The sequence below is a fragment of the Podarcis raffonei genome, chromosome 10 (assembly GCF_027172205.1).
Source record: "Podarcis raffonei isolate rPodRaf1 chromosome 10, rPodRaf1.pri, whole genome shotgun sequence".
NCBI classification, from domain to species: Eukaryota; Metazoa; Chordata; class Lepidosauria; order Squamata; family Lacertidae; genus Podarcis; species Podarcis raffonei.
In genome coordinates, this window is record NC_070611.1 from 39,987,726 (window position 1) to 40,131,904 (window position 144,179).

The 144,179-nt window shown below is 40.1% G+C and overlaps 4 protein-coding genes and 1 long non-coding RNA gene across 8 annotated transcripts; 1 reads left to right on the plus strand and 4 right to left on the minus strand.

Moving 5' to 3' along the window:
• The first annotated feature begins 30,276 nt into the window (after nucleotides 1-30,276).
• On the plus strand, nucleotides 30,277-43,614 carry LOC128422636 (uncharacterized). The gene is made up of 3 exons (XR_008332546.1): nucleotides 30,277-31,183; nucleotides 36,088-36,201; nucleotides 43,349-43,614. It is a non-coding gene; the product is annotated as an uncharacterized LOC128422636 (long non-coding RNA).
• EPYC (epiphycan) lies at nucleotides 39,743-65,737 on the minus strand. 2 transcript variants are annotated; one of them, XM_053406852.1, is made up of 7 exons: nucleotides 64,208-65,737; nucleotides 59,155-59,333; nucleotides 46,906-47,059; nucleotides 44,411-44,569; nucleotides 43,959-44,161; nucleotides 43,059-43,154; nucleotides 39,743-40,566 (listed from the first exon to the last, which is right to left on the minus strand). In XM_053406852.1, exons 2-7 carry the CDS (start codon nucleotides 59,320-59,322, stop codon nucleotides 40,396-40,398), a joined length of 951 nt encoding a protein of 316 aa, XP_053262827.1. In that variant the 5' UTR covers nucleotides 59,323-59,333; nucleotides 64,208-65,737; the 3' UTR covers nucleotides 39,743-40,395. The 2 variants fall into 2 exon arrangements, with proteins under 2 accessions (XP_053262827.1, XP_053262825.1); XM_053406850.1 differs by lacking the exon at nucleotides 64,208-65,737 and adding an exon at nucleotides 63,250-63,450.
• Nucleotides 65,738-70,043: 4,306 nt separating this feature from the next.
• On the minus strand, nucleotides 70,044-75,202 carry KERA (keratocan). Of its 3 annotated transcripts, none has more exons than XM_053406846.1 (3): nucleotides 74,997-75,202; nucleotides 72,567-73,459; nucleotides 70,044-71,079 (listed from the first exon to the last, which is right to left on the minus strand). In XM_053406846.1, the coding sequence occupies exons 2-3, from the start codon at nucleotides 73,450-73,452 to the stop codon at nucleotides 70,913-70,915; spliced, it is 1,053 nt and encodes a 350-aa protein (XP_053262821.1). In that variant the 5' UTR covers nucleotides 73,453-73,459; nucleotides 74,997-75,202; the 3' UTR covers nucleotides 70,044-70,912. The 3 variants fall into 3 exon arrangements, with proteins under 3 accessions (XP_053262821.1, XP_053262823.1, XP_053262822.1); XM_053406848.1 differs by having other exon boundaries at nucleotides 72,567-73,429; nucleotides 74,997-75,201; XM_053406847.1 differs by lacking the exon at nucleotides 74,997-75,202 and adding an exon at nucleotides 74,786-74,975.
• Nucleotides 75,203-83,736: 8,534 nt separating this feature from the next.
• On the minus strand, nucleotides 83,737-95,502 carry LUM (lumican). Its single transcript, XM_053406849.1, has 3 exons — nucleotides 95,251-95,502; nucleotides 90,230-91,144; nucleotides 83,737-84,818 (listed from the first exon to the last, which is right to left on the minus strand). Exons 2-3 carry the CDS (start codon nucleotides 91,122-91,124, stop codon nucleotides 84,664-84,666), a joined length of 1,050 nt encoding a protein of 349 aa, XP_053262824.1. The 5' UTR covers nucleotides 91,125-91,144; nucleotides 95,251-95,502; the 3' UTR covers nucleotides 83,737-84,663.
• A 13,178-nt stretch (nucleotides 95,503-108,680) lies between these two features.
• DCN (decorin) lies at nucleotides 108,681-137,344 on the minus strand. The gene is made up of 8 exons (XM_053406845.1): nucleotides 137,094-137,344; nucleotides 132,021-132,261; nucleotides 124,459-124,571; nucleotides 114,626-114,839; nucleotides 113,882-113,995; nucleotides 112,161-112,254; nucleotides 110,761-110,899; nucleotides 108,681-108,956 (listed from the first exon to the last, which is right to left on the minus strand). The coding sequence occupies exons 2-8, from the start codon at nucleotides 132,223-132,225 to the stop codon at nucleotides 108,762-108,764; spliced, it is 1,074 nt and encodes a 357-aa protein (XP_053262820.1). The 5' UTR covers nucleotides 132,226-132,261; nucleotides 137,094-137,344; the 3' UTR covers nucleotides 108,681-108,761.
• Nucleotides 137,345-144,179: the final 6,835 nt, after the last annotated feature.

Here is a 144,179-nt window from a genome sequence, read left to right on the forward strand (position 1 = left end):
AGAATGAAAGAAAATGTAAAGAATCGTCAGAACAGAGGTTCATACGAGCCTCGGTGCGAAGCTAGAGAAAACTTGGCAATTTGCAAAGGAGTAACGCTTATTTCCACATAGTCTTGTAGCTTTTACTGAACAGTCATTTATAAGGAATAATGAAAAAGAGCCTCTTTAAAAATACATGAAGGGCAAATGTGTTTTCTTTATCAGCTTCACAAATTTGATGCACGTTCTAATTTCTTTCTGTTGTACCTTGCAGGGGTCCATTGATCTTCTGGCGTGGGAGGAATGTTATGGTGGGAGTCTGTTTCCCTCAGCTAGATGACAGCATTAATTAAGTTGTGCTCTGGGAAAATGAAAATAGTGTAGAAGCATATTTGCCTCTCTGCCAATAAACACTTCAGTGCTAAAGTACAGGACGTTTTCCACCAAAATCAATTTGATTTGGCTTTTTTTTTAAATGCCACTCATCTTTTCTCTGTCAGATATGAAGAGCAAGAGAGTGCACATTTTGTTTTGAGTTTTTCAGATTTGGTCTGTGGTTTTATTGTCCTCATTCATGCAAAAGCTTCAGTCCGCTAGCAAACTTTGAACCTCAAGGGACTTATTCACATAAATGTGGAAATCAATTGCATGAAAATCAGTTGCATTGACTTCCGAGTAAGTATGATCAGGATTAGTGTCTTAAAATGACAAATTCCACAAATCTGCTTACCTTCCGTGGTCAGCAGCATTGCGATCAGGCCACAGCCATGCCTGCGACCTGGGAAAATTGCCTGGGTGGATTCTAGTCTGCCCACAGATTGGCGTGGGTTCAGCATGAACACTTTCCTTGTTCTCTTATAATGGCAGCGGTGCCCCACCTGAGAGGTGCCGGAACTCAGTTCTGGTGAGTTCTGGCTGAAAAAAAGAGCCCTAATTATCATCATCATCATTAGCCTAGATCGTTCTTCTTCTTTTTGAAATAGTACAGCAAAAACAGAACATCAACAGAAAGGAAAAATGAAATTGAGAAGGAAAAAAACATTGAAAACAAACATATTTGTTGTGTAGTACTCCCCTCACCCACCCACCCGCAGCTTACCTCTGACACAATTCGACTTCTTTAAATCTTTATCTCCACATTTATCCCTGCATTCTCCAAATGTATCATTATTTGTACTTCTTTTATCTCTTTTCTTTTCCAATCCATACATATACTTTACATTTTTATTCTAAGCATATTAGCATATCTTTCTTAGAACAATACTTTAACATATAATCTTCAAAACATTTCCATTCCTTTTTTAATTTTTGATTTGACAGATATCTTATAATTCATGTTAGCTTTGCCAGTTCTAAATATTCATTTAATTTGCATATCCACTCCTCTTTTGAGGGCAAGATTTGAGATTTCCATTTAGAAGCAATCACTACTCTGGCTACTGTAGCTTCATATAGAAAATTCTTTTTTTCACTTGCGGTATATCTTTCACTATCAAGCCTAGGAGACATGCCTCTGTTTTTTTAACAACTGGGATTTTCAACATTTTCTTTAATTCCTAGCCTAGATCGTTCTTTGCTATGCAAACATCTCTAAGCAACTTACAACATATTTTAAAACATAAGCATCAGTAAACTACATTATAACATTAACATATCATTTCAAAAACACATGCAATTAAAAATAATAAGAGAAACCCAACAGCCACAAAAAGCTTTGGCCTCACACTAACAACAAAAGCAACATTATCCTAGTCCATCAAAAGCTGTGCGGGGAAGGGTAAATTTTCAGCACGTGCTGAAAAGATATCAGCAAAAGCACTAAGCAGATGTCACTGGGGACAACACTGAGCAGATGAGGAATCACAAATGAAAAGACCTTCTGCAAGGGATGGAAGGATCTGCCAATCTTGGTTCTCTCAGTTTCTGATTTTCCCAGTCTTAAATTCAGTTCACCACATTTTGCAACAATTTTTTTTTTAAAAATCTAATGGAAATTCATCAGCATTTTAGTGTGAATTTCTCCTAATAAACACATTTTAATATGCAGTATTGACAAATGTACACATTTTTGCAAGCAATTTATCCCAATGTAATGCATTTTTTGTGTTGACTCTACTAATATATTCATTTTTCAGCATGCTTTCCCTTAAGATAGGAATTTTCAAAAATACATTGTTTAGTTGACTAACTGCACAGTACAGATTTCAAAGGATAGGTTGTATTTTGGTTCACATATAGTTTTGAAAAGGGCAGGTTTGATATATGTGGCTTCAAATGAGACCTGAATCCAGTTCCCTACTCCAGGGGTGTCCAACAGGTCGATCGGGATCTACCAGTCGATCCCCAGGAGGTTCTGGTCAATCGCGGTTGATCACGTGCTCCCTTTCTTCTGCGGTGGCAAGAACATCCAGCCCCGGCCGCTCGTCCCCTCCTCCATTTCCGCTTGGTCGCTGGAACCTAAGATGGAGCTTTCGCTGTGAGGCAGATTGTTTCCTTAGTGATACTTTTATTAGTGACTTTTCCTCTTTACTAAATTTTGACATGATCCCCAAAATAGAATGTTTCTCCCTAAAAAAAATGGGATTTTCCAGCCCAAAAGGGGTAGATCACTGCCAGTTTTTTATTCTGTGAGTAGATCACATTCTCTTGGGAGTTGGACACTCCTGGCCTACTCCATTCATACCCTCTCCCTTTCTATCATCCCCTGAGCTTCCCTAAGAGAAGAGCTTGATGTGCGCATGATTCAAGATTTGCTTTAGTTGCTTTATCACCTGCCTTTTAAACCCCTCTACATATCAGCCTTTTTGAGCTCTTAACTGAAAGATCATTTAAATTTAATCAAGCAAAGCTGACTCTTGTTGCAGCAAGAGGTGCTTGTCTTTTAAGAGTTTACTTTTCCTTCCCCGTTAAGAGTAATACGGCACAGCCAAACCGGCTTAAAATATAAACAAACATGCCTTTTAGTCTCAACCTGCTGATTAAAGTTTGCCATTACCGATCAAGTAAAACTTTAGTTAATTAGTCTACCAATTAAAGGTTTCGGGATTAGTTTATTAACACCAACATGTATTAATAAATCCTTGCCAATAAAAAAAAAATAAGGGAGCAGGGAGCAATCTAATAGTGTAGGCCTGAAACATCATTCTTTATTCAAGCCCTGAATGAGAAATAAAGAGAGAGGGAGAAAATTCCAAGTGATCAGAATGATATTTATTCCAGGCCCAATACATTATGGAAGAAATCCTTCCTTGGGGCATGTTTTTAGCAGTGGTTATCACTGGATACATGGGATACAGTACAGAAGTCACGACAATATTCTACACATTGGGATATAGCTAGAAATGCACCTCTGAAGAAGGATTCATCTCAAAACATGTTGAGCCTGGACCAAGTCATATTCCAAGCACCTGCAATATTTCTCTCTGTGTGTCTTACAGTAGTGACTTTTTGGTTGGTTTGCTGCCAAAGCCTTGAGTAATTTCATACTACAAGCCTCAATGATACACTTGAAATACCTCTACTCGCATGCCCTCTGACATTTCTCCGATAAAAACAGGGGTGTCCCATTCCATAATGATGATTTTACTATTTATACCCATCTTACGGGGTTGCCCCAGCCACTCTAGGCACCTTCCAGCATATATAAAAACATAATAAAACATTAACCATTAAAAAAAAAAAACCCTTCCCTATATAGCATTGCCTTCAGATGGCTGGGGGAGTCAGATAATTACAAAGCCTCCAACATTTATCCAATGAAAATAGGGACATCCTAAGGAAAAGTGGGATATTCCAGGATCAAATCAGAAACTGGGATGGCTTCTCTAAATCAGGGATGTCCTTGGAAAATAGGGACACTTGGAGGGTCTGTACTCTTCATATTGACATCTGCTCAGATTATTTGTGCCTGAAACAATAGGAAAGAAGACAAAGAATCATATGTGCCATTGACTTACTTTAATTTGGATACCTACTCTGAAAGATCTATTTTATTTTATTTATTTATTTATCTGAGACTTTTAGATACTAGTTTTTATCATAATAATCTTAAAGCAGTTTCCACATAAGAACATCACTAAAACATCATACAATGCAATTAAAGCATAGTGGGCAGTTTCATTCCAATAATAATACATACATACATATCTGGGATGATCCAGGCAAAAATAAATCAAGTTCCATCTTTCAAAAGGCTTCAGAAAATACATGGGTCTTTGTGGGACCGTTCATGTTCCAAGGAGATGGAATTCTATAGTAGGGTGCCACTACAGAAAAGACTCTCTTCTGGGTCCTTCACAAGGCTGCTACAAGTGGATGTCACCCTTAGTCTAGGCAACTGTGTATGGTTTTTTGTTTTTTAATAGCTCTGAATATTTTGAATAGCTTGGAAGGTGGTACTCACTTAGGGTCACTTTGGAAGGGCTTTACCTCGGAGATTCATGTCTGATTCCCAATCCAAGTCTTCTGTGGAAAGTCACTAATGGCTTTCTATCAACACACAAGAAGCTAGTTGCCATTTTCCCTCTTTTTATTTGACTGATATCACTTGTGTGGAGATGAAACAGACAGAAATGTCAAAGGGTGTCTCTAATTTGTCTCTGCGTGTGAAATGCCAAAATGGGATAAAGAGGAAGGTGAGAGCACTTATGCAATGCTAAGCAGTTCTGTCAAAAACTTTGCTATACATTTTTTTACCTTGTCTAATTTCCAATTTGCATATAAAGTCTTTTTATGCATGTCTCTTCTCAGACCAAATTAGGAAAGCTAGCTGTACAGTTTCTAGTATTTACATGCAGAATAACACAGCATCCACTATTTGTATTCCTTTTCTGATTCCCAGCAAACTAATGGAACAAACTGTTTCCCAATTTCTTAGTTGTGGAGAACATGCCATATTTCATCTGAACCAGCCTTTTATTCCTTACAGGACGCAGGTGGTGCTGTGATCTAAACCACTGAGCCTCCTGGGCTTGCCAATCACAAGGTTAGTGGTTCGAATCCCTGAGATGGGGTGAGCTCCCGTTGCTCTGTCCTAGCTCCTGCCAACCTAGCAGTTTGAAAACACACCAGTGCAAGTAGATAAATATGTACAACTGTGGCGTGAAGGTAAACGGCATTTTCGTGTGCTCTGGTTTCCGTTACGGTGTTCCATTGCACCAGAAGCGGTTTAGTCATGCTGGCCACATGACCTGGAAAGCTGTCTGTGGACAAACACTGGCTCCCTCCCGACCAACATGAGGATTGACTTGGGTGTCCACTCAGGAATCCACAGATTGCTGGATTCCCTAGATAATGTATGGATTTCGTACGAGGTGGTCTGAGAGCAGATAGCCAGCCAATGTGTTAGAAAATAATGAGATAAGAGAAAGAAGACCATCACTGGAAACTGTCTTAAGATCTCAAGAACTCTAACTGTAAGACTTGCTTAACAGAATCTTAGCTGATAGGAATCAGTTTTCACTAGGACCAGCTAGATGTGTTTAACCTGCTTTATTTCTGTATGCAAATGTTCCTTTGGGATTGTTGTGTGTGCAGTGCCAGATTTATGTATAGGCTAAGTAGGCTGAAGCCTTGGGCCTCTAAATCTAGGGGGCCTCACCAGCCCTCCTGTTGCCCAGTGGGCAGTCTCCCCTCTCCCAAAATTGCAAACCCAAGACTTCATGTGAGGGCAGGGCAACTCAGGCCTCTAAATCTAGGGGGCCTCACCAGCCTGACCGCTCCCCAGTGCCATGGTCTCGCCTCTCCAAAAATTGTAAACCCAAGACTTCATGCAAGGGTAGGGCAACTCAGGCCCAGCAACTATTAGACTTAGGGCTAGCCAGTGGGCCCAATTTGAAGCAGTGGGGTGCAACTTGAATTTAAAATAACCATGGTATTTAACAATAATATCTTATGTCCTTTAGAGGGGAAATTGTAGAATTTTAAATACCCGTCATCATCCTTGGCGTCACTTAATTTTGTTTATAACACTCTTCCATTTTCTCCTAGTTGTGAGGGCGGGGGATGGGGAGGGGCCTCACAAGTGAAGTAGCCTAGGGCCTCTCTTCATCTAAATCCGGCCCTGTGTGTGTGCGCATGTGTCTTTTCAGATGGCAAGACCTTTTTCCTAAGAATAATCTCCTTGTAAACTTTCAAACTTGGTTCATAAATCCTTGTCTTCTATAATACACGCCACACTTAATAGCCAAACCCTACATTCCCTAGGCAGTCCAAGGTGCTTAGGTTGTTTGGTGGAGGCAGCCAGGGAAAAATAAAGACTTTGGATTGGTGGCAGCAGGAAAGTTTGTGGGGAGGGAAGGGCAGAGTGGGGTGCTCTGATTACCGGATCTCCCACACATGGGCCAGGGATCTTTGGATTGGAGCAATCACCAGGACGGTGGACATACTAGCTGCTGAACTTGCCCTCTCACAAAGTGGAGCTAAACCAGCCCCCTGGTTCTCCGGAGAGCTGGTGATGATGAAACATGTAAGACAGCAACTTGCTGGAAAACTCAGTATGAGTCTGACTGAACACAGGCTGGAATACAGTATGTTCGAAGCCCTATTCTGTGGCAGTGGAGGCAGCAAAAAAAAACACACACACAAAAAAAAACTATTCAGCCTCCATTGCATCAACAAGGAGCTGTCCAGCGAACCTGTTTCAAGTGGTCAGGAGTGTTTTATACTCTGGCCCATGTGAAAATAATTTAGACCACTCGACAGCTCGAGTTGTAAACAATTTGCTCTGATAACCAATTTTTGGACAATGTACTGGAGCGTGTGGTGGCATCTCAGCTCCAGAGGTTACTGGAGAAGACTGAGTATCTAGATCCATTTGGGACGCAGACAGATTTAGTCACCTTGGTGGATGATGTACACTGGAAACTGGATAGGAGAAGTGTGTCCCTGTAGGTTCTGCTGCACCTCTGAGTTGCTTTTGATACTATCAGCCATGATATCCTTCTAGGCAGCCTTGCTGGGATGGAACTTGGAGACACTGCTTTACAGTGGCTCCAGTCCTTCCTGGAGGAGTGAACCCAGAAGGTGGTGCTGGAGAACTTCTGTTTGATTCCTCTGTCATTGGCCTGTGGGGTTCCCCAGGGTTCTGTTCTGTCTTCCATGGTAGTTAACATTGCACAATAGAACTTCCCATTCCTTTCCTCTTCCTGTGCACCTCTTGTACCCTCCCGAAATTTGACTTAGAGGGTTGAGGACAATCCAGACCAGATTGGGGAGAATGCACATGGGGAGAGGGGAGAGGGAGGGGAAGTTCTGTTGTGCAGCTGAAAATCTTTGCACTAGGAGATCTACTTTGTTGGATACCACCCATAGTTTATAACAGTTGGTTATTACACTAGAGTTTTCTCATTGCGTTCACTTACTGTCAGCATTGATTCTGCACATATGGCTCATGGTTTCATGAGGTCAACAAATAATGATATTGAGATTTTATGTCAAGGCCTTTCTCCAGATACATTCTTTATTCTATTTACACTAGTTCACAACAAAATTAATGGATTTTTTGGCAGTTGTACCCTGGTTTTAAGGGGCTCCAAAGAGGCACATCTGGTGCCTGTGCTACAAGTCTTTTTGGGTGCCTGACAAAAATGTTATTCAGTATTCACCCAGGCACTTCAAGGTTTTAAAGTTTAATCATTTGAAGTATTTTACATGTTGTCTTACTATTATTTCTATTGGGATGGAATTGATCCTAAAATCCTGAATAGGATGAAGGGTGATACATAAACATTTTAAATACCGAAATATTAGCACAGCTGCATTTCTTCAGTCACAGAGACTTTCATTTTATTAACTTTGCAGGGGATGCCTTGTCATTGTGAGCCTTACCAGTTCAAATGAGTTATTATGTAATAGCTTTTAGTAAGAAGCATTCAGGAAGGCCTAATTCTGTCTGTATGCGGATATGGCAGATATGGAAGAGGGAGAATGAGAGAAACAGGAAAAAAATGGTTTCCTTTTCTTTTTCCTCATTGGACCATTTCTTTCCTTTTTCCTTTCTAAATCATAGATGCCCATGCTTTGTATAAATAAAGAATCCCATTTAAATCTAAAGACATCACCCCAGACGTTGCATGAGCTATGTTAAGCACCCGTCAGATGGTCTTGTTCCCTGCTTTTGACAAGTGAGTTCGGAGACTTCAAATAACTTATGAAAGCTTTGAGTGGCAATTGCTTTTATTTAGTAGGCTAAGCACCACTACCACTCTCATTAAACTGGACAGGCTTCCCAAAAAATGGATCTCTGCTAAATAGGTACATTTCAAAGTTTCTGAATGTCATGAAATATTGTTTATATGAGGCTTTTGGTGCTGGGTTTCTGGTTTGCACAGAGGAAAGAGTGGGAAGCTCTGTCCTCGTTAATGAAGGATAAGGTTCTCTTAACTTTCCTTAAAATTGGAAATGTCAATTTGTACTGCATTGTCAGAATAAGAGGCCGGCATGCATACATTTTATGATAATTGTTATGTGGTGCCAGCCTTGCGTATTTCTTTCTAGCACAGGCGTAGGAGCAGATGAAGAAAATGCTGCCCACCTTCATGTTTGTATCTTATTTCAGTGCTCAAGATGAGGACCATTTCATTTTGGAAAGGGAAAAGGTCTTGTGGTGAGAGGGAAAGGTTTGCCTTAAATTCTTTTTCTACACTTGTGCTTATGCTCTCTCAGTGGCTGTCTCTGGCAAACCTCTGTAGCAAAAATGTTGGCAAACCTGGGAAGATTGGTCTTGTTCCAAGGCAAAGCATCCCCCCCCTTTCCTTTTTTAAAAACTTCAAGGGGTGGGCCAAAAAGGGCAAGGAAGGAATTGTCGGTGTGTATTTCTTTGTACAGAAAGTATTGATCTGATGTGTAGAGATCTTTCCTATTCTGCTTAATTCAAGAAGCTTCTGGACGTTTCTCTGTGTGAAAGAAACAAGCAGAAGGTTCATGATGTTTGGGCTATTCCTTCAGAGAAGCTGAGTACAGCTGGTTTAAACTGGTTCTGTTATCTCTTTCTGTGAAGGTCATGCTGACTATAACAGTGAGGCCAGAAGGAGCCTGGGTTTCACACACTCTGTTTCTATCCCCCCCCCCCCTTTCTGGTGTGGTGTTCTGTATGTAGGGTTAAGCTTTAGTCTTATTATAAGTTATTGTAAGTTTAAGTTAAGTCTGCTGCAACTGGATTTCTTATGGACAGTGCCAATCCTGAATGTATTGGATTTGTGACCATTACAGTGGTACCTCAGGTTAAGAACTTAATTCGTTCCAGAGGTCCGTTCTTAACCTGAAACTGTTCTTAACCTGAAGCACCACTTTAGCTAATGGGGCCTCCTGCTGCTGCCGCGCCGCCAGAGCACGATTTCTGTTCTCATCCTGAAGCAAAGTTCTTAACCTGAAGCACTATTTCTGGGTTAACGGAGTCTGTAACCTGAAGCGTATGTAACCTGAAGCGTATGTAACCCGAGGTACCACGGTATTCTCATTTGCCTTCAGTAGCAGTAAAGCTCTGCTGGATGAAATACAATTGCCTCTGGTCTATTTTGGGGGGGAATCCTGCAACGTGTTTAAGTTTTTACTCTGCTGACTATACATTGGAATCTACTCTGGATCAATACTGAGTAGACTTTAAATGACAGGAATGTCCATCTTTTCATGGGCATGGCAAAATCTATTCATTTTCAGAGATGGAGGGCTTTCCATTATGAGCGGTTATGGCCAAAGGGTTCCATTTCCTTTCTTTTAAACATCAACAACAATGCTTTGACACTGCTTCAAAAACAACAGGGCTACAATGAGCAGTTTGGCAACGTAACGATGTCCTGTGGTCCAATGGGAGCAATGCTGCATCATCATGTAGCACCAGGGGCATTGTGGGGGGAGAAAGGTAGATGCCCCCATTGACCAGGACATGGTGCCATTTCCATTGGGGCATTGTGTAGGAGGACATTGCAACCATTTCCAGCTTGATGATTACAGTTTTGCCACTGCTTCCAAGTGGCAAGGAAATAACTAGAATCCTCCACCATCTCTTCTCACAATGGAAGTCCCCCAGCTGTCCTCAAATGAACATAATTAATAAAAAATGGCTGCACATAAGGGAGGGTCATCTTAGTGCTATTTCCTACATAAGGGTGCTTAAAGAGGTCAATTTAAATTGAATACTGCTGCTGCAAATACAGTATTTCCAAGTATTGCTGGCATTCACCACATGGTGCTAAGGAATCGAATGGTTTGCTTGAATGACTCATACACTGTGATAATAATTGATAATATGGTGTTGATTAGTGTTTTTGTGCAACAATACAAACCACAACTTGAGCTGTTGATATTTCAAAAACAATGGCTGCTCTTTGGGATGCATGAATTATCTCTACAAAGAACATAAAGATCCAATCTGGTCAGCCCACATCTGAAAACACTAAGAAAAGGTCATCTTTGCCAGCAACAACCCCTTGTGCAATAATCTTTCTTGGCACTGGATTTTCATCTTTTGAACTCTATGCATCTGACTGTCTGGGTCTTATTTTTACATCATATATACCAGGTGGTGGTGAGTACTTGATTTGCACTTTTTATTCATTTCTTAAACTTATTAGTTGGTTGGATTTATTTTATTTTTTTACTAAAACTCACAGCAGCTTACAGAGAAAAATAAACAAACACATACACCAAAACCAGCATAAAACAAAAACAAAACAGAAAACTATAAAATGCAATCATGTTTTTAAAAGGCAAGATTAAAATATCCCACCCACTCAAGAAGTCCAAGGATAATTAAAAGCCAAAGTATATCCAATTGTACTTAATTATACTCGATTGAACTTAACTTACTGAGACAATATCAGTTGCCTTGCTTTCATATCAAATCTGAAAAACTTGATTTGCATATACGAAGCGTTTTCTAAATGGTATATATTATTCCAGGCCAACTTTAGGTAGAATGGTCACCAATCATTGGGTAGCGAGATGTCGGAAGATAACCATCAAACCAGTAAGCTACTGTGGATCAGGGGACAGATCTGCATGAATATACCATTGATCCAAGCACCATAAACATTTATCTAAATACCATATGTGCCAGAAGAACTATAAAAATGGATATTAGCAATGCAGGTGACTCCATTCATTCATTTCTCCATTCATTTTTGAATGGAGCCATTCATTTTCTGGAAGCCATTCATTGTTGTGCTCTACTCTTCTTACAAGGAGTTCAGCCTGGTGCACCAGGTTCAGCCCCCTACTTTATCCCCACAACAACCCTGTGAGGTTGATTAGTTTGAGAGTTGTCAGGGAAAAAACTAAGAGGACCCAAGAACCGAAAGAGGAAAAATCCACTGTTTTCAATAGGAATTTCAGACAAAAGGTGAATGGTACACAGTGCCCAGGATTTTGATTCATTGTTCAAGAAATCCAATGTTACTGCAAATCTGTGCTCTCAAGCATTAAAGATTTATCATATTCCTTGGTGCTCAAAATATTAGAAGCTCATGAATCTTACATCATCTTACATTTTCCACTAACTTTGCCAGCAACAACTCAGTGTATCATTTATAAATAACTTCAAAAGAAATAGTTGAGCTGACCTGATTGTTCTTGGCCCATAATGAAATTGGTGATGGACTTTTATAAAGATCCCATTATTGAATAGTTACACTTGGCTTGTTTATAAGGGAATGTGGAGCTCTTTGGGAAGACTTACAGTGGTTCTTTTACTTTGCCACATCCAGTGAATGTTTTATGACTCATGCTTTTTCCAAGGGGGGAAAAAATCTATATCTAGATTATCCTCAAGCCATAGTGTGCATTATAGCCCTGATAGTTCTTCTTCAGCTCAGATTGTGATTTCAAGCTGGAAAAATACTCATTGCTTGTGCCACTTCTACCATCCCACCAATTAATTAATAAATAAATAAAATTAGACTTCTGACTCAAACCTGGAGAAGTCACTGTTATTAATAACTTTATTATGATACATGCTTTGTGGTTGTCAGGGAACTGCCATCAGTCCTGGAGGGAGAGCGCAAAAGCCAGAGGGATTCCAGAGAGCGTCCAGGGATCGGGAGGAGCAGCCCATCTTCTGGGGAAGAGAATCAGCGTAGCACCAGTGGAGAAGGGGTGCAGCTGGGGGAAGTGGTGAGGCGGTCTCATGACTCCTTACCTGGGACCAGCGGGGAGAGTAGGGGTCCTCCGTTGCCCACGCCCTCCCTGCGCAGAAGACTTTCGTGCAGAGAGGGTAGGCGGAGACTAGGCATCAAAGAGCTTCTTTGCTGGAAGAAGTTTAAGAAACGCCCACTCACGACTGAGTCACTCACGCCCAGCCAGCGACTGAGTCAGCCACGGGTGAGTGGCAGTCCGGACAGATACGGTTCACTTTGGCAGCCCAGCCAGGTGTTTGCACCCAGCCAGGGAGATAGGTACCTGCTTACGCACGAGCAACCCCTTAGAAACCACTACAGTGGTTTAAGGAGAGATGTGCACAAATTTGGAGCAATTTTGCATTACATGCAGACTAAACTCTGAAAATAGAGCACAACTTTCCATAACTAATATTCAAATATTAATCTGACCAAATGACTTGGGAAGTCCAAGATAACCAAATGTGTTTCTGACACATTGTGTTCTGTAGCCTGGGCAGTGTGGAATATGGAAGGTTGAATTTACAGCAGAATGGTGGGTCAGAATGTTAGGAAATGCTGATATATTCCAGCACTGGTTTCTTCTGTCTGTCTACTTCATATAGGAGGAAAATGTTTTTCAATCTACAGGATTGCACATGAGACTAAAGCAAATGATATGAGGATGTGTCAGAACTCTTTTCAAATGTGAGGGAGAAATAGCTTGGCTTATTGATAATGAAACCCATGAAACTGTAGTGAAGGAAGCTGCTGATCACCTGAGACATTATTTCATATTGAAGCAAGGAAATACAAAAATAATGGTGCATATCGGTGGGAAAGGAATGGCTTAGAGTGATATTTCTAAGCTTGCAGTAATAAGCGGGCCCTAGTAATTTTTCCTGATAGGTAGCTCTATTGATTCAGCTATGATTTAGTGCTGCTGTAGGTAAATCAGTAAATTCACTTCACCATGTAAAATGGTATGCTATTTTCTGTACAACACCGACAAAGAGATAAAGCATAAAGAAAAGAGTTACTGCTCAAATGTTTTCAAATAGATGAAATAAAATATTTGATCTTCAGAATTCTTTCCTTGCTTTCCTATAAAAATATTTAGGGCAGAAATTTTTAATATATCCTGAATTTTATATGAAAACACTATAAAAGTTTTAAAAAATGGTTCCAACATCAGCCACTGAAATCCATTTTAAAGGACCACAGCTAAAAATGGCAGCTGGAAACAATGCATTTCTTGGTTATCTGCTGAAAGGTGAGCAGTCAAGGAGCCAGATGCATTTCTACCTTTACCAGAGCTGTTCCAGCATCTTGGCACCACAACTGAAAAGGCTCTGTCTCTCATACCTATCCACCATACGGGGAACTTGGAGCAGAGACTGAGAATTAAACTAGGAGTCACCATCAATGCTGTTGGGTCAGTGGACACATTTGCCATCCCAATCAATGGAATACAGGAACCTACATCAACCACGACATCTGCACTCACAGAGAGAATCTCTTTGCACCTGTCCTCTGTTCAGAAATGAAGGGAAGGTGGATGTCCTATCTTGGTAACAAATGAAATGGTGGCCTGTCTGAGGGACCATGCTCAGTGCAGGAAAGGTCAAGCTAGTGCAAACAGGAACTGAGCTGGAAGAGTGAACAGTTTCTGGTGCATAATGGATTTTGGAGTGGGATATATATTGAGATATTCTGGGGTGCCATAGGAGGTCCTTGCAGGCATGATGGTTCCCCCAGGCACTGCCTTGGTTAACCCTTGAATTAGACTCTGAGAACTGAGCAGATTCCTATGGGAGGAGGCACTCCTTAAAGGTATTTTGGTTCAAAGCCATTTAGAACCAGCATTTTCAATTAATTCAGGAAGCAAATAGGTAATGATTGCAGATTGTCATATTAGTGTTATGCATTCTCATCCACATGCTCCAATTAACATCCTGGCAGCTAGATTCTACACTAATTGCAGTTTCTGAGTTGTCTTCGGAGGCATGGTTTCAAGTTGGCTTGCTTCAGATAAACAAGAGTTAACATTAACCACAGTTTGCTGGTTTGGATTGGGCAACAAACAATGGTTAAACAAAAATAGACACAAAACTTTCCTTGCAGACATTCAGGAAAAGGGGAAGGACCAGGGATTGCCTAGGCTCATTTTTCTCACACTAAAATATAGTTTAGCATGACTCCTGAACATGAACATTGTGTGTTGGTCAGAGAATTGTAGAGTTGGAAGGGACCACGAGGATCATCTAGTCCAACTTCACAATGCAGGAATCTTTTGCCTGATGTGAAGCTCAGACTCATGCCCCTGAGATCAAGAGTCTCATGCTCTACCAACTAAGCTATAGTATCTGGGTTTTCCATCATAATATAGTTACTGAAGTAGTGAGCAATAACTTGTGATGTTCCTCTTCCCATGCTGACTTTCACTCACTGGATGCAAATTAATGTAGACAGCTATTAAATGCCAGGAAACATTTACCATATGTTTAATATCACAAAATCTGCCACTTATTTTTTAATCTGTTTGCCAAATCCAAAGCAAATATAATAATGCAGCATAGTTAGTAAAAAGAAATGTAATTAAATGCAATGCATGATCACAGATCTGTTTTAACTTCTCTGCGTTACCCATTTTGGTTCATAGCCTAATGAGGTCTTGTCTTCACTGTAACAATTCATACATGGGTGAATTTAATTTTGACTCCAATTATTTATTAGCACGTTAGTGACGGCCCATTGTGTCCCATGTAATTAGCCATGCAACACTTGCTAGGCCAAGGCTCAATCCCCTGAGCTCATGCCAGCATAGTGGCGCTTCAACAGAATGTGAAAGAAGCTTGATTATAAAAATAGCATTCTAATCTCTTGACAGTTCATATTCTATTGGCAGATACCCTCAGATGCTATGCTAATAAAAGCTGCAGTCTTGCATTTGGTGCATAATAAGAAGGTTGACTATGAAATCTGTGGCAGTTTAGCCTTTTATTTTAAATGATCTTTCTTTGGCAAATGTGAAAGCACTCAGCCTATGGAAACAGCCTCAGAGTGGCTTTATGTGTGTGTTACCACGTCATACCCCCCCATACACAATGTTCCCCATTTGGTCTGAGCACACATGATGGGTTTGGATAGCAGGTTTGGATCTGGTCAGTGCATGGATGAAAGACAACCCCTTTGCCACCTTGGGTTCAATGATGGAATAAAGGCTATGGATAGTCTCTCCAAATTGCACCACTGTCAACTTCTGATCTGTATCCTCCAACTCCCCCCCCTACTGTTCTTTGCCTCCCATCAGTTGGTGCCTAAGGTGGCCACCTCACTCTGCCTAATGGTAGGGTGGGACCTGCTGAGAAGGTAGAAGCACTTCTGAGAGAAAACAAAATTCTGAAAATGTTCGAGACTCCAGGCAGGAACACAACCTTCCAAAAGTTCCATTCTTCATCAAAGGGACATAGCTTAAATTGGTCTTTAGCACATTCACTGCTATATAAGGTGCAGCTCTTCTATGGGAGCTTTAGAACAAAATACGTGCTTGAGAATATCTGCCTTATCATGTATGGACAACTCCCTTCCTTGACTATTGGATCTCTACCACATTTAGCCCAGGCCTTCGACATTGTGTCATCACTGTCTGCTGCCTCTGGTTTCTCTCTGTGTGCCTTCTGTTTACCACCATGGGTGCTACCTTGCCCAATGGGCTTTGATTGACTGAAAGTGGACACTAAGAGACAAGGGCCTCTTACCTATAAACATTATATTTTCAGTGCCATCAAGATACCTTGTGCTGGGATTAAGAAATCCATTCTCATTTTTCTGTTATTAGACCTCTTCTGCACAATCCAAGCAGAATGTGCATTCAGCATCAATGCCTATCACAGACATTCATTTCTTTGTGTGAATTATTTAATCAAAGGAAAAAGGAAGATATGTTAGAAGAGGGGGAGGCCTGGGCTCTAAACTGGTTGAAATCCATTAGCCCAAATTCCAAAAAGTGCGGAATAAACACATGGAAACACATATTCAATGAAGCCATGCTTCATTTAGTTATAACCTCTGTATTCAGGTTATATCTGATCTAGAGAACTGGAATTGCCCATTGGCAAGTGTTTTTTCTAGATTGGTGTCCTGACATGTGCCTTTATAGGATGTTTAGGGGCTATTTTTAAAAATTATATGGCCAGAAGAAGTTTGACAGGTACAGCTTCTGTTGTCACTGCTCCGCTGTCATTATGGAAGCCATTCTTTCCCACCGTCATGCAACTATTTAAGGCAGAGGTCATCTTTGAGTCAGAAGCTGTCAACCTTAGCCATGAATCTTTTTGTCAAGAGTGGATCTCAGTGCCCTACACGAGCCTTGCATTTGGCATCCCAGAGCATTAATTGCTTTTGAAACTCCAAGTTCAGGTCAAATTAATGATATTCAAATTAATTCATGTTTTGCAAATTACTCAAGTGTCCTTAACTGTTGATTTATTTATTTATTTATTTTAAAAAAAGAAAGTTCAGTAATTACTAAGATCCCATTCTGTTCACTTGACATGGGTCACAGTGAAAAGAAAAAGTTGCTCGTATACACTGAGGAAAAATGTGTCTAAAACATTTGCAACATACAGTATATTTAAAGTGCTAGTAGTAGTCATGGCTTTTCCCAAAGTCTCCTGGGAGCTGTAGTTTGTTAAGGGTGCTGAGAGCTGTAAGGAGACCCCCTATTCCCCTCCCAGAGCTACAGTCCTCCACCCGCCACCCAGATGCCCTAGTGGCCCTCAGTCATTCATGTAGAATGAGAAGCAAGATATAAAAGTGATACTTCTTGTCCCAGAGTTTTAGCCTTACAACTTGCCAAGCATCTCCTGGCCCTACATGAAAGCTCTCCTCCAAGCAGTCCATTGACCATGTTTGCTTTCACCCCCAGCAGCTGATAGCCTTGTGACTAAGTCAGTGGTTCTCAACCTGTGGGTCCCCACATGTTGTTGGACTACAACTCCCATCATCCCTGAGCTCTGGCCTTGCTAGCTAGGGGTGATGGGAGTTGTAGTTCAACAACATCTGGGGACCCACAGGTTGAGAAAGGCTGGACTAAGAGATTTTGCAGTCTCTGCAGCTTGGCTGGAAGAACTGTTCGTCAAGGGGGAAGTCCCTCCTCCTGAACAGAATCCAGGGGAGAGAATGGCAGTTGGGAATTGTCAGTTGGGGAAAATGGCGCTCTCCATGTGTGTGATATATATATATAGGTTATTACAAAGGTTGGGTGCCACTCCCACTCTCTGCTGAGATGTAGCAATATCCCAGGAGTTCCAGGCTCTCAGCCATGGCCTTTCTATGGCCGCTGCCACCAGCCTCCTCCCTTGGGCAGCTCATAGTAGCTGCTGGAGAGCAGGTGAAGAGGAGGAAAGGCTGCCGCTACTGAGGCACAGCCCCACGTGATGTGCCAGCTCTTGGTCCTCAGATACTCTTAAGACATTTGGGGCAAGCAGAGAGCACAGCTGCCCTGGGCAGGAAGAAAGGGGGAGTGGAGCGGAGCAGAGGACAGCACAAGGAATACTGATTTCTTAAAATAAAATAAAAAATATTATGTGTCCATATCTAATATCGCCCCTTTCTAAAATTTATTTATTGGTGTGTGTTTTTCTGTAAAACTACCAAGAACACAATAAAATAAAATCATGATTAAGGGTTTTTCTCAGGATAGTGGGGGGCTTGTGTGCTGTGTTCCGCTGGTGCTGTGGCAGCGGCATTTGTCCTTCTTTTAATAGGAATTGTTGTGTGTTTGTGTGTAAAAATAGAGGGTTGTGGGGGGGGTCAGCATAATTCATGCTGTTCCCTGGCTTCTTTCTGCTACCATCAGAAACCTCCATTTTCTTGGGCGAGAATTTGGTATTAACAAATGTCTTAAGAGTATCTGAGGACCAAGATAAGCTGCCCTCAAAAGATGTCCACATTTTACCTACTCTACAGTTAAAATTCTTCTCAAGTTTTATTTCTCATACCTGGTCAAACCAGATAAGAAAATACACACATGAAATTTATATTTTAAAAAATAATGACAAATTGCACAACGTGCTTCCCGGTTTAACGTGATGCGTTTTAATAGGGAAAAACCCTAGAATTCTAGATGACTGTATATACCCTAGTTCATGAATGACTTTTCAGCAAAGTATATCATAAAATGTTGAAGAAATAGGTTGCATTTTCTCCTGCCATGCTTGAAGATTAATAATCCAAATGATAGAAAGACATCTGTGACCCCATTATATAAAGCAGATGTGGAAATGGATGGCATTTCTTATTTTAATTACTTTATTTATAATGTAGATAGACAAGTGAAATGTTTTCTTTCTCTGTGAGGTGAATGTAGACACTATTATCAACTTCAGAAACACTGAGCCAACAAACACCTTTGTGTGAAAAAAGGCTGCTGCCAGTCAGTGTAAACAATACTGAGATAGATGGACCAGTGGTCTGATTCAGTAGAAACTAGCTTCCTCAGGCTCAGTGCATTCACAATGTGATCGTATACAATGTGTTTGGGAGAAAGGTGGGATAAAAAATGGTAAAGGGACCCCTGACCATTAGGTCCAGTCGTGGCCGACTCTGGGGTTGCAGCGCTCATCTCGCTTTATTGGCCGAGGGAGCCAGCATACAGCTTCCGGGTCATGTGGCCAGCATGACTAAGCCCCTTCTGGCAAACCAGAGCAGCGCACGGAAACGCTGTTTACCTTCTCGCCGGAGCAGTACCTATTTTCTACTTGCACTTTGACATGCTTTCGAACTGCTAAGTTGGCAGGAGCTGGGACCAAGCAACGGGAGCTCACCCCGTCACGGGGATTTGAACCGCCAACCTTCTGATCGGCAAGTCCTAGGCTCAGTGGTTTAGAGCACAGCGCCACCCATGTCCCTTGAAAGGTGGGATACAAATACCTTAAAATCACAATTGCGATCATAATAATATAATATACACGGAGACCCACAAAGACGTAAGTGTAACTTACCTCAAAAGTGGAGAGAGGAAGGAATTATGCACATCCAGCTCCCATGCTGATGACACAAAGCTCTACTTCTCCTTCACATCTGCAGGCATCGCAGTGGAAGTGCTGGACCAATGTCTTGCCTCAGTAATGGACTGGGTGAGAGCCAACAAACTGAAGCTCAATCCAAATAAGATGGAGGCACTAGGGTGGTTCCCTAGACCAGATGGGTGGGAGGTTGCCTGCTTTTGATGGGGCTACACTCCCTCTGAAGGAGCAGGTACGTAGCTTTGGGGTGCTCCTGGATTCTTTGCTGTCACTTGAGGTTCAAGTGGCCTAAATGGCAATGAGTGCCTTCCGTCAGCTTTGGCTGGCCGCCCACCTGAGTCTCTATCTGGACAGGGATAGCCTAATTTCTGTTGTCTATGCTGTGGTGTTCCAGATGTTGCCGGACTCCCAACTCCTATAATTCCTGAACATTGGAGTCAACCAACAAGGGTCCCTTTTCTCATGTTACAAAATGTATTGTAAGGAATAGTTGCTGTCATAAACTGGCAGGAAGGAGGAAGAGGATCCCAGTGAGGGATGTAGCAAGCTAGGGTTGGAGAAGGAAAGGTTGGTGTATAAAGTACTCATGGGGCAACAGAGGATAGTGAGGGGGATGGGGGTCAGTGCACAGGAACCAGAGCAGCAAGACCCATCACCAGAGCCAGAGGGGCCCAAATCCCCAAACATGGCAGTCTATGAGACATAAGAAGCAGCATGTGGTATGATCTAGGAGGCTGAGGCAGGCAAAGGCCCACAGCCCAGCTGGCCAGGTGGGGCTTATTAGCTCTGGGAGGGAGTGTGTGATTCCTCAGCTGGAGTAGGCTTGGGACAGGTGAGGGTCACATGCCTCATCAAGCCCAGATGCTGCAGTCAGCATGCAAGGTATACAAGGGAAGCAGAGCTGAGGTGCTGTGTCTGCTCAACTTCCCACATTGGTTGGACCAAAGCTTGGATGTTATCGGGAGCTCCTTGGGACTGTGCTTGTGTGGGACTAACATCCTAGTGCCTTGATTCCTGGATTGGCTGCCGAGGCAGGAATTTGGTCTGACTGGACTTTGGACCTGTTGGCCTGCCGGATTATGCGCTAATATCTGCTGTGGGTTCGTGTACACTGCAAATCGTGTATGGCTGCAAATCACCAAAGTCTTCAAAATCCTCAAATGGCTGCAAAAGAAGTTTTGGAAAAGCTTTAAAAATCACCAAAGTCTTCAAAAACCTCAACTTGTTCCCCCAGCCACCCACCCACCACACAGAAATTGCAAACCCCTCCCCAACTGTTCCCCCAGCCCCTCCCCAACTGTTGCAAACCCCTCCCCAACTGTTCCCCCAGCCCCTCCCCAACTGTTGCAAACCCCTCCCCAACTGTTCCCCTAGCCAGCCACCACACAGAAATTAAAACCCAGAAAATTTTCAAAAAAAACAACAACATGGCCCAATGGTCACAGAAAATCATAAAAATGCAGAAAAAAACCACACAAGCTCCCAGATTCTTGCAAACCTCTCCCCAACTGTTCCCCCAGCCAGCCACCACACAGAAATTCAAACCCAGAAAATTTTCAAAAAACAACAACATGGCCCAATGTTCACAGAAAATCATAAAAATGCAGAAAAAAACCACACAAGCTCCCAGATTCTTGCAAACCTCTCCCCAACACCAAGTCCTTGAATTCCAAACACCCCAACCCAAAATCCAAAAAACCCCAAAAAAGTTTTAAAAGTTTAACTTACCAAATGGATGCAAAAGAAGTTTTGGAAAAGCTTCAAAAAGCACCAAAGTCCTCAAAAACCTCAAAAAAGGCTACCACACCGCGTGCTATGTGTTGCTCCTCAAAGTTCAAGTTGCAACTGCACCTCTTCAAGCAATGCACGCTGGGTATTAACGGTTTTACGAAAAAGGAAACAAACTTGCAAGACGTTTTCGTCTTGCGAAGCAAGCCCATAGGGAAATTCGTCTAGCGAAGCACATCGAAAAACGAAAAACTCTTTCGTCTAGCGAGTTTTTCGTCTTACGAGGCATTCGTCTTGCGGGGCACCACTGTATAGTCAAAAGGGGAGTGCTGCACATTAAGAGCAGAATCTTGTTGTCTGGATAGCCCAGGTCCTCCATACACACTGTCCAGACTTGCAATCTGGGGAGATCACTTCGGTGCTGCTAACACAGCAGTTTGACTTCACCCCTGGAGGTGCACTCCATTGGCTCAGAGACAGATGGATGCCAACAGCAATCTGTGTTCATTAGGATTTATGGAAATCAGAGTATAAGTGTCCCAACCAGGCAGGATCCAAAAGTTTTAAGGAATAATATACTTCTGTTGAAGTAATCAGCAATTGCCTCTGCTGAGACCTGGTTTAATAAAACTTTCCATCTCAGTAGTACCAGACTTGGCTAAGTATTTGTAATTAGAGTGGATTATTAGAAAATAATCACTCTTAATGCTTGTGTGCTCTTTTAAGATCCAATACAAACTTAATCTATCAATAGGGAGTAAATTATATAAGGATATCATTAGCATTTTTATGTAAGATTAAGGGAAATGGTTTTCTTTCCTTTTTTTTGAAAGAGAATTTTAAAGCAGTTGAATAATTGGTGTAACTAAACTCTTGCATCTTTTACATAGTTTTTTTAAAAAAATATTCAGCTAATATTTACTTTCACATGGAAAAAATTGTTACCTATAATGATTCAAATTCTATATTTAGTGTTAAAGTTGTACTTTCCAAAAAGGAGAAAATAGTCATTTTAGAACCATGAAGGTAATCATAGGGCAATTAGCTACCTACACAATCATGCAATAACAACATGTTGGCAGGAACAAAGTTTTCCTATCATGGACTGCCAGTGTCCATGACCTGACCTTCTAAGCTGGCCATCTCAGATGGATCCTTGATTTATCTGTAGATCCAATGTGTGGATCTTGGAGGTTCAACTTTGAAACTCTGCACTCTTTTGAAAATAGCTTGGAAACAGAAGACAGGAAACTCATGCACAGCAAAATGGGGTTTTTTCACTGTCAAGATTCCCTTTGGCATGTGAAAAGCACTAGTTTACTAGTGTTTTTCTGTTTCCAATGTCATTGCATGTTCTGTACTGCAAGAGTAAAATGCAGCATGTGTTTGGGGAGAAGAAGGAAATGACATGCAGCTGAAGGGCGTAGCTGACATCTGCATTGCTCATGCAGTTCGGATCAGGTTGTCTTGGCAGAAAGGAGTTAAGAGTAAAGATCAGGTGAAGCTAGCCTTCCATCTTAATCTCCTCCAACTGACTAAAAATAAGTAGTGTTATCTTTAAGCCTGTCATGATATTAGGAAATAGTTTGACTTACGCTGAGGCAATCCAGACTAAATCAGGCTTGATCTGTCTGCCACATTGCACCAATAACCTATCCTTTGCCTATCCCATCTGCTTGCTTTGGGTTGAATGCAGGAAAGTCATTGAGCATGAAGAACACCTTCTGCAATAGAATGTCCTTTCCTTCTCCTCCCCCAGAAGATTGAGGGGACCCCCAGAGAAGATGGCAACTTCCTATGTTCTTTGCAAAGTCTACTGAAAGAAAAAGCCATCTACTGATGACTTAAAGTCAATTTTGCATTAGGAAGTCAATTTTCTTATACTGATGAATGTGTTTGTTAGCAGCATCTACCTGATGGAATATGAATTCACATTTTAGCAAGCAAGTCAACAAAGGAGGTTAACACTTCTGTTGAGCCTTCCTAACTATATGTCCATATTTCAAAAATTTAGCACTTTATCCTGTATTACCCTTGGTTGATATCTCCTTACACATTCTCATATTTGTACAGCTTATTCAAACATTTTTGATATTTGCTAAGACATATCTCCATACCAGATTAAAACAGCCATCTGAATCTTTTTTTAAAAAATCTTTGGAAATGGGAGAAAATCTACTCTGCTGAACTACTGAGATATGAAATAATAGCATTCACTACGTATTATTTTCATCAAATTTTAAATTGCACTTCTGAGCCTCTTCTTTCCATTACTTCTCATTTAAATAATCTTCTCTCTTCAACCAATAATAAACCACCCTTTTCAGAAAAGTGTACCTGCAAAATCTTGAACCCTCAATTGTGTTTTGATTATGGAACCTCATTTTACTAACCCATTGTTTTTAAACAAACTTGATTGAATTATTTTAAAACAATGATCAAATATAAAGTGTTGTCTTCCAAGACAAAAAAACCCATGATGTTAAGTCTTGTAAACAGTCATCCACATGGCCTCAAAACAAGCTTGGAAAGTGTTTTACATTACAAATTAAGCTCACATCAGTACTGTCCCTTTTATAGCAAAACAGAGTTAGAACATCATCATCTTTCGAGACCAAATGCCAGAAAGACAATTTTGCATTTAAATCATATGAAGGCACACACATTTTCTCAAATACATTACAATAGTCACAGACCCCATAGTCAGATAGTATAAAATACTACAGCGGAAAGTATGCACTCTCTATATTCACACCATTTCCTCAAAACTCTTGTTAATAAATAGTTTGCGACTATTTCCCCCTCTTTTGCTTTGAAGAATATCCTTTGTGAAACATGATGCTTGGCTATGTAACAATTTTGCAGCAGTAAAAATCCATCCATTTCCCATATGAATGTGTCTGTGGTTTGTTTTGGAGGATCATATATTGGCTTATTAAATCAAAACATGCACGAGGCTTTGCCCTTGGTCCATGCTTGTGTAACTATTTTTAATGATTATTTTTATTCACCAAAAGTCTTGATTAAGGGTCTCTAAAGGGACTCACAGCAAATTATTTCTATAGAGGCAAATAACAAAGAACTCTCAAATGTCGAACAGCAGTGCATAAGGATTTTACACAAATGATCTAATTTACACAAGTGCCATAAATTAACAAAATAGAGCACCACCCTCCCAAAGTTCAGTTTGAAAAGCAGCACCTTGATCACTATGTATCCTTCTACTAAATTCATTGTGATTAATAAGTTTCAGCCTTGATAAAGTGAGACAGCAGTGGGTTACACTTGCATCTACCCTTCCCTCCTCCCTCCACAGTTTGCTACAGTAATCCAAGAATTAACCATAGTTTCCTGTTTCTTCCAGGAAGCCAACCTGTTAGCTGAAGTTGGTTTAAGGCCCTGGATTGTTCCAAACCTGATGACTATCATTTCCTAGTTTGAACAAAATGGGAAACTATGGTTTCCTGAAGATCAGGCTGAGAAGGGAGGAGAGAATGTCATCACAAGAGTTGTTCATATGATGGCAGATTAAGTTGTGAGATGATCATCCAAGCACTGTTAATGTGTATGAATTTTTAAAAGCAACAGTCTGGTGGCTGTTTAAAGAGAAACAGATTTATGTTTCAGGCTACCCAGAGTGGCTGGGGCACCCAGTCAGATGGGTGGGGTATAAGTACTAAATTATTATTATAATGTATTATGACTAGCAACGACAGTGACCAAATACAGGTGGGTGACACTGTATAGACGAGTTTTTACCCATGCCCACATCTCCTATTCAAACAAGAACCAAAATGAATGTTCTAGCATTTCATTGGTCTTTCAAGGTGCTTTTTGAAATGTCTCGCACTTGACATCTTACTGATTTCAGGCCAATTATGCAATAGATGAGAGATTCGTGATGAATCATCAGTGTATTTCAATATAACCTCCTCCCCACCCAGCCCAATTCACTGTTGCTTTTTTAAAAAAGTGTAGGAGAAGTGCTCTTCTGCCAGAACAAAAAATCTGCAATAAGAGTCATTAAGTGTGTAATGTATTCAGCCTCTCACTGTGACTAAGAGGCAATGTGGGAATTGTGAAAGTGAAGAATAGCAAAGGCAATAGTTCAACTTCATTGATTCACTGGGTGTCAGCTGTTAGAGAAATTAGAAATAGGCATCTCCAAGTGGAAATATATGGGGAGGAAGAATAATGATCTGTGTATTTTGTTCACTACATGCCTCTCTTTTTTAAACAATAAAAACTCTTCCGAGACTGAATTTTGTATTCCAACTTTTACTTTCTTTATTCTTCTCTATAATTTGTTCAACACATGAATTCTATTTTTTGCACTCATGTTAATATTTCATTTTGCCTTACTTAACTCCCTGCAAGTCATTATCTGACTGTTATTAATTACTATTGGCAGAGAGCCGATTTAAGGCATTGAAGTTAGGAAAATACTATTGTTATTGATGTTTTTTTTAAAAAAGTACAATACTTCCCTCAGACCAATCCACAGCAGCTAAAAATGGTGCTTTGTTTTAATATAGAATTGCTAGCTGCCTCTGGTTCTCTGTAGAGCATCTTTCTGGGTGTGGAAAATGATATCCTCTACTCAGGCCTCTGCTAGCAGAACATTTGCTCTTATTAGCTGGCTAACTACATCTCTCTCTCTCTCTCTCTCTCTCTCTCACACACACACACACACACACACACACACACAAACACACACACACACACACACACACACACACAGGGCAAGGAACAGGGAGAACAGGAAGCTGCCTGTAGTGGCACTTGCCACATTGCATACCTAATGTAAACATAATGCACAACCTCCTCTCCCTTCCTTAACCACTTCAAATATTCCTCCCTGAAAATCACCATTCTGTTTCATTCCAAATTCATTCCTGAAAAAATTGTACTCAGTATGAACCTGTTTTTACACAACAGTCAACATACAGTATATTGGTTTCTTCATTCTGCTGATCAACTAGCTTTAACATTTCTGGGTTTTTTGTCTTATTTTACTTAGGTGGATTAGTCTATGATGAACATCTTATAAGCAAGGAGATATCTAAAAGGAGTCTGAAGCTTCTTTAAATTCAGTTTAAGTTTTCAGAACACACTTTAAGAAAAAATGTTTTTTGTTTTTTTTTTAAAAAAAACCTACCATAGACAAATGACAGGACTTTTTTTTTGCTGAAATACACAGAGAATACTTTATCCTTTCTTCCTTAGGCTGGAACTATTTATTTAATCTGTCCAGTCAATCATAACAAGATCTGATTGAAAATGTTTAATTTCTTCTTTGAAAAGATTGCCTCCAAGTGGAAGAGATCATTACTACACTCATCTAAGATTCGTGAATTAAATTCAAGGACAAACATTATTATTTTTGCATTTGATCATTCATTATACACATGTGCACACACAGAGTGCCAGGTAAATAAAAAAATCAGGAGACAATCTGGAGAGAAGACTATTCATTTGGAACAAAGTTATAAGTATTTCTATTATGAAATCAGTCATGGGTCAGCACAATTCAGTATTTGCCAGCTTCCTGCAAGCTTTCATGGAGTTTCACACTGAGGTGTGGTGAATTAGTTAGTGTCAGATTAGGACTAGGGAGATCTTGGTTCAGCCATGAAGCTCCTTGAGTGACCTTGGATTTGTCCCTGTCTCTCTTAACCTAATCTATCTATTTTCAAAATAAAATGGGAATGTGATAAGTACTGTACAGATACACATAACCACTTGATTCAGGGAGGGCGTCAGATGAAGTAAGTCACATACAGAAGACGAAATGAAGTTCTATGTTGATTGACAAATTAACAGTCAAGAAATCCTTGGGTCCATATGATATAAAAGTTCTTGAAAGATGTGAAGTGAAATTGCTGACCTCCTAAGAGAATGACACAATCTATCATTAAAACCAGTTTCCTTACTAGAGGTCTGAAAGGGGGGGTGAAAAACCCTCTCTGAATTTGCTACACCACTCATGGGCAACAAAAAGGAAACATTTCATTTATCTTTCAGAAGGAGAGATTGTTTTAGAACAGTTTGAGGGACACTTACTGCTGGCTGCAAACAATGGCATTTTCTCAGGTCTTTCACTTTTTAAAATGTAGTTTTGTGACCTCCTGCAAGTGAGTGGTGGAGATTAATGCAGCCAGCAGGAGCACCACTGCACTCCACACAGAACAACAACAACAAAAATTTTAAGCGAATAAAAACAGAGAGAGAAGAAAAATGCCACTGTTTGCTGGGAATAATAAGAACCCTCAGGGTTGACCTAAGAAGGTTTGCTTTCTCAGGTGAAGAATAAAATGGCACTCCCTCCCACATACAAAACTCAACTAGACTTCCAGTTGAATCTTTCTTCAGCGCTGGTGACATGACACTGCCCTCTGCTCAGTGGAGGCTGGTCTATGAGGACAAATGAGATACTGCCCCACCGACCACAGTTTGTCCTCAGCCAGCCCCCACCTGCCTGCCTTCTTACTTATAACAAATCCAGGGTGTGGCTCTGGCTGTTGCCCTCCCTGCTTGCCACTCAGCCAGTCCCACTGAACCTGAGACAACAAGCTAGTTTAGGTTGGCCTAAACTACCCTAAAGGGACGCGGGTGGCGCTGTGGGTTAAACCTCAGAGCCTTGTACACTTATACCAAAGACAGAGACTGAAAAGACCCAACTTAAGAACTACCGACCCATCTCGTTACTAAATGTGGATTACAAAATCTTTGCTGATGTTTTAGCAAAGAGACTGAAAAGAGTTCTGATGGAGGAGATTCATGGGGACCAAGCGGGCTTTCTCCCGAAAAGGCATTTGTCGGACAATGTAAGGAATATAATTGACATTTTGGAGAAGTTGGAAGTGAATATAAACACTAAAGCTGTTTTGATATTTGTGGACGCCGAGAAAGCCTTTGACAATATATCTTGGAGTTTCATGTTGAAGAACCTCCGGGGGATGGGGGTAGGCCAAGGGTTCGAAAATGGTATAGGTGCAATATACTCTGAACAGAAAGCAAAATTAATTGTAAATAATGTGGTAACAGAAGAGTTCAAGATTGAAAAAGGGACACGTCAGGGGTGCCCTATCTCCCCATTACTTTTTATATCGGTCCTGGAGGTTTTGCTTAATATGATTAGGAAGGACCAGTTGGTCAAAGGGGTTCAGGTCGGAGCTAAACAATATAAATTGAGAGCATTTGCAGATGACCTAGTACTTACTTTACAGGAGCCAGAAGCTAGTACGAAAAGAGTTTTGGAAATAATTCAAGAGTTTGGTCAAATGGCAGGATTTAAATTGAATAAGTTAAAGACTAAGGTATTGGAGAAAAATTTAACACAGATTGAAAAAGAAAGGTTTCAGAATGAGACGGGGTTGACTGTGGTTAAAAAAGTGAAATATCTGGGTGTAAACATGACAGCTAAGAATGTGAATTTATTTAAAGACAATTATGAAAAAACTTGGACAGAAGTGAAAAAAGATCTGGAGATTTGGTCAAACTTGAAGCTTTCCTTGTTAGGTCGAATTGCAGTTATAAAAATGAATGTATTGCCAAGAATGTTGTTTTTGTTCCAAGCATTACAAATAATGGATAAAATGGACTGTTTCAAGAAGTGGCAGAAAGACATATCTAAATTTGTCTGGCAGGGCAAGAAGCCCAGAATAAAATTTAAGATATTAACGGATTCAAAGGAAAGAGGGGGGTTTGCCCTGCCAGACTTTAAACTGTACTATGAAGCGGCAGCTTTCTGCTGGCTAAAAGATTGGCTGCTTCTTGAAAACACAGACATTTTGGATTTGGAAGGTTTTAACAATATTTTTGGGTGGCATGCATATCTGTGGTATGACAAGGTTAAAGCGCATAAAAGTTTTAAAAACCATATTGTCAGAAAAGCACTATTAAATGTCTGGGTCAGATATAAAGATTTGCTGGAAAACAAAACCCCAAGGTGGTTGTCGCCAATGGAAGCTAAGGCAGTTAAAAAGTTAAATATGGAGTCGAAGTGGCCAAGATATTGGGAAATTCTGGAGAAGGAAGGGGACAAACTGAGATTGCAGAGTTTTGAGAAACTAAAAGGGAAGGTGAGAGATTGGTTGCACTATCACCAAATAAATGAAGTGTTTAAATTGGACAGTAAAATTGGTTTCCAGGTGGAAAAATCAAAATTGGAGACTGAATTGTTAGAATCCAGTACTAAGAATTTGTCAAAAATGTACAATTTGCTGCTGAAATGGAATACACAAGATGAAACGGTTAAATCAACTATGATTAAATGGGCTCAGGACATTGGTCATAATATTTTGTTTGCTGACTGGGAAAAGTTGTGGACCACCGGGATGAAATTCACGGCATGTAATGCCTTAAGAGAAAATATTATGAAAATGATTTATAGGTGGTACATAACCCCAGTCAAGCTTGCAAAGATTTACCACTTGCCTGATAATAAATGTTGGAAATGTAAAGAAAAGGAAGGTACATTTTTTCACCTTTGGTGGACGTGCCCGAAGATTAAGGCATTCTGGGAAATGATCTATAATGAACTCAAAAAGGTATTTAAATATACCTTCCCTAAGAAACCAGAGGCCTTTCTCTTGGGCATTGTCGGCCAAGGGGTGTTAAAGACGGATATAACTTTCTTTATGTATGCTACAACAGCAGCTAGAATACTCATTGCAAAGTACTGGAAGACACAGGATCTACCCACACTGGAAGAATGGCAGATGAAGGTGATGGACTATATGGGTTTAGCAGAAATGACGAGCAGAATCCGAAACCAGGGAAGAGAAGCAGCGGAAGAAGAATGGAAAAAGTTCAAGGACTATCTAAAGAAATATTACAAAATTAATGAAAGTTAGAATGATGTTGGACTGGAAAGTAAATGGTTACTATTAGTAATGGTTAAGACAAGGAGAATAAGGAAGATTAACTTAAACTTAAAGTAAAATAAGGGAAGATTTGCTGAACAATTGATTAGAATCTGGAATACAGAAAAGGGAGGCATGAGGAAGTCGGGGAAGAAAGGTATATGAAATTAAGGTATGAAATGGTACTTGTTTTTTGTTTTGTTGTTGTTTTTGTTTGGTTATGTATTTGATGTTTTTACGTTATGTTTGTGTGATTATAAAAACTGTTTAATAAAAAATATTTAAAGATCTTAAAAAAAAAAAAAAATAAACCTCAGAGCCTTGGACTTGCAAGTTTGGCGGTTCGAATCCCCGCGACGGGGTGAGCTCCTGTTGCTCGGTCCCTGCTCCTACCCAACCTAGCAGTTCGAAAGCACGTCAAAGTGCAAGTAGATAGATACCGCTCCGGCAGGAAGGCAAACAGCGTTTCTGTGCACTGCTCTGGTTCGCCAGAAGCAGCTTAGTCATGCTGACCACATGACCCGGAAGCTGTACACTGGCCCAGAAGCTGTACAATAAAGCTCTTTCATAAGAGCTCAGGGTCATTCAATTAAAATGATTGTCAGTCAATTCAGGACAGAGAAAAGACATTGCTTTTTCGCACAATGTATGATCAGCATACAGAATTTGTGACCACCATTTGTCGCAATTGCTCCTGGCATAGATGGCTCGGAAAGGGGATTACAGCCAAAAGTGCCATGGAAACTAGAGGAATATTTCAAAATTTACCAAACACCTTTCTAATCATTGCTGTATCAAGAGTATTACTAGTCCTTTCAAAACGGTCAAGTTATCCTCCTCTGCCCTCTTTGAAAAAATAGGGGGGATCTGATATGGAGCAGTGGCAAGGCTATTTTTTATTTTACAAGAAGAGCCTTTGCCCATCTTATTGTTAAGGGTAAGACCTGCCCATTCCACCCAATTATTTAAATTCCTCTCCTGAAACTATCCTTCCCACTTTTACAGGGGTCCTATGAAAGTAATGGTGCTGGGAACATTCAGCACATCTTACATTTTAATCCTCTGAAAAATGCACCGCACAGAACATATCGTTTCAGCTCAACGCCAAGTCAGACTGTCATCCTAAGCACTCCTCTGAATGTCTTTTCCATTGAAATGGTAGACACCTGAACTAGAGCTTTTGAATGCAATCAATAAGACTGCTTTAGAGTAAGTACCCTGAGGATTGCCATAATCTTTTCTCTATAATGAAAAACAGGAAATAGGAATCGATTTTCTATTTGTGGAAGCATTACTGAATACAAAAGATATCACTCTTCTACACTGATCTATTCTTTTTTACAATTTATTGGCCTCACAGGTTCCAGAATTAAACTCTCCAACCCAACCATGAAACAAAGATTTAGTGATCAGTCTGACAGGGGACAGAATGAGACAGAACGAGCGCACTGAATTTATGGAGTCAGTCTGGATTAATGGAGTTTGTACAGTAAGCTCAAGTTGGAATACGTTTGATATATTTTATTATTAATAGTAGTAGACATCTTGCTTCTTTCGTTTGGAGAGAACAATCCTGTCATCTCTCATATGGACCCAGAAAAGTCAAATCACACAATTGCCGCTACAGGCCAGATGGAACCTAGTGATCTAGCAATGGGATGTTTGCCACCCCTTTGGCAAGACACCAAGGCTAACAGCCCAGGAGTGAAGGTTACTCATTGGCTATGCAGAGGCTCTGTCCAAAGCAAGGGTGCAATGTAGTCAGCGAGTCCATGGAGATCATATTGAGAACCTTGACTTCCAAGGTAAGAGGGAGAAACCAGCTGGTACCATGCATTCCGGCCTCCCAGATCCTGTGATTTCTGGATGAAGGTTAAACCAAACTGTACCAGTCCAACTGGCTACTTTCTTGGCCTTCCTGACCAAGGCCCATTAGGATCCTTGCTGACACCCACCCAACCTGTGTGTGTGCTCTTCCCCCTATGGTCTTACTGTGGTATAGGAACTAAGGCACAGGCACACACCTGTACAGTACTGGATACCACATTTACAGTTGGAATGTGGGCTGGATTTGTATGGGAGACATTGGATTGTATCCCATGTGAACCTTCATCACATGAAGACCTTCCTCAGATGTCTGATCTACCTATTTAATGTAAAATACAGTGAGTGGCAACATGGACCAGGGCCTTCTTGGTAGTGGCACCAACATTTTGGAACTTGTCACTGAGAGCAGGTTTAAAATAGGCAATCTTAAACATTGGGAGTAAGACCTACTGAACACTTCCACAGCATGTGAAGCTTTCTCAAAATCAAACTCAATAGCCCCAATTTAATTAAATTTGGCCACACTTAACTCCCACTTCATTTTCAATGAGACTTTTGAATAATTAACTTTCTTTAGGGCCAGTTTATATTCATCAGGATTTAAGCTTAAATGATTTCCTGAATCAATTTTGACTTTGAGGACACAGAGTTTTAAGAATAGTATTTTTGCCTTTTGCACATCTCTGCAAGCATGTGAACCACACCAGATAAAGACGGAACAGAGCTGAGAGAGCAGAATATACATTTATTTAAGAATCTGGAGATCAAGATCTCTTCTGAACTATCGAGGAATACAAACGCATAGTCCAGTCATTGTATTTTTATGGCTCACAGGAAATACTCAGGTGAGATTCCAGACCTATATCTTCATATATTTGGTTTTTCTGACTACTCTCATCTTCTCCAACTTCCTCATCTCCCATGAAAATATTTATCTGTGGGCTCATAGCCGAAATGGTGGCCATGCAACTGGCATTTGGAAATACCATGTCACAATCATTCTCTCCTGTGGATTGCTGCTGTTCTGGTTTCTCTTCTTCTCTTTTGTCTGCAGCAGCTGCTTTTTCTGCCGCTGCCCTTTTCTCCTCCTGGCGCATGTCTTGGTACACCTGATGCATGATAAACTGTGTTGTGTTCCTAGGGGCACGCATTCCTGGTGCCCTCCACCCACACAGATTCATGGGGCGCAGTCTCCCCTTTACAGCTGCATGCATAAATGCTAACAAACGCTGGCTCTTCCGCTTCCGATTACGGCGGTGACTTCTCCCGATCCTACAACATCTGGATTTCCATTGGTGACTTGCACACCAATGCTTTGCTTTCTCCTTCTTAGGTGATCTTTTCTTCTTCCAATAGCCTCCCCTTTTCTTCCATGGTCTACCATTCCCAGAGAACGTACCGTTCTTCCGTTCGGAAAAGTGACAAGCTTTGGGCTTCTGCACTTTGGTCTCATGATGGCTACCGTGAGACACTCCTGGATCACTTCTTTCACCATTTTGGTCCCTTCTTCCCATGTTGGGCCATTGTTTGGTATATCCTAGTTGCAGAGACAGCTGCTGATAACACCGCCGTCCCTGTCTCCACATTTCAGGAGATAATTGGGAAGCCTCTTCCAAAAAAATACCTTTCCAACTTTTGTTTTTTCCTCCCCAGGAGTTTCTCCTTCAACAGCGGCCACTGCTTGTGCTGTTAGTTCTGTATTGTGTGGTTTGTGCCTTCTGTCCTTAACCAGCTGGGCACACACTCCTGATTTTCCAGTACTTTGTTTTCCTAGTCGTTTTCTGTTGCTCCCTCTTTCTTTGTGGCTTTCGTGCCACTGCTTGTAATACAATGAGACCCCGGTGTGAGATGCTGCTTTGACCCAGATTCAGTGGGCCATAGGTGTCATACCACTAGGGGTGGTAACTTCCTTTCCTCTTGGGAGCCTTGTATAGATTGAATAAAGCATCGTCATCACCCTAGGCAACAGGGAACCAATCATAAAGCAATGGGTGGGGCTGTAACCGGACATTCCGCCAGCTTTTAGCAAGGTGGGGCTGTGATAGGTGTTCTTTTGAGAGCAGCTCTGTAGAATCAAAGACTCTTGTCTTCTTTAGGCTCCGGGGCAACTGACTCCACACAACTGTCATGGTAGCCATGTTGGCGTGCATCTTTTAGCCAGACATAGCTTAAGGCAAATACTATTTTCAGATACCCCAATCCTGTGTAACAGTAATCAATAAAGACTGACCTGTGCCATATGACATCTTTAATGACTTCAACATAAGCTGTTACCAAAGATTAAGTAATGAATCAGTTCTGCTTTTCAGAACAGAAGGCTGAAAAACAAACCCATCTCATGATTTTCCTGTCCAAATTACACGGGGATGATGTGAATAAACTGCCCATGACCCCATATTTAATTTTCTATGTCTGCCATATATATATATATATATATATATATATATATATATATATATATATCAGATTTTGGGACAGTTCCTACAAATAATGCTTGGGTAACAGTCAACATGTTTCTATCTACCCAAACTACTGATGCAGTAGCACTTAACATTCTGTTTTGTGCAGAATGTCTGGGCCCACTAACTGCTAATATCTTAATGCTCATATGGATTTTATAGCTAGAAACTCTGTTTCTTATAAATGCATGTATTTGGTTATAGTTAAATTTTAACTTTGAGTTGATAGAGCACACCCTACAGAATATGCCCTTCTTCCAGTTTATCAAAAGGTTGAAGGCAGAAGAAGCTACCTTTTAAATACCCAAAGGATTAACTACAGCCATATTGGGGGGGGGGGTTGACTTGGAGCAGACAAGTAGCAGGGAGAGGGTTATTTTAACCCTTTCCTTTCCCAGTGCTACTCAGCTACAAGTAGGTCTGCTCCAGCCGGTTTTTCATTGTCTTGACTACAAATGTGCTTTGATCTATGCATGGAGGAAGGCTTCAGGGCGGTTTGTAGCAGAGACCTAGCAGGCAGTATAAGGGCCCCTAGGCCCCTCCTGTTCCTCCCTTCCAGTTGTTGTTGTTGTGGTTTGTTGTTGTTTTTAAGAAAGCTGGTTTGGATTCAGTTTCAAATGTCTCTGTGTAATGTGTAGTTAGGTCTGGAGCAGAATATCAAATAATTCCCTTTCTCAGTTATTGTACGGCATTCCAATTTGGATACAAGCATTTAATAGAGAAGTTGAACGAATTCAAGTGACTTTTCTTCTTAAGATCCATGGTGACCCTAAATGCATAAGTTACTTAACCCTATGTGTTGAAACTGGCCAACATCTGATGGAAACCAATGCATGGCTCACTACAATCAAGGCATGGCTGAAAGTCCACTTTAGAACAACATCTAACTCCCTCTTAACCTCTATGCTTGAAGACCTGGATGGTATAGAGCAATTCAAGATAAAATCCGTAGTTTGGGCATTGCTCTTGAGAGCCTTGAAGCATGCGACGAAAGTTACATATTCCAAATAATCAAACAGCGACTCTACGACCATGAAAGACAGCGCTTGTTACCTCTGAGATCCTATTCTCTGGAGGCCTTAGGTATTACAACACCCTACGGAACCTGTGCCAAATATCTAAAGGATCTACTACTCCCTTCCCATCAAAGAGCCTTTATGCTCGCGAGAGTAAATGCCTTCCCCTCTGTAGTGACCAAGGGTAGATTCTCAAATGCCCCATATCAAGCCCATTTGTGTGCCTGCAACCAAGAAGTACCTGATTCAATGGACCACATTCTCTTAGATTGCTCTCTACACAGTAGACCTCGCCAACTGATGCTGACCAAAATGTTGGACCTCCGGCCTGTAACTCTGACAAGTCAAATGAGGTTTCTCCTGGCAGATCAGGACAAAGATATCCCTGCTTTAGTAGCTTCCTTTTTAGCCACAATTTTACCCGTAAGGGTTCCCAATGAACCATTATTTCAGGGAACAGACAGGGCGAAGCAGAATATCTATGGTAAGTGCACACGATCACAGTCTGACCTTTTGACCCTCAACAGCTTCACCCTTGTCCTTTTAATTATCCCAGTGACCTGAAATGTTTTAGATTGTGATGCCAATAAAGGTCTTTGATTTGATTTGAAAAATAACTTAATGGGATCCAAAATTGCCACAATATGATCAAAAACACTTCTGTTCATCCCAGGTTCTTTTCCCCTGACTCCCCGTTGATCCGCAGCCCCTTGTACACCATCCCATGGCTTTCTAACATGTTTTCCAATCCTCAGGATTAGTGAGACGGGGTGTGTGTGTTGAAAAGCCCCATCATAAGCAGAATGTTACCATGGAGCTCAGGTTTTTGTCTTTATGCAGGTAACCATGCCTATCAATAGTCTATTGATTTGTATGCAATAAAGTAACTAGGGTTTAATCTAGGGCTCTGCTGATGGGGCTAAACCTGCTCCTTCATTCATGGTGGAGAGGGTTATCAATGGATACTTCCCATGATGGTTATGTTCTGCCTCCACAGTCAGAGGCAGAAATGCTTCTGAATACCAATTATTCAAAACCACAGTATGGGAGAGTGCAGCAATGCTCTAGCTCTGCATGCAGGTTTTCCACAGGCATCAGGTCAACCACCGTGAGATCAAGATGCTGGACTAGATGGGCCATTGGTCTGATCCAGAAGGCTTTTCATTAACATCTGCAGGCAGCCCTGTTCAGGGAAGTTTTTAATGGTTGGTGTTTTATTGTGCTTTTAATACTTTGTTGGGAGCCGTCAAGAGTGGCTGGGGCAACCTAGTCAGATGGGAAGCATATAAATATTATTATTAGTTATTAATTTCCCTATGTCATCAAGGCCAGGTGGCAAATTTCACCCCATAAACATTTGAATGCTGCAGCCTTTTGCTTTCTCAGATAAAAGGCTGCTATTCACTCCTATGAGAAAAAAGCAAAACACTGCATTCTATTGGAAAGAAACCAAAGTACCATTCTAAACTATGCTGAAAGTTCAGCTTCAGAAACTTGGCCATTAAATAAAACAAAGGCTCTGCTTCTAATATGTTCCTTCATTGATTCTTATCAGCGTGACTGAGAAGAATGACCATTTGAAAAGATAATGAATTATCTCCTTTCATTCTCTATCAGTACAGGAGCTGTCACATATTCAGACTCAGGCTTAATTTCTACCTTGCCTAGCTTTATTCTCCAGACACTTTAGGGAAGCTAAAATGCATGAGAGTTCTGTAATCCTGATACATAGAAACTTCAGCCAGAATTACTAGATAACTTATCAAATCCGTTGTTAAAGAGCACCCAACTTTAAATACACACACAAAATACAAATATGAGGATTTGACAAGCTTTATTTATAATATCTCAACACATGATGGCAGTAGTACTCTTTAAAATGGTGATACCAATGCAAGTAAATTATCAACATTTTAAGAACCTGATATTATTTTCAAAGATTTTTTTAAAAAACAAACAAACCAGAGGTTGGCTAAATTTCTGAGTATTTGCTGTCTTAGTTGCTAGTAAAAAAGATCAACAGTTGTTGACAGAAACCACATGGATAGGAAAAGGAGAGGTCTAAAGATAGATCCATGTGTCTCCTATCATTTCTACTGCACATATGCGTGCAAGTATGGCTTTGACTTTAATCTGCACCCAGACAACTCTTACAACTGAGGCAATAAACCTTTTGGGCTGAAGGCTGCATTGACTCATGGTCAACCCCCCCCCCCAGCGACTGCATGCCAAAGTGCAGGTCCCCAAAATGTAAACGAATGTGATGATTTTTTCTTTTCTAAAGAAAACTCCGAGGGTTCCCATGCTTTTTATAGTTGGGTGACTATGGGATCAATCAGTTAATATGTATTAATATATATATTAAAGTATTGTTTTAAAATGTACTAGGACTGGCTTAGAGGGCCACAAAAAAAAAGCATTTGTCATCATGGAATTGAAATGGAATCCAAAGAAGCCATAAGTACATGGCAAATTGTGGGAGGCAGGTCTTAGTAGACTACAACTCTTGGGAACCAGTTGTAGATCATGGTCCATGGATTAGACATCCCTGTCTCACAACAAATAGATAGCAACACTTGTGATATCTCAATTGAATATTAACAAATATTTGCCCTTGAAAAGAAGCCCCTATTTTGACCATTTTTAAGGGAGTAATGAAAGGGCCACAGAGAATAAATGCTGGTCCTGTGAGCAAATAACTATATAGACTACCCTCTAGTCTCAATGGTCTTGGCAACCAGGCCAATGCCTTTGCTCCTGCATAAAATTGTGTTGCACTGTACTGTAGCAATGAAAGTAGAGCAGCAGAATGGGAAGCACTGGCTGGCTAGGCATTGGAGTGAACATCTGAGTACACATTGGAATACCTGTAAGAACACACCTTTAAGCACAAATCACATTGCTCTCAAATGAATGTAATTTATTTATTCAATAGAAGATTTATTGCTTATAGCCATAGACCATTGCATATAACACAAATAAAAAAAGAAAATGCCTAAAATACAGACAGTCAAAGTGCAAGTCTGCAATAAATCACACCATTCAAAGTTGGAGTTAATACTTTATTAGCAAAAACACAATCTTCACAGACTTGGCTGGGAGTCAGGCCTAATGAGCACAGCAGCTCATCCCTGGTAGTTTTACGCCATGAATCAGTTGCCAAGAAAAAGTCCCAACCTCCCTGCAGCCATCTGAGTCTCTCCTCTCCAGAGCTTTCCCCAAGCAATCAGGGACTAAGCCTATGTGCAGCCTGTCACTGCTCCATCCATTTCAGCCCAATTCTAGTTCCGGGAAGCAGGGAGGGAGGGCAGCTTGTGGCAGTACGAGGGGGAGCAAACTGCCACACTCAGAGCTTTGGGAAGGTCAGTTGCTTCAGTAACTCCAAGCCATCTATCTGCTCTGACCCTGACTAATTGCTACATTCCTTCTATCTGTCATGTAATCTCAGCCTATTGGAACCAGTCACAGCCAGGGCAGGACAATTCTAATTTAAGCAGGAGAACTGATCACTGTTGGCACTGCTCTGTTTTAAGGACAGCATCTTCTTCTTTTAAATGTATTTTTATTAAAGATTTTCTTGGCTTACAAAAGTATGTGCAATGTCTCTCCCCCCCCCCCGTAACATTTTTTTACTCATCAGTTTCATTTGTTGAGACATTAGGAAGAAAAGGGGAAAGAGGGGGGGGAGGTGAGTGGGGTTGGGTGGCGATGTTTCTATTTTACTTAATGTATGTGGGGTTTTGTGTCAGCATCGTTTGTGCAGGTTCTCTGCTATTCACTTGTGTTCCTTTGGTGGTGAGAGAGGTTGGGGTTGGCCTAGGGTGTGGTTGTTTGCTTGTGATTGGCTGTGGTGATCTTTGTTTAAATGTGTGAGTGGAGTGGGTGGGTGTTTTGGATCAGGTTAGCCATATTGATTTGTATGCTGTTGGTGGATTTTTGTCATTGTCTTGTTGGGCTGTGTATGTGATAAAGGGGAGCCATACCAGGGTGAAGGTGTCTTCTTCTATTTGTCCCCATGTCAGTTTCAGTTTATTGGTTAATTTTTCTAGTAAGGCTGTTTTCCATACTATTTGGTACCATTGGTCCATGCTTACTCCTGACAGGTCTCTCCAGTGTCTGGTTATGATGTTTCTGGCTGCTGAAATTAGGTGGGTTATGAGTTCTTTGTGGTGTAAATGGGCAGGAACCTCACCAAAATGCTGGAGAGGGTGCACCTCCACAGGCACATACCTCCACATGTGATGGGAGTGCCCCAAAATCCAACTATTCTGGACAACAGCCATACGAGAAATATGTAAAATAACTAAGCAAGTATTAGAAACCACCCCAGAATTGGCCCTACTAAACATCTTCCAAGACAATAAGGATAGTATCTTCTAAACTGTCATAGAAACTTGAAGTAAGTATTAGCTAGTGTGATGCTAGAGAGGAAAGCATATATGTAGAAGGTAAATATTGACTGAATGTTGGGGACAGAGTTTCTTAGGAAGTAGCGCTTCATATTTGAATGTTTTCTCCCCTTTGGTGTATTAAAATATACGAACAGAAACATTCTGTAAAGTTTCTACAATACACTTGGTATTGCTTTGCACTTATTTCCATAGTGTCAGGAACTATTGAAATATACAATTTCACAGAAGTCTTCTACTGTTGCTTTGAGTTGGTTGGTGAGCTTAGTAGAGAAGCGAGGAATTTTATTTCTTCACTATTATCTAGCACAAAATTACTGTGAAGACAATACACATACTTGGTGTACATTTTTTTACTTATACAGTATAAGGACGGTTTCCATGTTTCCTCTCTAGTACAAAGCAGTGTTCAACATTTTACAAGAGAGTATATTTATTTTTAATATTAATGTTTTAGTAAAATAACCTGATCTGGCACCTAGCTGCCCTCTATAGCAAGTAGGACGCTGGCCTATATGGAGCTTTGGTTTCATCCAGACAGGACTTTTGTTACATTTTTATGAAAAAAATTATTGAAAAGCTTTACATATAGAATATGATTAAAAACAAGGTAACATGGGTCATTTTCTATTTATATACAATTCTTATAGCTTTACTATTACAATTTTAATGTGGATAAAATTATGAACCATGTATCATTAATATTCAGTTTCTCTAATTCTTATTCATTCCCTTCTCCTTTCATCATAGTTATCATGTCGGCTATTCTGCACTGATTACAATGCACTGGTTACAATATGGAAGCATGGTATACTTTAATAGAGAATGAATTAGTATTCAGCACTGTGCGTTACTGACTGCAACTGTTTACTTATTATTTTACACCAATACAACCATATCATACTGTCACAAGCATTTGAAGCAGTTTGCTTTAGAAAGCATACTTGCAAAAGAAATTATGTTACATGACATTTTCGTTATGGCCTAAGCCTAAAAGAGGCTCCCAACAGGCAGACGGGGTAGACACATGTACGCATGAGGGGTTTTGCTCAGATTAATGGGATTGCCGTCTAGCCTGATGTCTTCGAGAGATTTGCGGATGTAAGAATAATCCTTCATTTTGCAGAAAGTATCTTCATGCATCTCTTGTATATTGTTGTTCTAAAAAGAAAACAAAATATTTATTAAAGCCAGTATTTAAATTCCAATTTAAATGTCAGTTTGTCAACAATAACCTAATAATTAGTAGTAGCGTGATTTGGATAGATTCTGGAGCCAAGCAGGGTGCCTCAGAGGAATTTTGGGGTTTTTAGAGGTAAAGTGGGACATCAAAGAGGCGCAAGTCAAAGCCCTAGGACTTTGTGATGAAGGTCAGATGAGAAACTGAATCAATAATAATAATAATAAGAGCAGGGAATTCTGAGTGTCTGGACGCAGTTGGTAGATGGATGGCAGCTGACTGGTTTAGGTTCAATCATGACAAGACAGAAGTACTGTTTTGGGGAGACAAGGGGCGGGCAAATGTGGGGGACTCCCTTAAAAACCAGGTGCGCAGCCTGGGCATCATTTTGGACTCACAATTGTCTGTGGAGGCGCAAGTCAATTTGGTGTCCAGGGCTGCTGTCTACTAGCCCCATCTGGTATGCAGGCTGAGACCCTACCTGCCCACAGACTGTCTTGCCAGAATGGTGCATGCCCTGGTTATCTCCTGCTTGGACTATTGCAATGCGAGCTACATGGGACTACGTTTGAAGGTGACTTGGAAAATACAACTAATCCAGAATGTGGCAGCTAGACTGGTGACTGGAAATAGCGGCCGGACCATATAACACCGGCCCTAAAGGATCTTCCCTGGCTCCCAGTACACTTCAGAGCACAATTCAAAGTGTTGGTACTGACCCTTAAAGCGTAGCTATCAACTTTTCTTGCGAGGAATCCTATTCGGAATAAGGAAATTTCCCTTTAAAAAAGGGAAACGTTGACAGCTATGCCTTAAAGCCCTAAACGGCTTCGGTCCAGTATATCTGAAGGAGCATCTCCAGCCCCATCGCTGAGCCTAGACAGTGAGATCCTCCTCCGAGGGTCTTCTACTGGTTCCGTTCCCTCACTACGAGAAGCGAAGTTACAGGGAACCAGGCAGAGGGCCTTCTCGGTAGTGGCGCCCTCCCTGTGGAACGCCCTCCCTTCAGATGTCAAGTAGATAAAGAATTACACAAACTGAAGGCAGCCCTGTATCAGGAGGTTTCTAACACTTGATGTTTTTATATATATATTAAAGATATGCTGTAAGCTGGCCAGAGTGACTGGGGAAACATAGCCAGATGGGCAAGGTATAAATAATAAAATTATTATTTATTATTATTTTGTGGCACCTTAGATATCTAGACATCAAAATAATGCTGCATACAAATATCTGCTGCAACCAGATATTGGTTTTATCCAATGCTCCATGTATATTAGAGAGATCATAGAGGAGGAACTCAGTTGTGACTGACAGGTCTAGCTTGCTATCAGAGGACATGATTTTACCATTGTCCACAATCCCCGTGCTATGGGGGGTGGGGGGAAGCAGCTTTGCAAGACCATATGTAAGCTGTGCCTGTGAGTACGTTTTGTCTTGAGTGAACTGTGTTGAGTGATTAGCATCATGGACTGAGGAAGCTTGCTGCGAAACCTGGATAATAACCAGAGAACAGGTCTCATCTATTTGGCTTCAATTGATCATGTGGCTTTGCGTTTCCAGCTAACCACTTGAAGAGCGCCTTCTGGCAACCGCTCCTACGTTTATTGCGTTGTGCTTCCAGTGAACAACTATTTGTTCCAGCTGTGTTATGACATATTTATTGCATACATAACCAGTACAGCAATCAGAGAGACACTGGTACATTCTATGTTTATGAGTATCTCCAGGCTTGGTTATGCACATTGCACTTTAGTTTGCCCACTGTCTAGTTGGTATATGAGGGTATATATTTATTCCAAACGCGGGTGGCGCTATGGGTAAAACCTCAGCGCCTAGGACTTGCCGATCACATGGTCGGCGGTTCGAATCCCCGCAGCGGGGTGCGCTCCCATCGTTCGGTCCCAGCGCCTGCCAACCTAGCAGTTCGAAAGCACCCCCGGGTGCAAGTAGATAAATAGGGACCGCTTACCAGCGGGAAGGTAAACGGCGTTCTGTGTGCTGCGCTGGCTCGCCAGATGCAGCTTGTCACGCTGGCCACGTGACCCGGAAGTGTCTGCGGACAACGCTGGCTCCCGGGCTATAGAGTGAGATGAGCGCACAACCCTAGAGTCTGGCAAGACTGGCCCGAATGGGCAGGGGTACCTTTACCTTTTTATTTATTCCAGTAAAATTGTTCTTTATATTCATAAGCCAGTTCTGGTGTTGTTGGTTTGTTGTTCAATTATTGTTATAACACCTGATACTTTTTGCGTATACATATGTAATTTATGTCTCCAAATTTAAGAAAAGCATGAGGATGCGGAGGGGGAGAGAGCACCTTTGTAACCAATGGGTCCAACTTCTAACAAGAGGAAATAATATTTAGTTCTTCCTAGCACGAAAGCCCCTGAACCTATTTGTATGAAATTTGGCACACTTCTTATCCAGTAAACACTATATCCAAAAGAATTTATTGATTGTTTTAGCCCACCTGCAGATGAAGAGACTGGAGGCTTTCAGGGAGTGGAAGTGGGATATGATCCAAGTTGTTATCAGTGATGTAAAGATGGTGCAAGTCAAACATATCCTGAAGAAAACAAACAATATTTTTTTTAAAAAAGAGAAGTGATTTCTTTGTTCTCATTCTGAGCCACACATGAGTATAGACACTTAAATGCAGTCAATCATTTTAAACATCTGTACCAAGATAGATTCTTTTTAGAGATTCAATGAATGTTTAGTGGGATATTTGGCTTAGTGGTTTTATTTGCTTGTTTTCAGGTTTGCAAAGCCTGGCTACTTCAGGCCATAAGACTGAGCCTGACCTCAGTGCAGTTCTCTCTTTATCACTGCACAATTTCCCCGTTGTTCTCAGAGCACGGAAGACAGAATCATACCATGCTGCCATACAGCTGCCACCTTACTCTGACAGTGACTTCATGCAAGGTATTTTTTCCATTTGAGTATTAAATTTGAGTACAAAAAATATGGCTTCTGTATCAGTTTTGATGTATATGTGCATGGCACAGGTTGCTTAAAAATACATGCTAGTGGCAAATTTTGATTTAAAAAAAATGTTTTGTTGTTTTTACTGATAATGTTATTGTTTTATATTTGCAATCTGCTTGGAGCTTTTTCACAATCAAGCCGTGCACAATAAAATAAAATAAAATAAAATAAATAAGAGGAAAATAATATGTGCCTAATCCATGATCCTTTCTACATTGACCTTAGGAATTAAGCCTCTGCCACCATGTTGTTTTGCACTGGAAGAGCTATCTCACATCACTTTATGAGAGAACTCCCTCCTGCTCTTATAATGACTATTTTTATTAGTCAAAGAGAGGGATTTTTTTTTTCAAATTAGTCAGCAGTTAAATACAGAACTCACTTTAAATGCTTCTTGTTTGATTCCTTTGCGACCAAGCCTGTTGTTACTAATATCAATGAATATCAAGGTTGGTGGTAATTCTGGAAGCTGCCTTATCTTGTTATCTCGAAGTATCAGTTCCTGAAGTTGTGGTAGTTTCCTGAAGGCATCTTCATCAATTTCAGATATAAAATTTGAAGTCAAGTCAATCCTTTTTAAGTTGCCTAGTCAGGGACACCAAAGCAGGGAAAATAATTGCAGCATTTCTGCCTGCTTTTAAAGACCAACACCAGGGGTGGGGGTGGGGAGGACAGACAATCACCATTCTTTGGATGTAAATAGTTCCAAATTATAGTTCATAATATGATGTTATGTCCAGAAGATGTATGCTACTTATATTTCAGTATGAGAAAGTACTTTGCATAGCGTGCAATAAAATAAAGTGTAGTAACCAATAGTAAAGTCATCCATACTTAGGTTAGCAAAGTCATCCCTGTTGACCCTTTTGATTCTGTTATAGCGAGAGTAGAAATGTGTGGTTTCCTTTGGCAAGGGGGGAAGGTCTTCGAGTTCACGATCATCACAGTAGACAGAAGTACTTAGGCACATACACAGAAGACAAGTTGGGAGGCCTAAAACATGAAAGAAGAAACCATTCACTTAGTTATACACTTGTAAAAATTTAGATTAGCCTTTTTCAGAGAGACATGGAATGACTTCTGTCAAGTCTAACCTGCTGCAAATTGACACAGAGCCATGCCATCCTACAGAGCCTACAGGCTCATGTGTAGGTATCTGAGTTCTCATGAATAACTTTCCTCTTAGTGCAGCAGAATAATCACCAGTCATGCACCTTTTGATAAAAGTTCCACATTTACACAATTTGTGGAGTAATGCATAGTGATATTTTTCAGATATTGGGAAACGTTATATTGAATATTTCATGCACTTTGTGTTACGCCATTCACAACTGGGTGCACATGCAAACATGTGTACAATACCAACGCTCCAATTTTTTGCCCTTAATATTTATTTTTAAAGTTACAAACCACGCTTTTGTAAATTTACAATTAAATGAAACAAACACACGAGAAGTTATTAAGTGGATTTATTATTGGAGGCAATGTGGCTGTTCAAAACCAACAACTTTGAAAGACTCAGTGTAATCAAATCAAGTGGATTCCCTTGTTTATTAGATTGGTCTGGATATGAAAATTGCTGCTTGAATAATCCTAGTGATTCACTACATCTGTAATGTTTTATAGGAAATACTCTTATGAATAATGGAGCATTTTGTCCATACTAGATTTCTCAAGTCATAGTCAGGATGATATCTTCATTTTATATTCTACCTCCAGGATCTGTGTCTTCCCTTTAAAACTTAATAAACCTGCATACATTTAGTTTGGTAACCAGCATGCTTTTTTGATATTTGAGGAAATTGGTTTTTCCCCCCCAATGAGACCTCAATTTCCTTAGAACTGTTTTTAATTAGCATCTTTCATGCAGAAGAATGACATCAGGAATAGCTTCAACCAACCCTTGAGGAAAAACTGCTTGAAAGCTGTAGATTATTAAATAAAACATCAAACTACTGCTGAATGAACATAAGAAAATGATCTAAAGCATTTAAACCAATTTATGAAAGGGCTTCATTAACAGGTGTGTGGATGTAATTGGGAAGAGCTCTGCATTTCCCTATTGCCTTCTGAAAAAGGAGGTGGGATTGAGAAACATCACAAATATTTATAGAAAATAGAACACAATGGTGCAAAATGATGCCATTTTATATGTCTAATGCTGTTAATGTGGGTGTTTAGGATAGACAGGAAAGCATTATTTAACATTACTGGTTAACATTACTGGACTCTTTTTAGTGGGATTTGGAGTGTTTTCCAGAAGTAAGGAATTCAGGGCCTCGTACCTCCCAGGTTGCTCAAAACCTAAAGCTCCATTTACTCCACTGCCCTTGCTTCTGCTAGTCTCTTTTCCCTTACTGTTCCTGAGCAGTGACTGGTCGCCCCTGAACCTGGTGTGAGGCAACCTGTGGTCAAGGAGGTTATGTAGGCGGGGACCAATAAGGTCATGTGAGTGGGACTAAGGAGGTTACATGGAAAGGGCCAAATTGTTCTGGGCCTGAAACCAGACTAGAATCTGTTTCTTACAAGTCTAAAAGGTAAAGGGACCCCTGACCATTAGGTCCAGTCGTAGCCGACTCTGGGGTTGCGGCGCTCATCTCAATTTATTGACCGAGGGAGCCGGCATACAGCTTCCGGGTCATGTGGCCAGCATGACTAAGGCGCTTCTGGCGAACCAGAGTAGTGCACGGAAACACCGTTTACCTTCCCACTGGAGCGGTACCTATTTATCTACTTGCACTTTTATGTGCTTTCGAACTGATAGATTGGCAGGAGCAGGGACAGAGCAACGGAGCTCACCCTGTCCCTGCAGCTATTTAGCCACCACACTCTCAACCACATTGCCCAGGGAGGAAGTACTAGTATAATTATACTAATTAACCTAAAATTTAGTGACATTATTTTAATTAACATACAACCAAGCTTTAAGGCTTGTTTGACTTATAGGAGGGATCAATGTTGTGTTCTGGGGAGGAGGCTTTAGTTATTTCCTTTTCTTTAGCAACTGACATCTCACTGCTTGGCTCAACTCAGCTCAGCTTCTACCATAACTGGCAGAATAACACAAAATCAGCAATTTGCTTTTCAAAACTGGAAGAAAACAGATTAGATTGCCCAATTTATCTGTCACTCTTGAATGTCCACACACTCACTAGACAATTTAAGAAGTCTAGATGGTAAGGAGGCAAGTCTGCATACTGCAAACCTGTATAGAAAACTGCATTACATATTCCCTGATGAAAAGGCTCCTTAGCTTGTGTGGAATTATAGGCCCAAATCTAGACAAAGCAGAAAGCCAAAATCATGTCCCTCAACTCTCTCTTACAAACCTTCATGTGTATGGGGACCAAGAACTCCTGGTCCATGAGGTGAAGAGCCATCAATAAGCTTAGGTGTGGATGCTTCTTCTTCGGGTTCTTCTGGCAGTGGAGAAGGTAAATAAATCTCTCGAGTTACAGATGGTACTACTGTTCCAATCTCTACCTAGGAGACACACACATATTAAAGCAGTAATGTGGTATTGGTATGCAATGTCAATTTTTATTATAATTTGCTGTATATTCAAGTTACCTGGACTTATATTAAAGGCCTGGGAGTTTCTGGTGAGGTTGGAGCAAGAATGTGTCAGTAAGAAAGCATTACGCACTAAATGCAGGCAGAATGTGTGATGGGAAGACTTTTTCTGCTAGCTCAGAGGAAATGTGAAATATCCATATCACATACAAATTAGTACTTTTTACAGCAGGATCTATCATTCACCATCTTGCTGCTGTAACCAACCACTCTAGGTTCACATACTTAAAAACCAATGTATCTTTGCAACCCAAATTGGCAGATAACCTGCAATTTTCATAGAATCATAGAATCATAGAGTTGGAAGAGACCACAAGGGCCATCGAGTCCAACCCCCTGCCAAGCAGGAAACATCATCAGAGCACTCCTGACATATGGTTGTCAAGCCTCTGCTTAAAGACCTCCAAAGAAGGAGACTCCACCACACTCCTTGGCAGCAAATTCCACTGTCGAACAGCTCTTACTGTCAGGAAGTTCTTCCTAATGTTTAGGTGGAATCTTCTTTCTTGTAGTTTGGATCCATTGCTCCGTGTCCGCTTCTCTGGAGCAGCAGAAAACAACCTTTCTCCCTCCTCTATGTGACATCCTTTTATATATTTGAACATGGCTATCATATCACCCCTTAACCTCCTCTTCTCCAGGCTAAACATGCCCAGCTCCCTTAGCCGTTCCTCATAAGGCATCGTTTCCAGGCCTTTGACCATTTTGGTTGCCCTCCTCTGGACACGTTCCAGTTTGTCAGTGTCCTTCTTGACCTGTGGTGCCCAGAACTGGACACAGTACTCCAGGTGAGGTCTGACCAGAGCAGAATACAGTGGCACTATTACTTCCCTTGATCTAGATGCTATACTCCTATTGATGCAGCCCAGAATTGCATTGGCTTTTTTAGCTGCCGCGTCACACTGTTGGCTCATGTCAAGTTTGTGGTCAACCAAGACTCCTAGATCCTTTTCACATGTAGTGCTCTCAAGCCAGGTGTCACCCATCTTGTATTTGTGCCTCTCATTTTTTTTGCCCAAGTGCAATACTTTACATTTCTCCCTGTTAAAATTCATCTTGTTTGTTTTGGCCCAGTTCTCCAATCTGTCAAGGTCGTTTTGAAGTGTGATCCTGTCCTCTGGGGTGTTAGCCACCCCTCCCAGTTTGGTGTCATCTGCAAATTTGATCAGGATGCCCTTGAGTCCATCATCCAAGTCGTTGATAAAGATGTTGAATAAGACCGGGCCCAAGGCAGAACCCTGTGGCACCCCACTAGTCACTCTTCTCCAGGATGAAGAAGAACCATTGAAGAGCACCCTTTGGGTTTGGTCAGCCAGCCAGTTACAAATCCACTGAGTGGTAGCATAGTCAAGACCGCATTTTACCAGCTTCTTTACAAGAATATCATGGGGCACCTTGTCAAATGCCTTGCTGAAATCAAGGTAGGCTACATCCACTGCGTTCCCTTCATCTACCAGGCTTGTAATTCTGTCAAAAAACGAGATCAGGTTAGTCTGACATGACTTATTTTTCAGAAATCCATGCTGACTATTGGTGATCACAGCATTCCTTTCTAGGTGCTCACAGACTGTTTGCTTAATGATCTGCTCCAGAATCTTCCCTGGTATTGATGTCAGACTGACTGGGCGGTAATTATTTGGGTCCTCTCTTTTCCCCTTTTTGAAAATAGGGACAACATTTGCCCTCCTCCAGTCTGCCGGGACTTCGCCTGTTCTCCAGGAATTCTCAAAGATGACTGCCAGTGGTTCTGAGATCACATCTGCCAGTTCTTTTAATACTCTTGGATGCAGTTCATCTGGCCCCGGAGACTTGAATACATCTAGACTAGCCAAGTATTCTTGTACTATCTCCTTAGTTATTCTGGGCTGTGTTTCCTCTGCTGAATCATTTGCTCCAAATTCTTCAGGTCGGGCATTGTTTTCTTTATTGGAGAAGACTGAGGCAAAGAAGGCATTGAGGAGTTCAGCCCTTTCTGTGTCCCCTGTTTGCATTTCACCATCTTCTCCTCTGAGTGACCCTACTGTTTCTTTGTTCTTCCTTTTGCTACGAACATACCCATAAAAGCCTTTTTTGTTGCTTTTAACCTCTCTAGCAAGCCTGAGTTCATTCTGTGCTTTAGCTTTTCTGACTTTGTGTCTACACGTGCTGGCTATTTGTTTGAATTCCTCTTTGGTGGTTTCCCCCCTTTTCCATTTTTTGTACACATCCTTTTTTAATCTTAACTCAGTTAAAAGTTCTTTAGATAGCCACCCTGGCTTCTTTAGGCACCTTCCATGAAACTTGACACCTTAAGATATTGGGCAGAGGCCACCCTACAAGATTAAATGTGTGGTTTCTGACAAAAGCATCCCAGTTTGTATACCTACATTTTTGGGAGACTTAGAATAGCTCTTTGGTTTACGTAGTAAGTATCCAACACAGATTGGAAATAGTAGTTTCAGAATCCTATTTTACCAGTAGATGGCACATACTCCCTGGAACACAACAATATCAGCCTATTTTCTGTTCCATAACTCTACAAATTTATAAAATCGTACATTAACCCACTCTTCTTTAAAATTCACTTTAATTTTTCTTTTCAGTGAAGCTTTCTTTCTCATACATGCTAGATTGTTTTCTCTGGAGAAAGCTGGCAACAGATTCTATAAATTAGTAACATATTGCAAAAATAAAATAAAATCCAAATGGTTGCTGTTGGTGGGCTGTTTGTTTTAATGGAATTGTAAAACTTTCTGTATTCTCAATATACTGAAATAAATTGAGTGAAGGACTGAGTTAATAAATCATTTGCTGGGTTGTTGTTTTTTAATCCCCCCCAACTGTCTGAAGGAACATTTTCCATGTCTGTTTATGGGGGCAACCATTGTTCAGAATTTCAGCAAAGAACCAAAACAGTGCTTGCAAAGCTGCAAATACAAAGAACTTGGTTAAGAACCTAGACTGCCTCTCATGTATGCGACAACGGCCGCGAGAGTTTTAATAGCACAAGGATGGAAGACTGAAGAAACCCCAACTAAAGAATCATGGCAAGAAAAATTGATGGACTATGCAGAACTGGCAAAACTGACATACAAGCTATGGGACAAGGATAACTGCGACTTTAAAGATGAATGGGAACTCTTTACAAAGTATTTGAAGACGCAACAAAGCTAACTGGACTCCTTGGCTGGTTTTGAGTAAACATTCACAAACTTTTTATTGATAATTATTACCTAAATAGTTTGAGGATCTATACAACCGTGTAACATGCAGAAAACAGCATTTTTAGAGAAATCAAAGACTGGAAATGAGGGAAGAAGTCGGGTGGGGGTGGGGGGGTTCTGTAGGGGGAGGGAGGGGAGGGAGGGAAAAAGGGGGAAATAAGGATGATATGTTTCTGGATAATATGTTTTGTTTTAATTTTGAATAAAAAAGTATTTTTTTAAAAAAAAAAGAACCTAGACCGCCTCTCCCCATATGAACCAACCCTGACCCTGTAATCATCATCTGAGGTCCTTCTTCGTGTGCTTCCTCCATGAGAGGGCCTGAAGATGGCACCACAAAAACAGATATTTTCTGTGGTGGCTCCTCATTAGTGGAATGCTCTGCCCAGGGAAGCTTGCCTGGCACCTTTATTACATATCTTCAGGTGTTGGGAGAAAACATTTATGTTACCAGGCCTTTGGCTGATCAACATTACATGGCCCTTTAAATATGTTTGTGGGAGGCTGCTTATTGGTTTGTTTTTTATTGTTTTGTAATGTATTCTGTGTTCTAATGTTATATTTTTATGTTGTGAACTGCCATGTGGTCTTTGGATGAATTGATAAAAAATATTTTAGGGGTCTGCGTAAGTTCTGTGTGCATGCTGAATAAGGTGAATTGGGGTTGTTCCAGTCATGATTCCATGTTCCTGACCAGATCACATTATTAACGAGGAAGATCAGGGACCTACTAAGCTTCCAAGTTTTTCCTGAGGTCTATTTCTTTCAAGAAGTTAAACACATAAACTTTCCTCCTCTCCTCTCCTTTCTAAGAATCAAAACTAAGCTGACAGAGCTTGAGGGGTGAGGAGGGGTGTGTTTGTGTATCTCATGTGTGTTTGTGTATCTCATGTTTTGACTGATAGACAATAATTCACTGTGATTAAAAATCAAACCTAAGGTCATTCAAGTTGCAGTGATTAGGGAAGGGATGTTGAGATAAAAGAGAGAACACACCATGCAACAGAAGCTACAATTCCACATTGCAAGTACCCAATAGCATCCACATAAAATGGTACACCTTCAAGGAACCTTGAACAGGGAGCAAAGAGGCCAAAGTCACCCCACCTCCCCCTTCAATAGATAACCTGGAATTCCTCTTCTCTGCAGAGAACAGGAACTGCCACCATCAATGCCTTCTTTTGTGACTATGAAGCTAAGAAAGTGTTTTTGGGATATCAGTATCTTGATGAGATGAGATATAAGTTCTTGTCCCTCTAGGCAGGGTGACAAGGATAAAGACTGTTATCATATGCGTGTCTCTAAAACACATTGTTCCCATCTGTCATTTTGAAAAGGAGACAGCTTAGACAAGAATGGACTTTGGGACAAATCAAAAGAAGACCAAAAGAACACAGGAAATCAAGGCAGATGTTTTCTTCATGGAGGAAGTCTAGAGGGAGGAACACATTCCAGACGTCTTGACCCAGCAGGAGCATTATGCAAAAGTGCTAACATATGCCATGTAAAAATATGGCAGCTTATCCACTTGAAGCAGCAGACATGATGAGCAATTTACTTTTGATCAAGGCCATATCAGAGAATATCATCTTTTCTAAAATGATTTTTTAATAGTAATTGCAGCATGTTTAGAAAATACAATAGAGACTGACGAGCTTATAGAAGTGTTTTTACATTTAGGAAGCTATATCCCTTACAGTGTAACAGCATGCATGTTAATGCTGTGCTTTTATTATGTTGGAAGCTGCCCATGGTGACTGGGGCAACCCGGTCAGACTGACAGGTTATAAGCAGTAATTTATTTATTTATTTATTTATAATGATAAATCTGTTTTCAGCTTCCCAGGTAGGTGCACACAGAACTGAAGCTTCAATTTGTGGTTACTAATTTTATCACTATGGCTATTTGTGTTAAACATCTACATTTAGATAAAAGCTTTTGCAGCTCTTATGATCTTTTCTCTTATTGAAATATCACTTTATGGCAGCAACAACTCAGGGGACTTGGCTTGGTCTGGAAGAGAGATGAATGACAAGGATTCCACTAGTATTCTGAAAAAATGTTAACATTAGAAAGTAATGCTGGTATAAGGGATGCCAACTTAAATGTGTGTGCGCGCACCAACACTCTTTCATTTCTCACCTTATTCTGCTTCCTTTCTGCCTGTTCCTCTCACTTCTTTCCACAATGGCTCTTTGTTCCACATGCTTTCCCTCTCACAATACCACATGCATATCTTTCTTTTCATAACTAAAGAAATCAAAATTTGCTAGGTGTACAGCCATGTTGTGGTGCATTGGTGCAAATTCACACCAAAATCTGAAAGCAAACAAGTCCTGATCTGAAAGGCAGGAGGCAATACAATCTCTCAACAGACAGATTCAGCTGAAGAAACCAGAAAATGGAACATAAGGGATAATGACTCATGGATGTAGTTTCACACTCCTCATGAATCCTTCATATATTCACTCTCTATGTGGCTGTGCCTTGGGCAAGAACTTGTATTTACGCCATCTAGAATGAACTGGGATGCTCAAATTTCTGACATGACTCTTCCAAAGTTAAACACTGCAGAAGGCATTCCCAAAAACGAGAATCAAAGATGTGTTTCCTGACTGCTAAATCTTAAGCTTCACAAGACTGTCAATAAAGTGATAGTTCTGGCTTTGTCTTTTGGGCATCAATCCAATGGCAGGTGATTTAAAGCACTGATCAATATGCTACTATGCCATTTCACACAATGAGAACATGTGACCTGGAGGTTACAAGGAAAATCTGTTTCTCCTTAGTTTTATCCTAAGCCATGCACCATTCTGTCTTTTACATATTTGACAGCTCAAACAAGAGCTTAACGAGACAAAGATGTTGCTAGGTTCAATAATGCAGAAAATAGTTTTTTATCTTCCAAATGTTTGTTTTTGGCAACACTTGAAAAATCAGAAATGTGAGATTGTGATGGGGCAGAGGAATAGTCCGTGTGATGTATTACTTTCCCCCTCTTTGTTTATTTCCTCTGCTGTTCTAAGAAAGCATTTTCTCCCTCCAAATAAATATACAGTGGAAATTATATGTCGTATATGAAGGGAGTAAAAAGTAAAAAGAGGTTTGCTTCACAGAAGCAATTTTCATATATCAGTAGTATATAATTTAATAAAATTAATAATACAGTCTCCCATTAAAAGGTCTCATGAACAGCATGACATCAAGATACTTAGTTCATGTGAACAGAAACAGTAGGAACAAGCAATGTATCTGAACTGTATCTTTGAAGAAATAAGATATCCCCATAAAGACTTTTCTACTGAAATCAATGGGACTTAAACGCTTCCTTGTAAGTTTGACCTCGTTATGATCTTACTGATTCTCAATTAAAACGGAAGTAACTGAAATGCCTTCAGGGATCTTTTTAAACTTTTGATTGGGTGCCATTTATGCTTGTCAAGAAGGCAACATTGCTACTCTTACCTAGAATGTCTAAGTGGCGGCCTGCAACAAAATGTTGCATTGTGAAGTGGTTGTGTTCATGGTTCCAGACACCTAAATCTGCTCACACAAACACTGTTTCCCCTCCCCCTTGTTTGTCCAGCCTTTAGTAAGTACCCGTTGGGCTGTCTAGAATTTATTTGGAGGGGCCCGGTTGCCGGGGGATACACATGTACATCATTTCAGCTCCAATGAATTCTCTTATTTCCCCATTCATGTATATGGCCGTGTCTCTCTTCCGTCTCTGTTGGTATTTAAATATAGCTTCTCAGCCTAACCTAGGAAGTGACCTACGTATCTGTACAAGGAGCTGGCTCCTCCTACCACAAACATGTTTATTTGTCCTCCTTTCTCAGTCACTCCATTCTAGTCCTACTTTCCATCCAGTTGTCATGTTTTTCTCTCACTGAACCCAATTCAATGTAATTGGGCTATTATGGAACTCTTTGGGGAGTCTCTGCCCCTTTAGGATATTTTCCTCTAAAAATTTCTCATACCTTCAGTTTACCCTGAGTCTAGCAATACCTCTCTTTTGTCCACAAGTAGTGTGGTTTTGGCTACATAAGCATGAGTATGGGGATTCTCAGATATGCAGTAGTACATGTTTCTTCAAAGTCAAATTGCATACTGTGAATGGTATAACGGGGGGAAATAAAGTATTAAATACATTCTAAAAACCTTTTAATGTCCATCTTATGCACTTTCCATTCAGTTTTCCTAAGCTAAGCATATATTCTACAGTTTCTTCCAAAGCAGTCTGCTACTGTGTTTTCTGTGGTAAACAGGAATGAAATTTTAAAATGGTTTCCTGAGTGGTTTCTATTAAGTGCCCATTGGCTTACCCTGGCAAAATCCCCAAGCCACCTAAAGTCCTGAAACCCTCAGAAAATTCTGTGTTAATGTAATACCTGTGGAAAATGAAAATTATTCAGGGAAAACACACACCCTTGTTCACACGACCTACACTATACAGTATATGTGAACTTAACTGCATATTGGCCTCCATAGCTGATGGATATGAATGCTAATTTTTCTCCCTTCGGCAATCATTATTTAACCATTACCTTTAGCAACAGAAGCCCAAGTAGTTATTTGGATCTGCATTTTCCAAAAAAAAGCAAAGTAAACTAGTTCCCAATGATTTTGTATCAAAACCAGCTGATCAAAAGATCTTCACTTAGTCCCAACCCAAGTGGCTCACGATGACATTATTTTCTCTTTCAACTCAAACTCTGTTTGTAAAACAGGTGAGGCAATCACCTATAATCTTTGAGCTCAGAAAACTGCTGCTAGAAGTGCTGTAAACAAAGCTCCTTTGCTACATCTGAGTAAGACCTGACCTAACCCCCCCCCAAGGAATTTAAGGTCGTTGATCCTTCTCCTCTTACCCTGCTCTTATCTCCTCTCAACCCCAACAGAGGGAGAAGGTGTAAGAGCCTATTTTTGAACAAGACAGAAGTAGCAGCAGGAGGAGCATAATCCTCCCATGAGGATCCACTGATTTCTGCACACCTATCTTCCTGAAAATGAGCTGCATCCTAATCTCCTTCCTCTGATAAAAACCTTCAGCAGTCGTTCAACCATGGAAAGTAAATGAACTTTTGCACTGTTGACAGATGTGTACAAATACATGATATTACCAATTTGGCATTTTCTAATGCATTATTTAAAAACCAACCCACAATTCTAAGCATCCTTTTTGACGTGATTGTCCACATAGTGTAACATGACCTGGGAAGCTATAGTCAATTGCTTCCCAGCCTGTATACATGCATGTAGGATCACCATGTAGTATTTTTGTCAAGGCTGATAGGAGTTGTGTATGCTGATTCTCTTTCATTTCCCCCCTGCTACAATCAATCTCTTATACCATCACAGCTGAAAACATTTTTCTCTCATTATGTCAGCTTTTTAGCTTTACCCCCTTCTGCTATTATTTAGTCTTGAAACTTTTCAAGGAAGAGAAAATCATCATGTTTAAGTATGCCTTTTAATCAGAATGATTACACAGGAATTTTCATTCTTTTAAAATAATTTAAACATGTACCATCTAAGAGACTTTGACATCCCACCCCCCCTGCTGGTCCACTGCCCTAGTTCAAATTTAATTTCAAGGATTCTAAAGGAGGGGTATTTATTCCCTTACTTTTGCTGCTTAGCAATTTTCTCTTGGATGCTTCTCTTGATATCCTTGCTTTTTAATTTTATCACATTATGCTAAGGATTACTTCTATGAAAGTAATGGAAAATGCTACCTGAGGCTATGTTAAATGTCCTATTTTACTGGCACTTAAACTTTAGTAGGGAAGACTGACTTCATCCAATCACATGTGCTTGACCCTTGCATATCTTGCCGTATTATATCAAATGTCTATCTGGATCCAGTAGGCTATGAATTCCTCATTGCAAGAAGAAACAGTCCCAGGCACTTTAAAAGAGATGTTAATTTGATTGTCTTGAAAAACAAATAACTAGCCTAGACCTATTAACAGGTCCAAGATGGTCACAAATATCCCCTTCCTAAGTATGGTATTTTACTAGGCGATTGCTAAGTAGTTCTAGATCTCATGGATAACGCTGATTTTCTATTTGAGTTGGGTTTTCTCTAATTGAGTTGGGTTTCAGGCCTAGTTTTGGAATGGAAAATGTCTTTGTTGCCATGCGGGATGACTTTTGCCAAGAAGGGCGCAAGGAATAGTAAAAAGCAAAAGGTGAAGCCTTTTTAATTTTATTTTATCACACTTTTATAATAGGCATATTTGTTTGGCACTTTTAAATAACTGCACCAAGTTCTTCGCCCTGGCTGGTTTTATGGTGGTTTGCATTTATGCTGCTCTGTTTATGCTGGCTTTTAGATAGTTTCTCTACTGCTGGTTTTATTGTTTTAAACCTTGGATTGTATAATAAAAATGCATTATACATCTTATACATAAGATGCTGCAAACAACTTAGTTATATGGGCAGTATATAAATGTGATAAATAAATACTATCATAAGAGTACAGACACATGAGTTGAGTATAGTACATGTGTCACAATAATACATGTGTCAGTAACTGCAATTTGCATCTTATTAAATGTGGACTGCAAATAGAAACACCCATTTCCCCACCTGTGTGAAGGAGGATGTCTTACATTGCTCTGTTATGTCTTATATGACTTGTCTTGTTTTCGGACTTACACTCCTGCCTAGAACTACAATTCCCTCTTCTGCTATTCTAGGGTTGGTTCAAGCATTTGAAAGGGAATTCCCATACATCTTCATTTTCAGGCAGGTAGCTCAGCTTACTTACTCAGCTCTGGAGTTTGAATCAGAGCTAATAAAAATGTTTCCACTTTAAGATTTTTATAGACATGGGAATCTTTCAACAGCTACAGGCAAACATGGACACGTTTCTCAAAAGAGACTGATACGCTAACCCCAAAGAAAAATATAAATACTATATTTCAGAAGCTTGAGGAACATTTTGAGGCTCAGCTCAAAAATGAAAATAAGTAGAGATTACTCCTCAAATTGCACTCCCTTTCTAGTCTCTTTCTCCTGCTGGACCTAACCATCCCTTCCTTGTTCTTATGTTTATTTTCTTTTAACATTTCCTTTTTCCTGTTGTCTCTGCTTGGCAGCAGACACATAAATTATCTACTTGAATGGCATCTTTCTTTTCCTCAATTCTCTCCTGAACAATAAGCCCCCTTAGGATGAAATATTTTAAAAGGAGCCAAGTTCCTAGAACTTGGAAGCTAAAGAAGAAACGAAAGCCAATATACCACCTCATCTGCAGATTGGTAAACTTCCAGAACTTTCCACTCTAGTATTCTTCTTAACTATGGCAATAGGACAATTAAAGTGAACCCAGACTTCTGTTTAGATCTTCCACCTTCCTACCTGGAAGGATCACAGTGATACAAGAGACAGCAATGTACAAAGGGAGATGTCAGGAGCCAAATTCATCATCCTACAGTTCAAAATCTGCACAAGCTGTCCACTTTCCTTAGCACCTGGAGGATGGCAACAACATATCCTATCTAAGAAGATACATAACTCAGAGCATTTACATAAAATTCCAGGCATGCATTCTTAAAAGTTTTATACCATTTGTATGAATTTGTAAAAAGAATTACAGTGTGGGAAGAAGACCTCCCACTGACACCATGGCAAAAATCCTAGACTTCTATCTTGGCTATAAATCACAAAAAGAAATACACTTTCCTCACAATGTGAAGAAAACACTGGTTTTACTTTCCTATATTTCCTTGTGTAATATAGCCAGACTTTCGTCCCTAAGATGCCCAACATAATATAATGTTTATTGCCCTAAACTGTCAGAAATTGCTTCTCTTTAGCATTCTTCTATCAGTCAGATTCCAGTTGCTTAACTTCACACACAGAGACTATTCTGAAAGCAAATGTAAAACAAAATTCTCACATGAATATCAAAACATTTTCAACTACCTCTAAAAAATTGTCTATTTTTTCCTTCCAGGCCTGGTCACTATTGACATTTCAGACAGAATCATAAGCCAATAGGTACCAAGGCAGTTGCTATTGCAATGGCCCAGTGCTGTCTATATAAGTGATTAAGGCATGTCAGTTCAGCGTTGCCGGGATCTTGGGTCTATGTGTCAGAGTCAGTCTTTGAGTCTGTCTGTGAGTTGGAGTCTGTGTTATGCCTTGAAACTGGAGCAACAGAAATACTTTGAACTTGTATATATCTATCTGTAGCTGCAAAGCCTACAAGCTGTATGTATATATGAACATCTGGAACTGTATTACTGAAGCTTTATCTTCTGCAGCAGTAAACTGTTTTGGACCTTAAGGCGCCTCTGCATGGTGACTAGAACTGGGGACAACTTCTGCTACATGGGTATCTCACCTCAGATTCCCAATATTAATGTAATATCAGCTCCTGGCTATACCCCAAGTGATCCACAAGAACATGAGATGGGCTCAAGCACCAGCTGTTCTAGTGTGTTATCAAAAGACATGATGGTGTATCAACAGATTAGGTGATGCCAACGGACCATGGTACAAACAGGTGAGATAATGGATGTTTGCTTTATTCTATTTTAGCATGCCATCACTCAGTGATTCCCTAATGAGATCCACCAATATGTACCTATTTCCTGCAGAAACACACAAATTGCTGACTGTGATATGAATTGTAAATTTAGTCCATTAAACAGAAAATACAAGTACCTGTCAATGTAACTCATTTCTTCTCCCCAACCCACCTAATATAAAAATGTGTTTGTTATCACTATTAACAATTGTACAATATAATACATAAGAGCAAAATAAACCCCACATTTTAGAATTACCTGTGCCTGATCAACAGACAGATTTTCATCATAGTCATATAGGATATCCAGATCTTCCAAACCAACATCATATGTTTCAGAGTCGTAAGTTACAGGACTCCTTGTAGGACCAGCCAAAACAGCATCAAAGAGAAAAAAATGCATGAAAATATTTGCAATGGCCTTCATTCTTCAGTCTCCTAAAGGAAGAGAGCATATACGCGATTATTAAAAATATAAATGCAAATATCATATGAAATATAATACATAGGTTATTGAATACTATTAACTAGAAATGTGATGAGCTAAGGAGTTTTACAAATAATTCGATGTGTGTATACACAGTTCCTAGTTCTGCTGGATCTCTCAGCGGCATTTGATACCATCGACCATAACATCCTTCTGGACCGTCTTGAGGGGCTGGGAGCTGGGGGCACTGTCATACAGTGGTTCCGCTCCTTCCTCCTGGGCCGTGTTCAGAAAGTGGTGGTGGGGGATGAGTATTCAGACCCCTGGGCTCTCACTTGTGGGGTGCCTCAGGGTTCTGTCCTCTCCCCCATGCTTTTCAACATTTACATGCAGCCGCTGGGAGAGATCATCAGGAGGTTTGGGCTGGGTGTTCATCAGTATGCGGATGATACCCAGCTCTACCTCTCTTTTAAATCAGAACCAGTGAGGGCGGTGAAGGTCCTGTGTGAGTGTCTGGAGGCGGTTGGAGGATGGATGGCGGCTAACAGATTGAGGTTGAATCCTGACAAGACAGAAGTACTGTCTTTGGGGGACAGGAGGCGGGCAGGTGTGGAGGATTCCCTGATCCTGAATGGGGTAACTGTGCCCCTGAAGGACCAGGTGCGCAGCCTGGGAGTCATTTTGGACTCACAGCTGTCCATGGAGGCACAGGTCAAATCTGTGTCCAGGGCAGCTGTTTACCAGCTCCATCTGGTATGTAGGCTGAGACCCTATCTGCCTGCGGACTGTCTCGCCAGAGTGGTGCATGCTCTGGTTATCTCCCGCTTGGACTACTGCAATGCACTCTATGTGGGGCTACCTTTGAAGGTGACTCGGAAACTAATCCAGAATGCGGCAGCTAGACTGGTGACTGGGGGCGGCCGCCGAGACCATATAACACCGGTCTTGAAAGACCTACATTGGCTCCCAGTACGTTTCCGAGCACAATTCAAAGTGTTGGTGCTGACCTTTAAAGCCCTAAACGGCCTCGGTCCAGTATACCTGAAGGAGCGTCTCCACCCCCATCATTCTGCCCGGACGCTGAGGTCCAGCGCTGAGGGCCTTCTGGCGGTTCCCTCATTGCGAGAAGCAAAGCTACAGGGAATCAGGCAGAGGGCCTTCTCAGTAGTGGCGCCCGCCCTGTGGAACACCCTTCCAGCAGATGTCAAAGCGATAAACAACTACCTGACATTCAGAAGACATCTTAAGGCAGCCCTGTTCAGGGAAGTTTTTAATGTGTGATATTTTACTGTATTTTTGGTTTCTATGGAAGCCGCCCAGAGTGGCTGGGTATAAATAATAAATTATTATTATTATTATTATTATTATTATTATTATTATTATTATTATTAATTGGTCACGTGAGCCATGACTTCAGAGAGAAACATTTTCAAATGATACTTATTCTATTTAGACATTCTACTTCAGCATATATAATTGGAATTATTTGTCAAGTAAACAATATACATACTTGTACAACTGGATGTATAAGGGCAACATTCCCAATTAAACACTACTTTAAAAGAGATAAACTTTGGCTCCATGAGTAAGAAGTCCTGATGGGATTCATATTGTCTCCTTTGCGGTCAGTGGACATCACAGGTGCATAGCTGTGCTCCATCTCTATCTTGGTTGCAGCCTGTAGGTGGGTATCCCATTTTGTGAGGAGGGGTTGAGACTCTTAGTGGGGTGGTTGTACAGAGCAGGTTGAATACATTAGGAAGAGTGATCACCTGGATCCAGAAATCAGAGGATACTCTAGGCCTGCTCTCCCCACTTCCCGCTCAGCTTCTTTCAATACTTTGGATTGTATTTTAGTGTTGTGGTCTCCTGTAAGGGACTGCTACCCTATAGCATCAGGTGCTCCCCTGAAAGCTAGGAGTCCAGCACATATACCTAAATAGATACAGTTTGGTTATGGGATAAAGCCAGACCCCCCATATGTTTCAAATGGGACTATTCTGTTCATAAGCATGGGCTCAGGCCACGGGATTCTGGGCTAGAAGTACGCTGCTTAAACTCTATGCTGCACAATAACTCATCTAGTATATCCTTCCTGGTTCTGCAATGAGTGACTCCAGGTTCATGCACATGTTTTTCCAATGGGCTGCATGCAGGTTCTAGTGGCAATGTGAATGCAGCCCATGAAACTGGATTTTGAACTCACAGAGCCTCTGCACTCTTAGCATAGTGGATTGGACTAGGTTATAACTATATTGTTTACAATTGTTTTATTGAAATCTAAAGTAGATCTGGAACACTGGTTTGAATTTTGTTTAAAATACTGGCCACTGCCCAACTAGTTAGTCACCCTTAAGCCAAACTGGAATCAATGTGCTTTGTTAGTTGCAACTAACTTGTGCCAAGCACAAATAGCTTTAGTTGGATAGGAGCCATGTGGTCTGAACATTAACAGTCTTCTCTTATCATTTTAAAGCATTGCACATCAAATTTTAAATACCCCTCCTCCATCCAATTTCCAATCTTCATTGTATCATTCACATACATTGAGGGATTTATATGGGGAAAGTGTGAATACACACACACATGCACACACTGTATTTAAACTGAGAAAGTAGCACATGACTTTTTACACATTTAGAAGCTGTGCTTAAAGCACACAGTGTATGATATTAGAAATTCATGAGACAATTTGTCTTTTGAGGTTCCCTAGACTGAAACAAACTGATATTAAGCCTCTTGAAAGAAGGCCTTTGTGAAGCAGGTTTACACATGGAGGCATGAAATTCCAATGGGAATGGTGAATAGCACAAGGCACTCATTTTTCTCTTATACACTTTCCAGTTTTTTAGCTACCTAGCCGGCAGACTCTCTTTGCCTATAACCAAGGGTTAACTGTATTGCACTTTTCAGAACCGATTTATTTACAGTGTTAAAGGTTTGTCTAAAGAGTTGCTTTACAGATATGCTATTATGCTGATAACTTAGGAACCTCTTATACGTCAATGAACTTATTTGGAAATTTTTGTAATAAATAGTATAAGGACAGTCTAATTTGGTTATTTTTTCTGTTTATTTATAATTCCAAACAGTGTGTTGATTTGTTCATATTGTAGCTTGTACTGTTTTTACTACTGCTCATATTGTCTAGAACGTCTAATTTGCAAAGTACTGGTAGTTGATTTTTTGTTGTTGACATTCTCACAAGGAGCTCTGAAGTAAGTCCCTGATTATCTAAATGTGCAAATGTAATGCTGAAACCGAGAGACTGTGTCTTGAACACATGACTGGAGAGAGATCTGAACCCATGTCTTCCAGATGCAAAACCATCACACTAACCACTGAACATACTGTTTTGTTTTACTGGAAGAATAAGAGTTTGGACTGGCAAAAGAGGATATTATATCATATTACTATTTTATTGTTTTATTATATAATTTAGATTACATTTACAAATAAAAAATTATAATCTAGTATTTTGGAGCGTATTTTGGAGCATATTTGGCTGTTGAAGACCACATCTAAAGAAATAAAACCACACCAATCTCTCTCATATACTATATATATGTCTCTGTATATGTGTTGTATACACCCACACCCACACCTGTAAATCTGCTTGGTCCACTAAAAACTGCTTGTGAAATCTGTGTGTCTCTGTACGCCTTTTAGAGTATAAGCAAAATATTGGAACGTACTGTAATTACACTGGCATCTACAAGAGCTGTCAAATATTTTTATGCCAATAATGTATTACTCTCTCACAGGAAGCTACTAAGAAATAGCCATATAAAAATAACATAAGGTACATTTTTATAATTCTAATTCTTCTCAAAATATTAAAATGCATTGCTTAAAAATAGTTTCTGCTTTTTTATATATAAAAAAATCCAGTTTGCTAATCAATAAAGAAAGTAACAGAAAACTTACCTTTGGCTCTTGCTTTCTCAAATGGCACAGAATTACTCTGAATGCAGAGCCTGTGGTATTTGACCCTAACCAATGGCAGTGGGGTGCCTGGTTTGTGGGAGGGTGGTACAGGAAGCTCTAATCCTGAGAAAATTCTTGGTGCTTAAACACCTTCATATCACAATTTCTGAAAGAAATCTAAGTGCAAAAGCTAATGATGTAACTGGGTGCAATTTGTTTTTGCAGAAAGAGGATTTTAAAACCCATTACGGCACCAGCTAATACATCATTCAGCATTTCCAAGAATAAACAGAAAGTTCTGAACACTTGAGCCTGTGTTTTTTAAGCCTAGTAGTAAAGAAAGGAACAACTAAACACATTGCGTACCTTTTCTTATATAGTTTGTGTTAGTATTAATACAATTATTTATTATTTTATTATGCCAAATGAACATTTAGTGTGCAAAGTGTGTTTCAGGAAATATTTACATCCATCCTCTTAACAAGAAACTTGAGAAATATGATAATATTTTCACTAGACATTTGAGCAACTGAAGCTAAGAGGAAATGACATGCTCAAGGCCATCCAAAGAGCTCAGGGCTCAGTCGTTTGACCCAATTATCCCCAAATTAAAACATTGCAATAACTTCAGTCTAACCACCAGAAGGATTTTCCTCTTCGCTAATTATGATGATAAATGAAACCCAGTGCAGTGCATTCCACACAATGCATATTTTAATCCCAAAAATCGCAACTGGAAATCATTTGGTAGGGTTTCAAATGTTTTACCACATTTTAGCTCCTATTGTCTCTTTGCAAGATGCTTTTCACAGTGAAACACATGCCTGCCATACTCAGAAATTGCTCTGGATTGACCAACACTGGTGCATGAGAAGATGCCAAGCAAGCAGTGTTCATTTTGCAGCCCTTGGTAGCTAGCTGACATTCCCCAGAGTATTTGACAGAAATTTACACATACCTTTCTTCTTTAATCTTTAATCCAGCTAGTGTAGAATGCAGCTGCTAAACTGGTAAGCGTGGCAGCCCTATGGAGCCATCTGACATCAGGCTTGAAAGCACACAGTGACCATCAGTGTGGGCCCAATTCAAGGTGTTAGTACTAACATATAAGACCCTACATGGCTTGGACCCAGTACCTAAAGGTGTCTTTCCCAGTATCATCCATCTTGGATCCTAGAATCAGTAGGTGAGGGCTTGTTGGTACTGTTACCATACGGAGCTGCCTGTTTAACAATGATCTGTGACAGGGCCTTGTCAGGGGTGGTTCCCCATTTGCAGACTGCCTTTCTAAGTGAGGAGTATCTCTCATTACTGATTTGCAGGATAATTTTTTATTTAAAAAATTCCAATTGACCCTGCCATTTGATGGCTGAAAGACATCCAGGTAACCCTGAGATTGCTGATGGGAGTATATTTTTAACTTTTTAAATAGAATGTTCATAAACTATTTTTAGTTTTCTTTTGTAATGTTTTCTTAGTGCTTGGTATGCTGCCCTGAGCTCCTTCGGGAGGATGGGCAGAATATAAAATAAATAACAGTGAAAACTGTTGCCAGCTTTGTCAGGTTTTGTACTGCACGTAGAACACAGCACCTGCTAGTCTGGTCATCTTTTGGCATCTTTTCCTACACCTCAGTCAGCAAAGTGCCTTAGTGAAGGCATGGAAAGGAATTGAAAGTGTTTGTCCACAAAGTTTGTTCCTCAGTGATCCTGGGGGCACAGACTTCCTTCCGAGTAACAGTGACTTTGGTGACATGTTGGTGAAAGGGGCCCACACCATAATGCTGGCAGTCCTTCCGGGTGTAGTAACTTCAGCAACTGGGCTTTTCCACAGCCACTTCTCCTCAGCAGGAACTGTGGCACTTTTGCAGTGACGGCCATTGCTCTCTCAAGGCACAGCCTTCTCAATGCCACATCCACCCACACCCTGGGTATGAGATAGGTCTTCCACTTCCCTACTAATAGGCTAAATAACTAACAAGCTCTCTGTTGCCCTGTGATGTTTAGATAAAGGGGGATATAGAAAACAAATAAACAAATGGGGCCCCCTTCTTCCCCCACCCTCTTAACCTAGATGGGGCTGTCATTTCTTAAACGGGTCACAGATTGTATTGGAGAAATACAATTTATTTAACCAAATAGTAGCAAACAGAAGTGTTCAGGGTAAACAAAAGAAAATACACAAGTGTGCCCCATATAAAGAGAAGGCCTTGTAGTATAGTTAAAAAAAACAAAAAACAGGAATGAATTCTAGCTGAGGCCTAGTTAAGCCTGAACTCTGCAAGATATTTCCTCATCTCTGAGAGGCCTGCTTGCTAAGTAATTATTTTGAGATCTCCCTTTTCTCTCTCCAAAGTACTGTATACTGTTTGTCAACATTGATGCGGCCTTGTCCTTGTGCGAATCCCAAACTAATTCCTCCCCAAAACTCAGGCTGTAAAGCATCAAGGTATATTTCCAATGGCTTGATGTAGGTGAACTGTAGGTGACCTCAGACTACTTAAATCATTTTGCAATTTGAACAAAGGGAGCTTGCACTGAATATTTACTGGATGCTAGTGGGCATTTATGTCTTTTTTAAATCTTTCCCCCTTGCAATCTCATCTCACTAGCTCCCTCAGTCTTAGTTACTTCTCTTTCCTCACACCCAACTCTAGCTCTAACCCTGATAATTCTCCCCTCAGAGTGTATATAACTCCTCCTTTGCAGGGGTGCCATTTCAGGGTGGGGAAAAGAGGGCTTATCTTGCAAGGAAAGGAAACAGGTTACTCCAAACTAGTTTTCTTCAGGAAAGCAGAAAGACAATTGTAATAAATGGGCTTCAGGTTGATAAATGGCTTGAGTGCAGCACAATAAGCAGAATCACCTGGATTCTACCAGCTGAAGCAGTAACTGTGGTGACAAAGCTATAACCGGGTATTTTATTAATTGTATTTAAAGTTCTGAAACATTTATATACATGTGGTGTGGTGCAACTTCCCAAACTTATCCTACATTTAAATATCCAGGAGATAGTGAGCTGCATTGACATTTAATTTCACTACTCAAAGGAATGGCTGCCACATGCACACAAATACACAAATCTTCCTGCAGTGGCTTCACTATTTCATATGTTAATCTTAATTCATCTAGAGTAAGGACTTGTTGACATTATTAATGTTGTTGTTGCTTCTTGCATTTTGCAGAGTATAATGGACAAAATAATCCCAACTAAAGCAATGAATTATTACATGCTTGATGCCAATAGATGACCATGTGGAAGCAATCATTAGGTGGTGCAATTTAAAGTTGTTTCCATGTGACATCTACAATCAACAGGTTTATCTTTCTTCACAGATGTAAGGAATTAGATTAAAAGAGAGTGTTGGGCTGTGCTCATGACCTGCTTGCCAGAGGAACTAGGGAACACAGCCCAAAGAGATTGTCTTCACAGCTGCCATATATAAGCAGTCAAAGATTAATAACTGTTGGAATCTAAAGAGCTACAGTAGGTGAGGTTCAAAAGAATTAGTTACTTTTTATTTCGCAAGTAGTTATAATCCTGACAACAGCATTAGTAACTATTCCACTGTCTTCAGTTTTTCTATTGGTATGTTCCGAAGCTACACTCAACCAACTTCCAAGTCCTAACATTGCCTTGTTTCCCTAAACCAGGCCTAGTTGAATGGATTTTTCGGGAAACTGGGTTCTGAAAAAGAAAATGCAGTTTCACAAAAGATACCCAATACAGCAGATCTAAAAGGACATTGATTACAGGTAAGAATGTCTAATTCTTGTATTCAAACCTCTTCTTCATTGTAATAGTACTGATAGTGCACCATTGATATGCATGGCACTCACTGTACAGGTCCCTGTACCACACAGTTTACAATCTAAATTTTAACAAAGGGGAAGAAAAGTGAGATAAACGTGCCTCTAACAGGGAAAGAATATATGCTAATGCATTTTTCACATCCTGGGACTTAGCTTATATATGGAATAAGTACTAAACAATCCCTTAGATACATATCCTTTAGATACGCCACTTCACTATAATTATATGAAAACAGTGCCTTTAAAAAATAATAATATGGTTGCCTTTTTAGTAGATTGATGATGCTTTCTTGTGTTCAAATGCTTCACTTTGGATGATTTGGAATGAGAAAATCTGTTGCTGTGCTCCATTTTGTTTTGTTTTTACAACCCCAGTATGTTTCAGATTATTGAACTGTAGCATATGTGTCTGTGTGTGTCTATCTATCTATCTATCTATCTATCTATCTATCTATGAATGTGTATATTTTTGTAGCTTCAAGAAAACCAACATTGGGAATAATTGCCTAAATTTAAATGAGTCTATCATGACTTGAAATAAACAGTTTTAGTAGACCAGTTCAAATTCTGCATTTGTTAGGTATTGCAATATTTGGGAAAAATAGTGAGGGTAATTTATGTTGTCCTCTCCCCTCCCCCCACAAAAAAATATATTAGAGGGCTTGGGATATGAATCTGATTCCAGGCTCTGGAATCTGATTTGGAATCTGATTCTAAAGACCTAATGTCACTCTGTTTTCCCAAAATCTGCCATATGAAAATATTTACCATCTGTTCCCAGTTGTTAGTATCAGTTGTACTGATTGACTATTGTTTGCTTTTGGCTCTCATGGACAACATCTCCAAACTGGATGACAAAAAATAGTGGGGAGAGGGGATAGCACAAATTAAAATGGCAAGTTCTCCATTCACAACCAGTGCCTCATTAAACTATGTGTAATGAAACACTGATGTCATGACAGTCCGGTTCTGCAGTTTGTGAGTCCAAAGACTGAAAATATTTTGAAAGGGCATGTGAATAAAAAATAAGAATTCTGTTTAAGAATTTTTATCATTATAAGCTAGTACAAATGCTGGACTATAATACACAGTAGATTTTTCCATCTCTTCATCCAACAACTAGTGATGGCTGGGAGTGGGAGGAACAAAATATCTTGTGTTAGTTCAGTGCATGCTTCTTGGACACGTGGAATACTGCTGTGGTCTGCTGTGTCAACCTCTCCTGCACAGTTGAAGCCCACCATAATTGAGGATGAAAGAAATGGAGGTGGGGGTGGAGGTTGAGAGCCAGCCAAATCCATGATAGGTTGGCTATTGTAGATATGCTGGTACTAGGTAGGGAAAATACTGTAATTCAGAACTCAAAATAAAAATAAATGAAGTGTTACTTGTGGAGTTGCATACCATTAGACTACAGCTTCAAAATGGAGTTGTTTGTTTGTATCGTTTGGTACTATTAGGTTGAAATCCTAAACATGCTTACAGTAGGCTTTACTTCCTAATAAGCATCATATGATTCTGCAGTTCTGGAATCAGCTGTCCCAACAGACTTTTAATAGACTTTACTGGTTAAATTAATCAATACTAAATATACATTAATTATATCTCATATGCCACTGAATAAAGATGCATAATATATGACGTAGGTTTTTCCTTTAGCAGTTACTTTTTCTCCTTCAGCCATGAAATATGAGACTCTTTGTTATATAAAACATAGCTCTTGCAAACTTTTCCTTTAGACTTGCCAGTGATAGATGATTTAATTCTTTCCAGCTACACAGTTGGTTGAGTAGAAATTTCTTGCATGTGGTACATAAAAAGGACAGATGGGTATGATCTTAGAGATGTGTGTCCCTTTTTACAACTGCTATGAATATTTTTAATACAAGTTCAAGGGATGCATTAATTATGTGAAGTTGTACCTTGTGATGTGCCATTTGTAATTTACTTTGTTAGACATTCATTTATACTTGAGTTGTAGTTCTTTTGCACCTTTGAATGACCATTCCTCATCAACAGATTCTTTAGACACAGTTGTTATTGTTTTAAAAAGTTGCAAAACTGATAAACCTTGCTGTGCTCCATACTCAATTCTTTTCTGTTGGACTTTCAAGAATACCATGGAGTTCACATAGACAGTACTGCAACCCCCCCCAAAAAAAAACCCCCAGGAACTGTCGGTGTTGCCTTGAATTGGTCTTATGCATTATAGTTTCCATTTCTTGCATACAGTCATATAGCAAACATTTTCTATATTTCTGACACAGATTCTTAATAGTGCTTATCAGCATATTTTATATATGGGCAATTCCAAACAGATGGGAATATTGGTTTACTGTGGCAACTTAAAAGCAGACTAACTAAGACTTTCATAGGCAACAGCATGGTATAAGTTCGCCGACTGGAAAATCTTATGCTTTTATGTATTCTCTTATTCCCCTCCCCAACACCAAAAGCTTGGGTTTGGGTCATTATGTATATCTGCACTTATCTTATTATCTAGTGCAGGATTGACTTTGGGTGGCAAGGTCATCAGTTGCTTCTGTTATAGCCCTATAATCTTGGACAGGACAATGATTGGCTTCTCAGAGTAGGGCTAGGAAACATGTAATTGTAGAGAAAGGAACATGGTCAAGTGTTCAAAACTAAATATGTGACAAAAACTAATTAGTGAGTCACATTTCTTTATTAACATCATCATCATCATCATGTAAAGTTGTTTGACTAAAAATAAATTACTATGGCTACTGTGGCTCTAGTTATGTATAATTTAGCATGCAAATCTACTTTTTCGGAAGGTAAAGATAACATTCACCAAGTAGAGATGAACAGATTTGTCAATTTCAGTTCCCCTTTCTCATTTTTCCAATTTTAAGTTCAGTTTGCTCCATTTCTATGCCAGTTTACATTTGGTTAATTTGAACACAGTTCATGTGCCTTTCTCCTAACAAAAGCATTTTTTGCAGATATCTTTGTGCACTTTTTCAATAAACAGATGCCTAAGGCTGCTTCTGCTGTTCATGTGCAATGATAAATGAAATGTGTTTGTAGCAATGTTAGTGTTTTAGGGATGTACATAACTTGCATTCATCTTCTTATAACTCTTCCCTCAAAATTCCTTAGATGGTTTGCTAAGGTATACCTTGAAATTTCTTACAGGTGGAATTTACTGGCAATTCTGCTGGTATATCATGAGGGAATAGTACAAGTAAGAAAGTACATGTGTAAACATCACTGCTGGTGGAAAGCCATGCTCCATGCATATGGAGCTTCTGAACTGTACGATTTTACATGTTCATTTTTGTAAAGAGAGATATTTGGCCCCATTTTAACAAAATGAAGCAGTGTTGCAGCTGTTAATGTATTCAATATAACACTTTCCGTGTGAATGAAGAGGGTGGGAAAGAGATTTCTGCTACTTATTTTTATCATTAAACATGCTATCTGGCATCTACAGCAATGCTCTTTTTTTAAAAAAAGATAACAAAATAAGCAATTATATATTCTACTTTTGCTTAATATGTGAAATGTACTACACCTGAATCTGCAGGCCAATATGTATAGAGTGTAGAAGAAGAATGCCAAAACTTTTATGGAACCCACAGCTAGATAATACATTTGAGTAGCAAAAGCATCGTCTTAATGGAGTGACATTTAAAATAATTGGGACAGGTTGGCTGTACCAAGAGAGTATTTTTGAGAAAGAAAAAGAAGTGATGAAACACTAACAATTAAAAATCAAACTCCATGGGGGGACAGTATAATTGATCGAAAAACACCTGGAAGTTCTAACAAGTTTAATGCCAGCAAAACCTGTTTACTAACGCAATAATGGTAACACTAAGCTGTCCTTAAATAACAACAGCATGAAGAAGTCGGAAGCATAACATGAGGTCAAATGGAATTGGAGGTTTGATTTCATTGCCATCCAGGCGGAGATAGCGGAGTCGTGGTAAGTTCCTCTCATAGACATGATCCCCTGGGATAGGAACTGGACATATTTGGGTTCCATTAATACCTAAAACAAAAAAACAAAACAAGAGCATAAGAAAAGTGGTTGGGAGTCATTGTCTTCCCTCCCTACAAAAAACTCACCAAGTAAATATTTTAAATATGATCCTGTAAGATTAGGACTTGTTGGGAAGCCAGAGGAATCACAGTTCATCATTTGTTTCCTTCTATTTTTTTTATCATGGAAGATGAGAAAGGTAACAGAGCAAATTAAAAGTGGCTGCTGCTCAGCAGTCACCAGGTAATGAGGCTGCATGTTCCCTCTTAAAACTTGGCAGTATCTTCTTCACTCCTTGTGAGGAGTGGTGTCTAGTAATTTTGATTTGCCTGGGATTTGAATTTTCTAGCGTGATTGTTCTTTGAACTAGAAGCTCTTAGTGTTTCCCATCTGTAAAATGGGTAAATTGTTTTTTGAAGCAATGCCTAATTCTGTTGTGCTATCATGCATGTGTGTGATAATGTGACTCGATGTGTGATTTGTGGTTAGGCTCAGCAGCTTATGGTATGCACTAATTGTTTCTGTTTTATTCTTGTGATGCAATTGCAGTCTGGTTTGCATTAAGCTGATCTTTGTTGGCCCGGTATCATGCTTGGATGGTTTGCTTAATGGTAAGGGATCTGCCAGCACACAAAATATCTGTGTACCTTAGGTCAGGGATGGGGACCATTCTTCTGTTAACATGTATATTCCTTCTGCGGCAATCTATTGTGAATTATAAATCATTATTGTGTGAATCCATACCTTTGGCTGTTCCCCCAGCTCAATCCTCCTCCTCCTCCTCCTCCTCCTCCTCCTCTGCCTGTGGGCTTCCATAGCCACATGAAGTTAAGCTATGGGCCACAGAGTCTGCAATATTGTCTTAGGTGAACAGAGCATTCTGTGCGCTCCACCCCCCCTCCAGTTAATAAGACCCATCTACATTTTACTTTGGATCTCTAACCATGTGCCAGAATTTGTTTTGTGGGAGCTGACCCTATGTTCCTTGTACTTGATCCTCATCCCATTATATGTGATCACAAATATGAATGCTGAATGCCAAAAGTCCAGAAGTGAATGCTTCCATTTTCGAACACGCCTTGGAAGTCGAATGGCTTCCGAGGCTCATTTCTCAAGTTTCCCCATTGAATTTGCCGACAGACCTTTGGTCCTCGGTTTTCAAACATTTTGGAAGTCAAGCGGACCTCCGGAATGGATTATGTTCAAAAACTGAGGTTAGACAAAATAGGGCTTAGTCACTAGCCAATGGAATTTACAGTTTAGATCAAATGTACAGAACTTGTATTTCTGAAATACAATAGGTTCTCATTAAACCAGAGCTGGTCTGGTTTCTTGTTGCTTCTAATACCTATACACTTTTGGACTTGTGAATGCATGTGTGTGTGCATGGGCATGTGTGCACAACACTGCAACATTTGTGCTATAAATGGGAGGAGTGTGGGGGAGGGGTATTTCTGTGGAAAAACTTCTGTCTGAGATTGCTGATATGCACTTACTGTCGATCCTGTTGTTGTCAAGATAAAGGTGCTCGAGGTGAACATTGATAGATGGGATTTTGGTGAGTTCATTGTAAGATAGCTGAAGGTCAAGAAGAGATGAAATGTTAAATATTTTGGATGGTAGACCTTTATCGGTTAACTTATTGTTGTTCAGTCGAAGGAAAATCAGTTTGAGCGTTGCATCAAAATAATTTTCTGGTATTGCTTCAATGGAGTTATTGTCCAAAAACAGCTGTATTACATTAGCTGGAGGGGTTGGTGGCATTTTTGTAAGTGAATTTTGAGCGATGTTGAGTAGCATGAGGCTGTTAAGTCCTTGGAAGGTGTCACTTGAGAGAGTACTGTCCAACAGTTTGTTTTGATGTAGATCTAGCGCAGTGAGGTTTTCCATATTGTTGAAGACCCCTGCGGGGATTGTAGTGATTTTGTTTCTTGCCAAACGCAGCTGCTCTAAACTCAATGGCAATGGAGCAGGCACTTCTTCTAACTCATTATTCTCAAGAAATAAGTAGAGTAGATTTTTCAAGTTGCCGAATACACCCTTTTCAATTCCATTGCTGGTAATTTTATTGTTGTTCAGATTTATCCATTTTAGTTGTGTGGCATTCACAAAAGATTTCCCTGTAACTGTTTCAATGAGATTGTTTTGGAGGTAGAGATACCAGATTCTTGCTGGGATGGCTGGAATTTCTTTAAGTTCCTTGCTATCACAATATAAGGCGTTTGGGAAACTAGGAGGACAGAAGCATTCTTGTGGACACTCAAAGCTGTAGAAAGACCAGTCATATGTATCAGGTTGATCATACATTGGCCTGATATTACGAGTCCACACGGTATTGGTCAAGAAGACTACCAATAGTCTGGAATACAATTGTACATTCATAGTTAACCTTGGAGAAAAGGGGAAAATAGTTATAAGAAAGTATACATCTCCACAGTATCTTTTTCTGAAAGCAACAATGTGCATTCCTTTATAAGGGTGAAATGCTGTCCTGCATGGTGTCACAACTTTTTTGAAGAGAAAAAAAAGGGGTCAGTTGTATCTTAAATTCAGGGGGAACTACAAGCTATGACTCTAAGAATAGTATGTGTCAATCTGGATTTTATTCCTTTTCTAGATACGGTAAGTGTGCACACATTCAGTTCATGTTTAAAAGAAGCTAGACACAGAGCTTGCTTCTCTTACTGAATTTCAGTAACATTTAAAAACTTGCCTTTTTCCAAACTAGGGAAAATATTTCACACGCAAAAATCCCAACATCACCCAAAACAGAGGTGGCATACAGTGACTGACATAATTGCCTTTATTGACTGCTATCCAGTCCTAGTTTGGTCCTCCATGAAGAAACTCACATCTTCTTTTGTACTCCTAGATGAGAAGGCATATGGCTCTGATTTTCTAGGCCTGGTTCTCATCACACACAAGAAAAAGATCAAAGAATATTTTAACAGCTGCTTGCTGGGTATGTTCCCTAGAAGTCTAGAGAGCTCTGTTTGAAAACCTACTCCTCTTCTTCAATCGTTCCCCTGTGCCCCAAATTATTGGCTTTCCTCTTTAAAATGTAAATTACTTAGGAAACAAATTCTCCCTAGAACTTCACTTTTATTGCTTGGCCACGTATTCAGATTTCTTTGTCCAGTTCTTTTTTAAAATTGTTCACATTAAAACTAACATTTTCCATAGCTATACATTAAAAAACGTAACATGCAAGCCAAGTTACTACAATGCAGTAGTAATTATACAGCAACAATGCATCCCAAATTTTTATGTCTGTCTTGGTTTTCTAAAAGTAAGTATATATAACATTTCAAAAGAAAGAAAGAAAATAAGCCGGATACACTGGTGCAGAAAGGTTGAGTTTGGGTTTTTTTGGAGGGGGGGTGTTTTTTTTGGGGGGGGGAGTATTAAAGAAAATCATAAGTCATAAGGATCACTAAATCAAAGGGAAAACCAATGCCTTACATGGGTTTGGGGTTTTTTTTAATGGCTGCTTCTCTAAAGTCCAACAGCTGAAAAGAGCTAACAGGCTTTGAAACTGCTGTCCACAAAATAGCAGAATACTGCCTGAAGTAATAAAATAGAAAGAAGAGCAAGTGAGAGAAACTAAATTATTTCCAGAGAATGTCATACTGGATTTAGCAAAATGTCTCTGACATCTTTCTCTTACAAGAAATATATACCAACATTGTTATAATGAGTAACTGAAATATTTTACCTTGTACAGGTTAGGTGATGATTTCTGGTGGCTGTTGGAAATCGTTTAAGTACAAAAGTCTTTGTTTCCTTTTAACATTATTTGTAGTCTGAGCTCTTGTAAATTTGTAGCATAAAACCCTAAATATACAGCAGTAATCCCCAGACACATTACCCAAGACACCTAACATTCTGTTGTTTCTAATTTGACAATGCTTGAGAATCTAGCTTACCTCAGCTTTCTTGGATTCTCTTCTGTTCTTCCTATTGGTCACTGCGGTTAGACTGTAAGAGGTTGACTCAGGCAACACGCAGTGTTTTATGAATACAGCCTAATATATACGCATCAATGACTACAATTGTTAACCCTTAAAATAGCTATGCACCTCAGCACCTTCATGCTAAAATACAGGAAATCCTTGCTTTCACATCAAACAGTTGCAGCCCTTGAGGTCATTCCCAGAGATGTTAAACTCAAGTTTTAAAAGAATGAATAGACTGGGCAAAAGAAATCATTACTACATATATAATAAAATGTTAATAAATCATTTTCATCTTAATTAGGGAACAAAGCATTAAAACTAGTGCCATCTGTTCCTGCGGAAACCTTTTATTTGATTATGATCAAAAACAGATGCAGGAATGTTTTTAAAGATATGATTCTTGATTAGGAAAAGTAAGTAAGATTATTTGTTAAGAAATTCTTTGATACTCTTAGAATAGTTTGATATAATTTGATGCTTATTCTGCATATGTTATTTTTGAATAACTTTCCAGAAATGGAACTGACTTTCTGCCACCTGATCTAATTTTTATGCTAATTAGTTTTAAGCATAAAGAGTTTTGCAGTGAGAAGCATGTGTATCCCACATGATACTAAAAATAATAATAAAATAAAGTGGTCTCCAGATTTGAAGAATCTTTTTGCTTTGAAATTGGCTGATGCAGCTACTAAAGTGGGGTAGGAGGTAGTTATTGGAATGGTGCCTCTATGCCATTACTGATGTGCAGCAACTTGTCTGTAGTGTTCTGTTGGGGCACAAGGCACAAATATCAATAGCACTAGCATGGTACTCACCCAACCCCCATCCGCCACTTGCAAGGGCACATGTTTCTCTCTACTATTGGCCAGTAACCACAGGCAGATTTTAAGACAAAAACATGACCAATCTGACAACCTGACTACTTGTCATTTGCAAAACAATTTTTTAAAAGAAACTGTGATTGAAATATTAACGGCAAAATGTGTTTCTGCTTAATTAGTAGGACTTGGGGTGGAATTCAGTGTTGGGCTAGTACAAGTGTTCTGCCTGTGCAAGCCTAGCAGCTTGCTACCCCTCTCTACCCACTGCATGTTATTCTGGGGGTTCTCTTAATCCCACCCGCCCCCAACCCAATTTTGATAGTGGGTCGGGGAGGGCCCTGGGGGAAAAAATTCTTGTTTAGGGTTTTCAGTGCTGGGGCATGTTGGGTCAATCGCTCCTTTGGTATCTAAGTGCTCCTGTAATGCAAAACAGTTTTAGTTCTAACTCTGTGGCGTTTTGGTTTAATAAAACATATACTGGTAATTACAATGTTTTATAGTATTGAGTTCTTCGTTCCTCAAAATAGTGATAAAGGAAGAAACCAATGAAAGAAGGTGTCATAGAAACACTTTTAATGTGATCCATGGAAAGTGTGCTTAATTCTACAATTGGGAACATGCTTACTTGAATTCCATACGTACTGTGTAATTTAATTTCCCAGGTGAGGGTGTTGGGACTTGATTGTTCCCATTAGAACTTGTAGAATGTTTGTGCATCTTTAAATGGACAAGTTCCATGGATTCTAGTGGGGTTAAACTATGCCTAATCTTTCTTGTAGTCAGTAATCTTTCTTGTATTCAATTTAATCAGTGAATCATAGAATTGTAGAGTTGAAAGGGGATCCTAAGGGTCCTCTAGTCCAACCCCCTGCAATGCAGAAATCTAGACTAAAGCACCCATGACAGAATGTCATCCAACCTCTACTTAGGGTTTCCGGCCCCTGATCATCTTGCTCACCCTCCTCTGCACAGGTTCCAGCTTGTCATTATCATTCTTAAATTGTGGCACCCAGAACTGGACACAGTGCTTCAGGTGTGGCATGACCAAAGCAGAGTAGAGTGGTGCTATTACTTCCCTTGATCTGGATGCTATACTTCTGTTGATGCATTAGAATAGTATTAGGGGTTGTGATCATAATATGGTGCCTTGCATGCACTGTATAGAGAAGCATTCATATTTGCACCAAGGAATTGTGCAAGCTTTTGCAAGGATGCAGAGTAAGAGCCAGAATAAATGTGACATTAGGAACACAGGAAGTGCCATATATCTGTTGGCCCATCTAGCTCAGTATTGCCTACACCGATTGGCAGGGGTAGAGAGAGTTTCAGACAAGAATCTTTCCCAGCCCTATGTGGAGATGCCGCAAACTGAACCTGGGGCTTTCAACATGCAAATCCATGATCTCTTCCACTGACCTGCAACCATTCCCTAAAATGCATATTTGAATTTAACATGCACTGCTTCTTTTTTTAAAATGCAAATAGCTGCTAGGTGGTAGTGTGTGATCACTGTCAAAATTGTAGCATGTATGGAGGGAATTTTTTAAACCCTTTCTTGTTTTGGTCTTGAATAAAATAGCTACTCTGAAGCTTTTATTGCGTTGGCATGAAATTCCCCATAGGTGCTTAAAGGGACTTTCCTCCTAATAGAAATACGGTTTCGGAATAGTGATCTTTCTCATAGCTGCAGCAGGGGAGGAAACAGTTAAATTCTCACTTCATACATGCTGTGATGCATCCTCTCAACAATGGGTTCTGTTTGCATTTTTTAAATTTGCGCATAAATGCAAATACACTTTTAATGTCATGTCTGGTTTGACCTCTATTGGTTCATTTAACACAGGTTTGTCAATTGTCTATTTTACATACCCTCATCTTTATTAATAAGGAACACTCTAGTTTGAGCCTCTGGGCATATTCTTGAGGGAGGATGCAGGTTGCAGTCTAAGTGTGAAGTCACAATGGAAAAAACAATGGAAGTTTGCAGAATATGTACAGACACCTAAGATGTTATGTATTGTGATAGCTACACATTCCGGACAAATATACATTCATTTAGTGCTATATAAACATTTCTAATAAGCAGACTATTGTTAACAAATGACCACTCCCCACATCAAATGGGGGTGCCTTCTATGTGATCATGTGCAGCCCCCCGGATCCCAGTGCGACTCCTGGTAGTTCGGGCTGGCTTCATCCTCCCCAGGCTGGATACCTGGAGGTCTCTGCCTACCTCAGCCAATCTAGATTAGGGTCATCATGTAAGGGGGGGGGAAACCCTTTTTCTGTAGAAATATGGGATGCCTTAGTAACATATGTATCAGAAACTGACTGCGACATGCACATTTTTTTGTGTTGTTAGATTAGAAAAACTAAATAAAAGCATTTATTAGAAGGAAGCAGCAGAGCAGAATGTTCCAAGGACAACCAATCAATATGCCCAAACTCAGTCAAGGAAAGAATTGGAGGTGAATGCTCCCACTTCAGCATTCAGTATTTGGAGCACATCCAAACTTCAGTATTTGGAGCACATCCAAACAAGTTTAATCTGAAGTTTAATCTGAAGTGGTCTGAACCAAAGCAGCTGGAACTGCTTTGGAGATTTGGAAAGGTTTTCATTTTTAGGGTCCTTCCTCAGGTTGATACTTTGATGTAGCTCCCACATTTGACTCAGTGTTATCCATAAAGTGAAAATGTGAGGTGGAGTGGGTGGGGTGTAATTCTGTGACAGACAGCTTTATTTTCCAACCAGGGAATGACTTTACCAGGGCTATTTTTTTCGCTTCCTGTCACAGTGCTTTTGGAAGGATGTAAACAACCATGATAAAATACTCTTCTTTGCTCTTTGTGACTGGCAGCAGCAGTGCACAGGGTGTTTGTGGCTCCCAGAACTGTTTTGAGAACCATGACTTACAAAAAATAAGACATTTTAGTGCCTCTTTTGCCATTAGTATCACATTAAACACCATTAAGCATAGTATTTTATTTTTAGTACATCTGCTTTGCTAGAGAAAAAGTAGCTTAAGTAACTTTTCCTTACACTGAATTAGGTCTCACTCAGTAGGTGATTTTCCTGCCATCCTATTTGAGATTTGCTTAAAAAAACTACAACCTAGGGATGCCAGGATTCAACCAAGGACCTTTGCATGCCAAACATGTGCTCTACCATTGAGCTACAACTCCTCTACTACCAATTTGAAGGGTAACATCAACAGGCAGGAATGAAAAATAAATTAGAAACACAGTTGTATAGAAACTTTGGCTATTGTTTTATCAATTTGGCTGTGATATTGACCAGCTTTCTGGGGAAAAAATTATTCATTGTTATTCTAAATGAAATACCAAATCTGGTTTGAATTTGTGCTTTTATGGGTTTGTCTAGTACTTGTATCTAGCAGATGGATTATTTAGAGGAAAATGAAGCCACGAGGCTCTTTTACAGAGTCTGGGACTTGAGAGTTCTAAAAAAATGTATCCATCATACACTAGAAACAGAGGCAGCGGGTATTAAAAGTGTGGATTCTACATCATCATCATCATCATCACTTTATTATTAAAAATATCTCTAAGCAGGGTACAAAAAACTGAAGCAACAACAGACAGCTTAAACAAAATATTACAAAAATACAATTACCTATAAAATGTACATCCACAAAAGTCTCACAACAAGGAGTTCATGGAAACAGCAAATATCACCCTAGTATCTCGCTCTACTTATTTTTTATGGGCAGGCCTAAGGTAGATGGTACTTCCTGAGGCTGCCAACAGCTGTGTCCCACTCAGCTGCATTCTCCACACTCTGTTCCAGGTACAGAAGATTTATTGAGTTTCCCATGGGGTCCTAAGGATGGAGAAAGGCTCTCCCTTCACGCACAGCTCTTTCTTCACCCTCTGTTTCTCCTCCTCCAGATCCCGTTGAAGCAGTTAAAGCACCATAACTTATTTGTGTCCACCATCCTTAAGCTCTTCCTACCTCTTCTACCAGAGGTCTGCCAACAGAAGTTCCACACATTTAGCCACAACTGCTAAATGATTCAGAGGGAGTACACTTCTGGATGCAACATACAAGTGACAAAGAGGCATCTTTGAAGGCGGGTCCATTAGGGTGAATGAGGCACTGCCCCACCAGGCTCAAGCAGCCCCCATCCTGCTGTATTTGGAGCCCAGAAGGAATTTGTCTTCAAACAGATTGGCTCCCTTTGCAGGTTTTGCCTTCCTGATAGCAATAGTCACAACTTTGGCAGAGGGAATCCTAGTCTAACAGCAGGTGGGGGGTGAAGTGGTGTGTCACCCCAACCTCAGAAAAGGCGTGTTCACAGGGTACCCCGTTAGAGAGGTCTAGATCAGGCCTAGGCAAACTCAGCCCTCCAGATGTTTTGGGTCGACAACTTCCATGATCCCTAGCTAACAGGACCAGTGGTCAGGGATGATGGGAATTGTAGTCCCAAAACACCTGGAGAGCCGAGTTTGCCTAGGCCTGGTCTAGATGGAAGTCTCTGTCCAAAAGCCAAGGCATTTGGCTGATGGTCCATAGAGCTGCCTTCAGCAGCCTGGGAGGGCCATCTGTGTAGGTCTGCATCTTGTGGATAGCCCATTAATCCTAGGCTCGACCCTGTCATGCCTCAGCCCTACACCAGGAGGCTGAGAGGGATATACACCCAATGCTTAAGTCAAATCCCACCTCCATCTGGAATTGATAAAATTGTGACCAGTTTTACAATACCAGAGTGTTTTCTTGTCCAGTTTGTTCACTTTCCTTCTTGATCCCTGGGGAGGGTTCGCTGTGCATGGGTCTGCAATAATATTGTTATTAGTGGAATTTGCATCCTACCTTTTTTCTGGTGTTTGAGCTTCAGAGACTTGCCAGCAATCACTTAGTTGGATTGGATTTATGGCTGAACTTATTTAATTTTTTTATCACCCTTCATCCTAAAATTTCAGGACAGTTCACAGCATAAAAGTACAAAATGAGAACACAAAATACATAAACAAAAACAAACCAATAATCCCCCCTTTCACCACCACCCCAATTTAAAAGGTCATAGAATGTTAATCAGCCAAAGGCCTGTTTATAGAGAAACATTTTTGCCTGGCACTTAAAGAAATGTAATGAAGGTGCCAGGCAAGTCTCTCTGAGGAGAGCATTCCACAAATGGAGCCACTGCAGAAAAGGCCCACTCTTATGTTGCCTCCCCCCGGACCTCTCATGGATGAGGCTCATGAACAAGGGTGTCAGATGATGAATGCAGGGTCCAGGTCGGTTTATATGGGAAGAGGCAGTCCCTGAGGTATTGCAGTCTTGGATTGGAAGCTGTACCTATCAACAAATATCCTGCATCTAATAACCTGTGACATCACACACACACACACACACACACACACACACACATTTTCCTCGTATGATGTGTCTGTTGGATTTTGTTTCATATTTGAAACATCACTAGTGACACCAGTCTGGTATTTTATAATTCTGAGTTGCCTTGTTTGTTGCACCTGCTCCAGGAAGGAGCACTCTGCCCTGTACTAACTGGAGGCTGCAGCAGTCAGCTCTGTGGCAGCCGAGTTCAGTTTCGAATTGATGTTTCATAATGAGTCTGTGTATAACACCAGTAATTTTGACAATCTGCTATAGTCATTCATTATTGTACACAAAAAGAACATGTTAACTTGGCTGCTGTTAATACATTTCCAGCTTTATTTAGCATGATCTATAATGGTCATTTTAAACATATTCTTGCTGTTTCTTTACCATAGTGATTCCATAATGTTTTTGTGATTCTATGCAAGTGCTTAAGAATTATGTTTCTTTTGGCTGTATAATTTAACCAGGCTGGTATATCAATCTTGACATAAATCTGTTTCATAATTTGCACAAGGACCTGGTTGCATTGTTCACAATGTAAAAAGTTGATCCTGATTAAATTATAAAGTAGATAACCAAATGTCTGCAAGTGTCTCTGTAATTTCTATTCATTTAGCAGAAATACCTATGTCAATTGGCAATCTAGACTAATAGTAGAATATATGGTTGTCTGAATCATAGAATCGTAAAGTTGGAAGGAACCAAAACCCAAACCCATACAATGCAGGAATCACATCGAAAGAATGCTTAATATATAATTTTGTGAAATTGATGTCTCTGTTTGGCACACAGAAATTTCAGTGAGCACTGGATAACCAGGGGTAAGAAAACTGTGCCCCTCCATTGGTTACTAGACTTCAGCTAGCACCACCCGTGACCACTGGCCATGTTTGCTGGGGTGTTGGAGTTGCATGGGAGTTGGAGTCCAACAACATGTGAAGGGCCACAGGTTCCCTAACCCTGCTCTGATGTTAGAAGCATCAAGGGCAGGAAAGCTGCATTCAGTACCACACATTTATATATTTGGTCTCAGCTCTATGTCTCCTTTGGATACTATGCTCCCTGAGTACTTGAAGGACCATCTTTCACTGGACAAATCTGTCTGTACATTGAGGTGTTATTGATGGTCCTCCAGGTGTCTTCACCTTTAGAAACTGTGGCACCTCTTTCTTCCCCAATGCAACATATTGCTGTTCCCCAGAGCACTGGGATATGAGTATACTCCTGCAACATTACACTCAATGGGATTCCTACTATTAAGAAAGATGAGTTTGTATTATATTTTACTGCTTGACCTACTGTATTCTTATGCTAACATTTTATGGGCGAGCATGAGGAAGGAGGGAGATGCAGCCCAATATAGGAGAAGAGGTGGTAAGGGAACACCTAGCTACTTTACATGAATTCAGATTTCCAGGGCCTGATGAGCTGCACCCAAGGGTACCAAAGGAGCTTGTGGATGTAATCTTTGAGAATTCTTGGAGAACAGGTAATTTCCCTGCAGACTGGAGGAGGGCAAATGTCCCCATTTTCCAAAAAGGGGGGAGGGAAGACCCAAGTAACAGGTAAGCCTCATGTGACATTAGAGGTTTCAAAGTATCTGGGCCTGTTGTTTTTCAACATCTTTATAATTGACTTGGATGAAGGAATTGAGGGGATACTCATCAATTTTGCAGATGATACCAAACTGGGAGGGGTAGTTAATGTCACAGAAGAATTGTTATAATCAGGATTCAGTATGATCTTAACAGTGGAGAACTGGGCCCATACTAACAAAATGAGGGTGACCAAGATGATCATGGGTCTGGAAACCAAGCCTTATGAGAAATGCTTGAGGGAGTTGGGTATGTTTAGCCTGGATATGAGGAGACTGAGAGGAGATATAATAGACATCTTCAAATACTTGAGTCCAGGACTCAAACCAATGGGTTCAAGTTACAAGAAAGATTCTAGCTACTGGGAACTCTCAGAACATTCAAGAATCCATCAGATTCCATAAGTTTCCAGGGGTAGAACATCTTAATAGTCCACCTGCACAGGCGAAGGTTGTTGCTGTAAGATAAAACCTTAGGTTATCTAACATCACACTTGAGACCACTTCCACCACTTCAGTCAAGGAAGCTATTGGGATGCTAGGGCAGTCTCTGCATCTGGGACCTTCTTATCGTTTCTGCCATTGTTTCTGGTCTCCAGTCCAGTAAAACTTGTATAATAAAATGAATTTGTCATTGGAGTTGATTCAGAATTTCCTGCTTCTAGTGCTGCAATAAAATAGGTTTCTGACATACAGTGTGGCTAGTCTAAATCCTCCATGCAGAACTTGTGTAACTACATTTGAAAGTATTAGCTGCAACCCTGCACATATTTGCATATGCTTATGTCCCACTGATTTCCTGGGAGTTCTATGAAGGTTATTATGAGAGTATCCTCTTATCCATAACTCAGCTCATTGGAATTAGCTACAAGGCACATGGTAGATAAGTTTGTTTTGTTTTGTTTTTATAAAAAAACTTTTAAAACTATGAAATACATAAAACAATTTATTTGATGGAGTTGTAGTCTTACAATAATTCAGCAAAATATAAAATAGTGTATTTTTTCGTTTGTTTTCATCTGCACTTACTGTTTTCTAAAAATGTAAACATACATTGACAATAATTTGCACTCAGTATTTTTATTTGCTATGTTTTATTTCTACAATCATGTTAAATGTAGCATGCAAATAACTGAATAACAATAATGGTGTACATGTTTGACTGTAAAGTAACAATTCCATTTTAAAGATTTAAACAAACCACACCGAAACATTTTTTACTGATTAAATATAAAATGCGTTAACAAAATAAAAACCTGGAAAATGTTGCTTTTTTTCAATTCTTTGCATAAATCATAGTTAACGGGGGTTTTAAAATATGTTTTTGTATGTGTTATCAATTTATATAGCTATAATGATTTATTGCTTTCCTGTGTAATATAATCACAACAAGAAAACAAATCAAAGGAATAAAAGTGGATGAGAACCTTTGATTTGAATATAGGAAAATAATGTACATATATTGGTCCAGCCCTAAAGTACTAAATACTCTATCTAGATCAGAATATGCCTGACTTCTGCAAACCTGAGTTAGGACTGCACACCTGAGTAGGACTGCACACAAGGAGTGGTGTGTGTTTCTCATGCATGTACAGTGCTTTTTAAAAATATCCTTTTGAAACTCAGGCTGTACTTGTCTAGAAAAGAAACATGAAAACAATTTTGTCCACAATCTATGGGGACTTCCTAGCTTTACAAAACTTTGACCTCACAGATTTTCTAGAACAGAAGCATTCTTTTTAAAGGTGGCCATGCTGCTTGTTAACAAACACAATTGACATTCTGCAATACGGCATTCTAGCTTTAAAGTGTGGTAAATTATGAAAATGGAGATGGCCACTGAATGAAGTAATGCACAAATCACTCCACGGTGATATCAGCAGCCATTCGGAGACAGCTGTACATTTCTTGAGGAAGATCAGATCTTGTGAGATTATTTGCATCCAAACGCAGATGTCTGACCCTTGAGTAGGCTAGTGCTCCAACAACTTTGCAAAAGCTGCTCACTGGAAATTCTGTAATATCAAAGGCACATTATTAGTAACAGAATCATATACAGTGGTCCCTTGGTTTAAGAACAGCTTAGTTTATGAACAACTTGGATTAAGAATGCTGCAAACTTGGAAGTAGGTATTTTGGTTTGTGAACTTTGCCTTGGAAGCAGAACATGTTCTACTTCCTGTTGAGTGTGTTCCATTTGTAAATTGAGTCCCCCACTGCTATGGGAAAGCACGCCATGGTTTAAGAATGCTTTGGATTAAGAACGGACTTTCGGAACAGATTAAGTTCCTAAACCAAGGTACTACTGTATTCCCCAAGTGGTATTCCCTGGAATGTACCAATATTTTGTATATTGAAACATATATTGGCTATTGGATTTGTCTTCTTTGCAATAACATCATGATTGTGGCATGTGATCATCTCATGAGTCATAGACAAAGGGATCCATGTCTGTGTTCTTAGATTCATAGCTAATTATAAAAATAAATGAATTAACATCTGATATTGTATTATTTTAAGATATTTTCTCTACAACACATGAGAATTATGCAATTCCTCCCCCTGCTGCATTAAATTATAATTACTATCAGCAACTCAGTATCTCCTGAAATTCTTGGAATTAGTGAAGTTTGCTAACAAATATTTCAAACTGAGTGTTAGTGTATTTCATTTTGTAGATAAATTGGAAGGGGTAGCAAGTTATTAAATGAAGATAATTATTGCAAAAGATTGTGGAAACAAACCGGTGATTAACAAATTTTGGCAATCAGAACAAGTTTTTTTTTAAATTATTACAATTTTAGGATTCTAAAATTGGTCTCCTTATAACAATTGTAAATGAAAGATTTGCACTAGATTTGAGATAAAGAGACGGGTAAATTTATAGAGTAGATTTTGTAATTTTAAAGTCGAGACCTCATTTGTGGTCCATTGTGGTCTGGAAGGTTCCCCTCAATCTTGTATGGGGTAGATTAAAGAAGTGCTCCTTTAGGGGGAGATTTGCTCAATTGAGACTGAAGGTCTCATCAGAGTTTTAACTGGCTGGTAATAGTAACTGTAACTAATACTTCCACTCATAAATTTGGTTTTATCTTTGCATTCTTTGGCACTAGTTAAATTTCCATTGGCACTGAGGCCAAACTAGACTTGATGCAGTAGTGGTTGGTGGGGCTGCACAGGTGGGGAATGTGTTGGTTGAGCTCTTGACTTCCCCCTGCCATGCATCACTGGGCCTGCACCATGCTGAGCTCCCAGCTGCCTTGCCCCCACCCTCCACTGCCCTAGCAACCAGCAGTGATGCAAATCATTGGGAAACCAGGAGAACAATGCAACCCCATGTGCAAAGTCCCATCAAGTGCTACTGGTTTGATGACAAATGCAGGTCTGTTAACCCAGGTGGCTGCAGCAGAAGCACACTGTGATTTGGAGGGGAGAAGTAGAGGTAAAGCTGAGGTTTTTACTTTACAGTTGTTTTGCCACTACAAAACCGATTAAGGGCTGATTAATCTGATGAAGCATACCAAAATCAGATAAAATATACCAAAATACAAATTACAGACATTTTAAAGAAGAATGGCATGAAGCAACTGAAAGCATTCAAAGTAAGGCTAATCCAATCATATATTACTGTCCTGCAATGAGAACATCAGTCTGCCCGTAAAATGTGGGGAAATGTTTGAGTAGGAAGATTTTTTATTATTATTCTTATTTGACTGCAAGATGCAGATTGATGTGATACCTTTGCTTGATCTCACTGGAAACACCTGGAGATTTCAAAATGACGACCTGTTGATGTATGGATGCATGAATATGAAAAGAACTTTCTATATAATCAACCATGGGTTGGCTTGCTGGGATGGAATAATAATAATAATAATAAATTTTATTTATATCCCGCCCTCCCCAGCCGAAGCCGGGCTCAGGGCGGCTAACAACAATCAAATAATCAAACAATCAAATAAACCAACATTCTAAAAATATTTCATTATAAAAATTAATTAAAATCAAGTTAATGGCAACCATTAAGCAAAACTCTGTGCAGGTTGCCAGAGGAGGGAGTCAGGCTGCGCCCTGACCAAAAGCCTGGTGGAACAACTCTGTCTTGCAGGCCCTGCGGAAAGATGTCAAGTCCCGCAGGGCCCTAGTCTCTTCTGACAGAGCGTTCCACCAGATTGGAGCCGCAGCCGAGAAGGCCCTGGCTCTAGTTGAGGCCAGCCTAACCTCTCTGAGGCCTGGGACCTTCAGGATGTTTTATTTGCAGACCGTAGGTTTCTTTGTGGGGCATACCAGGAGAGGCGGTCCCGTAGGTATGAGGGTCCTAGGCCGTATAGGGCTTTAAAGGTTAAAACCAGCACCTTAAACCTGATCCTGTACTCCACCGGGAGCCAGTGCAGCTGATATAGCACCGGATGGAACAGATGGGAGACCATTTTGCAGTGACACAAGTCCTCTCTTGTCTGTAGGTCTCGGAGGGTAGTGCTTTGAGGACTTGTGTTCAACCCATTGACTGAGGTTCCACAGGGTTCAGTTTCATCCCCTTTGCATTTCAGAATCTTCATGAAACCACTGGGAGAGACTATCTGGGGATGGGTTTTCATCAGTAGGCCAATATCTTCTTTCAGTTGTATTCTGGTGTAAAGGTTCTTACAAGGTGCTCCAAAACACTGGTTATGTGGAGCTAGGGCATCTTTTCTCTCTATGTCCTGGAGCAGCAGAAGACATTGTTCTTTAAACAAGTTTTTGATTCTGCTGCTGCTTAACTTACTTTATTGATTGATCATTTTGGCTCTTTGATGCTGTTTTTAGTCTATTGTGTTTTTGAGATTACAGTATCTGCTTTATCAGGAGCTCTTTAAAAGTGTGTCAGATATCTATCATCTAATACATTTTATATATATCAAGCACTGTACTAATAATCATGGTCAAGCTGCTAGATTTAAGCTGTCAGGCCAGCGTTCATAGTGGCCATGTGCAAATTTAGCAGAGTTAACAGTTACTAAGAACTGAACACTGGCTGAAACTGGTTCCTGGTTTGGTGCTGTAGTCTAGACAAGCAGAAGACTACTGCTTAACTTGTATTCACCCAATAACCAAGAGGTTGTATAAGTTTAGTGTTTATACATTACCTTGGGTACCCATGGGCGCACATTGTTTTTCAGAGTCTTCTAGTCACCCTTTCCCAACTTATTCTGAAAACTAATAGCCACAAAAGAAGAGGACCAATAGTGGCTGCTTGTTCTTTACTGCCTTGCCTCTTTCCAAGTCTTCTTTTTTGCTTTTGCCAGATTGCTTCCCTTTTATTGTGACTTATTGCTCCATCAAAGAAATTTCAGTGAAGCTCATCTATAGTAGACATGTTCCTTGTGTTGATTTTTTCAAAACAAAATTTGACACCTCTTCACCCCATGCTTGTTTGATCATGCCATTAAGAATACTTTCACTGGAATAAGGATGGAAAGTGTTAGTGGCCCATTCTGTGTTATTTGAGTCCACTGGCAAGTATTGCATGAGTTCTCATGCATCTGTTGAATACCACAATGCTCCCTTTAGGTAGCTATAGCTTTTTATTTATTACTAGTAGCAGCAATAGCAGCATTACAATGACACGTTTCTTGTATATTAATGGACTTCTTTTCAAATAATTTTCACCTAGCGTTTTCTTTTTAGGCCTATTTCTGGAGTCATCACTTAGCATCCTATTCATTAGATGGGTTTTGGGGGTTTTTTGTGCAAATTCAGATCATAAATGGGTGATAGCCAACATTAGTCATAAAACAGACCAATTGAAATCAGTGGGCTTAGTTTGAGTATGACTAATGTTGGATATCACTCAATATCATTAATTGATTTTCCCATGTCTTATGCACTGTCTACTCTAGACCAAAGTAACTAGTACTTATTGGGACTGGGTACAGCCTCCTAGCCACCTCATGACCTCAATCCATGGGTTCTGAATCAAGGAGACCCACACTGGGCTAAAATGGGGACCACCTGCCTAGCCCTGGATCTGGTCCAAAGTAGTTTGGAGGGGGGCCTTATGTTTAATTTGGGGTGGGTTTTGGGGTGTGTGTGTGTTTTAAGCCCTAATTACCGGTAAACATACAGCCAGAAGGGCGGGTTGTTCTCTTTCCTCCCCTCCCAACAAATAGCAGGAGGTAAATTCTGTGGGTATTCCTCTGCAGGCAGCTTCTTTGGAGCCCCATTGAAATTAATAGGAGAGCAAGCTGGTGCTCAAATGAACCCTAATTAGAGATGGGATTGTGCAAACAATTTTCTAAATGAACTATGCCTACTTATGTTGCAGTAGAATGGATTTATGGTTTTCATAGATAGATAGATAGATAGATAGATAGATAGATAGACAGACAGACAGATAGATAGATGATAGATAGATATGTTGAAGTATATCACAATTAGAAAAGAAAGCCAAAGGGGGCTACTAATCAAAACACCAGGTTTGCTTTGAAAGCAATGCTTCCCACAAGAGATGGTAAGCACAAGTTCATGCCACATTATGAATTGAATACAGGTTATAAAGACCACCTGCTTTCTTCATCTAGTGCATGTATTATCACCATACAGTATTGTTTAGGAGAGCCAGAACTACTTTTCTGAAAGAAAAACACCATTTTTGTCACCAGGTCTGTTGTTTTCCAATGTGCCACCTTCAGGCAGGTTTCATTCATCTCCTCCAGCACTTTGCTAGGTGAGACAGAATAAATGAAACTCCTGTTTGTGATGATTATTTGTTCACCAGTGAATAGATTTTTTATGAAGGGAATGTCAGATCCCACAGATCTTAATTCTAATTCTTTATATTATTATTCATATATTTATAGTACACTATTCTCAATTATTTGGATACTGGTTTTGTTGGTTACAAGTTGGCATCCCAATGTGCATGTCTTGTATAATTTTTGACATCATAAAATACACAAAGTGCTGTATTTTAGCAGAACTATATTCAGGCAAGAAGGTTGGTTCTTCACTTCTGTGGAAATATAGCAGGGCTGGCCCACTATGAGGTAGTGGCTTCTGCTAAGTTCTCACTAGTTCTTGCCAAAATATCATGAGATCTTGTGAGATCTTGCGTGCTCTGCAAGATCTCACTGGAACCCATCCTCACTGCAGCTTTGTGGGCGCTAGCATGCAACTCAGGTAAGGGAAAGTTTGGCAAAGATGGTGGAACTTTCCCATTTCTCCTCAGGTGGCAGAATGGGACGGGCCAGCCCTGACCCTATAGTTATCCCTGTGAGGAAACCAATGTATGAATGCATCCTGGCAATAATATCACTCCCTGTAAGGAGTACTAAGCAGTGCAGGCAGGAGGGAGTTCCATAGGTCAAACTTAAGGACACATCTGTTATTTAGCTAACATTTCATTGTATCACCTTTACCTTTTCTCAAAAAGGGAAACATTACTCACTGTTTATCTGATTGACTTGGAGGTAGTAGTTTTCGAGATGCTCATTTACTGTTGGAATGCTCTTCAGCTGATTATAGGAGAGATCCAGCTCAACAAGGGTAGATATATTGAAAGCATTGCCTGGTATTCCAGAATCTGTCAACTTATTGTGAGATAGACGTAAATACTGAAGATCTTTAAAACCCTGGAAATACTGATCAGGAATGTTGGAAATCTGATTATTGTCAAAATATAGCATCATTAAATTAGGGGGCAGTCCCAAAGGCAGTTTAGTAATCTTATTAAAGCTCAAGTCAAGATACAAAAGTGCATTTAGGCCTTTAAAAACTCCAGAAAGTGTATCTTCAGACAGTTGGTTGTGCTGTAGGTGAATGACAGTCAGATTCACTAGTCCTTCAAATGTGTTGGGATTGATTTTTGAAATCTTGTTGTGAGTGAGTTGCACGTCATCCAGAGTATTGGGAAGTGGTCCAACAGCTTCAGTTAAATTGTTGTTATTAATATGAAGTTTTTTCAAACTCTTTAGCTTGGAGAAGACTTTGCCTTTTATTTTTGAATTTTCCAGGTGGTTATGATCTAGGATTAGCCACTCCAGGTCTGTTACATTATCAAAAGCTTTCTCATCTATGCCTTCGATCATATTATGGCGGAGATACAGGTATTTAATTCCAGGAGGAATAATTGGGAGACTCTTCAGTTTAAGATTGTCACAATACATGGCTGATGGATAGCTTATAGGGCAAGTACATTCTGGTGCACAGACTGCTGTTGAGTGATCAAACATTGAAACAGCATAACCATAATCAGGCTGTGGAGCATAATACCCATCATAATCATATTGACAGAAGATGCCACTAATCAAGAAAAGGAAGAAAGGAAGAGAATTCAGACGCATCTTTGCAGTGTGTGTTGTTCCTGTTGAGGGAGATAAAATGCATAAAGTTACTTGACTGGTGATTACAAGGAATCATATCAAAATAATAAAAACAGAAGTTCATTTTTCTATGAAGGGATGTATGGAAAATGAACTGACTGTATGAAAGTATAGTGAAATTTGGTGCATTGTTAATAATTATGATCGCTAGAGAGATTAATATAGCTCAGAATATCTGTGTTCATATTCCAGTCAGGGATTGAGCCAGTTGGGATACTTTGAGCCTGTCATTCTTCCAATGTTACATACCTGCCCATGTGAAGATAAAATGGGATCACCCATGTATGATGACCATGGTGCAAAGTGGAATACAATGTCATACATTATTTGTTACAAGAACTTCTTAATACATGTCCAACATCCTACATAGATATCACTTTCACATAACCATCATGTGCTAGACCATTTTCTTGCCTCAGTAATGGACTGGATGAGAGCCAATAAACTGAAGCTCAATCCAGATAAGACTGAGGCACTGTGAGTAAGTGGTTTCCTAGATTGTCTAGGTAGGAGGTTGCCTGTTCTTGATGGAATAACATTCCCTTTGAAGGAGCAGGTATGCAGCTTGCAGGTACTTCTGGGTCCTTGAGGCTCAGGTGGCTTCAGTGATACAGAGTACCTTCCATCAGCTTTGGCTAGGGCCCAGCTATGCCTCTATCTGGACAGGGATAGACCAACTTCTGTCTATGCTCTGGTAATATCTAGATTAGATTGCTGCAACACATTATATGTGGGGCTGCCTCTGAAGATGGAAACTTCAACTGGTGCAGAAATTAGCGGATAAGTTGCTAACCGGGGCAAGAAGGTTAGAGCATATAAAGGCAATCCTGGCCCTACTGCACTGGCTGCCAATTAGTTTATGGGCCCAATTTAAAGTTCTGGTTTTGATCAGAAAGCCTTAAACAGCTTAGGACTGCAATACCTGTTAGATCTATTACTGCTGCTATTAGTACTACTGTGAAGTATTTAGTTAAACTATCTTGTCTGAACTGACCTGGACCTTGTGATCATCATCTGAGGCCCTTCTTCGTGTCTCCTCCACAAGAGGTCCGGAGGATGGCAACATGAGAACAGGCCTTTTCTGTGGTGGCCCCTCATTTAGGGAATGCTCTCTCCAGGGAGACTTTGTTACATATATCTAGGTGCCAGGCAAATTGGCTAATTAAACAATCTATTGTCTTTTAAACTCTGTGGGGCAAGTGTTGCTGTTTTTGTTTGTTACTATGGTGGGTATTGGGACATGGGTGGCATTGTGGGTTAAACCACAGAGCCTAGGACTTGCTGATCAGAAGGTCGGCGGTTCGAATCCCTGTGACGGGGTGAGCTCCCGTTGCTCGGTCCCTGCTCCTGCCAACCTAGCAGTTCGAAAGCATGTCCAAGTGCAAGTAGATAAATAGGTACCGCTCCAGCGGGAAGGTAAACGGCCTTTCCCTGCGCTGCTCTGGTTCTCCAGAAGCGGCTTAGTCATGCTGGCCACATGACCTGGAAGCTGTACTCGGCCAATAAAGCGAGATGAGCGCCGCAACCCCAGAGTCGGTCACGACTGGACCTAATGGTCAGGGGTCCCTTTACCTTTACCTTATGGTGGGTATTTATGTGCTTTTAGATTGCAGACTTCCCTGTAATCCTTGCACGAAGGGTGTTACACAAATTTAATAAATAATATGTTATGAACACACACTTTGGCATGCATTCATGTTGTTGGATCAGACTTTATTGGGGGTGTGCATGTATATTTATAATATTTGTAATAATTTCACTAGGAAATCAGAAAACATTAGGAAATGGATGGATAATACATATTGGAAATAGCAAGTCTTATTGTATTTTTGTTTAACATGTTTCATTTGAATATGCTGGTTAACACATGCACTAAAGCACGTTCACATACTGGATGGAACATGTGTCTTTCATGTAGTTCCTTATTTGTTACATTTTAGGTTATTATAAATATATTTGACTTCAGACTTTTCCCAAAGCAAGAGTTCATTGTAGTAAACGTTCCTATTGTTTCATAACATACACCTTTTTAGGATACCTCCACAAAGTGGGATACTTTATTTGGGTTTGATGAGGATAGGCTACTTGAGCATTTCAGCTGTTTACCTTTGAAATTCCACAAGTAACAATTGCATCTCAAAACTTGGGAACACACTTCAGCCTGACTGTCAGTAGTATTCCAGTCATTAGTGCAGGGAAAATGTGGCCAAAACGTATCTGCACAACCTCAGAGTGGAATCAACTGAAAACTTTTATGTGGTCATTTGTCAACTTAGTACTCATAGGAGCTTCTGTAAGTCCATACTGTTCTCAATGAACAAGAGTTTGTTTTGGTAGGGGTAGCCTTGGCAGAGGCATACAGGATAGGTTGACATAGAAGTGAGATAGAAATTTGGGGAAATTTAGCAGAATGAGTAGCACAGAAATTTAGGAAATCAATAAATAAATGCTGCCCAGAATATGGTCTGAAGGCAAATGAGGCCATCATCACCTTGCTGTAACTAAGCAAGTCTGGGTCTGGTCAGTGTCTGGAAGGGGGGATCATCTGGGAACCTCATGTATGCCCCTTGGGTTCTGTGATGGAAGAAAGGCAGGATATAAATGTAAGAAAAGGAATAAATGCCTCCATGGAAGCTAATCTTTGCAGTGCAGCTGCCACAGCTGCATTAGATTTGGACAGCCATAAGCAAATTTCATGTTCTCATGTTACAAGTGCATATTCTTTTGCCACTTGATTTTTTTGCCCTGGATAAATATGCCTGCAACATCTTAATGGAATGGCTGGATCGTTTGTGTGCTGCACATGAAAATTAAAATTAAAAAATAAAGTACTAATTACTTGTGCAGCAAAAGCTTTTTTTGCCCTAGGCAGTGATCATTCTGAAACACTTCATCCTCTCCATCCCAGAGAAATTTTAAAATATTGCCCTTGAGACCATAACATATAAATGCACCTTATTATTTAGCTGTAGCAATTTATTTTTAAAATAAAACATTTCTTAGTAGATCTTTGAGAGAACTAATAGTTGGATGTACAGAAAATGTTGGGCCTTGGTATGTATTTATGAAATATAATTTATTTATTCAGTGAATCCTTGCAAATTAGAGGTAATTAGGACCTTGGAAGTTTTGACAAGATAGAATTTGGGAAATGAAAGACATATGGATGAGATGGTTGAGCTTCCATTGGAGATACTGGAAAATTTTCATTGATTTTAGTGAAGTTAGACAAATACTCAAACAAAAGGTTTTATATTTTAACTCCTAACCAATATATTTAAAAGATCTAGGATGGCATAGTATGTGGATGACTCCTTCAAGATTTCTCTTTAAAATTTGACTGACAGTTCATCATTGTGCTTTGTAGTCCTAAGTATTACCATTTCACATGTGTGTGAATCAAGAATTGGGTCATTAGTAAACTGGTACTTTATGAACACTTCTCTGACACATATATTTGAAAATCTTCTAAAAATCTCCTTAAAATTTCTGTTGCAAGCATTACTTTGACATTTGGTATCTTCTTCCATGAAAAAAAAGAAGCCTATTACTTTGCAGTAAGCAAGCAAATTACTTGTGTGCTAGTTTTAAAAGTTTCATTATGAAGACTCCAGAACATTTCCATGAAACAGGGAAACTAAACTGTAAACTGCTGCACACAAAACTCTCCAGCATATAATATTTTGTATAGTCTTCTTTCATGCATCATAATATTCCAATTATAGTGGAGTCAAATTAAGCATATTGATTTAAATTTTAACTCCATTTAAAAATTAAATTTATTTAATTTTGTTAACATAGTAATCAGTAGTTGGATATATAGAAATTTTTGTTTGCTAGGATTTACCCCCCTCTCAAAGGCTTGGTCATTTGTACTGAATGTCCCTTCTCGTAGAAGCCAACATGTTCTACAAAGGAGTACAACAATAACCCACAAAACATGTGGAGCATTTAAAAACAAACTGTGAAGGCAACTTCACAAAAGCAACTGTATTCAGTTTGCAAATTGGCAAAGTTGTGGCATGTTCTCATTACTGCTTCCTTCAGCTGTTTGATTGTTAGTGTTAAAGCATGCGAGAGCACTTACCTTTCTGACTTGAAGCTGCTTGCTTTAATTCCCACAGCAGATTCAGTAAGGGACTGGATCAACCAATATATGCTATAAACAGTGTCAGAAGGTAACTGTCTGCCAGATCCTCTGTGATACAAGGGCTTGGGGGGAAAAATCCTAGTCACGCTGTTGTCTGAGGCTATGTCATCATGGGATTCTGGTGGTGCGGTATGTAAAACTGCTGCTGTCTAATCAAGTGCAGGTGGACACTGAATTGTAAAGGACAACCCATCTGTTCTCCCTGTGGAACAGGATGGAGATAACCCCTTTAAGGAACCTGAAAAAGTTCAAGCTGACTACCACAGCATGAACAACAGAATTATAAAAGGGGGGAAACCAATTTTAAATAATGCTCAAATTGCAAACAGACATTGCATTTTCCCTAGCTCATTTTATAGCCTTCAGCAAAATCTAACAAATAACTCTCAAACCTCAGTGTAGCCACAGTTCTTAAGCCAAATGACTCGTTCCTTTTTTCTTGTTTTTCTTTCTGCTAAGTTATGCACAGTACATAATGGTTCAATGAAAGCCTTAGCAGTGGAAAAAATATATAACCCCAAATGGTGAAACTACATGAGGTTTTTCCTTTACTGTACTGTAAAAAAAGTATTAGTAAAAGGGAAGATTGGATATGATGGGTCTGGTTAAATATACATCTAATCATAAACCATGTACATTTTATTTTATGGCTTAACCTAAATATTTATATAACAAAAACTCTGTGTGTGTGTGTGTGTGTGTGTGTGTGTGTAATGTTGAGATAGAAATAAATGGTTGGCAGCTTCCTTAAAATTATACTAACATTTGTCCCTTTTAGGACTTAAAGACATTCAGAATCTGGAAGCAATCAACTGAGTGTTGTCTGTTTCTTATTTCATGGATACTGTTCAAGAATGCTTCCTAAAGCTTGGATGTGAATGCTATTGAAATAAGATACTGCCAAATATAATGCTATAAAAATAAGGAAAATAATTGGCAAAACTTTAAGTATTCTTTCTGGTTCCAATATATCCATAAAATTCCCATCAAAGATCTCCATTTTGTCTGAGACACATTGCTCCTTTAAAAGAGTGATCTTTACACCAACTGGTTTGGTGAGGGACAAGGAAGACGGAGCAAAGCATGATTCTTTCAGACAATCTAGAACAAACTTATTATTGCATCAGATAATTTTTTTTTACAGATTGCAGATACCATTGGTGTGGCAGATGTATACAATAAAATGCCTCTGCTTTGTGTATTAATAGCATAATAACTACATTTATCTTCATGGGCTCTCCCACTTTGATCTTATGCTAAGTTTACCTTGTCTGCATAGGGTGTTAGACAATCAATCACCCTAGAGCTGTCTCTAATGTTGGTCATACTTGGAGTAGACCTACTGAAATTAATAGACCTTAGGTAGTCATGTCCATTAACTTCAGTGTGTCTACTTTGAGTATGACTAACATTGGAGGCAACCCATAGTATTTAGACTTGCGTTTAGACTGTTGCTTTATATAAAGAGAAGATAATTTGAGAACAACAGTTCTTATAAATGTAGTGATCACTTAGTCTCTACTCCCGCCTGAATGCTGTATGGCTGCTTTATTGTATTTATAATGCAATAATGTTCAACTTATTCTAAAATAGTTCTGATAATTTTAACGTAGGTTAGCTGCCTTGAAGAAATGAAGAACAATAATGGTCTAATTCAATTTAAACAGATAAAAAAACAGAAGCAAAAAGTGTGTGCAGCATATCAGCCAGCACATATCAGATCTCCAGGGCCTAGCCAATGAGAACTTTAATCACAAGCTTCTATCAGAAACTTTCTGACAGAACCGCAACAAACTGTTAGGTCTACACACATCAAGCACCTGATCCTTTCCATTAGTTTGGGTGGACTTGGAATGAAGATACAAGTCAAAGCTATGGTGTGAAAAATTGCCATAAACCCAATTTTCTAGGGAATCTGCAACAATACAGTAGTAACTCTACGTCGTTTCTGTGGACATGTCTATCACAAGTAGATAAGAGGGAAACTGGGCAACTCTAGCTTCAGTCCCAGCACCCATTGTTGACTAATGCAAGCCTTTCATCAGCTCACCATAAAGATGAGTTAAGGAGGTGCCTGTTTGGCCATCCTGCCCACCCCAGTTGCTTTTTGGAAGGGTGAAGCCAACAGAACCCAAGATAATGAGGAGGGCAGTAATATGAGGTAGGTTGGCTACATGCCCTACATCCAAAGGTGCCTCCAAGTACTTGCTGGTGGGTAAATGTTGTTATTTACCCACACTACATGACCACTAAAGTTGTGACAGAATAGCTGTTAGCCAAATTAAATAACACCATTTTCAACAATAAAGAGCAGCATCACATAAACAAAACAAAATGTTTTATTGGCCAATCATAGGGCACCAAAAATTCCCACTCAGCCCCCAAGTGAGGCACATAACCAATCCCATGACCATGATTTCCAGACCAGACATAGCAATTGCAGTGGGAATCTAAGTAGTAATGGTAGCTCTCCCACTGAGGAGGACTGGACTGTTGTGAAAAGAATTATTAGATACTTAAAGGGAACCATGGATTGTATACTTAAACTGCCAACAACTATCCAAAACTTCTAGGTTACACAGATGCTCTCTGCACCAGAGACAGAAAGGATTACAAATCAACAGGTAGATTTCTCTTTATGTTTGGAAATGGTCCTGTTTCCTGGGCCAGTTGTAAACACTGATCTGTAGTTTTGTCTTCCACAAAATCAGAATACATAGCTACAATTGAGGCATGTAGACAACTGGTCTGGATTGAGCAACTGACCAACTAACTATGGGCTTTAGGTTGTTTGGGGAGAAACCTGTCCAGTTTCTCCAGGCCCTCCAGCTCTTTTGGGACTACAATTTCCATCATCCCTAGCTAACAGGACCAGTGGTAAGGGATGATGGGAATTGTAGTCCCAAAACAGCTGGAGGGCCAAGTTTGGCCATGCCTGATTTAGGAGAACCAAAGCTGTTTGAAATTATTATCTCAAAGTGGGATTTTATTTTTCCAAGAATCAAACACATTGGGGTAAAATACCACTATGTGTGTGAGGTAATACAAGATGGACTTGTTGAGTTGGCATATTGTCAAACCAAAGAGATGACAGCCAACATTATCATCAAGCCACTCCGAAGAGACAGTTGTGAGAACCTTCAAGCTAAAATTCTGGGTGGTTTATTAGTATTGCATGCAATTGTTTATATTTGCCTGAGAAGAGGTTTGTGGGAAATTCAGCATCATATTAACCAGCATGCTCAGCTCTAGTTAATGCATGAAGGCGTTAAAACCACAGAGTAAGCTGTTTTACTGGACTCAGCTAGGTTGTGCCCCCTTACCTCTGGTGATGAACAGGTAGGAAATTTATTTGTTCACTTTCTTTCCTCCGTTTGTTCTCTTCCACCATGTGAACCAACCAGATAGGGCACCTCAACTTGATTGCTCCCAGCTCAGACCGAGTGTTACGAAACTTCTTACCATATTTTGTAACCCAATTTTTCTGCCCATGAATCTGTCCTTTGAAAGTCTGTAAATAACAAACATTTTTACTTACCAAACTGTAGAAAGCAAAAGTGCTACAAATGACTTAAAGCAGGATATTTAAAAGGTCTATTAGCATATATTCTTATGCTTCACTTTGCTGCGTGTTTTGTGTTTTAAAACCTCTGCTGGGGATCTTTCTTACTGCTGAGTATTCTGCCTCATGTTTGGATCTAAGAATCCAATGGATTCTTCTTCATTTAACCAATCATAAACCGACACAATCAACCAACTATCTTGAGTAAGTGTCCTGATCACACCTAGAACAATGAGAATGAGCAACTGGATTTTGGGTTTTTTATTGGCAAAGCACTTAATTGCATCAGCTTATAAAGTGCAAGTGATATACACAGCACTCCCCACTAACTACAATGGTATCTTGGTTGCCGAACACCTTGGAACTCGTACGTATTGGCTCCTGAACAATCGAAAACCAGAAGTGAGTGTTCCACTTTTCAAACGATTTTCCGAAGCTGAACATCCGGCACAGCTTCTGATTGGCTACAGGACGTTCCTGCAGCCAATCGGAAGCCATGCCTTTGTTTTTGAACAGTTCTGGGAGTTGAACGGACTCCTGGAATGCATTCTGTTTGAGAACCCAAGGTACCTGGTTAGGCAACTTACCAGCAGACCTGTGCTCCATCTTCAACAGCTGGAGCAACACTTTGGCCCTGCCCACCTGCTTTTTTAAACCCCCTTGTCTAACATGGATTACACAAGCACCTGAAAGCTCAACAACAGCAGTTTCAGCTGCTCCCATCACCCCCTTGAGCATGGAGACAGCAGATTGGGGTGCTCAGAAAGGATCCCAAAGATACAACTCTCTCTGAGGGTGTTGCAGGCTCCTCAGCTGCCTCATAGAACCCCAGCAAATCATTGGTCCCTCCCCCTTGATTCTCTTCCTACCCACATGCTTCCTTTGCCCACACATCCTCCCACTATTTGGGCATCAAAAACACTTTTTTTGTATTGTTGCCATAAGGAAAAGTATAGAGAAGCAACTATATCAGAACTACATGCAACAGTATCTCCTTGGGTGAAGTCTTACCAAAGTCTTTATTCAAAATGGCATCTGACACTCAAAAAATGGAGAAGAGCACCACCCACTCCTCGTGATCCTTTCTGCTAATTTGGGCAATGATATATTGAGTAGAGTCTGAACGTATAGAGAATAACTGCAGTGGGATAGGCATTCTAAAATAAATTATGTTATTGTTAATGAAGGATGAATGACTTGCTTTTAGGTGTCAGCTTTCCTATTAGTGGTCACTCACATGTAGCACTGGGTGATGGTAATGAGTCAGGGAGGGCAGGTACACTTAACCAGCTGCTACTGCTGAGCAGTGTTCGAAAAAGAGGATGCCTTCCATGTTGTGTTGGTTTCTTCCTCCTTCCCTTTTCATTTTGTCTAGCTCAACTGAATGCAGCATCACACCATCTGCCTCTATCTTCTTCCTCAGGACCTCCCCAGCATAGAAGAAATGAGAAAGCGGGAGAGATGAATTATTTTCTCTTCTCTTTACAATTTTATTATTATTATTATTATTATTAATAATAATAATAATAATAATAATAATAATAATAATAATAATGTATTATTTGTACCCCGCCCATCTGGCTGGGTTTCCCCAGCCACTCTGGGCGGCTTCCATAGAAACCAAAAATACACTAAAATATCACAGATTAAAAACTTCCCTGAACAGGGCTGCCTTAAGATGTCTTCTGAATGTCAGGTAGTTATTTATTGCTTTGACATCTGATGGGAGGGCGTTCCACAGGGCAGGCGCCACTACCGAGAAGGCCCTCTGCCTGGTTCCCTGTAGCTTTGCTTCTCGCAATAAGGGAACCGCCAGAAGGCCCTCGGCGCTGGACCTCAGCGTCCGGGCAGAACGATGGGGGTGGAGACGCTCCTTCAGGTATACTGGGCCGAGCCCGTTTAGGGCTTTAAAGGTCAACACCAGCACTTTGAATTGTGCTCGGAAACGTACTGGGAGCCAATGTAGGTCTTTCAAGACCGGTGTTATATGGTCTCGGCAGCTGCCCCCACTCACCAGTCTAGCTGCTGCATTCTGGATTAGTTGTAGTTTCCGAGTCACCTTCAAAGGTAGCCCCACGTAGAGTGCATTGCAGTAGTCCAAGCGGGAGATAACCAGAGCATGCACCACTCTGGCGAGACAGTCCGCGGGCAGGTAGGGTCTCAGCCTGCGTACCAGGTGGAGTTGGTAGACAGCTGCCCTGCATACAGAATTGACCTGCGCCTCCATGGACAGCTGTGAGTCCAAAATGACTCCCAGGCTGCGCACCTGGTCCTTCAGGGGCACAGTTACCCTATTCAGGACCAGGGAGTCCTCCACACCAGCCCGCCCCCTGTCCCCCCAAAACAGTACTTCGGTCTTGTCAGGATTCAACTTCAATCCATTAGCCGCCATCCATCCTCCAACCGCCTCCAGGCACTCACACAGGACCTTCACCGCCTTCACTGGTTCTGATTTGAAAGAGAGGTAGAGCTGGGTATCATCTGCATATTGATGGACACCCAGTCCAAACCCCCTGATGATCTCTCCCAGCGGCTTCATATAGATGTTAAAAAGCATGGGGGAGAGGACGGAACCCTGAGGCACCCCACAAGTGAGGGTCCAGGGGTCTGAACTCTCATCCCCCACCACCACTTTCTGAACACGGCCCAGGAGGATGGAGCGAAACCACTGTATGACAGTGCCCCCAGCTCCCAGCCCCTCAAGACGGTCCAGAAGGATGTTATGGCCGATTGTATCAAAGGCAGCTGAGAGATCCAGCAGAACTAGGAAACAACTCTCACCTTTGTCCCTAGCTCGCCGGAGATCATCAACCAGCGCGACCAAGGCAGTTTCAGTCCATGATGAGGCCTGAATCCCGATTGGAAGGGATCCAAATGGTTTTAGTGTAAGGAATGCACTTCTGTCTTCCACGTTTAGGCTACACATTTCCATTTCCTTGCTAAATCATTGAGAAATGAAAGATAAATCCTGGGATCGGATGTTGGGTTCCTTACTTGAATGAGCAAATAAAACATAGCTACAAAAAGCTTCAGTGTACTGTGTGAAATTTATCAGTTTATTCTAAATTGTTCTGCAGTCATTGGCATGCAGGTATTAGACCATCTTCTGCATCGGACTGTTTTCAAGGAGCGTCACTGCCAATTCGGAATGGTGTTAACTCCCCATCCTCTGTGATATCTCACATCATTTGCCTGTTCCCTAAACATATTGCAATCTTAAATACTGCTCATAACTCTTAACATTTAAAAAACTTTTTACCCATTTAGAACTTTAACATCATACTGAATCATATAAATGTTCCATGAAAAACAATCTGCCTCCAATCGTGCAAGGCATTCATTATTTTTAATGGGAATGTTCCCAGACTGTCATTTTGCTTGTCTGATAGCCACACTTTACTTGCATTTCAAATGGAAAGTATTAGAGTACATAATATAAGTGTTAGAGAAGTTGTGGTACTCTTGGACATGTTTCTTATTCCTAAAAAGGAAATGGCAGCTTTGGAGATTTACAAAGTGGTACTCCTAGTACAACCTATTAACAGACCACAAGAGTATTAATCTGATCTCTGTATCTTTTTTATGGGAATTCAGAATTACTCATTGCATTGCTTCTTTCTTGAAAATGTCTAAAACTCCCAAATGTTATCCCATTTCTTCCCTCTCTTTATTAATGTCTAATTTCACAATGTTTACAGAAACAGGTTTTCTAATTCATTTGTTGAGAAAAATTGTGTGCAGAAAGCTTCAAAAGAGCAGGAAGAGAGATATATTTTGAATGTGAAAAGGGCAAAAAGATTAGGGGCGGATCCAGTTAATCCCAGATATGAGGGAAATCTGCACGCTTAGAGTTGCATATGCAGAAGAGGGCCTGGTGAGATCTGTGGCAGATTCAAATAGAGTGAAGCATGTGTCAGAGGTGAATTTACTGTATGTGAAACTATGGGTTGTGCCATGTGGTTCTTGGCTACATTAACTGTTTTTTACCAACAAAAAAAGGATCTGGATTTCAGTTGGCATATATTAGTTTGTCAAAAACCATTTAACCCTTATTTATTCATTATGAACAGTCACATAGAGAAAGTAAAAGATGCTTAGAAAATACAATTTCATATCTTCAACTTCAGAGAATAAAAGTGGTATAGGATAAATTGAACAATGGGGAGAGGCAGACATCTTATTTTTATCACACAATCAGTGCAGGAGGGCTTGTGTATAAGAGCAGTCTGTAAGTACCAGGGACATGGGTGGTGCTTTGGTCTACTGAGCCTCTTGAGATTGCCGATTGGAAGGTCGGTGGTTTGAATCTGCGTAATGGTGGTGAGCTCACATTGCTTTGGCTCAGCTTCTGCCAACCTAACAGTTTGAAAGCAAATCAGTGCAAGTAGATAAATAGGTACCACTGTGGCAGGAAGGTAAAAGGTGTTTCCACTCACTCTGGCTTCCGTCACGGTCCTTTGTTGCGCCAGAAGTGGTTTAGTCGTGCTGACCACATGATCTGGAAAGCTGTCTGCAGACAAACGCCGGCTTCCTCGGCCTGAAGTGAGATGAGTGCCACACCCCATAGTCACCTTTGACTGGACTTAACCATCCAGGGGTCCTTTACCTCTACCTTTTTACCTGTGAGTATCAGAAGAATCTGTCGATGAGGCTTTTAGCTCATTTCTCATTTGGTTTTGAATCCTGCAACAATTTTGGAACAGTGTATTTCTCACTTATAAAATTAATGATTAAAGGACATTTCCTTCAAAATCTGATATGCAAAATCTGATATGCAGGAAGAAGAGTTTTAGAAATAAATACTTGCATATACTGTACTTGCTTTTCACTAAAATCACTGACACTTAGCAAAATAATTTTCCAAGTCACAGGCAAGATTTAGAAAATAATTTTTGTGATACAATTATCTAGGTATGATATATAGGTGTTTAATATGATTTAACCAGGTAGATCACATTCTAATTCCCAAACCAGTTTGATGACTCCAGAACTGGTGGATTTCCTTCAGAATACCCCTTCCCCAATATCCAGCACCTAGTTAGAACACAAGTCTTTGTTTAATTTGCCTGCTTTAGGGGAAACCCAGCCAGATGGGCAGGGTACTACTACTACTAAATTATTTATTATTTAGAAATGTAAATGTAAAGTATGCAAGTATAATGATCCATTTTATGGCCATCTACTCCCTTTAAGTTCTTCAATGTATTTCTTTTTGTCTCCTAGGTCCTATTACAGAACATTAAGAAAGTAAGGAAATTAAAATGCCCAATTTGCATGACAATAGGTGGTAGTCTGCTGTTTTACTCAGAGTAGACCCATTGAAATGGATAAACATGACTACATTAGGTCCACTAGTTTCAATGGTTGTACTCTGAGCAAAGATTAGTTGCCTGCTTACCCTGTGCTGTTTTTCTCTTTTCACGTCTTAATATACATGTAAGGAATTGAAGGAGAAAAATGAGCCAGGTGTATCATTCAAATCATCCAAATTTGGATACATGTGAGCAGTATATTTCCTTTCTTCTGAAGGAACTCTCATTTTAAATGTTGGTGCATTTGGTGAAAACAGCAAGGTAGTGAATTAAAATTATCTGAAGTGTGAAACATCCAGGACTTCTTCCAATTCCGGCGGGTGGGGGGCAGGCACACATTTTGTGTACAATCATGAATGTATGAACGCGGAACATGATAATGTTCATTATTTTAAGACACATCTATCTATCCCATCGTTCATGGTGAATGCAAGAAAAACATCTGATCGCTAGAGGCTGCTGGGACACAGTGTAAGCAGTTAACTGCCTGGCCTTCTTACAGGAAAAGGGTGCCCAGAAGTAAGAGACAGAGGGAAGGGCTCTCCTCATCCTATGGCCTCATTTGTTTGTTTTATTATTGTTTCTCTCTCTCTCTCTCTCTCTCTCTCTCTCTCTCTCTCTCTCTCTTTCTCTCTCTTTCTCTCCCTCTCTCTCTTACACACACACACACACACACACACACACACACACACAAACTTGGATATCCTCAGTTCTACCTTACCCATGGGACACGGGTGGCGCTGTGGGTTAAACCACAGAACCTAGGACTTGCCGATCAGAAGGTCGGCGGTTTGAATCCCCGTGATGGGGTGAGCTCCTGTTGCTCGGTCCTTGCTCCTGTCAACCTAGCAGTTCGAAAGCACATCAAAGTGCAAGTAGATAAATAGGTACTGCTCCAGTGGAAGGTAAACGGCGTTTCTGTACGCTGCTCTGGTTCGCCAGAAGTGGCTTAGTCATGCTGGCCACATGACCCGGAAGCTGTACACCGGCTCCCTCGGCCAATAAAGTACGATGAGCACCACAACCCCAGAGTCATCCATGACTGGACCTAATGGTCCGGGGTTCCTTTACCTTTAGCTTACCCATATCCCACCTGTTTCCCCAAAACTCCCAACTCTAAGCCTTACCTAGATTTCCATTCACCATTACTGTTCAGACCTTGTTACATTATTTTAACAGTTAAACATGCTTTGTGTCTATGTTTATATTTCTTTCTGTTTTCATCAGCTTTTTCTGCTAACTCAAGATCTGATTGCATTTCTTCAAGAAATTTGTTTTATTTTCCTTTCCTTTTAAAAAGCAGTTGCTAAATTTGCATGAATTACATTAGATTTTGGCATGTTGCTTTATATCAGTATACTCCGGGTGGCACTTTGGTTTAAACCACTGAGCCTCTTGGGCTTGCCGATTGGAAGGTTGGCAATTCAAATCCCCGCAATGGGGTGAGCTCCCATTGCTTTGTCCCAGCTTCTGCCAATCTATCAGTTTGAAAGCACAGTGCAAGTAGATAAATAGGTACCGCTGCCTGTTTCTGTGCACTCTGGTACTCACCACAGTCCTCCATGTGCCATTAGTGGTTTAGTTATGCTGGCTACATGACCTGGAAAGCTGTCTGTGGACAAACACTAGCTCCCTTGGCATGAAAAGCAAGATGAGCATGCACCCCATAGTCATCTTTGACTGGATGTAACCTTCCAGGGGTCCTTTACCTTTACCTTTTGTACTCCAGGTAGGAAGGGATCTGTCAACCCTCCATTTTTTCAAAATTATCTGAGAAAACCCTTTACCCCCTCAAAGATCTCAACTTTTTGCTGTTCCCACAGAACTACCAGGTGACTGTTCTGCTGTTCTCCCCCACACACCTTAATGCTTTTTTTTAAAAAAAAAAAATAATAATCATAGTATTGTGGATTTGAATACTTCACCTAAATTACAACTGCAAACAAAAACAACCAATTTCCATAATGATATTAATTATTCTAGTATAAAAAGTCAAAATTTCATTTGGTATAATAGAAACTGAAGAAATTTTGAGGAGTTAAGAGTTTATTTGTTACTTTCTGGAATAGCCTTCTTCATGATATTAGTGGAACAACACTCATTCCCAGCAACTGGTGATCGGAAGCTCGGAGCCCATGAATTTGAAACCAGCATGGCTAGTAGCCATTGATAACCTTCTCTTCCATGTATTTGTCTAATACCCTTTTAAACACACCAAATCTGTGGTAGTAAGATCCATAATTTAAATATATTGTGAAAAAGCACTTCCATCAAGGCCATATCCAACATTCTCTGACAGAGTTTAAAGGTACACAACAACAGAATCCTACACAGCAGTTGCACTAGCAGAGGCAGCAGCTGATTCTTGTTATGCAATCTGTTCCACAAGAATACCGGTAGTTGGTAACAACGTGAAACAAGTACAGTATACTGCTATCCTATTCTTGGCCTGTTTTCTAATAAGGCGAATAGAAGTCTGAGGTACCAATCTTCATTGAGAAAATATCCCAAGGGAAATGATTATTTTCCCCATCTCACCACCTCTGTTGCTTTATACCAAAAGAAGAATTTTCTGTTGACTCATCTTGTTTTACCCTCAACTGATGTCCCAAAACATTTATCTGGTAAGCTCTGTATAGCTCTATACAGATAATCTGTATGCTCCATTAGCTCAGTAAATTCCCTAAGGTATCTAAAGCATTTTTATCAGGGAAGCCAAGAGCAGGGATGGTAGGAGGGTGGCCACAGGGTGAGTTTTCTGGTGGTTGGTGCAAAATATTAAATAAATTCACAGTTGTTGTCAACATGTTGAATGTTTCACTAGAAGGGCTGAGACTCTTTTCAATTTTCTAGCAGGAGCCTTAGCGAAGAGATATATTTTGGATATCCTTTCAGCTTTATTTATTTATTTGTAAAGTTTTGAATTGTATTATATACCATACTGAAATACTATTTTACTTTTATGAGGGGGATAATGGAAATCAAGGAAAATCTCTTACCTCTTAAATGCAAAACCTTCTCATATGGCCAAACTGTGGTTAATACGATAAAAAGAAAATAGTTTATGGAAACATAACCCTGCCATTTTTTTACTTCTCTCATAAAGGTGAATTCCTCTTTTCTGCTCCAAATGTGTTTTAGTATCTTATTAATAACTAGAGGTGAACATTTTTTCTTAAGATTTTCTCTTCAGAAAAAATATATTCATGTGTATTTGAAAAGATATATGTAAAAACAATTAAGATAACCCATGTTAACTTTAACTGTTGCTTTTTATAATAGCTATTTGTTTTCTGAAGCTATTCTGACATTGTTTTGTACAGGAGAGGCTATATAACACACAACAAGGTTTTGGAGTTTGCCAGTACTGTTTAATATAAAAACATACATACATTGAAAATATTGTATTTTAGACAATTAAGAGGTATCCAAACTTTTCTTTGACATGTGGAAAGATATATAGTTTACTTTGAAGACAGTGATCCCAGAAATATACATCCTTATTTTGGTATGCTCACCACTAACTGAAGCCAATTATAGAGATGAATGTAGAAGGTTTGGTTTCAGATGACTTTTAAAAGAGAAGACTTCTAAATCTGCTCATCAAGTTCTGGCCAGTTATATAGTCTCAGATGTAATTCTAGATACTGCTGAAAAGGAAGTCTGCATATCTCTCTACATTCTATTTTAAAAGGTTGTTGAAACTCAAATGCAGTGAAAAGATGAAAGTGCATTGTTGTATTTAAGAGCAATGAATTAACGTTGTGGGCTTATGCCTGCAGTTTCACTGCGTACATCCCCTTGAGTGGGTTACTGCAGATGCTCAGATGAATGGAAATCATATGGGTATATTGTTTGGTGGATTATGACACAGAGAAGTGGTAATGAGAGCAAGGAGAAACAAATTGCTCCTCTACAAGTTAGCTGTTGTAGTCCAGAAATAGCAGCATCCAGGGATACAATAATCATGTACTTTGTGCAGCAGATGTTTCCTAATCTTGCGTAAAATTATATTTAGGATATTTATAAATGAAAATTTGAATATATTAAGAGAGTATTTTAACCAAGAATGCTAACAAAAGCAACATTTTAATATTGCTTATGTTATGTAAGCATACTGGTACCTACATTCAGGCTTTATTCCTTTGGAGTTTGGTTGAGTCTTCAGTTGACTATTCCTGCCCCACACCAATAATAATATATATATATTGGAAGTTTTATTTCCTTTCCCTCCAAGTAATCCCTTTGTGTTGTTGTAAATACCACCATCTATATAATTTCTAATTGTGAAAAGCATGACAAATATTTACCTCAAATCTCATGCACAGTGGAATACTGAAATCTGTTGCACTCAGCTAATCGATAGAGACCACAGAAATATACCACATGCTGGCAAGGAAGTAAAACATAGTAAATTCAGCAATTTTGTCTTGGAATGATCTATTAGGTTTTTGCTTTTTTTTTTACATACATAATGATATCCACTCTGCAGGTAAGTTTCCAGTATTTGGCTTTAATGTTAGCAAACATTTTAACAGGCAACAGGTATTTCTAGCAGAAATGCATTTGTGCATCTATTTGTAATTTCCAAGTTGTATTACAGATCGTTCATAGATACAGCGGAAGGAGGATGGCTGGATTTCCCAGTACTGCACAGGGTTGCTAAACAGACTCACTCCTGAATAAGAAGCCTTTTTGGTGTTGTATCCAGGAGGACAAAAATCATTGGGACCAACGGCAGCAATTTTATTGTTGTGAAGGTAGACCACCTGGAAAGTAGAAACATTGTAGAAGTGAGACAGGCTATTGTGTTGCAGAAACCTAACATGGGTCATTTATCATCATTTCTTACATGGATTTCCACATACTAAGCCAAAATCACTTTTTAAAAATCATCCCTTGAGCAATCACTGTAACCAGAGTAGAAGAAACTTGCTCTCACTCATTATTAATACTTCACTCTGCCCACCGGGTAACACACTAAAGTTCCCTGCACATGGCTGTCAACTTTCAGATTTGAAAATAAGGGATCAGCAGCCAGTGTGGTGTAGTGGTTAAGAGCGGTAGTCTCGTAATCTGGGGAATCGGGTTCGCGTATCCGCTCCTCCACATGCAGCTGCTGGGTGACCTTGGGCCAGTCACACTTCTCTCAGCCCCTCTCACCTCACAGAGTGTTTGTTGTGGGGGAGGAAGGGAAAAGAGAATGTTAGCCGCTTTGAGACTCCTTAAAGGGAGTGAAAGGCGGGATATCAAATCCAACTCTTCCTCTTCTTCTTCTTCTTCTTCTTCTTCTTCTTCTTGAAAATAAGGGATCAGCAGCCTTACCTGTCCCAGGGACAGTCTATGGGATATCTAACAATCCAGGGTAGCAGCGGAAAATGGTGCTGGAATAAGGGAATTTCCCGCAAAAAAAAGCTATGTCCCTGCATTGTGTTGACATCTCCATATATTTGTTGCCATCCTTGTGATACTACAGGAAGACCAGAAGGCAGAAGCTCTTTTGATCCTCTTATATACATTTCCAAAGCATATATAAGTCCTATGCAGGAGTTATTGTGCTTACACAATTGGGTTGTGAGGGGCATATGTCCCAGCCCCATTCTCCCAACTTTTCCTTTGATTGCATGCACTTAGAAACTTCTTTGTGACTGGGAACACTGATAATGCAGATGTTGTTATTGCAGGAAAACTTTTAAGTGTGTTCAACCAAACCTGCTTAAAAACTTTCTTCAGACCTTCCCACTCATTTCGGGAATGTCAGCAATGGATCGGTTGGAGATGAGGATATTGGGAAGTGGGGACAGCATCCCCCTGCACCCATGGTTTAAGCACAATTACAATAGCACCAGAGTAGGGCTGTAGACTTGAACAACCCCAATTTATCACTGTTGAGGAATGCTCTCTGTTACACATGTGGAACAGTGAGTGACACTGAGAATAATGTGGCCAATCTCTGCTTGTCTGCTGCAGTCCCTGCTTTCCCCCCCTGGAGCCACTGGATTACAAAAAGACTATTGATATTGTTTTACAACAAATGAAAATAAGATACCTTGTAATGCAGATATTATCACAAGATCAGTAGCTAAGCAAAGTGGGTGGAAAAACATAAATGAAAATGGTTTTTTGTCCACCTGGTAATTAAACTAGTCTTATGTTATCTGTTATTTATTAATTTATATATGCTTTTATTCCTATGATGGAAGTGCAAGTAGCAAACATCAGGTTCCTAGGTGGTGTCCGACCCAGGTAGCTAGCAGACGCAGACTATCCTGTGTTAACTTCAGGAAGGTTACTATAACTTTCAGAAAGGTTGTTGGATAATGGCATTCAGGCCAATTGTTACATCCCTACATGCACCATTACTTCATATAATTAAAAAGGCAGTTTATCAGAATTATATATTACAGCTAAGCATTTATGTATTAGTTAGTGAATGGAGGAAACGCAGTTTACTGCTCTATTAGATTTTCCAACATCTTTATTAGATGTAGGTACTACTGCCAGTCCTATGTTGCCTGTGAGATATACAATAATTAGAAATGTTGTATATCACAGTCTTATGGTATACTTTACCTGTACATATTTGTGTTCTCCAAGCCCAGGAGGTACTTTGGCAAGCTCATTGTGGTCTAAATGTAATTCTCTCAAATGTGGCACGTTAGCTAGAGAGCCATTATCCAGGCTAGCAATGTTATTGAAACTGAGACCAAGCCTGCAAGAGAAAAATATTGTGCAAGCTGTAGTGAAATAACTGTTCTCATAGATATTTGTTTTTGTAGATTCATCGCACATTAAACACCTTGTAAGTTATTATCTGTATTCTCTAGCCATGCCACAAAAACAGGAAAATAGTGCACAAGTTGCTATACTAAAAAACATGTACTATAGTTACATTTAATTCTATTGCACATGGCCAGTTGTAGTCATGTATTGTGCCTACATAGGCTTACTACGAAGCTAATTTCACATCATACAATTATCACTATGTGCACAATATATCAAATTAATAACTTGGTAAAGGTAAAGGGACCCCTGACCATTAGGTCCAGTTGCGGACGACTCTCGGGTTGCGGCGCTCATTTCGCTTTACTTGCCAAGGGAGCCGGCGTACAGCTTCCAGGTCATGTGGCCATCATGACTAAGCCGCTTCTGGCGAACCAGAGCAGTGCATGGAAATGCCATTTACCTTCCTGCTAGAGCAGTACCTATTTATCTACTTGCACTTTGATGTGCTTTCAAACTGCTAGGTTGGCAGGAGCAGGGACTGAGCAACGGGAACTCACCCCATTACTGGGATTCAAACTGCCGACCTTCTGAGTGGCAAGCCCTAGGCTCAGTGGTTTAACCCACAGCGCCACCCACGTCCTTTAGTAACATGGTACTTAGTACCATATTATTTTAAAGTTAGATTTTAGTACCAGATAAGATTGCAATATCTCTATACATACTGCTGCAGCTAGAGATACCTGTATAACAAGAATATCAATGCACGCCAAAGCAGGTGGGAGGTTGCTTTGTGTAGTACAGGATAAAAAAATAGACTTATTTGTGGAAATTGGGAGAACCCAGCAATATAGATGTAATTTTTAAGAACTGGTTCTTTACAGCTTTGTTTTTGTGGTAGCATGTATACAACTCCAGGAAATATGTATTCCGGTCTCATATTAGACATTTACTCAACGAAGGTAGGGCAAACTACATTAGTATATGAAAATTGTTCATTTAGTATATTTTTAGCCTACCTTGAAGACTATTAAACACAGAAAGATGAAACAATTTAAAGCTAGAAAACTAGCTAATATAAAATTCAATACATTTTCAGTAACGGCTTCTTTTCTTGCCAAAGTGCTTGGAATGATCCAACTCTAAACAGCCTGAAACTTGTTAACAGATGCAGTGAGCTGTGGCTGTTGAGGAAGGTTTAGGCTACCAGTTTTGCATAATGCTGGGCATTTTTATAAAATAATAATTACTTAGCCAAATTGGTTAGTCCTTTTAGACTGTCTGCATCAACTTTGTTGATTTTGTTGCCATCAAGGTGAAGTTCTGTCAGAGATGTGGGAAGACCTGCAATAAAAGATGGAGAACGTGTGTTGTAAAGACCCATGGAAGGTAGACTGTATACAAAAACACATTGCACACAAAGCTCCTGTGGGAGTCAGTGGTTGGTGTGAGCCCATCCACGTCATTTCAGGGGTGATGAGGCATGTTTGGCCTTTACTATAGCACAGTTCCCAAGTGCAACCCTCCCTCCACCCTTAGAAGTAAACTGCAGACATTCACTTATATGGGAAGAAGTAAATGTGCACTTTCTGGTTCATTTAGGGCTGCCATACATCCAGGATTTCAGAGTGTCCTAGTTTTTACTTTTTGAAATATGGCAACCCTAGGTTCGTTATGGAGGAATCTGAACTTGCTCGCTGCCCAAGAAGGTCCTAGCTGCCTTGTTTATCAAGCTTGGTCTTTTCTGTATAGCTGCTTTTTAGACTCTCTTTTTTGGTCTTGCTAGAATGTGACAATGTGGTTTTCAGATAGATAGACTGCTAATTAGTTGGAGATTTATAAATGAAAGGTAGATTGGTACAAGATATGGATGGATCGCTATCATTATAATATGTTGCAATTGCATGTGTTCCATCCTGTTTCTACGTTTATGTGATTTTTTTAAAAAGCCACCAATTAATATATGAATATCTATTTAATTATTATATATTATGGTAACACATCTTGTTCAGTTTTTGAGTCGAGAACTGTACTGCAAAAGTTGAAGAGAAAATCTGAAGGATAATTATATTATGATCTGCAGTTCATGAGGAGCAGATCAGGTCAGTTCACACTAGAATTCACACAAAATAAATTCCTTACTTACTCCAATCAGTTCAGCATTGACTCTGTCCCTCTGCATGCCCAGCCTATGCAATATGCAGAGCATTGTTTCCCAAAATTGGGTTTCCAGCTGTTTTTGGACTACAATTCCCATCATCCCTGACCACTGGTCTTGCTAGCTAGCGATGATGGGAGTTGTAGTCCAAAAACAGCTGGTGACCCAAGTTTGGGAAACAGTACTGTTGGTCAGTGGTTCACCCATGCTTGTGATTGTACACATATTCCTAAAATCATCCCTAAATCTTAAAAGCAGAATGTAAATGGGATATAATAAAGGATGACCATGCAGAATGATGGAATTAATCTCACAAGTTTAAATAAAGCATAAGTATATACATACTTTATATTACTAGTCTCTGCTTCTCTGTGGGAAAGTCCGCCCTCCTAAGTGTGAATGATAAATGCATATTTGATACCACATAGCATACTTTTCCGTGTATAACGCGGCCCCATGTATAGGACGCCCCCTAATTTTGGGGACTCCAATTTAAGAAAATGACCCAGAGTTGTGGAGCTTTTGGGGGGGAGGATGGCCCTAAGTTGTTGAGCTTTTGGGGGAGGATTGGAGTTGTTGAGCCTATATACAAAAAAGTACGATATATACTTTCCATTTAAACTTGAGTGTCTTTTGTTACTGTATTCTAAAATTAAAGTAATATTCTGCATGTGATGCATTATTTGCATTCAACAATTTTTTAATATTTTTTACAATTTACACAATTTAAGATAAAAATATAAAATAAAGTTCTTCATAATATTTTGGCAGTGATGCTGTACACAGCCTCAGTTTCCCAAATAGTGTGCTTACCTTTAGGGACAGTTGTTATATTGGTATCTGAAATACGGATGTAAGAGAGTCTCTTCATCCCTTGAAAGCATCCATTTTCTACACCTGAGCTTTTTAATGGATTGGTACCCAGTTCTAAAAATAAGCAACATTGACAATTCTTAACCAACAGATCAATACCCCTCCCTCCTTAATTCTTCTCTAATTGTGTTAAATTCGCTGCACCGTACTTTGCGAAATAATTCCAGCCTTACTTTTAAAATAAAAATCACATTTAGTGTTGTGATACCTCTGTAAAGGTTCTTTATAAGAAGTGATAACATTCAGCTGGTAAATTCACAGGAGTTTTCTTTTACTTGATTATATTTTCTGGGTTGCAGCATGTTGTGAAAATTTCATTCCATAAAAAATTGGAAGCTGGAGATTTTAACAGCCTAGCTGAACACTATGAGACAAATGTTTACTTCAACTCTTCCTTTTGATTTCTCTCAGTTACACCCTCCTTTATAATGCCCAACTGTTACATGAAAAGTAACAGTTAGCAAACTCAGTATGAACCAAAACACTTGATACGCCCAATTACACTTCACTTTTTCACATTCAACCACCCACTGTTACATCCCCCCCTTGGAAGTGTTTACATCAATAATAAAATTAAGAAATTTCTTAGTCTGGATTCTGTCAAATTCTACTGACTTTGAATTTTACCATCTTTCATCTGATAAAATCTTATCATGGACTCTATCTGTAAGCAGCGATGCATACCTACGACAATCATGTTACTTAGTCCATTGAAGACGGCTTTCCTTAGTTTGTTTATTTCATTTTCATGTGCTCGTAGCTCCTGCAAGCTTTTAGGCATGTTTTCTGGAAGTTCCTTCAAATTGTTTTTGGAAAGGTAAAGTCTCTCCAGTTTCTTGAGTGGAGCAAAAGCTCCCGGGCTGATTTTGCTGATTTTGTTGTTAACAAGGATCAATGCCTGTAAAGCAAGAAACAATAAAATAGAACTTTGTTAATGCCACACATGGGCATACTGTTAAAGGAAGATACAAGTATCCACTAAAGATACAAACGTCCATTAGAATGTTAATTCTCTATGTCCTACAAGTTTGTACAGTCATACCTCAGGTTACAGACGCTTTGGGTTATTTCCAGGTTTCAGAGGTTGCACATGCGCAGAAGTGCTAAATCGCACTATGCGCAGAAGTGCCAAATCACAACCCGTGCATGCGTAGACGCACCGCTGCGGGTTGTGAACGCTGTGGGTTGCGAACGTGCATCTCTCACGGATCACGTTTGCAACCTGAGCATCCACTGCAATGTGATTTGGCCTTCATGTTTAGGACTGTGACATGGGGAAGGGGGCCTTTAACTCTCCAGCTGTTCAACTGGAACCTAGTGCATACTCTGAAAATATGAGTTTACTTTGGCTTTGCTCTGAGAAATGACTGCAGTGTCACTGCAAGGAATCTGACGAAGTCACAGTGGTACAAACTAAGTACTGGGGGATGCCCCAGTAGTTTCCTCCAAGTACTGTATCCTCTCCATAGTAGCTGCTGTACAGAAAAGTTATCTGTGCTTAAGAAAATGCATAAAGGATCATGTAAATGCAAGTCTTAATAGCCCCTCCCTCTCAATGTCTACCATATCTATAGTTATTTAAGTCTGGACAGAAGTTGAGGTTGCCTCCAGCAAGAACCTTCTTCCATTAATTGAATTAAACCTACATTTACATTTCCTGGGAATCATCATATTTCTCCACAAGGGATGTCTCAGTCACTTGTCTGAGAGTTATGACATCCTTGTCACCATGCTGCAGGAAACATATATTGACTGTAAAGACTCAGTACTTAAATTAATTAACAATTAGTCCCCCTTTTGTCCAGCCCTGTCTTCAGAAAGATCACCCTTTGGGTTAAAGCTAATGCCAATCGAGAAGATTTTTTCCTGTGTGGGCATCTCTCAGTCCCTACTTGGTTCAGCTTTCTGCACAGATCACTGCCCTGATCCATTTTTTGGGAAACTTCCAGAAAGCTGCTTCATATCACTTTCTTTCAAGACACTCCAACCCTATAGATCATTGTGGGAACTAAACCTCATCACCTTTAACTAGATAGCTATCCTTATTTCCTCTCCACAACTTCCTATTTCTCAGCTGTACTTTTTCTTTTACTGTTTTACATTAGTTAGGACCTTTGCAGGAGGAAGTATCATTACAAAAAGAAACATCTTTTATTTTTCTATTTTGGGGAGGGTTTCTCATAAGCTGGGGTGGAATCTGCCTGAAGGGAAGGCTAAGGATTGATTAGAATATCAAGTCTGTCACAGAAGACATAATAATTAATCCAAGTGTGCTTGACCATTGGGAACTTCGATAACACACATTGACATGCAAGCATCTGTTAGGAATCTTGATTGTGATTGTGCACATAAAGGCAATAGTGAAAATTAGAAAACCATTTATATCTCCTTTGCTTGCAACAGCTATTTTCATCTCATTCATTATTCTCCTGTCTTCCTTATTTCTTCAGTCATGTTCTCTCTGAATTCTCACACTAGTCCAGTTCTAGTCATTGACATTCAAGCTTTCCCCCCTGGTGAATTTAGGCCTCCATCTATATTGTGCCTGGTTCCCATCTATATTCCATGTAAGGTATTCTTTAAGCTCTGTCTCTGTAATAGGAACATTTTAAGCTTATGGTTCAGGGAACATGGGTTTGGGTAGACTGTGACTCATAACAACTGACCATCTTTCTATATTTATTTGCCAGCTATTCAAGCTACAAAGCCATTTTAGTCATTATCTGCCATTTTGTGTAAATAAACCTTATAGTCATTGGAACTGGTTTTATTAGTGTTTACTAATTTTCTGCAAATAAGCAAAGCAATGTTTTGCGTGGACAGGCGGAGTCCCCAGATCCCGCGCGGTCCCCCGTCATGTGGAATAACGACTCAAGACAACGTGCTATGGGACTAAATTGGCCACAACTTTATTAAATTTCAAATGTGGGTAGACCTTGGCTCAGGCATTGGGCATTCTCCCTCCCCAGTCCCCAGCCGGGGACCTAGGGAGCATCAGGGTTATCCAGTGTGTGTGGGGGGGATGGGCCGGCTCTGGAGAACATATGTTCAAGCAGAGATAGCCGCCCCCGTTACGCCGCCGCCGCAGGCGAGAGCAATGACGACCTTTCGGCGTACGGTCAAAGCCTCCCTTCAGAAAGCCCCTTTAACGGGGAACCCTGGTATCGCCGCCGCAAAGAGGAAGATGGACTAAAGGATTCCGCCCAAGGCCTGATATCGCCAAAGTTGTGACGTTTTGTTACGGGAAATGCGAAACCTGCCAATGCAGGGAAATTCCTTTCCGGCCCTTTAACAGCGACCTTAATGTAGCAGCGTCCGCATACCTGTGAAGAAAAGTTAACCTGCAAAATAAGACATTAACTGAGGGTGGGTAGGGTGGGAGAAGCTCTGGAGCAAAGTGAGGATTCCCAGGTAAGATCCTCCCTCTATTGTGTGGGCAGGTAATCCCTCCCCTACCTGGCCTGGTCTCCTTGGCAACGCTTCCCCCAGGTGGGATTGGACAACTGACTGAGGTAGGCGGAGACCTCCAGGTATCCCACCTGAGGGAAGGCAAAGCCAAGCCTATGCTGTTGGAGCTGCTCCAGATCTAGGGGCTGCACGCGTCCACGCAAAGGGCGCCCCCCGTTTTAAGCGGGGAGCGATCATTGCAGAGTAATCAGGTCCATTGCAATAACCTCTGTGACATACAATTATTTCCACTGAAACTCCCAGGAGTGATGGTTCTGTGAACATAAATGAGCAGATCTTGTAACACACACACACACACACACACACACACACACACACGTAAACATAAATGTACACGTCCTAATCAGAATCCCCACGATTGTCAGAGTTGGCTCAGAATTTAATTTATATAGCTCATACAGGACTAACCAGTTTTTTCATAATGAAACAAAGTACTTTGGTTCTCTAGATTTAAGGCTCAGTACATACATTCTGTGTTGTCACAGCTATTCATCTTGCGCAAGTTCCAAATTGATGCTATGTCTGAGTCACTCAAAAAACCTCAAAGTTCAAGCCCCTCAGATTCTCACACAAATTTCTTGTGTGTAGAACCAAGAAAAGTGTTCCTTGTTCACAATTTGTGTCTACTTGAACTCAGACTTGGAATAAGTTTTAAATATCTGGTCTGTGTCTTAATATCTAAAGTGCCTTTGAAAATGTGAAGAGCATGCTTCCTCCATCACTGAACAGCTATATACAGTCTTCTCAAATACTTAGGAACAAACTGCACATTGCTTTAAATGTAAGATCATTATTAAGAAGAACTCCACTGGATCAGGCCAAAACCCCATCCAGTCTAGCATCCTGTTCTCACAGTGGCCAGCCAGAAGCCTAGAGAGAGACAGTACCTGAAGCCAACAATATTCTCTCTTTAAAGGTGCAAGGGGTCTGATTATGGAGGGTTTAACTCTCTATGTGCTGTAGTATCAATGCTGTTTGATGAGAGAGAAAAGCTATTGACTTCTCTTCATGCATGCTGTAGACCTGATTCTGATTGGATCCCACCCATAGCTGCTATTAAAAAATAATAATCTACCAACAGGCCTTAAATATGATCACACATTCAATGTATTACATTGTTTGTTCCTATGGATCCAGTGCAACTGGCATGGCTTCCATGCAGTCCTTAACCCCAACACTTTCATTTTTAGCAGTTATTGCCCCCTCCTTTGCCATCATACTGTACAGTCAAAACTGCACACCATTGTTAGTCCAGGAAAATATTTTTACTCATGATCCCCTCTCCTCCCCAGTCCCCAAGGAAGTCCATTCCAGATCCCACACCTGCTTCTTTCTAGTTACAAAAGGTAGGCATCTTCCTGAGTAAGCTCCTGGACAGGAACTTTGATTTCACTGTTCTGTTCTCCCTCAGTCTCTGAAAGGGAGGCTGGTAGCAGTAGCCAGACATCTGTGAGGTGGAGGGGAAGTTGATCTTCTGAAATAAATGGGTAGAACTAATAGGAGATTAGAAAGTGAGCTTCAAAGAGATATTTTTTTAATGGAGTGCGCTCTCTCTCTCTCTCTCTCTCTCTCTCACACACACACACACCACTCTCCATAGCTAGGTGACCAACCTATTAAATAACTACAGGGAGGTGACAGGGTTAATCTTTCATCTGTTCTCTGTCCCCTTCTTGACGCACCACTACAACCACAATATAATGTAGTATATAAATTGCATTCACTTCATATGCAGCAAGTAAACTGAGGCAGAGATTGATTTGCTCACTGCCACATGGTCACCAGAGCCTAAATCACTGGACTACAGTAGCAGTCATGTGGCCCTACTATGTTATGTGAACCTTTCTTCTTTTGTGCTGTGTACCTGTTTCCTTGTCAGACTCTCTCAAAAATATGAGATTAAATATATTTACATTTGGAAAGTGCTTTGAGATGTTTGGAAAGCAATAATTATTCAGGAATAATGTTCCCTTGTTATTTTGATCAGTGGAACACAGCTGTAGAGCATATTTGCTCACTGAATGCATTATCTTACTTGTAAGAATGGAAAAACAGATGGTTCAACTCTCTGTTTTGATTTCTAGCCATTCTAAATCCTTTCATAATTAAACTTATGCCAGCTATCTTTAAAACGTGCAGGAGGAAAAGCTGAACATTTGCAAAGATCAGAAAATATATAAACAGCTGCAGGGAAGGAAAACATGAAGAAAAAGCAAAAAGAGGAGAAACTATTATTTTGAACAGTTCATGTGTTGTATATTTTCTCTCTAGTGTATTTGATTTCCTGTTCATTGTCAGTAAAACAGGAGGTATGTTTTGCAGATGGCTCCACTGTGTATATGATAGATGTGCATGGTTTTAATTTTGTATACTAGCCAGGAGTGGCCAGATCTCAGAGAGGAAGAGGTCACTCAAAGTTCAGCAGTGCTAGCAGAAAGCCTTTCCCAAAAACATTTACTGTTCATTTAGCTGTGGACATATTTTTCTCTCTTCAACTCAGAGCTACAAGGACTACCACTGAGATATAAATGACCAGTCCATTTTAATACGAATCTCTGAACATTGTTGATAATGTTCTATATATGTTTATACACCACCACAAACAGAAGCTGCTTAAAAATAACAAAAACCCTTCCCCTGCATGCAGTAGGAGCTTCAGAGCACTTTTTGTTGGCAGGGGTCAGCAACTAGATTAGGGACTTGGAGAGCTGCAGTGCCACTAGTACAAGGTGAAGGTGGAATCAGGCACGTTGCTGGGTCACCCTGGAGCTGATGCAGTGATCGGGTCTAGATCAGAGCCAGCAATGGCGCCAGCTTGTAATCCAACATCCTTTGCCAAATCAGCCCTCCACCCTGAAATGACTCATTTCAGGGCTTTCTGTTGTCTGCCACTGGTGGGGATCCCACTGCTGTCATCCATATGTTCAGTGGGTGGAAAGTGGAGCTACACACCAGTGAACTATTCTTGGCATCATTCAGTATGCAAATGTAGTGAGGGCCAGGCAGAGGGACACCTCTACCCAGTCTAAGCACCCTAGACCCCAAAGCCTGATTTAAATGGGGTGTGGATTGCTCTTCCAGTCAGCAAGCTAATCCTGTGCCACATACTTAGTTGGCTGGTCGCTGACCTATCCAAATGGTCCCAAACACCTTTACTTTATTATTACTACTATTTATTGAATTTGTATACCTGCAGGTCTCAGGGCGGTTCACAACCCAATAACCCTGCCAACAACCCAATAACCCTGCCAACACAAAATAAAAACTCCCCAAAATAAAAACAACAACCCAATAATATCCCCTCCAACTCACACCCTCTCATCAATGCTGAACCTAGTCATTAGGTGGATGAATTGATGATAAATACAACTTTATACGCCAGTGTGGTGTAGTGGTTAAGAGCGGTAGTCTTGTAATCTGGGGAACTGGGTTCGCGTCTCGGCTCCTCCACATGCAGCTGCTGGGTGACCTTGGGCCAGTCACACTTCTTTGAAGTCTCTCAGCCCCTCTCACCTCACAGAGTGTTTGATGTGGGGGAGGAAGGGAAAGGAGAATGTTAGCCGCTTTGAGACTCCTTAAGGGAAATGAAAGGTGGGATATCAAATCCAAACTCCTCCTCTTCTTCTTTTCCTTTCCTTCCTACTGCTTTAAATTAAGGTGACCGCTTCGGCGGGAAGGTAAACGGTGTTTCAGTGCGCTGCTCTGGTTCACCAGAAGCTGCTTAGTCATGCTGCCCACATTATCCAGAAGCTGTCTGTGGACAAACGCCGGCTCCCTCAGCTAGTAAAGTGAGATGAGCATCGCAACCCCAGAGTCATCCACGACTGGACTTAACGGTCAGGGGTCCCTTTACCTTTTTATAGGAATTCCATACCTTGATTGTTATTATTTCTTAAACAAATTACTAACCATCTTCTAGTGGTTAGTAAAACCACTCAAAAGGAAGTTCACAGAATAAACACGTCAAGCATAATAAGCACCAACCAATAAATACAAGAAATTGCATTTTCAGAAGTCTTTAAAGCAAGCAGCAAATAAACCCCACCCTCAGAACATTAATCCAAAGTGAATGAGTAGAAAAACACCCAGAGCCACTCTTGTCTTTAGCATTACTTCACTTATTTGACAGTGGATTCTGGTGAGAGATGAACTTATGGCAGTAAGTCATGTAGCACTTTGGCTGCTAGCATACCAAGTGAATAGTGCCAGATTTAGCTGGCTATCAAACACAAACTCCTCCTATCCTAAGGAGAACATATAGCAAAGCCAGGTGGGAAAACTTGAGAGGAGGGATTTGCCTGGACCAAGGCTGCTAGACATGCTCATGGCAATTAGAGTACTAAAAATTAAACTGGAATGGGAAAACAGGGATGTAGCCCATATGTTACTGCTAGGCAACCACACAAACATCTAATAATCTTGGGGCAAGGTAAAATTCTCCAGCAGTCTGGGTGAGCTCAAAAACAAAAGAAAGCAGTGACAGTTACAGTTCTGCATGAAGGAATTTTCTTCACACAAATGTTCTCCCAATAGTTTATATGATGGAATCTCTCTGGGATTTTGTATTTTGCAATTGTAATTGTTTGAGTCATCTTGAGTTCAGTCTTGCATGGAATTTGTGCCAAATCTGTCCAAATGTTAATTTTTCCCGATCCATTACTTCCTTTTGCATAATTAATTCATTTATAATGTTTTTGGAGCCCCCCCCCCCTTTCCATCAAGCTGTGTTGCTGGAGGCAGTGGCCTTTTAGTCACAATATTGAGTCCCTGGAAGGAAACAGAACTATATGATTCCCTAAAGATGTTACTGTTACCTAAGGCCACCACAAAATTTCAAAAAATATTGCCTATGCTTCATTTCTCAGTTAGCTGCTAAGCTACAGGTAAAGCAACCAGTCAAGTGCCTGCCCTTATCTCACTCCATATGCTTCTCCCTGACTGCACTGTGCATGCCGACTCCTGTGGCTCAATCCAACATATGATTACTTGGAAATTAATCCTGCTCAGTACAACTGTCCCTACTCCCAATAAGAGTGCATAGTTGGTTGTAACCCTGGAAGCCGGGGCGATGAGGAAGGGAAGTCATCAGTCTAAACAATAAGAAACACTCAGTCTGAACAGTCAAAACATACTGAATTGAGGGGTTATTCTGCTCTGAGTCTAGCTCAAAAGCAGCCTCAAATATACTAACCAGTTTTAATATAATGGATAGTACATTTTTAATCATGTTTGCTGGGTTTTCCTATGCTGAGGATGGAGAAGTAAAGCCACAGGATTCCTTGCTAGTCTCACCATAATGCCTTGGTCCCTCTGCCTTCCAAGCAGACCTTCAGACAAAGGTCTGTCCCAAGCACTATGAGCCACAATCAGCCCACCTCAAAGCATAAAGGCCTTTGTGCATGCTGTGGCCTGCTGCAGGTGTCCCCTATTTTGTTTCTGCTCTTCACGTACCTCTTCCTAGGAAGAATGCAGCCTCCACAGAGGCCACTGCTGCTTCTGGGCATCAGTGTCCAGTACTAACACAGTGTTTGAGTGTAGCAACTCTACAAAGGCTTGTAGACATAAGGGTTCCTATAGGCTCCCCTCAACCCAGATCCATCAGGCAGTATCAGTAGAGACTCCATCTATTCTGTGTAGGCAGCAGCCTCTGCAGAAATCGACAGGTGCCAATCACTAGCACCTTGCATCCTTTGTGCAGCCATGTAAACCAGGTTCTCTCTTCATCCTTCTATATCCACAGACAGCAATCCACATACTATCCAAAATGATTCCACATAACTCCTTAGGGGTTCACTAATTTTTAATCCTTTCATACAAATCCCCATTTGGTATAAATTTTTATGTGTTTCAGAATATCTCTAAATTGATATATTCATCTCGGTCTTCAATTATTGCACAGCTGATGGGTATAATTTGTCCACCCTCTTACCATCTGTCCTGTGGATGACAACTTTGTCCAAACTATGGGGACAACTGAAATATTAAAACAGTCCTGCTATGGGCAGTACTGCATGTTGATTTTGTTGTAAGAAACTCATTAAGTCTGGAAGTAAAATATGCATGTACATGTGTCTGGGAAACATAGAACAACCTTATTTCTCAGGTGCATGCATTGCACATACAGTTATTTCACACTGGTGTTTCCTGCAGCAGTTCTAATAGGTACCATCAGATGTTTTCAATGGTAGTTGAGGAACCAAGAAAATAACCAAACTTCTGCTGTGTATTCAGATATATTGGTGTTGTTTTTCATTTGGGCACTCCTAGCCACTGAGGCAACCTGAGCACTCCAGTGACCGTGTAGAAACCAGGACGTGCCAACCCTATCCTTCCAGGGTAGTATAATCCCATCCAGGGCAGGTTATCACTCCACATCCTACTACTAAATCGATTTCAGAAACAATTGCATCCACCCATTGCTAAGATCGCAGAAGGGAAGGTTGTCTCTTGCAAATACCTGTTTTTTGCTGTCTGATGTTGCGAGAGATATATCCTTTAAGTTTAGAACATCTAAATTTCTTCTTAAGGCTTTACAGGGGAGATGGGGGACAGGAAATGATTTATGCACTAGGGGTCAGTGAGTAGAAATGTAAACCATTATTAGTAGCAGTATTCTTGTGGTTGTGAAGCACAATTCCCCTGTCCCTCTGATATGCTCCAGAAGGATACTCTGGCCACCAATAGGAAAAAGCACTGAGAGGAGAAAGAGCAGGGTCACATCCACCCATCTCTCTTCTGATAAATGTCATGAACCAGGGTAGCCAAGGCAGTTTCAGGGCCATGACCAGACCTGAAGCCATTGTAATGAATGCACCTAGCTTATTCCTGCTCATTAATGTCAATAGATCTACTCTGAGTAATACTAAATTGACTATAACCCACAATTACAGTAGCAATAGTGGCTTAGTACATAACCTTTATATGTTTATATGCAAAATATTTATATAGTACCAACAGCAAGGTAGATATTATTCCAGGTCAGTCTCTGAACCTACTGAAACTGATCAAACATGTGACTAACATGTAATGTGTATTTCACTGCAACTTACATGAAGATCCTTCAAGTTCTTGAAATCTCCATCTTTTATTTCAGTGATTTTATTGTTCTGTAGGTCCAGTAGAGTCGTATCTGGGGGGAGATCCTTTGGAACTTGATCCAGACCTGTAATGGGATTTTAAAAATAGCAATTAATAAGAACAAGATAAAAGTCCTGCTGGATCAGACCAAAGGTCCAGGTAGACCAACATCCTGTTCTTATAGTGGCCAACTAGATGCTTATAGTAAGCCCACAAATAGGATCTGAATGCAACTTGTAACTCGTATTCAGAGGCATATGGTCAACAGTGGATGGAGAATATAGCCATTATGACTAGTAGCCACTTATAAGGTTAAATGGTTAACCCTGAATGGTTAAGTCCAGTCAAAGGCGACTATGGGATGTGATGCTCATCTCGCTTTCCGGCCGAGGGATCCTCTTTGAATTTATCTATTCTTCTTTTAAAGCCATCCAAGCTGGTCACCGTCACAACATACAAAAGCATAAAGATGTGTTAAAGAGGATCAATGGTTACTTATATCTTCATTATTGAAGCAGAGCAACTGATTTCAAGCTTTCACTACCTAAAAATTGAAAAGATTGATAACAACTTCTACTCTGAAATGGACAAATGGTTCATCTACCTCAGCATTCTGTCTTTGATAATAGCCAGTTCCCTCAATGAGGGTTAAGACCAGTGTTTCCCAAACTTCGGTCTACAGCTGTTTTTGGACTACAGCTCTCATCATCCCTAGCTAGCAGGACCAGTGGTCATGGATGATGGGAATTGCAGTTCAAAAACAGCTGGAGACCCAAGAATGGGAAACATTTGTTTAGATGAAAGACAGACAGATCTCTCTCAAGTTCAATGCATGTAACTATTCTCTTATTCTGGGGAAGTCACACAATGAAATGTAAAAATATCATAAACATCTAATTTGCTACCTTCTATCTTCAACTGTTCACAGTAGTCTGGTCCTATAACAATCCATCTGTAGTTCTTTTCTCACTTCGGTCCTTAGCCAAGGCATCATTCATCAGTACCATAGAAGGAGTTGTTCCTATTGTTTATTCCAGGGTGCCCTCCAGAAGTTGTTGGGCTATAACTTCTGTCAGCCCTAGCAAGCATGGTTCATAGTCAGAGCTACCTCTTACTTATTCTATTGAATTTTGAATGAAACAAGTCCTACTGACATCCCCACCCCCACCCCCATTGAAGTAAAATAGCTTCCCTTTCCCCACCAATTTAAACAAGCAGTTTCTTCATACAATGTCAAGTCAAGCTTTAAGTTCACTGTTTCAAATTCCAAGTCCTCCATGTTCTAATTATGGTCAGTTAAATCCTAAACTCTAATTCTGGATGACAGTCAGGGACCCGGTCTTGGAAACTTTCCAAATACCATGTTCTGCTGACTTCAGCAAATATGAAGTGCTTTAAGAAAGGCCATGTTTGGATTCAGTTCCTTGTCATACATCTAAAAAGAATAAATTGTATGTAATCAACGTAGTCAGACCAAAAACATGCCTCATTTGATTTGTATCCTTCCACTAAAGTAAAGAGCTGATCACTGATTGTAATGAGTAAAACATCAGAATATAATTAAAGATGTTTAGCATTATTTTTACATTCAGGCTTTTCCACATATCAGTGCTCTCATATTTATCCTCATCTAAAATGTTCAGGCTATTAGATTTATAAAAGCTAAGACAATTTTAAATGACTCCACTGCCATTTCTTTTTTTGAAACAGAAACTATATACAGAGCGTTGTTTTTACAAACAGATTCATTTCTGTTCTGTGAATGCCTGAAGAACATCAGTCAGTTTAAATTAAAAACACTTGTGATACCATTTCATATATGTGGCTTAGGTGAAGGAAGAAAATTAAAATTATTTCATATTACACAGCCCTATCTAAATTAAATAACACTGTCACCCACATTTGCTTTTCTAACCAAAATATCTTGTAAGTATGCATATTCATTCTGTCTGTCCTGTTAGTATAGAAAGTTTTCACAGAAAGAAAGAATTGCTCAGTACTGTGATATGTGCCCATTTTTGACACTAGCCCTGAAATTAATAGTCATGACTAACTTGGGTCAATTAATTTAAATGGCTACACAGTTTTTAAAACGCAGAGGCCCAGAATAATATTTCAAAGGCCTGGATGAAAAGAAAGGTATTCACTTGGCACCAAAACTGAAAGGTGCCTCTGAATGGATCTTAAGGTTCAAGTAGGTACATATGGGAGAGTAAGCAGAGAAGACAGGGTAGTGAGGAGTCTGGGCAATTTATATAAAATCCACAATTTATTTCAAACAAAGTTAACACTAGAAAATATCATCGAAGTACAAGCTGAAACATTTGAAGATAAGACTAGATTGATTTATGAATAAAACCAGAGGTAGAACCTTAGCCTTATCTTGATTCATCTCTCTCTTTTTAACTTCCCATATTCAGTCTATTGCCAAGTTATGTTACCCTACCCCCCTTACATTATTGCAAACCTATGGTCATTTCTCTCTGCTCACTAGTGAAAAGTATGGTTTGTGCTCAGGTTTTCTCATGCCTTGACTACTGCAGCCTTCTTATCTCTGAATGCCATATGTCAGCCCTATTTCTATCCATAAGTTTATGAATAAAATAATTTATTTATTTTAACCAAGAAATCTTACTGGCTTACTGTTGGTTTATAAGTTAAATAGAACTTCAGAGTCCAATTTGCATGAATTCTGAAGCTTGCAAAGGTTGACTCATAATAGCTTGCTGTTATAGATTCCTTGTTGCAGGAGCTGATAGAATTGCCTAATGTGTTTATATAAACCCATACTTTTGGATTTACTTATTGTGCTTAGGTTTAAGAGAAGACTTATTGCCACTACAAGTTTGTATAAAATTTGCATTTGTTGCAAGCACAACTTGAATAAACTTGAATTATTTCATCCATCTGGACTCTTAGCAAATTAAAACATGCGAAACTGATCTAGCAACAGGAAGCCATATGGCAGTGATTGATTTTCTTGAAGATTTCTCCATTCATTGCTCATACATGACTCAGCCTGGGCCACCGGACCTATAAATTGCCTTTGTCATTTATATCTTTTGCCGAATATATTCTGGAATGACTAACACTTACAATGTGTTCCAAATAATAAGACCTTTTGATCCTAGTATTTCATAACACCATTTCCACATGGTGGAAGTTATCAGAAATATTGTGTAGCAGTATATACAATTATGGTAGCATTTGTAAATTTCCATTACTCAGAGTACTTGTCCTCTCCCCTGACATGAAACTGCATGCACAGGAGTAACCCCTTATATCTCATATCTCTGTTTTAGACTGAGCCAAGCATCCAGGTAGCACAAATTTCCTACAGGCTGGTGCTACTTTGCAGGTTGGGAGGATGGAGGCATGTGCCTGAACCTTGGCTGCAACATTAGTTCCTCCCTGTGTGTAAATGGCTGGAGTCTTTCCAGGACACCCCATATGACAGTTACCGGTACCTCCATTTATCTTTCCATCAAGTTGCTTCTGTGCAAAAAATGGTACAATTCCTGTGCCCTCTATTTCACATGAGGCATGAAGTCTTGATTGCCAACAACTTTCCACCACATGTGCATGTTGCAAAATGTGTTAGTGGTTCATGACGAACACCACATGGGATTCATGTGGTTCACTACACTGAAGTGATGCCATGTATTAAATTTCTGTTTGAGTGTTTGGACATTCTTTCAAAAGCCTAGTATGCCTGCGGTTTGTTCCTCAACAACCCTAATTGCTATGTGATACAATTCATTTATTTTATTTTATTTTATTTTTTGTTTGGGAAGGAATGGCAGACTGGTAGAGATGGGAAGGTGTGCTTCCCCTGTTTGTTCCCCCCATATAGTGTTCTTGGAAAAAACTTTTAAACAAGCCATTGGCATATTGATTGCAAAACCCTAACAAAGCAAAAAGCTCATATGACTCTTCCTATGTGATGTCTATAACAGCAAATGGGTAGAATGTATGCCTCAGGTCAACTCTTCAGTAATGTAGGCTTGATTGCTAAATGTGCTGAAGAGTTTTAAAAGAAAGTATTCAGAGAAGTTCCTTTACATGCACAACACATGCACAAAGTATATTTTCAAATTTATTTGACTCTTCATCAGTTTTTCAAGTGCTGGCCAAATCAAAACAACACTGAAACTCTTTCTTCTGCTGCTAAAAAACAGACTTTTGTGAAAGATCCTCAGTATTTTCATTTGTGCAGCATCATCCTGCTTTTTGTGTGGAGGGGTAGTGGTTGGTGGGCGTGGTTTGGGAAACATCTGTTCTGCACCTCTGACCAATGTGAGCTGTCGGTTTACAGACTCAGACCGAAGGATATAAATGACAGAGAGATGATGATACTGAGTCCACTTTAAATACAAATACAAAAAAGCTACAAAAACTTGCACTATCCAATAATAGTGACATGTGACCAAACATGCAGACAATCAGTTACAAATTTGCTCTTAAAACTATTGGAGCAAACAGCAACTGTACCACTATATATAAGTGTGAGAAGATGTTTGATTAAACCACAATCTTCCAGTGCAGAGATTTTGACTCCATATATGCTAACAAAGGATGTACTTAATGCACATATTTTTATTACTGAATTCAGGGATGGGAAACTGTGGTCCTTCAGATGTTGCTGGACTCCAGTTCCCATCAGCTCAAGTCAGCCTTACCAGTGGTCAGAGAGCATAGGAGTTGGAATCCAGCAACATCTGCCCCCTGAGTCTTAAGAGGCTGGAATGTTGTTTGCAATAACATTCAGTAATGCATGGGTGGAGAGAAGAGAATCAATCAGGAAAAGTAATTATCCACCCAAATTGCTGGGCATTTAAGTAGATATTTAAACAGGCTCTCAACTCAGCTAAGCAAACCATCCAAGAATATTTTCATATTTGATCATTCAGTCCAGAGGGAATTTTAGCATAAATAATATGTTGTAAAAAGCTTGTTGATGGGGTATAGTAATGTTATCTTGTTCCACCCTTGCACACTAGGGAGGATGAAGTCTGGATAACAGTCAACTTGAATTCTTACAGCATAACAGAATTAATTCAGCCAGCATTCTGAGGCTCCAACAGCTAGAGCAAAGCAATAGTTTGTCTGGTGTGAAAAGCTATAGAAAATGAAGTCCCTATTCGGACACGTTAGTACCGTAATTTAGAATCTAGCAACAATTTGGGATGTGAGTGAGATACGCCATACATATATAAAGTATATTCATGAAATGGACTGTGATTAAAACCCTCAAAATGGCACCATTTATCAGTGGACATAGCTCAATCTGAACTATTTCCATCATTAATGGGTTGGTTTTGAGATTTACGAACAATGTCCAAAATGTTTGTTTCATTAAACTTGTTTTGGACATACACAATCAGCCCATAGTAATGTATATTCTTTACCTGTAAGTCAAGGAAATTAAATTTTGATTTTACTGGCCTACTGAAAGCTAGAAATGACAATATCTGTCAATTTTTTGAGAACTGTATGATTCAAGTTGTGATTAGCCAGTCATCTCTTTTGCTAAACAGATTTCTAATGGCACAGGATTGATGGGGAATGTTTTTTCTAAATGGGAGCTAATATTTGGGAGATCTCAGCTTTGAGAAGGTGACCTCTCCTCCAGCTGAGGGGAAGTGGTTGTTGAATGGTTATATGTGTGTCATAATAGAAGCATTTTCTAACTGGAGCACAGAATTGGAGCCTAACCAGACATTACTTTAATAGCATAATTAGCAACCATATTTTTTAAATTGATAGTTGTGAAAGTGGGGTGATTTTTCATAAGGGTCACGGAAATTAGGGGAGGCCAGTTTTAAACTTCTGTCCTCAGCTGCAATCCTAATGAAAATCACATAGCTTAATATTTAAATAACAACAACAACCAAGCATAGTTGGCAATCACACTATTAAAGTAATATCTTGTTTGCCCCTTTATTGAAGGCTAAAAATATCTTGGGTTCTGTGTAACTCTGGGAATCATATGTAGGCAGGAGTTTTGCTGTTTGCCTCTCCCAACCAGCCAAATATTACAAAAAGCATCATAAATATATCTCTTCCAAAAAACCCAACAACATCCAGTAGCTTCATAGCATCAAGGCCGTCAGCAGATCTCTTCAGAAGAATGTGAAGGACTATGCAGATGGAATAAGTTTGGTGTTCATTGACTCCTTTTGAGTTCTGGTTTCAATTTAGAAGACAACTGATCAAAACAGAAATCTGTCCTGTTCCAGTAATTGTCTCAGAATTGTGTTTCTCTCATATAAATAAATGGTAGCTGTTCATTGCTGCAGTACACATCCCCTCCATTATTTATGACAATGTCATTGACATCTCCACTTACAGTTCTTAAAACTGCGCTGAATTTTTAACAGGCCCAACTGAAAATTCAAAGCATACCCAAAGCTCTAGTTCAGGCACAATGTTGCTTATTTAGAAGAACAGGTTGACTATATAATTGTAGAGGCATGCATTTTCATATAAGGAAGTGATAGGATAATTAACTTCCTAGAAAGAATTCACCAAAAACCCCAGACAGAGAAATAAAATTGTCAACTCAACAGGAAAAACAGTCATCATAGAAACTTAAAAAAAGAAATAAAAAATATTTTGCTCTTTTGATCCTTGACTTTTCCCACAATTTCTAAGTTTTATGGGGTTTTGTTTCCTTTACTTGGGATCTACTTCCTTGCCTAGATGTTTGACCTTTGCCCATTGCTTTGCTTCCTCTTCATGTCTGGAAAGCATCCAGTACACAAACATGTATATTTGTATTTGTCAATGAAGACTAAAATAGTTATATTTTAATCAAACTAGAATAATTAAAAGCATTACTGTTAGTCCCAAATTAAAGCCAATGTTAGAAAATGTTAGAGTCCACATGCTCATATTTCCAAGTTAAAACTTGTAACAACCAGTTTTATGTGGCCCGTGTAACCTATTGATTAGGAAATAGAGTGGATGATAATTTCCTCAAGAAATTATGAGTAGCAGAGTTTGGTACTCAGAATTTAGATTTACCTGGATTTGTAATATAGGTCTGTGTCACCCAACCATATTTAAAAAAAGGTAAAGGGACCCCTTACCATTAGGTCCAGTCGCGGACGACTCTGGGGTTGTGGCTCTCATCTTGCTTTACTGGTCGAGGGAGCCGGCGTACAGCTTCCGGGCTTATTATGATAGAACATTGACAAACTGGCATTTCCTTAAAGAGAAATGCCTGTGGTCTTGAATGAAAGGCAGCGTAAAATGGACGGAAAGCAAATGACTACCACTATTTCTTTCATGGTCTACCACCACAAAGACCCTGTTTTTCAGCTGACCTATTCTCAGCTGAACTCTCTCTCCTTATTTTCCTTGTTGTTTTCGACAAGACTATCATACAGATACTATCACAACAATGGCAAAATTATAGTGTGACAGGAGAACTCAGTAACTATGTTGGTGTTGATACCCAAAAATAGCTTAAGTTGTCATTGTGAGCCAGCATAAACAAACATTTTATGAAGCAATATTTCATTTTGCTCACCTAAATCAGAGCACTGCACAACTCGAAGGTGGCACTGGCAGCGGAATGGACATACTGGGCCTTGCAGTGGAGGATAAGTATCTGGAGTATCTGTAGTTCCAGAACCTGCTTCATCTTCAAGCATAAAATCAAACAAGCCTTTTTGGTGGAATGGCTTAGCCAAGCAAAGTGGCAGGAGTAGAAGGAAGAAAACGGCTACCTTCATGGTTTAGTTCATCTATTCAAGGTGACAGCTGTGAATCTAGAAGTCAAAAAAGAAGAAGCAAAGATTTGTAAATTGGTGGCATTGTGTTCATACTCATATCTTTCACATAATTATAATTGAAACAGTTTTTGGTGGAGTTGTGCTGAAGTGTGTAAATGCGATGGTAAAGGTAAAGGTAAAAGGATCCCGGACCATTAGGTCCAGTCGTGACCGACTCTGGGGTTGCGGCGCTCATCTCGCTTTATTGGCTGAGGGAGCCGGCGTACAGCTTCCGGGTCATGTGGCCAGCATGACTAAGCCGCTTCTGGCAAACCAGAGCAGCACACGGAAACGCCGTTTACCTTCCCGCCAGAGCGGTACCTATTTATCTACTTGCACTTTGACGTGCTTTCGAACTGCAAGGTTGGCAGGAGCAGGGACTGAGCAACGGGAGCTCACCCCGTCGCTGGAATTCGAACCACTGACCTTCTGATCGGCAAGTCCTAGGCTCTGTGGTTTAACCCACAGCACCACCCACATCCCGATAAAGCATTACCCAGATATAATTTATGTAGAAAACCAATAAGTATTTATAAAACAGAGATTCACAGAGGAACACAGAGTCAGTTGTGTGCACAACTGTCTGGATAGTTTGATTTGACTTGTATTTATTAGTAACAAACAGTTGTGTTAGGATTCTTTACAAAAATTAAGGGAAGAATTATTTGCCAGTTCTTAGTCAAGCTGGCAAATGGACTGAATTGGTTTTTTCCCATTGTCATGGTTAGCCTGAAGCTGTGAAACTTAGGATAGTATTGGGAAGGGAGGCATAATATTCTGTTGTTGTTGTTTTTTTTAAAGCCCAAAACTTGCCAGGCTGGCAATATCATGTGAAAGGAACCTTTAGTTGCTTAAAGTAAATCCTGTAAAGCATTTTAAGGGAAAAGGTTGAATTTCAAGTTTGTTATTTTTGGCTTTCTTGTCTGTATATCAAAATATAGTCCAATTTTAAACCATCTGCCATAGTACTACAGGTGCCCCTAAAACTGATTAAAAAATTGACAGCCAGGCACCTTACATCTAATTTTGACATTCAGCTGGATGGCGTTTACCTGAAGTTTCAGGTATATCAAGGGGGGGGGTGGTACAGGAAGAGGCAGGGCAGGACCTTGAAGCTCCTCTGCTGTTGTTTCTTGACTCAGATGCAATAACAGAAAGGATTGGGCTATCTCTGCTGTTTCGTAGTTTTGTTTTTCTATAGTACATTTTTAAACTCAACAACATAGCCTCACAGATGTATGCTGCTTATTGTCAGCACCCTTAGGGCTAACTCATGTTACGATGACCACTCATACCATTGTGGCTCAAATGCTGTTTCCTCATATCTGGATCCCATCCTATACCAGTAACATCTGTCAAAAGAAACCACACAGGATGAACTGATGACACAGTTATTTCCCACACTAGCACTGCCAGAGTGGCATTGGTATGGAAAGAAACCATGTCATCTACTTGCTTGCTGTTTATAATTATTGCTTACACCATAAAACCCTGCTGTAGGGAAACAGCCCCCAGCCTGCATTGTCAATATAGAAAATCAGCCCAGTAAGGTGGGTTGCAACTCATCCTGTATAATACAGGATTGCCCCATGTTTTAATGCACAATTTAACATCCTGTGTTGATTCAATACAGGACATCGTTTGTCCTGTATTTCCTGCATGTCTGTCCTGCTCTCTTGTTCTTGCTCTTTCTTGGCCAAGTTGGGGACCCTCTCCAAATGACTGCCTCCGTTCCTACAGGGAAGGCATTGCTGGCTTGGATGGAGAAACCGCCTCTTGCTTCTTTCCTTTCTTTTTTTCTCATCGCTCCCTCTCTCATCCCGCCCCCAAGGATGAGCAAACAATGGGGCAAGGCTTTCATGTTGCTGCTTCCAATTCCCTTCAGCTCCAGGGTGGGTTGAGGCGGTCTTCCACAGAGCTGCAGCCTGGGAGTGCCAGGCCTTGTTTCTCAGGGAGCAAGAGGGTCTGAGTGGGTTTGGTCAGTGTAGACTAGAAGCCCCAGTTCTGAACATAATTATCTGCATGATATTTGAGAGAGGAGGGTGGAGGAGAAGTAGCTTCCCAGAAGGCTTGCTCCCTACCCCCTAAAATTTTCTCTCTCTTTCAGAAATTTAACATACTCCTCATCAGAATATGCCCACCCCATTTGCTTATTTTTTTGCCCCAGCCTACATACAGTAGTGTATGTGTGTTAAAGGTCATGAATTTAAGCTCTGGGTAGCAAAGCACAGACGTATTTACACATCCATGTGCATGTGACAAATCCCAGAGGGGTTGTCCTGTTAGGCTGCAATGTAATGGATTGTGCTGAAGTCATTTCAGCACCAGGTGTGGGGGGACTTCACCTATCAATCTTGTCCCCATCCTGTCCTGTATTTTGCCAGAACAAAGGTGGTAACCCTACCAGTACGGCACCATGCCCCAAGTTATAAGGCCTCTATTTGAAGGCTCTTACAACTTAATGGAGAACAAACAGCAATGATACTCCACTGTGCATCCCCACAGATCATAGCTAACTGTAGGCTCTTTCTCCCAGCATGAACCAGGACAAAATCTTTTCAGTTTGCCATTATGAGGATGAGGATGACAAAGCTACTGTAGCAGAAGTTCTGTAAGATGGTTGCGGGTTTGTAGATCTCTTTGTAGTGAGAATGGGAGCAGAATTTTTAGTACTGAACTTTACTACTGAAGTCATTTGGGTGGTATTTTTATTTTTCTATGTAGGTGCGTGTGAATTAAAGCACAACACAATGAAGCAATGAACTTGGTTTTATTTTGACCTTAACCTTCCTCAAATGAGTTCTGGTTTCCATATCATATATACCCTCCCCACCCCCACCCCCAATATATTTTATTCTCATGATAGCCTTGTGAGGGAGGGAGGTTAGGCTGAGAGATAGTAACTGGCTCAGAGTCACCCAGTGAGCAAAAATGTGGACCCATGCCTCCCTGATTCAACCCAACACTTTAGAATGATACGTCACCACACTGGCACACAGGTCTCGAAGTCTATTAACTCTACTTGAAGTTAAAAGACCTTGGCATGTTTCCAGATTAATAGATTAATTATCTAATCCTGAGGAGTATCATAAGGGACAAATGTTCTAGCAAATCCAAATGTGAAACATAAAATAACATAAATGGTATTTTATTTCTTCTCCCAGTTAATCAGGCAAAAGGATGGTTTATATGAGCTCTTATTCCCCTGTTGCTAAAATGTTACGATTTTTTGAAAATATTTCTGTGCCTTAAATTAGAGTCTAGAATGAAGTCTGTAAGGGTTTTGTTTCGTTTATGAAACCTGTAAGATTTTTTGGTAAATAATCAATTGATCCTATCGGCCATTAGGATTCTCACTTTAGGGGCATAACTGGCACATGAAGAATGTCATGGTAATTCCATGTAAGTCATTGTTGAAAGATGATTTACAAAAGAGGCACATCCTTTGCTTATGTCACTTATGTCACAAATGATGACCCACATAATGTAAAAGGCATTTTTAAAAACCCCTGATTAACAATGATATTCTGAAAGATCTCAAAGGAACTGAAGTTCAAAGGAACTTCAAAGGAACTTCAATAAATCTGATGAACATAGCAGCCTAAAATAAATGAAAAAACTCTGTGTCTGCCAACTAACGATGGGCCTTATCCTTCAGTAATTGCTGGAGTATTCCTTCCACAACTATTCTGTAGCTGCAGAGAGAAAGCCCCATTGAACCTTGTGAGACTTACTTTTGAGTAAGCATGCATAGAATTGTGCCATGTATTAGTTCAATCTGTTATTTCTGAGAACAGCAAATAAGGCTTGAGGTTATAGTGATTCTTTTATCGGATCAACTAACAGACAATTGTAAAAGGCATGTAAAGAAAAACCCCAGAATAGCCAGAAAAAAGATATACAGACAAACAGCAAAATAAACAAGCCATATGGGGAGAAGGATTGTGAGATGATGCATATATATTATATTGAAGGTGGGGATGGGTGGGGTGATTTAATTCTATACTGAATTATGCTGTGGTATTTCTTTCTAGGAGTTTAAATCTTACACAGCCTGATCCATAAATCAGTTGATCCAGAGTCCTAGGACTGAATGTTTGGCATAACTAGTTTGCAGAATAAAAAGATGTCTATACCATTTAGAAAATGGAGAGAATAAGGACTTTTCTAAAAAGAGAACTACAGCTCTATCTCAGTTTCATCTACTTCAACAGCAACTAATATACTGCATTTCTTTTCATAGCAAATACTTTTCTTAGAACAGATGAGGTAAAGAACATGCTACAGGGCACATTCAAGATTTTGAAAGCCTGTTTATTTCCATTTTAAAACTGTATGGAATGCCTGCTTGTTTATCTTTAGTTTTTCCAGTCAAGAAACTTCTTGTCTTAAATATGCAATCGCTGTTTACATATGCAATATACCACTCTGCAGTGTTTAGAAAGATGTCTGCTACTCTGGGCAAAACATTCCTCCTCCACCCCTTTAACTTAAAACAAATACCTTCTGGTTTTCAAACTACAAAACATGAAGTTTCTGTTTTCCTCCTACAACATCATATACTTCAAACTTTGCATTAGAGCAAGAAAATGCACAGCTGGAAAACTCGGAACATACAAATCTTTACAAAAATACAAAGAAATGGCCCCAAATGTAAAAGAATGCTAGGAAACATCCACAGTTCTCTAGAATGCTCCCAAATAATGCAGATACAACAGTACTAAACATCTCTTTTAAAGCCACTTCTTTCAGGCTCCCTGTTTCTCCTAGCTTTTACAGAAGTTTTACTGTACTGGAGCAGAGTTCAGGATAATTATTGAAAGCCATACCTTTTAATCCAGGGATTTGCAAAAGGCGCCCTCAGAGCTGAGATGCAATTAAACTGAAATATTCAAGCCAGGCAGAAGAAGGTGCAGGTGTGGAAAGGAGGAGGGGTAGATTACTGCTCAGTTGTCTGTCACTTGGTGGAAAACCCTCCTGCGTCTTCTATTCCATAGCACAGTTAAAAAAGTAAGGTTTCCCTCAATGAACAGAATCCAAGCTGACACCCACAGTAGATCATATGGTAATGATATGTCTCCTGTATTGTAGCCAGAAACTTTATCAGCCCCCTTTTCCCCCTTATTTCTTTTTCATGTGTTCAGGATCCTAAGTGCTTTTACAGATCAGCACAGAATGCTTTGCTTGATGCCATTTTTTTCTTATTTCCGTCATTTTCTTTAAAAATCACATTTTCAGTTAGATGGCTTTCTAACTTTGAGCGATCATTTTCTTTCGTGGAAGAAAAATGTCTAGAGAGTGCGAGAGAGGCTTCTGGTTTACAGTAGTGTATGAAACCCAAGGAAGTGGAAGGAAAGTAATCTCTCAAAGTTAGTAAAAAAAACAAAACCACAGATTTACAGGAGAAAATAAATGAGTTAGCCTTAAGTCAAATATTTCTGCAGGTACCTTTTGGTTTACAATAGGAATAAAGTAAGCAAGCAGACATGCCTTTGCTGTGCATACATAATCCCATGATTTTGTACTTTAAAAAAACAAGTAGGACTGGAACTTGCAGTCTGCATCTTTATTAAGATACTAACGCACAGTGTAATCCAGTATATGTCTATTCAGATGCAAGCCCCAATGTGTAAAATGAGGCTTGCTTTCAGGTAAATGGGTATAAGATTGCAACCTTTCCTGTATGACACAGAAATGTATCATACTGACAATTTTAAAAGTGCAGAACAGAAATAAAAAATACAAATGGGAGATTTTTAATAATACATTTTTACTTGTTTTGTGATCCAGGATTGCAACCGTTACATGAAACATTTTGTGCAGATGTTGCACTGTGGCTTCTCAAACTATACAGGAGTTATACATATATGCTCTAGTGACGTCACCTACAGTAACTGGTGGTTAGAGCAGCCTATAATCCCATGTATGCCTTGGAGTCAGGCCCATTAAACTCAGTGTGAGTTACTTCTAAACAAACTTGCATCAGACTGGGATGCAAATGCCAAATGAACACATGGAGCTTCCTTCTGTTCTTACCTTTTCTGCTTAAAATATGTGGGTTTGAGTTGCCATGTTTAAACTTGTAACTTTCTCCCTCCCCTCAGGCTGCAACCAGGTGCAAATGCAGTGTCAGTTAAAGGCTTTTTAGGAGAGAGATAAGTTATTAGACTCGTAAGAGACTTTTAAATCTTACTTGCTTTGTATTCCTGATTGAACACCAGAGACCTAAAAGTCATTAAGTTTGTTCTCATTCCTTCCTACCAAAAGTAGGATTTAAGAACAAGTCACATTTAGCACGACTTGATTGCAGTATAGGGTTCAAATCAAGGGCGTTGTTTTAAATAAGGCATGCTACTTAAAGTAATATTTTAGAAGTGCTATGAGGATTACTTATCCATCTTTTTAACAAAGCTGAGTCAATTTAGGCATTCCAGGGAGCTGATAGTCCCTTTGTGCTACCCACTGAGAACAATAGTTGGCAATTCTTTCAGATGAGACATTGTGGTGTACATGATTGCTTTTGCCCTTATACATTTCAACCGTCTAGCAGAAACTAATCCTATTCAGATGAGCCACTCTTAGGTTCACTGACATTGCGATGGCTTCTTAGCAATTTCAGGTATTCAAATCCAGGTCACTTGCTATGTCTGGTGCTCGGAAATGTTTGAAGCAAAACTTTTGATTGACAGGAGGTCAGGCAGTGGGTTAGTTCTGAACCTCCTCAATTGTCACTTTTCCTTTAGGTTCTCTTTAACATCTTCCAGCAAAATTCTTGCACAAATAACTGAACTTTCTATGTTACATGTGCAAGTTATTCTCTATTTAATGGGGCCTTTTCCCAGGAAAGAATGGAGTTTGAACAAATATCCTTCCTACCTCCTACTTTGCTCAGCCCTTGGAGCACTGAGCCCTTGGCGCACTTTAAGTGTGCCTGAACTGGGACATTGACTCCCTAGCCTTCCCGCTAGTAAGTAGAGCAACACTGTCAGTGATGGTTAATAAAGAAGTATTTGATAGTTGCCTATGATGGAGGGCTCATAGCATTAACACCCTAATAAAAACTTGCTTCTTTCATAGCCACAGCCTTGGATCCCAGCAGAAATCAGGCATGGCTCTAATTCTCAGCTGCCCAGCCTACTTCTTGCTTCTACATCTCAAACACCTCAACTCTGGCTTTGGTCCTTCTAACAAACAGGCAGTTGAAGGAAGGGGGCCCAACCATTTTCTGTCTGGCACAGAGGCACTTCCTTTGTTACCTTAATGACCCATACTTGGTGGGCCATTACCAAGAAGCTGGCTTGGCTATTCCAGCTATTGAATCCTTGTTGGATCCAGGAGTTAGAAGAAACACATGCAGCCTACTCAACTCCCCCCAACTCACAACAATACATTAGATTCCACAGTTGCATTTAAACTGACCAGCCTATGTGTGTGTGGTGAAGCTGGGAATATTTGTCAGAGTTCCTGGAATTTTCCAACTCTTTTGGAGAAAGCCCCCCAAAGGAAATTCTCTGAAAAAAATATATTTTCTAATAATATTTTCTTATCCGTTAGTTACTGTTGTTTGATCTACCTTCTCTTCCATGTATTGTCAGTGAATAAAACTATGATTTAAAGCGATGAGAAACACGTTTTTTTGAAAAGTGTGTGTTTTTGAACCCTTATATTGTGGGGTTTTCTTTAAGCATTTGTGTTTCTTGGGCTGCCTTTGTATTTTATTTTTATTTTTTTACTGTATTTGGAGAATTATGCTTGATTTCAGGGGGTTACATGCAGGATGGGGGGGAAGAGAAAAATGTCTGAGCAGGGTTGTAGGAGTAAGAATAAATGCATAGAGTGGAGGGATGAAGGTAAGTGGGAGCCCTTGTTTGATGGTCAAATGGACATGGGCCGAGTTCATTCTCCAAATATATTTATATATATTTTTGCAATATCACTTTGTGCTTGCATTGTGATAAAGTGGCTAAAGTATTGGTCATAGATAGACCAGGGAGACCCAATATCAGAGCACTGCTCAGTTCAAAGCTTGCAGGGAGGCTATAGAGACTAGTCATCTCTCCTCCTAACCCACCTAATAGAGTACGTGTGATGATTTAAAAGGGAGATCATATAAAGGTAAAGGGTAAAGGACCCCTGGACAGTTAAAGCCAGTCAGACTTGACTGTGGGGTTTGGTGCTCAGCTTGCTTCAGGCTGGCGTTTCTCTGCAGACAGCTTTCTGGGTCATGTGGCCAACATGACTAAACCGCTTCTGGTGCAACGGGACACCGTGACAAGTGCCAGAGCGCACAGAAACACCATTTACCTTCCAGCTGCAACAGTACCTATTTATCTACTTGCACTAGTGTGCTTTTGAACTGCTAGGTTGGCAGAAGCTGGGACAGAGAAACGGGAGCTCACTCCTTTGCGCAGATTCTAACCGCCAACCCTCCAATCAGCAAGCCCCAGAGGCTCAGTGGTTTAGACCACAGCGCTACTCGCTCCTGTCCTGAACTTCTTGGGGGAAGTGGGGGGTAATCAGTACTTTTTTTCTGGGGGCCCGCAGGGGTACACATACCCCTATACATTTTATGAATCTAAGTTTGGCCTCATTGAGGGGCAATATTTCAATATGAGTAGGAAAATGAGAGTACCCCTAAACATTTTTTAAGAAAAAAAGCACTGAGGATAATCTTTTTAAAAAATGTGTTGTTTATCTTAAACTACTCCTCCCTCCATGGCCCATTGTGATTTCTATAGCAAGTGAAGAGATGCCTCATAATGGTGCATGTGCCATGTGAAATAGAAGCTGGGAGGACAGAGAGGCATTGTTGCTTTTTACTAATTGTTATCACTCCATTTTGTTTCACAGGTCTTGACTAAAGCAAGTAGTATTTTTCTCCTGCAGTCCTTTCAAAGTCCTCAGGAAGCATCTTAAGAATGTTTCAAATTGAGAAAGTAAAGTTACTGATGTTAACACAATAAAACATGCACAAAATGTTTCCATTAAAAATACTGGAGACAGCAGAAAGGTTCTACATTGGCTGAAATATTATTTGGATCTCAAAGGGAAGGTTTAGTCTGTCTGGAAACTTTTTTATAGCTTCTCCTGTGAAATTACATCTGAAAAGCTCTTACTCAAAAATGAGACCACAAAATGTACTTGTGTTTATAATTAAAGCACTGAGGATAGTTAAACTGAATTGGTTTGTATTTCAGGTCTAACTTTGTTCTAAGAATGTATTTTATTTCATCAAGGAAAAATAGAATTGTGTTATTGCTTTATGACAAAGCTTTGCACAACTTTGATTCGTATAGCTTGGGGACATATTAGTTTAGTTTAAGACTTGTGTGGGCTTGTTTGATGTAAGAATTCTCTCCTATAAGAATTCTGCCTCCACTATATAAAAAAGTGGGTTTTGCTAACTCCTGTTCTTCCCACCTGGTTGTGAGCAAAGAGATTTTTTTTTAATGTTACCTGACGGACAATAAATACCAGATTTTGATGTGTGGAAAGAGATAAGCCATTGATGGGGGTGTCCCAATTGGAGTTCTGTCCACCAGACATCTTCCAAACCTCATAAACTCCCTGCTTCCATAGGAACCTGATTTTAAGATTAGTCTCAGAGGTCTTGTTATTTGTCCTGTCCATACATGGGATCAGCATGAGACTCAAGGCCTTCTTGGTGGTGGCACTGAGATAATTCTAGAATCTGTAGTGGATAACTTCTGAGTTCCCTCTTTGTCCATCTTTAGATTAGGAATGAGCAAAAAATCACCTCTCCAGTCTTCATGTTATTTCTGGGTGGCAATATTAGGGTGGTGAGCATTTTGCCAGATATTTTCTGGGGAGAAGTGGAATCCCAGTTTGGATGAGAGTGAAAGCAAAAATGCTCAGAAAACTCTCTTCTGTTCAATTTTGGCTCTATTAATCTCAAATGAAACTCTATTGTTAGTTTATATTGGTGGCTGAATGGGATAATAGAGGAAGACTGGAGTAGAGGTCAAGCCTGTTGCTTAGAGAAGGCTGGGATCCATTGTGTAGCCCTAGTGCAAATGCGAAACTCTGTGAAACACCTAGTGATGCGGCTCAGTGATTCTTAAATCTCATCTCTTCTCCATCTGCTCATCGCATCACACACACACACACACACACACACACTTCAGTTCCATAGCTACTTTATGAAACGGCTCAAAGCAGGTGTTTGTTTCTGAGGCAGGGACAGTTTCCCATTCTAGATTCACCTTATACATTGTAGGGAGCTTGCAACTAAATCCAAATTACTGCTGCATTTGTTTAACAGAATATGAGACAAGGCTCTAAGGGGGAAATTGGTATGAAATCCTTCAAAATGTTCCAAGCATCAGCTTCTCGTGCAGATTAAGTTATATTATCCACACTGTATAAATCTTTTTGGGTAGAATGGGAGCTTTGTAGTAGAAGATCCCTCCATCTTTCATGTAAGTGACTGCAAGCAAATGTTCTGTCATGTGGAAGGTGATGCAACAGGGAGCAATTTAAAACATTCTCCACGTGGTGGCTACTTTCCTATACAAAAGCCTTTTAAAAGCACAATATATGTGGGTACAGAAACATCCCAGGGATGGGGTACACATCGTCCTCTGGTTGTTTTGGACTCCAAATCCCATGAGCCCCAGGCAGCAAGATCAATGGCCAGGAATTATAGTTGTTGTAGTAGTCCAACAACAGAGATTCTCCATCCCTCCTTTATCCTACACTCTTTAACAATTGGAATGCTTCTTGTTACTGCTCACGACCACCATTATCTAATTTCCAAATGAATCCATTGGTAGTTTGGGACTCTCACGTGAGCTACAATGGCCTATGAGTAGATGATCTGAACTTCTTTCGTTCCTTGTCTGTCAGCTAGGTATATCCATCACAAATCTTTCCTTAACTTTTTGTTTTAACATAAGGTGGTCTTTTAGCCTCCAGATTTGATTCAGGAGCTCCTGGGTTTGGCAGATGTATATATGACTTACTGAACCTGACAATTTCATCTCGCTTTATGTTTCTGCAATGTGTTAATCCCTTACCCTTTGCCAGCCTGAGGCTTGCAATAGGGATCTTTGTTTCTAGTGAGCTTTGCTCATCACTGTCTAGGAGTACATTATGTGAACTGGTTCCACAGGTTCCATCTGTGGAGCATGATATTTTAAGGCAAGATGGTGGGGAATCTGTGACCCTCCAGACATTGTTGTACAGCAACCCTCACCAACCCTAGCCAGCATGGTTAATAGTCAGGGGTGGTGGCGATTGTAGTCCAGCGATGTCTGGAGGGCCACAAGTTCCCCATCCCGGTTTCAATGGAAACTTTGCCTCTCATATCTACCTACTTCAGATTTGCAATAAGGTCAGCTGTCTTACAAGCATCTGAAAATAAATGATCTGGAAGCAATTTTCTGTACAGACATCAAGAGTGAAATGATTGGCAAACAAACATTTCTTCAAAGCTCTTTCTACGGACTGTTGATAATGAAGACTGAACAATTTGCTATCTGTTTTGAGGTAAACATAAATGTCTTGATCAAAATCTCTGGAGGCATAAACAAACAGAGAAGCAAGATCCTGAATAGCATTGGGGGTGGGTGGGGGGAGATGGCATGTAGATGTTATTGACAGCAGAGAGCTGGACATTTCACCATCTGCCTTGAGCTTGACCATCAAAGCAAGAAAAGTATTGGGATAGACCCAGCTATGATCAGTCATTTCCAGAAACCCTTCCAGCTGATTCTACTGAAGGGCTTTTTGAAATCCACAAGGACGGAATAAATATAAATAAAAATCCAGACTTGAGTTTTGCAAGATTTCCTAGTACTGTCTTCCTGTAAATAAAAACAACATTACAGTTGATGTAATCCTGCAACACAGTTCTAGCAAAGACCTTCATAGCAATGATGTCTGTTAAGCAAATT

What these genes read in the sequence shown, in the direction of transcription:
- EPYC (XM_053406852.1), bottom strand. Translation starts at nt 59,322, where the DNA reads ATGAAGGCCATTGCAAATATTTTCATGCATTTTTTTCTCTTTGATGCT. An exon ending in TGTCTGTTGATCAGGCACAG is followed by an intron (nt 47,060 to 59,154) that starts GTAATTCTAAAA and finishes TGTGTCTCCTAG; the next exon opens with GTAGAGATTGGAACAGTAGT. An exon ending in TGGTCCCCATACACATGAAG is followed by an intron (nt 44,570 to 46,905) that starts GTTTGTAAGAGA and finishes TTCATGTTTTAG; the next exon opens with GCCTCCCAACTTGTCTTCTG.
- KERA (XM_053406846.1), bottom strand. Translation starts at nt 73,452, where the DNA reads ATGAATGTACAATTGTATTCCAGACTATTGGTAGTCTTCTTGACCAAT. An exon ending in TGACAACAACAGGATCGACA is followed by an intron (nt 71,080 to 72,566) that starts GTAAGTGCATAT and finishes TTTTTGTTTTAG; the next exon opens with GTATTAATGGAACCCAAATA.
- LUM (XM_053406849.1), bottom strand. Translation starts at nt 91,124, where the DNA reads ATGCGTCTGAATTCTCTTCCTTTCTTCCTTTTCTTGATTAGTGGCATC. An exon ending in CCAAGTCAATCAGATAAACA is followed by an intron (nt 84,819 to 90,229) that starts GTGAGTAATGTT and finishes TTGATATTACAG; the next exon opens with AATTTCCAGTGAGCAGCTTT.
- DCN (XM_053406845.1), bottom strand. Translation starts at nt 132,225, where the DNA reads ATGAAGGTAGCCGTTTTCTTCCTTCTACTCCTGCCACTTTGCTTGGCT. An exon ending in AAGTAACATGATTGTCGTAG is followed by an intron (nt 113,996 to 114,625) that starts GTATGCATCGCT and finishes GCTTATTTTTAG; the next exon opens with AACTGGGTACCAATCCATTA. An exon ending in GGACTAACCAATTTGGCTAA is followed by an intron (nt 110,900 to 112,160) that starts GTAATTATTATT and finishes TTTCTCTTGCAG; the next exon opens with GCTTGGTCTCAGTTTCAATA.